This window comes from Dendrobates tinctorius, unplaced genomic scaffold (genome assembly GCF_039654945.1).
Source record: "Dendrobates tinctorius isolate UK_male_01 unplaced genomic scaffold, ASM3965494v1 ptg000079l, whole genome shotgun sequence".
Taxonomy (NCBI): Eukaryota; Metazoa; Chordata; class Amphibia; order Anura; family Dendrobatidae; genus Dendrobates; species Dendrobates tinctorius.
The window spans coordinates 4,207,084-4,351,262 of record NW_027361747.1 but is presented as its reverse complement, the minus strand read 5'-3'; positions in this window follow the sequence as shown (position 1 = coordinate 4,351,262).

The window sequence follows — 144,179 nt, the reverse complement described above, 5'->3', positions numbered from 1 at the left end:
GCAATATCCAGAGAACAGACCGAGCCATACACAGAGAATCATGCAACCAGAACACAGCACTAACACACTCAGGGGTCACCACACAATGCCAAGGGTGAAAGTATAACTGACCGGGGATGGGAGCTTCCTGAGGCTATAAGAAGCCTCCCCAGAACCAATGAGAGGCCACCATAATAGGTCCCAGGTGTGCAGGTGAGAGTCTGCACTGAGGTCAGAACATTAACCCCAGCAGTGCCCGTCACCCAGCACTGGTATCATGACAGTACCCCCCTCTCAACAGGGGGCCTCTGGACCCCCAGGCTTGCCCAGGTATCTAGCATGGAAAGCCCAAACCAGACGATCCGCATGCATTAACCGGGCCGGCACCCAGGACCTGTCCTCCGGCCCATACCCCTTCCAATGAACTAGGTACTGTACTGACCGCCATACCAACCTAAAATTTACGATGTGACCAATCTCATATTCCACATGTCCCTCAACCAAAACCGGAGGAGCAGCGGACTCGGATTCTCCCCGGACTGCTTCAAACGGTTTCAGTAGAGATCTGTGGAAGACGTTAGGGATCTTGAAAGAGGGTGGAAGGCACAGCCTGTACGCTAATGGGTTGATTTTTTCCTCAATCTTGTACGGGCCAATGAATTTGGGGCCCAATTTGGCTGACGGAATCTTTAACTTAATGCTTCGCGTGGAGAGCCAAACTTTCTCTCCAACCTGAAACATGGGACCAGGTGTTCGTTTCCTGTCCGCGAAAAACTTATACCTGCCTTGAGACCTAGATATACACCGCTGGACTTCTGCCCATGTATCTTTTAACCGCTGAACAGAGTCCTCAGCCCCGGGGCACCCCATATCCAGATGAGAAAACTCACCAAAATGAGGACTGAATCCATAGTTGATCAAGAAAGGGGACATACCAGTGGATTGACTCACCCGACTATTGAAGGCAAATTCAGCCAACGGCAGTATATCACACCAGTCATTCTGTCTAGCAGAAGTCAGACATCTGAGGATCTGTTCCAGAGACTGATTAGTGCGTTCCGTTTGACCATTACTCTCAGGATGGTATGCAGACGAAAAGGACAGAGATATCCCTAATTTTTTGCAGAAAGCACGCCAAAACGTAGCCACTAACTGAACACCACGATCAGACACCACACTCAGGGGTACCCCATGCAAGCGGACCACATGCTGCACAAACAATCTGGATAAGGTCTCAGCAGAAGGTAATGCGGACAGGTGTACAAAATGAGCCTGCTTTGAAAATCTGTCCACCACTACCCATACCACCGTATTACCCCTGGAAGAGGGAAGATTGGTAATAAAATCCATGGACAGATGGGTCCACGGTCTTTCGGGAACTTCTAAGGGCATCAGCTCCCCCGCCGGCCGGCTATGGGAGCTTTTAGAACGAGCGCAGACCCCACAACCAGAAATGAATTTCTTTATATCAGAACCAAGGGTAGGCCACCAGAAGATCCTAGCCACCGCCAGTCGCATGGCTGATATACCAGGGTGAACACACAACTTGGATTTGTGGAACTCTTGCAAGAGTTTAAGGCGAAGTTGCTCTGGGACAAACAAATTGCCCCCTGGCTTGGCCGCAGGAGCCAGTGACTGGGCCCCCTCAATTTCCCATTCCAATTCAGACGAGATCCCTCCTAACACCACCCAAGGGTGAAGGATGGAGGACGGTGGCTCAGGGGCAGACACAGGGTGAAAACTACGAGATAAGGCATCAGCCTTGACATTCTTTGTCCCTGGATGGAATGTAATAGTAAACTGGAAACAAGAAAAAAAAAGTGACCAATGGGCCTGTCTGGGCGTTAATCTTTTAGCAGACTCAATGTATGACAAATTTTTGTGATCAGTGATCACAGTAACCGGGTGACTGGCCCCCTCCAAAAAGTGCCTCCATTCCTCAAACGCCAACTTGACCACAAGAAGCTCTCTATTGCCTACATCATAATTTCTTTCAGCAGCAGAGAACTTCCTGGAAAAGAAAGCACATGGCCTGAGGTTGGTTAGAGTGGCAGACCCTTGGGATAACACTGCCCCCACCCCCACCTCGGAGGCTTCCACCTCCACCTCAAATGATTTGGAAGGATCTGGCTGTAACAAGACAGGAGCAGACATAAAACATTTTTTCAGCGTCGCAAAGGCCTCTTTTGCGAGTGAGGACCAATTTCTCACATCCACATCTTTGCATGTTAGATCCGTGAGAGGTTTGACCACTTGCGAAAACCCCTGGATAAATTTGTGGTAATAATTGGCGAACCCCAAGAAGCGCTGAAGACCCTTAAGATCTCGGGGTTGCACCCAATCCGCAATGGCCTGCACCTTCTTGGGGTCCATGCAAAAACCCTCACCGGATACAATTAATCCCAAAAAAGACAATTCTTGCACACAGAATACACATTTCTCCAATTTGGCAAACAGATGATTTTCTCTCAGTCTTTGGAGAACAGTTCGTACATGTTCCAAATGAGAATGCTTGTCGGAGGAATATATCAAAATATCATCTAAGTAGATAACGACAAAACGACCAATGAGATCCGAGAATACCACGTTGATGAAATTCTGAAATATGGCGGGGCGTTGGTAAGACCAAATGGCATGACTAAATTTTCAAACAGTCCCTCGGTCGTGAGGAACGCGGTTTTCCATTCATCCCCCTCTCGGACCCTTATCAAATTATATGCCCCCCCGAAGATCCAGTTTAGAAAACCACTTTGCCCCTGATAGTTGGTTACACAAATCGGGAATCAACGGAAGGGGGTATGCATTCCGTACCGTAATCTGATTAAGCTCCCGAAAATCGAGACAGGGACGTAACCCGCCATATTTTTTCTTTACAGAAAAGAAACCTGCCGCCACAGGTGAGACTGAAGGATGTATGTGTCCTTTGAGCAGACTTTCAGCAATATACTCCTTCATAGCCAAGCGCTCAGGACCGGACAAATTAAACAGACGGGCTTTAGGTAATTTAGCCCCCGATACAAGCTCAATAGCGCAGTCAAAGGGTCTATGTGGCGGTAACGTCTCGGCCTTGCTTTCGGAGAATACATCTTCGAAGTCCTTCAGGCATTCCGGAATGCCTTCCAGCTTGACAGATGATGCAGACACAGATTTAACAGGTTCAACCAGCAGTGCGGATTTATCACATAACTTAAAATCATTAAACCCCCATTGAACAATCTCCCCCGTTTTCCAGTTAATAACTAGGTTATGACGCTGTAACCAGGGCATGCCCAACACCAACCCTGCAGGTAGATTGTCCAGAACAAAACAACTTAGGTTTTCCACCTGAGTAGTGCCCACTCTGAGCAAAAACAAGTTAGACATAAAGAGAATTCCCTCCTTAGTGAGGGGAGAGGAGTCAATGGCCATCACCTTGATCGGAACCTTGAGCCTAACTGTCCCTATCTTACAGTGTGTGACCAATTAGGAGTCAATGTGGTTAATCAATGATCCTCAATCCACAAAGGCTGTAGAGGAAAAAGAACTACCATCCACAAACAGTTCCACATGCAGTAACACTTTAGAAAACGAGGAAAAGGGTACCTGAGGGTCTGAGTAGTCTCTCCGTTGACTACCCAGACCTAGTCGTTTCCTGCCGATCGGGTTGAAGATGGGCAATCAGGACACTCCCTTTTCCAATGTCCCGTTTTACCGCAGTAAAAGCATAACTGCTTGTCCTTCCGGCGTTTCCTCTCCTTATCCTTCAGGGAGAGGGTGCCTACATCCATGAGCTCAGGGGCAGTCTCTTTTCCACTGGGGAACAATGGAGTTTCCACCTGCATCACCCCTCTGGCCCGCAGCCTGCGGACCATCCGGACGGCTTGGGTCATGGCGTCCTTGAGAGAGTTAGGTGGGGGATGTAACGCCAAGGCATCCTGAAGCCGCTCGGACAAACCTCTGCGAAAGAGTCCTCGGAGTGCGGCGTCGTTCCAAGAGACCTCTGCGGCCCAGCGGCAGAATTCAGTTCAAAACCATTCAGCTGAGTGTTTCCCCTGACTGACGCTCATCACCATGTCCTCTGCCAATCGCACTCGGTCAGGCTCATCATAAATGTGCCCGAGGGCCTCAAAGAATGCATTCACAGACACACTCTCAGGGGCAATGGGAGGAAGGGAGAAAGCCCAAGCTTGTGGGGACCCTCTTAACAGAGACATAATGACCCCAACATTCTGACTTTCGTCCCCAGAGGAACATGGTCTCAAACTAAAAAAAAGTTTGCACCCCTCCATGAAGACCCTGAACTCATTTTTGTTTCCAGAAAAAAAGTCAGGCAGTTTAACAGGTGGTTCTGGGGACACCAAAACAATATCACTCGCTCCAGCCCCCAGAGACCCAGCAGCTAGAGCTCCCCGCGCTGTCTCAGAAACCTGCTGCTGAGAACGAGCCAGAGCTTGCTGCTCCAGAGATAAACCCTGAAACATCTGACTCAGATTTTTCATCTGGTCAGCCAGAGACTGTATGGGATCCATAACTCTCTGCATAAAAAAAACCCCAAAAACTTAATGGTCAGTTATAATGTCAGGGTCCTGACAGCGCCGGCATACAGCCTCCGCTAAGCAGGGACTCACCCGCACCGTAGGGACCCCTGGGGACAAGAACAGCCGGAAAATAAAGATGCACAGGACCTGAATCTAGAGGTTTAGCAAGCCGGCACAGGACCTACGATCATGTGACTGCAAGGGGGCGGGGCTTAGCGTCCTGCTTTCAAAGAAGGTAGAAAACTCAAAGTCTGGGAAAGTGGGGGTCATGCACAATACAGGCAAGCAAGGTACAGGAGGGATAAACAGACGGGAGGTCAGACAAAGCCAAAGGTCATACACAAGATATCAGTAAAGTACCAGGGATGAGACAGAACGGATAGTCAGGGCCAAGCAGAGATCAAAACCAAACAGACGTAGAAGGTACCAAGCAGAATCCAAAGCAAAATCCAGAGAACAGACCAAGTCATACACAGAGAATCATGCAACCAGAACACAGCACTAACACACTCAGGGGTCACCACACTATGCCAAGGGCGAAAGTATAACTGACGGGGGATGGGAGCTTCCTGAGGCTATAAGAAGCCTCCCCAGAACCAATGAGAGGCCACCATAATAGGTCCCAGGTGTGCAGGTGAGAGTTTGCACTGAGGTCAGAAAATTAACCCCAGCATTGCCGGTCACCCAGCACTGGTATCATGACAGAAGGCTTTTAGTGAGTGAGCTGATCTTGTTCTTGCTCATACATCTGTTTTTGTACACCAAGGAGTAAATCGGCATGCTCAACGCAGGTAAAATTACTATCGCAAGACATTGGAAAGATGCAGAGACCTCTACAAGCAAAGAATGGATAAAATAATCCAACCAATTCAGTATATTGAGAAAATTAGACTTTCAGAATCTAAAAACCTAAATACTCTAAATGCATAGATAGCCTGGTTGAACACCTCAGAGGATCACCAAATAGGCAAAACCGGTAATCCTTAATTTCTGTCTCCCTACAAATTTCTTTTGTCATTCCCTTTTTATTACATATAGCCTGTTCTGTTATGTTCATGCCTTGATTTGAGATTGATCTCCCAAATCGCTTAGGTAACCTCTATACTGTATTTTAAGCAGGCCTTTCAGACTCCCTACCCTCCCCTTTCCTTCCTGTGTCCCTCCCCACCACTGCCCCTTTGCTTTTTAAATTCTTATTACAACTAGAGTTGAGCGACTTTTGGTTTTTTAGGGTCGCGTTTCGTTTCGTGAAACCCGACTTTTCCAAAAGTCGGGTCGAGCAAGATCGTCCGATTATAGGGAAAAGTCGGGGTCGTCTCGAAACACGAAACCCAATGTAAGTCAATGGGGAATAAAAGTCGGCAGTGAGAGGAGGACAGGAAACATACCTACAGTGCTCATTTGAATGCCAAAAGCATCAATTCTTCTTACTTAAGCTTGTCAACCTTAATTAACTTCATAATACAAGTTACGCACTGAAAAATGGGGGTTATTTGGCTAAAGTTGTGGGGGGTAGGGCTGGCTCCAGGTTTTCATGTGCCCTGGGCGAAAGAGCGCCCCTTTAACACATACCACAACTCATCATGCTCCGATACGGCAGAGAAATAGCGGTATAGTACAATGAAAAATACTTCACTTTTTACATCTCATGACGAGGCCCATCTATTTCTCCATACAGAATCATTGGTCCCATATAATGTTTGAAACAGTATATGATGAGCTCCACATAATGCTACAGTATATGTTGGTCCCCATGGATGAAGCTCCACTGTCTTATGGGCCCAAATAATGCTCCAAACATAATGGGCCCCATTTTTACTGCTCTAGTGTATAATGGGCCCTGTAAATGCTGCTCCAGTGTCTGATGTCCACCTTTGGAATGTTCCAGTGTATGGTGGGCACCATCTATCATTCTCCAGAGTATAGTGCTCCCCAAAAATTGCTGTCCCAACATTGAAAACAATCAAATAAGTCTCCTCGCTAGGGAATCCCTGTACTTGTCTGGACTCCTCGTCGTCCCCATCTTCCATCTCACTGCACAGTATTTCAACTTTGCAAGTGCTGTGATCCTGAGCAAGCAGGGGGGGGCCCACTCGTTGGCGACGGCACTGGCACAGGGCCCCTGATAGTAAGGTGGTGTGTCTGATGGCGGGTGGGCCGAACCTGCACTTTCATCTGCAGCTTCCTCTTTGTCACCGTGTAAGATGGAACTGTATATGGGAAGGGTAACCTGAGTTTCATCAGGGTCAGATTCAGGCCGAGTAGCGTGCGAGGGGAATGTAGTGGTCTGGGTCAATGTACCAGCAGATTCATCGAGCAGCGGCTGGGCATCAGTGCACTTGTGTCGCCCCCAGGAGTACGGTCGCCACAGTGGCATTACCTTTTTCCTAGGGAGTGTGATGTCATGCTTGGGAGCAACGAAGGATCTCTCTAGCAGGTTAACTGAGTGGGCGGCGTTATTCCCACGAGTCATGACCCTCCAAACAGCGTTCATGAAGGCAAAGTGTTTGTTTTACGTGGGCAGTATGGTTGCAAAGCTGAACCTTAAAGGAATGTCCAGAAGGGCACCACCAGGAGTGGAGCCTACGGTTAAATTCGACTCCACCTGGGAAACCTCAACCATGCCAGCTACAGAACAGATGCACACATTGCAAGCTTAATTCCGTTAACGAACGAGACTCCGTCATGCCCCGCGGTCCGAATCCGGCTTACTAGAGGGACACGTGAGGCTCTGGCACATGAGATTGGCCAATAACTGGTGTGTCATGCCATTACATGTCCGTGGCTGCATGTGCGCTACACTGAAAAGGCCAGCGTTTGTCGCTTACAGGTGCAGATAACCCGCTGAACAACGTTAGTGATGGGGATCATTGATGACAATTATTACCCGCGAACAATGATTTCCCAGTAAGTGCAGGTCAACCGCAGTTCCGGAATTAGGCCTAACCGTCATTCCTGAAAAAATGAAAAACTTACGTGTGCAAACCACAGGTGCTGTAGCTTGCTTAACAGCTCGCCAGCCGTTCTCACGCCCAGTATGGATTGCACGTGATTGCACAAAGGTTAGAAAGGGTACCGTATCCCCGGATAACATGTATGGATAGCGTACACATTCAAAATATATGTCTATACATCAGGAGGCAGGCTCAGACGGTGTTAGGCCCAGTATGGATTGCACGTGATTGCACAAAGGTTAGAAAGGGTACCGTATCCCCGGATAACATGTATGGATAGCGTACACATTCAAAATATATGTCTATACATCAGGAGGCAGGCTCAGACGGTGTTAGGCCCAGTATGGATTGCACGTGATTGCACAAAGGTTAGAAAGGGTACCGTATCCCTGGATAACATGTATGGATAGCGTACACATTCAAAATATATGTCTGTACATCAGGAGGCAGGCTCAGACGGTGTTAGGCCCAGTATGGATTGCACGTGATTGCACAAAGGTTAGAAAGGGAACCGTATCCCCGGATAACATGTATGGATAGCGTACACATTCAAAATATATGTCTGTACATCAGGAGGCAGGCTCAGACGGTGTTAGGCCCAGTATGGATTGCACGTGATTGCACAAAGGTTAGAAAGGGTACCGTATCCCCGGATAACATGTATGGATAGCGTACACATTCAAAATATATGTCTGTACATCAGGAGGCAGGCTCAGACGGTGTTAGGCCCAGTATGGATTGCACGTGATTGCACAAAGGTTAGAAAGGGTACCGTATCCCCGGATAACGTGTATGGATAGCGTACACATTCAAAATATATGTCTATACATCAGGAGGCAGGCTCAGACGGTGTTAGGCCCAGTATGGATTGCACGTGATTGCACAAAGGTTAGAAAGGGTACCGTATCCCCGGATAACATGTATGGATAGCGTACACATTCAAAATATATGTCTGTACATCAGGAGGCAGGCTCAGACGGTGTTAGGCCCAGTATGGATTGCACGTGATTGCACAAAGGTTAGAAAGGGTACCGTATCCCTGGATAACATGTATGGATAGCGTGCACATTCAAAATATATGTCTGTACATCAGGAGGCAGGCTCAGACGGTGTTAGGCCCAGTATGGATTGCACGTGATTGCACAAAGGTTAGAAAGTGTACCGTATCCCCAGATAACATGTATGGATAGCGTACACATTCAAAATATATGTCTGTACATCAGGAGGCAGGCTCAGACGGTGTCAGGCACAGCATGGATTTGACGGCCCAGATTACACAGCGGAGGAGCAGGGAGAGGTAAAGATTGCAAATGCTGGGGCCCTGCCCAAGCAAGGGGGGCCCACTCGTGGGCGTCGGTACTGGCACTGGGCCCCTCATAGTACGGCGGTGTGTCTGACGGCGGGTGTGCACCACCACCGTCAGAGACACTTGATTGCACTATGAGGGACCCTGTGCCAGTGCCCGCACCCAAGAGTCGGCCTACCCACCTGTCCAGGGCAACGGCACTCGCACGGTGTCGTGCGCTAGGTGGTGACCCCGGCCATGGGGGGGGAGGCAGCACAGTTAGGGAGTTTTAGAAAGTGGCATATGTTGATGTTGGACATTCAGCTGATGCAAAAGGCGAAATAGGTCAAGTCCCAGGAAGAGGTGGACCAAAGCAAGCCATTTTTCTGTCACCCTATGTGTCATCAGGGGAAGGTGGGACAAAATCCTTGGAAACCCATGCATGGTTCATTTTAATGAAGGTTAGATCATCCACATTTTGGGTTGATAGACGGGTCCTTTTTTCTGTCAGGATTGATCCAGCTGCACTGAAGACTCTTTCCGATAGCACACTTGCAGCTGGGCAAGCGAGCTCCTGTAAGGCATATTGGGCCAATTCAGGCCAGGTGTCCAGTTTAGCGGCCCAATAGTCAAAGGGGAATGACCTGTGTGGGAGAACATCGATATGGGAGGAAAAGTAGTTTGTAACCATAGTTGACAACTGCTGTCTCCTGTCACTTTCCATCGATGCAGTATTACAAGTTGTGTGAGCGGTATTTGAAAAATCAGTCCACAACATTGTCATGAAACCCCTGTCTCCAACGCCACTTCTGCTGTGTGCACCACGATCACCTCTGCCAAGCTGCCCCCGGCCCGTACGGCTCGTGTGAGAACCATCACCGCTGCTGTGTGCTGGGAATGCCTCAAGCAACCGATTTACCAGAGTTGCTTGTTTATTAGCCAATATTAGGTCAAGGTTCTCCTGTGGCATGATGTTTTGTAATTTGCCTTTATAGCGTGGATCCAGGATGCTGGCCAACCAGTAGTCGTCATCGTTCATCATTTTGGCAATGCGTGGGTCCCTTTTTAGGATCTGCAAGGCATAATCTGACATGTGGGCCAATGTTCCCGGTGTCAATGATGCACTGCGAGTGCTGGGTGGAGGAGCACTTTCTGGCAAATCCACATCAATCCAGTCACGCACAAACCCTGTACCAGACCTTGCCACGCCAACATTTTCACTTGCCCCACGAGATGCATCCTCCTCCCCTAAGTAATCATCCCCATCATCCTCCTCCTCTTCTTCCTCCACCTCGTCCAGGAGAGGTCCCTGAGCAGACAATGGCTGAATGTCATCAAGGATTCCCTCCTCCTCTTCCTCCTCATCAACATTGGCTGCAGACGCCTGCTCCTTAAGGTGCGTCAAAGTTTGCATGAGCAGACGCATAAGTGGGATGCTCATGCTTAGGATGGCGTCGTCTGCGCTTACCAGCCGTGTGCATTCCTCAAAACACTGAAGGACTTTACAGAGGTCTTTCAGCTTCGACCACTGCACACCTGTCAACTCCATGTCTGCTCTCAAAGTGCCTGGCCGTGTATCCTCCCACAAATGCATTATGGCCTGCCTCTGCTCGCACAGCCGCTCCACCATGTGCAGGGTGGAGTTCAACCTTGTTGCAATGTCGATAATGAGGCGGTGGTTGGGAAGGTGGAGCAATCGCTGCAGCTTCTGCATACGAACGGAGTGTACAGGCGACCGGCGGATGTGCGCGCACAGTCTTCGCACCTTCTGGAGCAGGGCTGTTAACTCCGGATAATTTTTGAGGAAGCACTGCACCACCAGGTTCAAGGTGTGAGCCAAGCAAGGTATATGGCTGAGTTTTGAAAGGGCTATGGCTGCCACAAAATTACGGCCGTTATCACTAACTACCTTGCCTGCCTCAAGATGTACACTGCCCAGCCATGACTCAGTTTGTCGCTTCAAGTACTCGGCCAGCACCTCGGCGGTGTGTCTGTTGCCCAAACACATCATCTGCAACACAGCCTGCTGACGCTTTCCACTAGCTGCTCGATAGGGGGACACATCGTGTGCAACAGTGGCAGCTGCAGATGGAGTGCTCGTACGACTGCGCTCTGTGGACGAGCTTTCGCTTCTGGAGGAGGAGGAGGAGGAGGGTCGAACGCCTAAAGCCAACTGTTTCCTATACCGTGGGCTAGGCAGCACTGTCCCACCACCGCTGTCCCCTGTGGACCCTGCATCCACCACATTAACCCAGTGCGCAGTGATGGACACGTAACGGCCCTGGCCATACCGACTGGACCATGCATCAGTTGTGAGGTGCACCTTTCCGCTCACTGACTGCTTGAGTGCATGGACAATGCGGTCTTTCACATGATGGTGGAGGGCTGGGATGGCTTTGCAAGAGAAGAAGTGGTGACTGGGTAGGTCATAGCATGGTACTGCATAGGCCATGAGTTCGCGGAAAGCTGTGCTTTCCACCAACCGAAAGGGCATCATCTCAAACGAGATTAGTTTGGCAAAGTGGGCGTTCAAACCCAGTGTACGCGAATGAGAGACTGAGTACTTTCTTGACCTACTCATAGTGTCTGGGAGGGTGAGCTGGACTTGAGAGCTGCATATGGTGGAAGTAGTGGTGGACAGGGCAGACTGAGAGAGGGTTGATGATGGTGATGGAGTTGGTGTTCTTTCTGATGGCCTAGAATCAGTCTTTCGTTGATATAACAGTGGGATTCCCTGACTGCTGTGGCCTTGCAACGACACCTCAACATTTGCTGCTGTGCTAACCGGTGGGCTTACAGTGGGGGAAAGAATGTAGCGTTGCTGACTACCTTCGTTGTGATCAGTTGCACATGTGGCACTTGAGGTTTGGTGTTGTGTCCACGCTTGCAAGTGCATGCTGGTTAAATGTCTAAGCATGCAACTGGTATTCAAATTTTTCAGATTTTTCCCTCGGCTAAAGGTCTTTGCGCACTTCTTACAGATAACCTTGGCCTGATCATGAGGATTTTGGTCAAAAAAGTGCCACACTGCACTCTTCCTACTTTGGCAGACATTTTGCGGCCTAGCACGCTGTGATCTTTTGACCCTCTGGACAAGCTGTCCAGCAACTCTTTTGATGTTTGGAACCTGTCTTTGGAGTGCTCCGGGCCTGCCAGATAACAGCTGTTGCGATGTCGATGTCTGCTGTGGATGCTCCTCATCTGAGCTATTGGAAGCAGCACCCTCTTCCCCCAATGGATGCCAATCTGGGTCAACAACTGGGTCATCCATCACCTCCTCTTCTATGTCATGTGCACCTTCCTCTGTGTCACCATGTATGGTGGTATAGTGTGCAGGAAGGGGCACCTGAGTCTCATCAGGGTCAGAATCTGGCTCTGTACACTGCGAGGACAATGTAGTGCTCTGAGTGAATGTACCAGCAGAATCATCCATCAGCGGCTGTGCATCAGTGCACTCCATGTCAGATTCATCTTGGCCTGGGTAATTCACCATTTGACTTGATAATCCAGGCATGGTATGTGAAAACAGCTCCATGGAGTAATCAGTAGTATGGCCTGCGTCATCCTTCAATCTTGGTTGGGGTGAAGGACACAAGGAAAGGTGTGGTTCATGAACATGAGCCTCCAATGACGACTCGGTGCTTTTACTTTTTACAACTGAAGAAGAGGAGGCGATAGAGCTGGAGGCTGAGTCAGCAATGTAAGACAAAACTTTTTCCTGATGCTCTGGCTTTAAAAGCGGTTTGCCAACTCCTAGAAAACTAAGCGTTCGAGGCCTTATGTAGCCAGACGATGACGCAGGCTCAACACCTCCTGCATTCGGTCCTATTTTGCTCTTGCCACTACCATCAGATCCACCATCAACACCATCATTACCAGCTGCCAACCCCCGCCCAATTCCACGGCCTCTTCCACCAGCTTTCCTCATTTTTGGTAGAAATGTAGACAAAATCCAACAAACTATATAGTAATGTAAAACAAGGTACAAGGTGTCTATAGGACAGGGGAGATTTTGAATTTCTGCAGACACTTGTGGACACTGGACACTTTTGGATTGTGTGAGGCCCAATGAATATCTGAGCGCTATGTGACAGGCTCGATGGCACAGCTGTGACCAAAGTGACTAGAGGATAAAGGAGATTTTGAATTTCTGCACACACTTGTGGACACTGGACACTTTTGGATTGTGTGAGGCCCACTGATATCTGAGCGCTATGTCACAGGCTCGATGGCACAGCTGTGACAAAAGTGACTAGAGGATAAGGGAGATTTTGAATTTCTGCACACACTTGTGGACACTGGACACTTTTGGATTGTGTGAGGCCCACTGATATCTGAGCGCTATGTGACAGGCTCGATGGCACAGCTGTGACAAAAGTGACGAGAGGATAAGGGAGATTTTGAATTTCTGCACGCACTTGTGGACACTGGACACTTTTGGATTGTGTGAGGCCCAATGAATATCTGAGCGCTATGTGACAGGCTCGATGGCACAGCTGTGACCAAAGTGACTAGAGGATAAGGGAGATTTTGAATTTCTGCACACACTTGTGGACACTGGACACTTTTGGATTGTGTGAGGCCCACTGATATCTGAGCACTATGTCACAGGCTCGATGGCACAGCTGTGACAAAAGTGACTAGAGGATAAGGGAGATTGGATTGCTTTTAAAAAAGCAGTTTGCAGAGCAGTGGGTAAACAGCAATGCCAGCCTGTCAGGAAGCCTTAAAAGGCAGCCCAACAACCAACACCACTGATACACCACAATATAGCCTCCCCTTGCACTGCACACACAGTGACTGGTGTGTTGTGCAGGCCAAATCGCTAGCAGCAGAAGCAGTTTTTTTTTCTTCTCAGCAGGACAAAAAAAAAAATTGGGATTGCTTTTAAAAAAGCAGTTTGCGGAGCAGTGGGTAAACAGCAATGCAGGAATGTCAGGAAGCCTTAGAAGGCAGCCCAACAACCAACACCACTGATACACCACTATATAGCCTCGCCTTGCACTGCACACACAGTGACTGGTGTGTTGTACAGGCCAAATCGCTAGCAGCAGAAGCAGTTTTTTTTTCTTCTCAGCAGGACAAAAAAAAAAAATTGGGATTGCTTTTAAAAAAGCAGTTTGCGGAGCAGTGGGTAAACAGCAATGCAGGAATGTCAGGAAGCCTTAGAAGGCAGCCCAACAACCAACACCACTGATACACCACTATATAGCCTCCCCTTGCACTGCACACACAGTGTCTTGTGTGTTGTGCAGGCCAAATCGCTAGCAGCAGAAGCAGTTTTTTTGTCTTCTTCCCTGCCTAACGCTCTCCCTACAGAATCAGCAGCAACCTCTCGCTATACTGATATCGGCAGAAGTAAGATGGCGGTCGGCGTGCACGCCCTTTTATAACCCCTGTGACGCCCACCAAAGCAAGCCAATCACTTGCATGCCCTTCTGAAAGATGGTGGTGACCCCTGCCTATGTCATCACGTTGCCCACAGTGTCCGTGGATCCTGATTGGCTGAAAAAGAGCGCAAAACAAACTTTTGAAACGCGACTTTGGCGCGTAAGTCGCCGACCTCATGGCCAACCTCATCCTAGGGTCGGGTTTCGTTTCATGAAACCCGGCTTTGCCAAAAGTCGGCGACTTTTGAAATTTTTCGACCCGTTTCGCTCAACTCTAATTACAACCCTTTCGGTTCGCAAATCCGCAGCCTTGTAGTGTTATCGTTGTGGTTTATTGTGATTGTTTTTTTTTTTCTTTTACTATTTCTGGAAAATATTTACCCTTTTTTCCTTTCCTGTTATATTATTCAAATTTTCTAAATAAAGAATATATACAAAAAAAACCTCACTGGAAACAAAAGCAATCAGAATTTAACAAGTATGCTGATCTAAGGCTAATTTCACACTTGCTTTTTTTTGCAGCGCGTTTTTCCCGCAAAAAAACGCATTGAAAAAACGCATACAAACGCATACAAATGCTGCATTTTTTTCAAGCATTTTTATGAGCATGCATGAAAAAAACGCAGCGTTTTTATGGGTTTGTATGCGTTTTTAGTGCGTTTTTACCGCGTTTGCGTTTTTTTCCAACATTAGGTGGCCCCTCACACTAACCCAAACCATGACTTTACTAACCCTAACCCTAACCCTAACCCTAACCCTGACCCTAACCCTAACCCTAACCCTGACCCTAACCCTAACCCTGACCCTAACCCTAACCCTGACCCTAACCCTGACCCTAACCCTGACCCTAACCCTAACCCTGAGCCTAACCCTAACCCTTAACCAAACCATACTAACCCTAACCCTGACCCTAACCCTAACCCTTAACCAAACCATACTAACCCTAACCCTAACCCTAAACCCTAGCTAACTCTTACCCTAGCCCTAAACCCCCTTAACTAACCCTAACTCTAACCCAAACCCCTAATTTCCATTGTCCAACTAATGGTAAAAAAAAAAACGCATGCGCAAAAAAACGCATACATAAGCATGCCAATGCGCACATATGCGCACCCATAGACTTATTATAATGGGTGTCTTGCTGTAAAAAAAACGCATTGCGTGCGCATGCGTTTTTTTGAGGCAAGTCGGACGCCCAAAAAATGCAACAGGATGCATTTTGTGCGCCCGAGCGCATACCGCAAAAAAACACATGCGCGGAAAAACGCATACAAACGCATGTGTATGCGCACATAAGCGCATCCCATGCAAAGTATAGGGAAAAAAACGCATGCGATTTTTAGCGCTAAAATACCGCGAAAAAAAACGCAAGTGTGAAACCAGCCTAAGGGAGAAATTTAATTTATCCAAGGTATAAGTATATTTTTATAGATTTGGAAATTAATCTGGGCGAATGCTGGCTAACTTAACTAAGGGGATGAGAAACCCACAGGGGATTTTCCGCTTAAAAAGTAATAAGGGAGAAATTCATAACAATCCTAATACAATTCATGATATTCTGAAAACCCATATAAAAATCCACAGCAAACCCCTTCCTTTTTAGATACGCTATTAGAAAAGGTAAAGTTACCCTCTTTCTCAGACGGACAAAAAATTCTCTTAAATAAGCCCATCTCCTTAGAAGAGATATCTAATAGAATCAAGAAATTGAATCCAAATAAAGCACCTGACCCAGATGAATACACAAATGAATTCTACAAGTCTTTAACCCCTTTCTGCCATATGACGTACTATCCCGTCCATGTGACCTGGGACTTAATTCCCAAGGACGGGATAGTACGTCATGGCATTTAATGCGAAATCGCGACTTAAGTCGCGGTGATCGCAGTAAAATTCTGACGCCATCCTACCTTATGGAAGATGGCCTCGACATCCCGGGGTCTGTCGCCGCCCTCCCTTCCTCCCGAGCACTGTGATTGGCTGTTGAAATAGAAACAGCCAATCACAGCGCTTCTCATTGTTTCAGCCAATCGGAGCAGCTGAAACAATGATGTCCTAGGCTAGGAATGAGTACCGATGTACTCGATCCTAGGCTCGGTGCACCCGCGAAACCCCCCCAGATTGACGCGATCGCCGATTGCATCGATCGCACCAATCGCAGGGCACAGCGGCGGTATAGCGCTGCTATGCCCTGCCAGTACCGGTTTGGATCGGTGCTGTATTAGCACCGATCCTAGGCCGGGACCGGGTACAGACCCAGTAGGGCCTGCAGGAGCTGGTTGGCGCGTTCGATTAGATTGGCGATCGTGCCAACCACAGGGCACAGCTGCTGTCACTCTGTGACCAATCTGTGCCCTGCTGATGACCTGGCCAAGACCTGCCTTGGAATCGTAGCTGTGAGCTCCGATCCTAGGTGGTTGCCATGGTCACCAGGCAGAGCAGGGATTAGTGGATCAATGTTATCATTCGATCCCACCAATGACAGGTCACAGCAGCGATGTGATCGCTCTGTGACCTGTCCCTGACCTGCCTGTGACCTGTATGACAGCTCTGCAGGGGGTCCTCACACTAGATGAGGATTCCCTAGAGAGCAGTCATACGTCTGGATCTCCTGGTGTGCTGGGTATTGTGGTGCCACAGCAGCTTGTAGCATTACAGTACCTGCTAAAGAAAGAAGAAAGAAAAACCCTACAACTGTAAGTATTGCCTGATCCCCGATCCCTGCCTTATCTAGCTTCACCCCCCAATGAAGCTTCATCCCCCAATCTAGCTTCACCCCCCCAATCCCCCCTTCCCCCTACCCTCTCTTTTTACCCCCCTCCACCCCACCTTTGCGCCACCTCCGTGTGCACATTTAGCAGCCGCCGAGCGTTGATTGGTGACGCAGTTCACCAATCAACACTCGTGCATGCTTTTTTTCCTCAGCCCCCTTTGCGCCAGCTCCGTATTCGCATCCCACAGCTGCCAAACTTTGATAAGTGACATAGTTCACTTATTCAGAGCTTGTGCCTGCTGATTTCCTTTTTTTTTCACTCCCCCTTTGCGCCACCTGACTACAAGCGTAAGTGTTAATCCCTGTCTCATCTCTCTTCATCCCTCTCTTCCCCTTTCCACCTCTTTTTACCCCCCTCAATCCCCCTTTGCGCCATCTCCATGCGCACATTTAGCAGCCCCCTTTGCACCATCTCCGTATTCGCATCCCACAGCCGCCAAACTTTGATAAGTGACATAGTTCACTTATCAGAGCTTGTGCCTGCTGATTTCCTTTTTTTTCACCCCCTTTGCGCCACCTAACTACAAGCATAAGTGCTAATCCCTGATCCCTGTCCGATCTCTATTCATCCCCCCTTCCCCCTCTTTTTACCCCCTCCATCCCCCTTTGCACCGCCTCTGTGCGCACATTTTGCAGCCCCCTTTGCGCCAACTCCGTATTCATGTCCCACAGCCGCCAAATTGTGATAAGTGACATAGTTCACTTATCAGAGCTTGTGCCTGCTGATTTCGTTTTTTTCACCCCCCTTGCACCACACCTGTATGCACACCCAGCAGCCGCAACTGAACTTTGATAAGTGACGCCATTCACTTATCAGAGCTAGGGCATGTTGTTTTAGACTTTTCTTTTCACAGGTATTTTTCTCCCCATTTCCTTTTTTCTTTTAGTTTTTTCTTTACAGAATAGTGTGCACCAATTACTAGCCCCCCACACATACACATAGTTATAAATAAACTACACCCAAGCACCACTTTCACAAAAAATGTCCCGCCCATCGCCTTCGTCCCAACAGCGCTATTCAATGGAGGAGGCATATTCTTACCTTGCTTCCGACCTGATAGCGAGGAAGAGGATCCCATTTTTCTTTATTTTTCAGATTCTTCATCCTCTTCCCCCTCCTCATCTTCCTCCTCGGGTCCTGCAGAACCGCCACGCAGACGCTCCAGGACAGAAGATGAGGCAGCGCCCACCATGCCCGAAGCTGATTCAGTAGGCCCTGTATGGACCTCGGCCCCCCGAAAATTACGAGCCACTGATTCCTGATTTTGTGGCAGAATCAGGAATCAAGTTTGACACCACGGGCCTCACAGAAATTGACTTTTTCAAAGTCTTTTTCTCTGAGGATTTCGTTAACCTCATGGTGGAGCAACCTAATTTGTACGCTCGTCAATTTTTGGTGCAAAACCCGCGTTCATCATATTCCAACTGGTCTCCTGTGGATGCAGTTGAAATGATGCAGTTTTGGGGCCTGGTCCTCCACATGGGGATACTGAAGAAGTCGGAAATTCGGCAATATTGGAGTGTTGATATTTTATACAACACTCCAGTGTTCCAAATGGTCATGGTCCGGACGTGTTTTGAGGCCATCCACAACTTTCTGCATTATACCGATAATGCACAGTGTCCTGCACGAGATGACCATAACTTTGACCTTCTGTTCAAAGTTCAGCCGGTCATCGAACACTTCAACAAACGTTTGCTGAAGTGTACGTGCCCCAAAAGGAGATCAGCGTGGATGAGTCCTTGGTCCATTGCAAGGGAAGGCTCGGATTCCGTCAATACCTGCCCAGTAAGAGGGCCAGGTACGGAATCAAACTCTACAAACTTTGTGAGAGTACCTCAGGGTACACTCACAGGTTTAGAGTGTACGAAGGAAAGGACACCAGGACTGAACCCCCTGAGTGACCTCCTGTCCTGGGAGTGAGTGGGAAAATTGTGTGGGATTTTGTTCACCCACTGCTGGATAAAGGTTATCACCTCTACACTGATAACTTTTATACCAGCATCCCACTCTACAAATCCCTCTCTGCGCGAGGTACCGCAGCCTGCGGTACTGTCCGCAAAAATCAGAGAGGCCTTCCGAAGACGCTACTTGGGCAGATGCTCAGAAAAGGTGAGAGCAGAGCCCAATGTAGCGACCTTCTGCTGGTGGTCAAGTACAAGGACAAGAGGGATGTCCATCTCTTGACCACCATACACGGTGATGGCAGCACCCTCTGCACTGTACAGGGTACCTCCACACAGGTCAGCAAACCGACCTGTGTAGTGGGGTACAACAAAAACATGGGGGGCGTTGATCTCTCCGATAAATACCTCCAACTGTACAATGCTCTCAGAAAGGCCAGGGCGTGGTACAAAAAGCTAGCCGTGCACATCATACAAATGGCAATGCTCAACGCATTCCTGCTGTCACAATGTGCACGCCACACTGATACGTCGTACCTTCATTTCCAGGAGGTAGTGATTAAGGCCCTGATGTTTGGCACTCCAGAAGAGCGGGTCCCAGTACTTCCAGAACTGAAGGTGCTCATATCGTACCAGGTCAGCACTTTCCGGGGGTGGTCCCGCCAACTGGTAAAAAAGGTAAGCCACAAAAAAGGTGCCGAGTGTGTTACATAAGGGGAATATGCAAGGACACCATTTACCAGTGCGACACCTGCCCCAAAAAACCTGGCCTGTGTATGAAGGATTGCTCCAATTTGTACCACACCTCCATGCACTACTAATTTACATTATTTTAGTTGGGGGCCCATCTAGATTTGTTCTTTGGGGGTCTAGTATCTAAAATGATGTCACATGTGGGTTTTTTTCCTGTTTATGCATATCAGGGGCTCTGCAAACAGAACATGACGCCAGCAGACCATCAAAGTCTGCATTCCAAAACGTCACTACTTCCCTTTCAAGCCCTGACGTGTGCCTAAACAGTTTTTTCCCACATGTGGGGTACCAGCGTACTCAGGACAAACTGGACAACGACTTTTGGAGTCCAATTTCTCCTGTTACCCTTGGGAAAATTAAAAATTGGGGACTAAAAGATCATTTATGTGGGAACAAAATAGGATTTTATATTTTCATGCCCGGGCATTATAAGCTTTAGCAAAACACTTGGGGGTTCAAATTGCTCACCATACATCTAGGTAAGTTCCGTAGGGGGTCTAGTTTCCAAAATGGGGTCACTTGTGGGGGGTTTCCACTGTTTAGGTACATCAGGGGCTCTGCAAACGGAACATGACGTCTGCAGACCATTCCATCAAAGTCTGCATTCCAAAACGTCATTACTTCCCTTTCGAGCCCTGACGTGTGCCCAAGCAGTAGTTTTTTCCCACATGTGGGGTATCAGTGTACTCAGGACAAATTTGACAACAATTTCTGGGGTCCAATTTCTCCTCTTACTCTTGGGAAAATTAAAAATTGGGGACTAAGAAATCATTTTTGTGGAAAAAAAAAATATTATTTTTTTTCATGCCCGGGGATTATAAGCTTTAGCGAAACACTTGGGGGTTCAAAGTGCTCACCACTAGAGTTGAGCGACTTTTGGTTTTTTAGGGTCGCGTTTCGTTTCGTGAAACCCGACTTTTCCAAAAGTCGGGTCGAGCAAGATCGTCCGATTATAGGGAAAAGTCGGGGTCGTCCCGAAACACGAAACCCAATGTAAGTCAATGGGGAATAAAAGTCGGCAGTGAGAGGAGAACAGGAAACACACCTACAGTGCCCATTTGAATGCCAAAAGCATCAATTCTTCTTACTTAAGCTTGTCAACCTTAATTAACTTCATAATACAAGTTACGCACTGAAAAATGGGGGTTATTTGGCTACAGTTGTGGGGGGGGGGGGATTGGCTCCAGGTTTTCATGTGCCCTGGGCGAAAGAGCGCCCCTTTAACACATACCACAACTCATCATGCTCCGATACGGCAGAGAAATAGCGGTATAGTACAATGAAAAATACTTCACTTTTTACATCTCATGACGAGGCCCATCTATTTCTCCATACAGAATCATTGGTCCCATATAATGTTTGAAACAGTATATGATGAGCTCCACATAATGCTACAGTATATGTTGGTCCCCATGGATGAAGCTCCACTGTCTTATGGGCCCAAATAATGCTCCAAACATAATGGGCCCCATTTCTAATGCTCTAGTGTATAATGGGCCCTGTAAATGCTGCTCCAGTATCTGATGTCCACCTTTGGAATGTTCCAGTGTATGGTGGGCCCCATCTATCATTCTCCAGAGCATAGTGCTCCCCAAAAATTGCTGTCCCAACATTGAAAACAATCAAATAAGTCTCCTCGCTAGGGAATCCCTGTACTTGTCTGGACTCCTCGTCGTCCCCATCTTCCATCTCACTACACAGTATTTCAACTTTGCAAGTGCTGTGATCCTGAGCAAGCAGGGGGGGCCCACTCGTTGGCGACGGCACTGGCACAGGGCCCCTGATAGTACGGTGGTGTGTCTGATGGTGGGTGGGCCGAACCTGCACTTTCATCTGCAGCTTCCTCTTTGTCACCGTGTAGGATGGAACTGTATATGGGAAGGGTAACCTGAGTTTCATCAGGGTCAGATTCAGGCCGTGTAGCGTGCGAGGGGAATGTAGTGGTCTGGGTCAATGTACCAGCAGATTCATCGAGCAGTGGCTGGGCATCAGTGCACTTGTGTTGCCCCCAGGAGTACGGTCGCCACAGTGGCATTACCTTCTTCCTAGGGAGTGTGATGTCATGCTTGGGAGCAACGAACGATCTCTCTAGCAGGTTAACTGATTGGGCGGCGTTATTCCCACGAGTCATTACCCTCCAAACAGCGTTCATGAAGGCAAAGTGTTTGTTTACGTGGGCAGTATGGTTGCAAAGCTGAACCTTAAAGGAATGTCCAGAAGGGCACCACCAGGAGTAGAGCCTACGGTTAAATTCGACTCCACCTGGGAAACCTCAACCATGCCAGCTACAGAACAGATGCACACATTGCAAGCTTAATTCCGTTAACGAACGAGACTCCGTCATGCCCCGCGGTCCGAGTCCGGCTTACTAGAGGGACACGTGAGGCTCTGGCACATGAGATTGGCCAATAACTGGTGTGTCATGCCCTTACATGTCCGTGGCTTCATGTGCGCTACACTGAAAAGGCCAGCGTTTGTCGCTTACAGGTGCAGATAACCCGCTGAACAACGTTAGTGATGGGGATCACTGATTACAATTATTACCCGCGAACAATGATTTCCCAGTAAGTGCAGGTCAACCGCAGTTCCGGAATTAGGCCTAACCGTCATTCCTGAAAAAATGAAAAACTTACGTGTGCAAACCACAGGTGCTGTAGCTTGCTTAACAGCTCGCCAGCCGTTCTCACGCCCAGTATGGATTACACGTGATTGCACAAAGGTGAGAAAGGGTACCGTATCCCCAGATAACATGTATGGATAGCGTACACATTCAAAATATATGTCTATACATCAGGAGGCAGGCTCAGACGGTGTTAGGCCCAGTATGGATTGCACGTGATTGCACAAAGGTTAGAAAGGGTACCGTATCCCCAGATAACATGTATGGATAGCGTACACATTCAAAATATATGTCTATACATCAGGAGGCAGGCTCAGACGGTGTTAGGCCCAGTATGGATTGCACGTGATTGCACAAAGGTTAGAAAGGGTACCGTATCCCAAGATAACATGTATGGATAGCGTACACATTCAAAATATATGTCTATACATCAGGAGGCAGGCTCAGACGGTGTTAGGCCCAGTATGGATTGCACGTGATTGCACAAAGGTTAGAAAGGATACCGTATCCCCAGATAACATGTATGGATAGCGTACACATTCAAAATATATGTCTATACATCAGGAGGCAGGCTCAAATGGTGTCAGGCACAGTATGAATTTGACGACCCAGACTACACAGCGGAGGAGCAGGGAGAGGTAAAGATTGCAAATGCTGGGGCCCTGCCCAAGCAAGGGGGGCTCACTCGTGGGCGTCGGTACTGGCACTGGGCCCCTCATAGTACGGCGGTGTGTCTGACGGCGGGTGTGCACCACCACCGTCAGAGACACTTGATTGCACTATGAGGGACCCTGTGCCAGTGCCCGCGCCCAAGAGTCGGCCTACCCACCTGTCCAGGGCAACGGCACTCGCACGGTGTCGTGCGCTAGGTGGTGACCCCGGCCATGGGGGGGGGAGGCAGCACAGTTAGAGAGTTTTTGAAAGTGGCATATGTTGATGTTGGACATTCAGCTGATGCAAAAGGCGAAATAGGTCAAGTCCCAGGAAGAGGTGGACCAAAGCAAGCCATTTTTCTGTCACCCTATGTGTCATCAGGGGAAGGTGGGACAAAATCCTTGGAAACCCATGCATGGTTCATTTTAATGAAGGTTAGGTCATCCACATTTTGGGTTGACAGACGGGTCCTTTTTTCTGTCAGGATTGATCCAGCTGCACTGAAGACTCTTTCCGATAGCACACTTGCAGCTGGGCAAGCGAGCTCCTGTAAGGCATATTGGGCCAATTCAGGCCAGGTGTCCAGTTTAGCGGCCCAATAGTCAAAGGGGAATGACCTGTGTGGGAGAACATCGATATGGGAGGAAAAGTAGTTTGTAACCATAGTTGACAACTGCTGTCTCCTGTCACTTTCCATCGATGCAGTATTACCAGTTGTGTGAGCGGTACTTGAAAAATCAGTCCACAACATTGTCATGAAACCCCTGTCTCCAACGCCACTTCTGCTGTGTGCACCACGAACACCTCTGCCAAGCTGCCCCCGGCCCGTACGGCTCGTGTGAGAACCATCACCGCTGCTGTGTGCTGGGAATGCCTCAAGCAACCGATTTACCAGAGTTGCTTCTTTATTAGCCAATATTAGGTCAAGGTTCTCCTGTGGCATGATGTTTTGTAATTTGCCTTTATAGCGTGGATCCAGGATGCTGGCCAACCAGTAGTCGTCATCGTTCATCATTTTGGCAATGCGGGGGTCCCTTTTTAGGATCTGCAAGGCATAATCTGACATGTGGGCCAATGTTCCCGGTGTCAATGATGCACTGCGAGTGCTGGTTGGAGGAGCACTTTCTGGCAAATCCACATCCCTCCAGTCACGCACAAACTCTGTACCAGACCTTGCCACGCCAACATTTTCACTTGCCCCACGAGATGCATCCTCCTCCCCTAAGTAATCATCCCCATCATCCTCCTCCTCCTCCTCTTCTTACTCCACCTCGTCCAGGAGAGGTCCCTGAGCAGACAATGGCTGAATGTCATCAAGGATTCCCTCCTCCTCTTCTTCCTCATCAACATTGGCTGCAGAAGCCTGCTCCTTAACATAGTAACATAGTTATTAAGGTTGAAGGGAGACTTTAAGTCCATCTAGTTCAACCCATATCCTATCCTACCTTGCCCTAACATTTTGATCCAGAGGAAGGCAAAAAAACCCCATGTGGCAACAGTAAGCTTCACATTGGGGAAAAAAATTCCTTCCCGACTCCACATACGGCAATCAGACTAGCTCCCTGGATCAACGCAATATTAGGAGACTAGTGTATATACCCTGTAATATTATACTTTTCAAGAAAGGCATCCAGTCCCTTCTTAAATTTTAGTAGTGAATCACTCATTACAACATCATATGGCAGAGAGATCCATAGTCTCACTGCTCTTACAGTAAAGAATCCGCGTCTGTGAGTATGCTTAAACCTTCTTTCCTCCAGACGTAGAGGATGCCCCCTTGTCCCTGTCACAGGTCTAAGAGTAAAAAGATCATTAGAAAGGTCTTTGTATTGTCCCCACATATATTTATACATTGTAATAAGATCACCCCTAAGCCTTCGATTCTCCAAACTAAATAACCCCAAGTGTAATAACCTGTCTTGGTATTGCAGACCCCCTAGTTCCCTAATAACCTTGGTCGCTCTTCTCTGCACCCGCTCCAGTTCAGCTATGTCTTTCTTATACACCGGAGACCAGAAATGTACACAGTATTCTAAGTGTGGTCGCACTAGTGACTTATATAGAGGTAAAATTATGTTCTCCTCATGAGCATCTATGCCTCTTTTAATGCATCCCATTATTTTATTTGCCTTTGCAGCAGCTGCTTGACTCTGGCCACTAAATGTGAGTTTGTCGTCCACCCATACACCCAGGTCTTTTTCAGTGACTGTTTTGCCCAGTGTTTTACAATTAAGCACAAAATTATACAACTTGTTCGTTCTACCCAAGTGCATGACCTTACATTTTTCCCAATTAAAGCTCATTTGCCATTTATCAGCCCAAGCTTCTAGTTTACATAAATCCTCCTGTAATATAAAATTGTCCTCCTCTGTATTAATTACCCTGCAGAGTTTAGTGTCATCTGCAAATATTGAAATTCTACTCTCTATGCCCCCTACAAGGTCATTAATAAATATGTTAAAAAGAAGCGGGCCCAAAACTGACCCCTGTGGTACCCCACTGCTAACCGTGACCCAGTCAGAGTGTGCTCCATTAATAACCACCCTTTGTTTCCTATCCCTGAGCCAGCTCTTAACCCACCTACACATATTTTCCCCTATCCCCATTGTTCTCATTTTATGTATCAACCTTTTGTGTGGCACCGTATCAAAAGCTTTTGAAAAGTCCATGTACACCACGTCCACTGCATTCCCTTGGTCCAGTCCGGAACTTACCTCTTCATAAAAGCTTATCAGATTAGTCTGACAGGAACGGTCTCTTGTAAACCCATGTTGATATTGGGTCATAAGGTTTTCTAAGAGATACTCCAGTATAGTATCTCTTAGAAAACCCTCCAGGATTTTACCCACAGTTGAGGTTAAACTTACTGGCCTATAATTTCCAAGTTCAGTTTTTGTCCCCTTTTTGAATATTGGCACCACATTTGCTATACGCCAGTCCTGTGGTACAGACCCTGTTATTATGGAATCTTTAAAGATTAAAAATAGTGGTCTATCTATGACTGTGCTTAATTCCTGCAGTACTCGGGGGTGTATCCCATCCGGGCCCGGGGATTTGTCAATTTTAGTGATTTGTAGACGCCGCCGTACTTCCTGCTGGGTTAAGCAGGTGACATTTAATGGAGAATTTTTATCCCTGATCATGTTATCCATCATGGGATTTTCTTGTGTAAATACTGTTGAAAAAGAGTCATTTAGCATATTGGCTTTTTCCTCATCCTCATCCACCATTTCACCCAGACTATTTTTAAGGGGACCAACACTATCATTTTTTAGCTTCTTACTATTTATGTAGTTAAAGAATATTTTGGGATTATTTTTACTTTCTCTGGCAATGAGTCTCTCTGTCTCAATCTTTGCTGTCTTGATTTGCTTTTTACAGAATTTATTTAATCTTCTGTATTTATTTAATGCCTCATCACTACCTACTTGCTTTAATTCTCTAAATGCTTTATTTTTATCTCTTATTGCGCCCCTTACAGCTCTATTTAGCCATAGTGGTTTCCTCCTATTTCTCGCATGTTTATTCCCATACGGTATATATTGTGCACAGGTCCTATTCAGGATGCTAATAAACGTCTCCCATTTTCTTTGTGTATTTTTATGTCTCAGGATATCGTCCCAGTTAATTGCACCAAGATCATCTCTCATCCGTTGGAAATTTGCCTTCCTGAAGTTTAGTGTCCTTGTAACCCCTCTACTACACATCTTATTAAAGGATACATGAAAGGTGCGTCAAAGTTTGCATGAGCAGACGCATAAGTGGGATGCTCATGCTTAGGATGGCGTCGTCTGTGCTCACCAGCCGTGTGCATTCCTCAAAACACTGAAGGCCTTTACAGAGGTCTTTCAGCTTCGACCACTGCACACCTGTCAACTCCATGTCTGCTCTCAAAGTGCCTGGCCGTGTATCCTCCCACAAATGCATTATGGCCTGCCTCTGCTCGCACAGCCGCTCCACCATGTGCAGGGTGGAGTTCCACCTTGTTGCAATGTCGATAATGAGGCGGTGGTTGGGAAGGTGGAGCAATCGCTGCAGCTTCTGCATACGAACGGAGTGTACAGGCGACCGGCGGATGTGCGCGCACAGTCTTCGCACCTTCTGGAGCAGGGCTGTTAACTCCGGATAATTTTTGAGGAAGCACTGCACCACCAGGTTCAAGGTGTGAGCCAAGCAAGGTATGTGGCTGAGTTCTGAAAGGGCTATGGCTGCCACAAAATTACGGCCGTTATCACTAACTACCTTGCCTGCCTCAAGATGTACACTGCCCAGCCATGACTCAGTTTGTCGCTTCAAGTACTCGGCCAGCACCTCGGCGGTGTGTCTGTCGCCCAAACACATCATCTGCAACACAGCCTGCTGACGCTTTCCACTAGCTGCTCGATAGGGGGACACCTCGTGTGCAACAGTGGCAGCTGCAGATGGAGTGCTCGTACGACTGCGCTCTGTGGACGAGCTTTCGCTTCTGGAGGAGGAGGAGGGTCGAACGCCTACAGCCAACTGTTTCCTATACCGTGGGCTAGGCAGCACTGTCCCACCACCGCTGTCCCCTGTGGACCCTGCATCCACCACATTAACCCAGTGCGCAGTGATGGACACGTAACGGCCCTGGCCATGCCGACTGGACCATGCATCAGTTGTGAGGTGCACCTTTCCGCTCACTGACTGCTTGAGTGCATGGAAATGCGGTCTTTCACATGATGGTGGAGGGCTGGGATGGCTTTGCGAGAGAAGAAGTAGCGACTGGGTAGGTCATAGCGTGGTACTGCATAGGCCATGAGTTCGCGGAAAGCTGCGCTTTCCACCAACCGAAAGGGCATCATCTCAAACGAGATTAGTTTGGCAATGTGGGCGTTCAAACCCAGTGTACGCGGATGAGAGACTGAGTACTTTCTTGACCTACTCATAGTGTCTGGGAGGGTGAGCTGGACTTGAGAGCTGCATATGGTGGAAGTAGCGGTGGACAGGGCGGACTGAGAGAAGGTTGATGATGGTGATGGAGTTGGTGTTCTTTCTGATGGCCTAGAATCAGTCTTTCGTTGATATAACAGTGGGATTCCCTGACTGCTGTGGCCTTGCAACGACACCTCAACATTTGCTGCTGTGCTAACCAGTGGGCTTACAGTGGGGGAAACAATGTAGCGTTGCTGACTACCTTCGTTGTGATCAGTTGCACATGTGGCACTTGAGGTTTGGTGTTGTCTCCACGCTTGCAAGTGCATGCTGGTTAAATGTCTAAGCATGCAACTGGTATTCAAATTTTTCAGATTTTTCCCTCGGCTAAAGGTCTTTGCGCACTTCTTACAGATAACCTTGGCCTGATCATGAGGATTTTGTTCAAAAAAGTGCCACACTGCACTCTTCCTACTTTGGCAGACATTTTGTGGCCTAGCACGCTGTGATGTTTTGACCCTCTGGACAAGCTGTCCAGCAACTCTTTTGATTTTTGGAACCTGTCTTTGGAGTGCTCCGGGCCTGCCAGATAACAGCTGTTGCGATGTCGATGTCTGCTGTGGATGCTCCTCATCTGAGCTATTGGAAGCAGCACCCTCTTCCCCCAATGGATGCCAATCTGGGTCAACAACTGGGTCATCCATCACCTCCTCTTCAATGTCATGTGCACCTTCCTCTGTGTCACCATGTATGGTGGTATAGTGTGCGGGAAGGGGCACCTGAGTGTCATCAGGGTCAGAATCTGGCTCTGTACACTGCGAGGACAATGTAGTGCTCTGAGTGAATGTACCAGCAGAATCATCCATCAGCAGCTGTGCATCAGTGCACTCCATGTCAGATTCATCTTGGCCTGGGTAATTCACCATTTTACTTGATAATCCAGGCATGGTATGTGAAAACAGCTCCATGGAGTAATCAGTAGTATGGCATGTGTCATCCTTCAATCTTGGTTGGGGTGAAGGACACAAGGAAAGGTGTGGTTCATGAACATGAGCCTCCAATGACGACTCAGTGCTTTTACTTTTTACAACTGAAGAAGAGGAGGCGATTGAGCTGGAGGCTGAGTCAGCAATGTAAGACAAAGCTTTTTCCTGATGCTCTGGCTTTAAAAGCGGTTTGCCAACTCCTAGAAAACTAAGCCTTCGAAGCCTTATGGAGCCAGACAATGACGCAGGCTCAACACCTCCTGCATTCGGTCCTATTTTGCTCTTGCCACTACCATCAGATCCACCACCAACACCATCATTACCAGCTACCAACCCCCGCCCAATTCCACGGCCTCTTCCACCAGCCTTCCTCATTTTTGGTAGAAATGTAGACAAAATCCAACAAACTATATAGTAATGTAAAACAAGGTACAAGGTGTCTATAGGACAGGGGAGATTTTGAATTTCTGCTCACACTACTGGACTCTGGACACTTTTGGATTGTGTGAGGCCCACTGAATATCTGAGCGCTATGTCACAGGCTCAATGGCACAGCTGTGACCAAAGTGACTAGAGGATAAGTGAGATTTTGAATTTCTGCAGACACTGGACACTTTTGGATTGTGTGAGGCCCACTGAATATCTGAGCGCTATGTCACAGGCTCGATGGCACAGCTGTGACCAAAGTGACTAGAGGATAAGTGAGATTTTGAATTTCTGCTCACACTAGTGGACACTGGACACTTTTGGATTGTGTGAGGCCCACTGAATATCTGAGCGCTATGTCACAGGCTCGATGGCACAGCTGTGACCAAAGTGACTAGAGGATAAAGGAGATTTTGAATTTCTGCACACACTTGTGGACACTGGACACTTTTGGATTGTGTGAGGCCCAATGAATATCTGAGCGCTATGTGAGAGGCTCGATGGCACAGCTGTGACCAAAGTGACTAGAGGATAAAGGAGATTTTGAATTTCTGCACACACTTGTGGACACTGGACACTTTTGGATTGTGTGAGGCCCAATGAATATCTGAGCGCTATGTGACAGGCTCGATGGCACAGCTGTGACCAAAGTGACTAGAGGATAAGTGAGATTTTGAATTTCTGCTCACACTAGTGGACACTGGACACTTTTGGATTGTGTGAGGCCCACTGAATATCTGAGCGCTATGTCACAGGCTCGATGGCACAGCTGTGACCAAAGTGACTAGAGCAGTGGTCCCCAACCTTTTTTGCACCAGGGACCGGCTTGAACCAAGACCATTCTTCCATGGCCCGGCAGGGCGGGGATGGAGGTGTGACAGGGGCGGGGCTTTGGTCATAAGGGGGCGGGGCTATGGACGCGGTTGTAGTTTAGCAGTGCATATTTATCATTTAATTATAACATTTTTAATGTGACTCAACTCACCATAGGTTTTGAATGAGTGGGAGCACCTGGCTTGTTTCTGTTTCAGTGGGAGCACTGGGCTACTTCTACTGATGACCGTCACTGCTAATGATGATTGGAACCTACAAGGAAATGGAGCATTGAACACTTAAGAACAATTGTACTGGAGTACTGTACATGCTGATTATTTTCTAATCATCAGAAAATGTATGTGTGGTCCCCCCCGTCCAGCTCTGTGTGGCTCCCCCTGTTGTATGCATGGCTCCCCTGTCCCATCCTGTATACATGGCTCTGCTCCCACTCTCCCATCCTGTATACATGGCTCCGCTCCCATCCTCCCATCCTGTATGCATGGCTCTGCTCCCACTCTTCTATCCTGTATACATTGCTCCCCTGTCCCATCCTGTATGCATGGCTCCGCTCCCACTCTCCCTCCCTTGTATACATGGCTCCGCTCCCACTCTCCCGGCCTCCCTTGTATATATGGCTCCGCTCCCACTCTCCCTCCCTTGTATATATGGCTCTGCTTCCACTCTCCCTCCCTTGTATATATGGCTCCGCTCCCACTCTCCCTCCCTTGTATATATGGCTCTGCTTCCACTCTCCCGGCCTCCCTTGTATATATGGCTCTGCTCCCAGTCTCCCTCCCCTGTATATATGGCTCTGCTCCCACTCTCCCTCCCTTGTATATATGGCTCTGCTCCCACTCTCCCTCCCTTGTATATATGGCTCTGCTCCCACTCTCCCTCCCTTGTATATATGGCTCCGCTCCCATTCTCCCTCCCTTGTATATATGGCTCCGCTCCCATTCTCCCTCCTGTGTATATGACTCTGCTCCCATTCTCCCTCCTGTGTATATGGCTCCGCTCCCATTCTCCCTCCCTTGTATATATGGCTCTGCTCCCACTCTCCCTCCCTTGTATATATGGCTCCGCTCCCATTCTCCCTCCCTTGTATATATGGCTCCGCTCCCATTCTCCCTCCTGTATGCATGGCTCCGCTCCCATTCTCCCTCCTGTGTATATGGCTCCGCTCCCATTCTCCCTCCCTTGTATATATGGCTCCGCTCCCATTCTCCCTCCTGTGTATATGGCTCCACTCCCACGCTCCCTCCTGTATATATGGCTCCGCTCCCATTCTCCCTCCCTTGTATATATGGCTCCGCTCCCATTCTCCCTCCCTTGTATATATGGCTCCGCTCCCAGTCTCCCGGCCTCCCTTGTATATATGGCTCCGCTCCCATTCTCCCTCCCCTGTGTATATGACTCCGCTCCCATTCTCCCTCCTGTGTATATGGCTCCGCTCCCATTCTCCCTCCCTTGTATATATGGCTCCGCTCCCATTCTCCCTCCCTTGTATATATGGCTCCGCTCCCATTCTCCCTCCTGTGTATATGGCTCCGCTCCCACTCTCCCTCCTGTATATATGGCTCCGCTCCCATTCTCCCTCCCTTGTATATATGGCTCCGCTCCCATTCTCCCTCCCCTGTGTATATGACTCCGCTCCCATTCTCCCTCCTGTGTATATGACTCCGCTCCCATTCTCCCTCCCTTGTATATATGGCTCCGCTCCCATTCTCCCTCCCCTGTATATATGGCTCCGCTCCCATTCTCCCTCCCCTGTATATATGGCTCCGCTCCCATTCTCCCTCCCCTGTATATATGGCTCCGCTCCCATTCTCCCTCCCCTGTGTATATGGCTCCGCTCCCACTCTCTCTCCCTTATATTTATGGCTCCGCTTGGCTCCCCCATCCTCCCCATCATACTTACCCTCACGTCGCTGAACTTCCTTCCCGTCGCTGCACGTCCCTGCATCTCGCGGCGCTTCAGCTCCTGTGCGGAGCGGTCACGTGCTACCGCTCATTAAGGTCTATGAATATGGACGCCACGCCTATGGGAGATGAGTGGCGTCCATATTCATGACCTTAAATGAGCGGTAGCACGTGACCGCTCAGCGCTGGATGAAGCCGCCGCGGGATGCAGGGTGAGTATCAGCTGCTGCACCGCCCCCTGGCTCCCCTCGTGTCCGCGGACCGGCAAGGGCACTGCAACGGCCCGTTGCTGGGCCGCGGACCGGCGGTTGGGGACCCCTGGACTAGAGGATAAGTGAGATTTTGAATTTCTGCAGACACTTGTGGACACTGGACACTTTTGGATTGTGTGAGGCCCAATGAATATCTGAGCGCTATGTGACAGGCTCGATGGCACAGCTGTGACCAAAGTGACTAGAGGATAAGTGAGATTTTGAATTTCTGCAGACACTGGACACTTTTGGATTGTGTGAGGCCCACTGAATATCTGAGCGCTATGTCACAGGCTCGATGGCACAGCTGTGACCAAAGTGACTAGAGGATAAGTGAGATTTTGAATTTCTGCAGACACTTGTGGACACTGGACACTTTTGGATTGTGTGAGGCCCACTGAATATCTGAGCGCTATGTCACAGGCTCGATGGCACAGCTGTGACCAAAGTGACTAGAGGATAAGTGAGATTTTGAATTTCTGCAGACACTTGTGGACACTGGACACTTTTGGATTGTGTGAGGCCCACTGAATATCTGAGCGCTATGTCACAGGCTCGATGGCACAGCTGTGACCAAAGTGACTAGAGGATAAGTGAGATTTTGAATTTCTGCAGACACTTGTGGACACTGGACACTTTTGGATTGTGTGAGGCCCACTGAATATCTGAGCGCTATGTCACAGGCTCGATGGCACAGCTGTGACCAAAGTGACTAGAGGATAAGGCTGGTTTCACATTAGCGCTTTTTAAGCGCACGCACAGCCGTGGGTAGCTCCGCCCCTGAGCCGGCTCTCTGCCCAGCGTGCCCGCCCCTTGCTTGTAGCGCCTCCTCCTAGCGCACAACGGCGCCTGCGATCGGCGCACCCTATCTGTAGCATAGGGTGCGCAGATCGTGCGCAGGCCATGCGCTAGTTGCGCTTTGACCTGCGCTGCGCACTTTTGACGATGCGCCGTGCGCGCCAAAATAAAACTTTTCGGATTTCGGCGTGCTCGGCGCACCGTCAAAAGTGCGCAGCGCAGGTCAAAGCGCAACTAGCGCACGGCCTGCGCACGATCTGCGCACCCTATGCTAAAGATAGGGTGCGCCGATCGCAGGCGCCGCTGTGCGCTACGAGGCGGCGCTTCAAGCAAGGGGCGGGCACGCCGGGCAGAGAGCCGGCTCGGGGGCGGAGCTGCCCCCGGCCGTGCATGCGCTTAAAAAGCGCTAATGTGAAACCAGCCTAAGTGAGATTTTGAATTTCTGCAGACACTTGTGGACACTGGACACTTTTGGATTGTGTGAGGCCCACTGAATATCTGAGCGCTATGTCATGGGCTCGATGGCACAGCTGTGACCAAAGTGACTAGAGGATAAGTGATATTTTGAATTTCTGCAGACACTGGACACTTTTGGATTGTGTGAGGCCCACTGAATATCTGAGCGCTATGTCACAGGCTCGATGGCACAGCTGTGACCAAAGTGACTAGAGGATAAGTGAGATTTTGAATTTCTGCAGACACTTGTGGACACTGGACACTTTTGGATTGTGTGAGGCCCACTGAATATCTGAGCGCTATGTCACAGGCTCGATGGCACAGCTGTGACCAAAGTGACTAGAGGATAAGTGAGATTTTGAATTTCTGCAGACACTGGACACTTTTGGATTGTGTGAGGCCCACTGAATATCTGAGCGCTATGTCACAGGCTCGATGGCACAGCTGTGACCAAAGTGACTAGAGGATAAGTGAGATTTTGAATTTCTGCAGACACTTGTGGACACTGGACACTTTTGGATTGTGTGAGGCCCACTGAATATCTGAGCGCTATGTCACAGGATCGATGGCACAGCTGTGACCAAAGTGACTAGAGGATAAGTGAGATTTTGAATTTCTGCAGACACTGGACACTTTTGGATTGTGTGAGGCCCACTGATATCTGAGCGCTATGTCACAGGCTCGATGGCACAGCTGTGACCAAAGTGACTAGAGGATAAGTGAGATTTTGAATTTCTGCAGACACTTGTGGACACTGGACACTTTTGGATTGTGTGAGGCCCACTGAATATCTGAGCGCTATGCACAGGCTCGATGGCACAGCTGTGACCAAAGTGACTAGAGGATAAGTGAGATTTTGAATTTCTGCAGACACTGGACACTTTTGGATTGTGTGAGACCCACTGAATATCTGAGCGCTATGTCACAGGCTCGATGGCACAGCTGTGACCAAAGTGACTAGAGGATAAGTGAGATTTTGAATTTCTGCAGACACTTGTGGACACTGGACACTTTTGGATTGTGTGAGGCCCACTGAATACCTGAGCGCTATGTCACAGGCTCGATGGCACAGCTGTGACCAAAGTGACTAGAGGATAAGGGAGATTTTGAATTTCTGCAGACACTTGTGGACACTGGACACTTTTGGATTGTGTGAGGCCCACTGAATATCTGAGCGCTATGTCACAGGCAGAAATTGGCTAGTGTATCACAAACTACAAGGTGTATGTAGAATTGGGCAGAATAGGAATCTCCCTAGAGTGCAGGTCTGTAAGAACGGAACATGTCCTCAACTTATTCTCACAGAGTGACACAGATAGCTTCACTGTGGCTGTGATAACAGCCATTACACGGTACTGTGTGAGGAGCGTACACCGCTGTATGGTGTGAAAAAATGCACGCTCAGTACCTCAGCAGGACAAAAAAAAAAATTGGGATTGCTTTTAAAAAAGCAGTTTGCAGAGCAGTGGGTAAACAGCAATGCAGCTGTAAGGAAGCCTTAGAAGGCAGCCCAACAACCAACACCACTGATACACCACAATATAGCCTCCCCTTGCACTGCACACACAGTGACTGGTGTGTTGTACAGGCACAATCGCTAGCAGCAGAAGCAGTTTTTTTTTCTTCTTCCCTGCCTAACGCTCTCCCTACAGAATCAGCAGCAACCTCTCCCTATGCTAAGATCGGCAGAAGTAAGATGGCGGTCGGCGTGCACGCCCTTTTATACCCCCTGTGACGCCCACCAAAGCAAGCCAATCACTTGCATGCCCTTCTGAAAGATGGTGGTGACCCGTGCCTATGTCATCACGTTGCCCACAGTGTCCGTGGATCCTGATTGGCTGAAAAAGAGCGCAAAACAAACTTTTGAAACGCGACTTTGGCGCGTAAGTCGCCGACCTCGTGGCCGACCTCATCCTAGGGTCGGGTTTCGTTTCATGAAACCCGACTTTGCCAAAAGTCGGGGACTTTTGAAATTTTTCGACCCGTTTCGCTCAACTCTACTCACCACACATCTAGATAAGTTCCTTAGTGGGTCTAGTTTCCAAAATGGGGTCACTTGTGGGGGGTTTCCACTGTTTAGGTACATCATGGGCTCTCCAAACAGAACATGGCGTCCGATCTCAATTTCAGCCAATTTTAGGTTGAAAAAGTCAAACGGCACTCCTTCCCTTGTGAGCCCTGCCATGTGCCCAAACAGTGGTTCCTCCCCACATATGGGGTATCAGCTTACTCAGGACAAATTGTAGAACAACTTTTGGGGTCCAATTTCTCCTGTTACCCTTGGGAAAAAAAAAATTGTTGCTAAAAGATCATTTTTGTGACTAAAAAGTTAAATGTTCATTTTTTCCTTCCACGTTGCTTCTGCTCCTGTGAAACACCTGAAGGGTTAATAATCTTCTTGAATGTAGTTTTGAGTAGCTTGAGGGGTTTCGTTTTTAGAATGGTGTCACTTTTGGGTATTTTCTGCCAGATAGACCCCCCAAAGTGACTTTGAATGTGAGGTGGTCCCTAAAAAATATTTTTGTAAATTTTGTTGTAAAAATGAGAAATCGCTGGTCAACATTTAACCCTTATAACTTTCTAGCAAAAAAAATGTTGTTTCCAAAATTGTGCTGATGTAAAGTAGACATGTGTGTACTGTTATTTAGCAACTATTTTGTGTCACATATTTCTCTATTTTAAGGGCATAAAAATTCAAAGTTTGAAAATTGCTAAATTATCTAAATTTTCACCATATTTCTGTTTTTTTCATAAATAAACACAAGTTACAGCAAACAAATTTTACCACTGCAGTGAAGTACAATATGTCACGAGAAAACATTCTCAGATTCGCCTAGATCCGTTGAAGAGTTCCAGAGTTATGACCTCATAAAGGGACAGTGGTCAGAATTGTAAAAATTGGTGTGACGAGCGTCAGCTTACGCTGAGTCGTTTCTTTCTTGAAAGAGTGGACCCTCTGGGCCGTGGCACCCACCCCCCACCCACCTAGGGCGAGTTGATCTAATGAGAACCACCCGCTATACAGGGAGTGTCAGGGGCAAGACCAAGGGGGTGAGCCACCACGGCAGCTGGACCAGACGGCCGGCTCAGGGAAACAAGACAAGGCAAGACGAGTCGTTAATTCAAAGAAACTTCATTAAGGAAGACTTCAGGTACAACAGGTGAAAAACGTGGACACACAGAACATAAGGCAAGGTGCGTGCAAGAGCACGCCGAGGTCCAAGACGTGAGGAACTCATCAGGGTGCAACAGGAGCAAACGTGAACACACAGAGTTCGTGGAACAGGGTGCGTGAAATGGCACCCCGAGGACCAAGCATGGAACGTGCAGATGGTACGTGGACATCGGACTGCGGACAACAGTCCACGATCAACCAGGGCATCAGGGTCTGTAGCTCAGAGGGTGATCGGCAGGATCCGGACATCCAAAAGTCAGCCAGGGTTTCATGCAAGGAAACAAGATAGAGTTAGTGACATGGTGCGTGTCAACGGACAAGCCAGGATCAGGTTCACAGGACAGAGACCTGCGCATGCCGAGGGGCATGCCAGGGAAGGGTCAGGTTCACAGGACGGTGGCCTGCGCATGCCAAGGGGAATGCCAGGGACGGGTCAGGTTCACAGGGTACGGTGGCATCGGAATCCAAATGCTGGCATCGACCAACAGGGTCCAGGTATCTGGCTACGGACATCAGCTCCGGACATCAGGTCGCAGTCATCTAGGTCCGGACCTCTGGCAGCGGTCAGCAGGTTATGGAACCCGGCAGGCAAACTAGGGGGTCAGAGAAGAGCAAAAGAGACAAAGGCTTTGTGAAAGAGTAGCACGAAATGGTACAGTGCGAGAACCAGCGTGAGTGCAAGGAAGCACAGAGACCACGGCTGGGAGCACCGGCAGGTGGTACCGACGATGGCAGTTGCAAGCGGGCACGACTAGAGGAGGCACCGCTGCGGGGCCACGCAGCCAGACCACTATAGCAATGGACGGGGCACGGCTGGGGCACACAGGCGAGCATGGCTAGAGGCGGCATGGCTGAGGCACACCAGGCAGGCACAGGCGACCAGGCACGTGCACAGAGGCACGGAGCCACAAGGCAGGGCTAGGCAAAGGGTACAGGACAGAGCCACATGCGAGACAGCATGGCAAAGCCTAGTACGAAATGTGCAAGAGCGCACGAAACAACAGGGACAAGACAAAGAACGAGGCAGAGACCTGCGCATGCGGAGAGCATGCCAGGGACAGGGACAGTCTAGCAGCGGAGCGTAGGCCGAATCCCAGAGCCGGACCAAGGAAGGACCTTGGGACTAGACAGGGTAGAGAGCGAGGCCTGCACGCGTAGAGACATGCCAGGGAGAGGCTCAGAGCGGAGGCCTGCACGTGTAGAGACACGCCAGGGACAGGGACAGAGACGAAGGCCTGCGCATGTAGGGAGACACGTCAGGGCAGGGTACAGAGATGGAGACCTGCACGTGTAAAGACACGTCAGGGCAGGGTACAGAGACAGAGACCTGCACATGTAAGGACACGCCAGGGACAGAGACAGAGGCAGGGTACCTGAAGCCACAAAGCAGAGCGAGACATGACACGTGGACAGAAACACGGAACAGAATCAGAGCAAACAAGGACTACAAGGCAAAGCAGAGCAGGGACAAAACATGGCACGAAGGACAAACACTAGACAAGACACAAGACCAGAGACGGAATACGAGCACGGAGCGTGTGCAGAGACGCAATACAGAGCTAGGTGCAAGGGCACAGAATAGAGGGAGCGCCCCACAGACCAAGCAGCCATGCAGGAACACAACACAGTACTCAGGCCCTGAGAAAAGGAAGGGATGGTCTGATATAGGGCACAGCACCTCCTCTTCTGGGTCAGGACCAGGGGAGAACTTCCTAGTTCAGATGCTCCAGGATCACAGAGCGCAGTCACATGATCAGAGTTTCAGACATGACGAGATGATCACCGAACCAGACAGTGCAGGATCCTAGGAAGGACACATGATCAGGGATTCTAGACATGATGAGATGATTGCAGAACCAGACAGTGCAGGATCCTAGGAAACGTCACATGATCAAGGTTTCAGACATGACGAGATGATTGCAGAACCAGACAGTGCAGGATCCTAGGACTTGTCACCCGATCAAGGTTTCAGACATGACAAGAAGATCACAGAAGGCAAAGCAGAAACGCAGGCATCTTGCAGCTCAGCAGACATGAGGTGAGTGTGCACACTGCTCTAGGGAACAAGCAGGATAGCAGACAAGATATGCGCGTGCACATCGCTCCATGAGTTCTTGAGAGAAAACCGACATGGCAGACATGGCAGACATGACAGACATGACAGACATGACAATTGGCCTGGTCATTAACGTGCAAACCACCCTTGGGGGTAAAGGGGTTGAATGCTGAGGTCTCCCCTTTGTTAGAATCCATTTGGTGACCATGGTGATCCTTTTTTTCCCTTCAGGAAATATGGCTTATATTAAATTATTATTGAGGCCGGATAAAGACCCTCTGTCCCCTAACTAATATAGACATATATCTCTCATTAACTCGGACATTAAAATCGTGTCAAAATAATGGCTGACAGACTAGCTTCAGTTTTACCTCACCTCATATCTCCTGCCAAGACGGGGTTTATAAGAGCTTGCTCGGCTATTTTGAATATCGGGAAGGTATTTCTGGTACTGGATAAAGTCCATTCCTCATTTAACTTAAGAGATTCCCCTGTGATTGTCTTGTTAGAAACAGAAAAGTCTTTTGACAATATTAATTGGGAGTCGGTATACAAAGTCTTAACAAGAATGTCTTCTTTGCTTCTTGATTACATTCGCAATTTATACTTTTCTCCGGGAGCTCAGGTTTACATCCTGGGTTTTTTGTCTACTCCCTTCCCTCTCGAAAAAGGAACAAGGCAGGGATGACCATTGTCTCCTCTCCTCTTTAATTTGGCCCTGGAACCCTTATTTTGCATTTTATCAGATTCAAATACATTTTCCGGGATCCAATTTACCAAGAAATCAGTTCAGGTGGCCTTTTTTGCAGATGACATCATTTAGTTTATGTCCGATCCCTCTCAGCATCTACCGATAGTGCTTGACCTGCTTATAAATTTTGGTTCTTACTCTGGTTTTAAAATTTACGTTGAAAAATGCAAAATACTTCCATTAAATGAAAAAGAAATAAATCTTTATTCAAATATGTCACTGGGTGGTTTGTCATTAATACCTTCGCATATCACTAATTTGGGAATTAAAATAGGCCGCTTACCAACATCTCTGTACACTCTAAATTATCCCCCTCTTATAAAAAAAAATTACTAATCAGCTGAAGGCATGGGAGGATTTACCATTATCCTTCGTGGGGAGGGCGTTCTTGGTAAAAATGATCAGTACTACCAGGCTCATGTACCAATTACAAACCCTACCACTGCTTCTAAAACACTCTGATGTCACCACACTCAACAGGGACTTTAGTCATTTTATCTGGAGGGGTAAACATCCTAGGATTAGGTTGAACAAACTCATGGCACCTAAAGACGATGGAGGCATTAACTTCCCTAGCATTAGAAACTATAATCTTGCCTGCCTTTCCCGCTATATAATTGACTGGCTTCACAAAAGACATACATATTCTGATCACTTGCTGGAATCTGATTATGTATACCCCTTTGACTTAACTGCTGTCCTCCATTCCTGTATCACCTCATTACCTTCTGTAGTCAGGAGATCTGTTATACTTAGGGACACTATATTCACTTGGGAGACAGTAAGGAAAACGTTTGGTCTTTTTTTTAGGATCTCAAAACATCTTCCATTGTGGCAAAAACCCGAATTCCCTCAGGGTAGGGAAAATAATTTTTTTTTTCACAAAAGGCGGAATAAATACTGTCTCTCATCTTATCTACCCTACTGAATTGAGATGGCTAACTTGCGCAGAATGTCTAGAGAAATATAACCTGTCTCCCAAACACTATTTTCAATACGAGCAAATCAAACTCTATTATGGCCAATCTAAAGGACGTTACGTTTGAGGCTGCCCAGAACGACTTTGTCACGGAGTGACTGACCAGTGCGACATGACCCAATGATTGGTTGGTCACCAAACAGCAAATAAAAAAGGGAACACCGGGGACACAATTACAATGGTGGGCCCTGCGATAGGCAACGGGTAATAGACACCTCCTGCAATCACCTAAGGCTGTGCCCTGGTCTATCCTGATGTCCCTTTTCAGCTTCTTTCAAACCGTTGCCAAGCAGGATACCTTAGCCCTCACTTGCCCTGCACCTATCCCTAAGTAGGGAATTGGCAAGTGAGGACACTGGTCCCATTGCTGCACTAATACGACAACGAGGGATGATATGACAAGCAAGGTAAAGACAATCAACACTTAGCTTTCTGCTGTAAAGCACCGCACAGCAGGATCATGGCATCAGATACACCATTAGCAGCTGAGGTACCACCGCTCCCAGCAAGCTCTTTCTCTCCCAGTGGTCGCTGCAGAATTACCTCTAACACCGACAGTTAGCTGATGCATCAGGTGACCTTTAAAAGGATGGTGGGAGTGCTCACAATCTGCATCAACAAACTAAGCAGTGATGTAATTACACCAGCAGCCACCGGGGGGGAAAAAAACAGACATTAACCTCCGATGGCCTGAAAGGAAAAAAGTTCATATATGAAAAGTCAAATCTGCCACAGATCCAAAACTGGATCGTGACAGACTTGGATGTCATTTTACTATCTCCCATGGGTACCCCTTCAATATCGATTCTTTAGTCTGTAATAAAGTCTAATTTGTTGGGGGTGCACCTGGATATCGTCTTTAAATATTGGAAGCAGCAATTAGATGATGTAGATATTCCCTGCAAGATCAGAGCCACGTGGAGTTTATTTAGGTAAGGCTTCGCTCATCTTTTTAAGTGGGAGAACTTGCACAATTGGTGGCTGACTAAATACTTTTTTCCCCACTGTATTTTCACCTAATGCCCATTCCTCTGAATCCCTAGTCTCCTGTAATAAAACAAAAATAAAAAAACAACAATGTCCATCATTTGTCTGTCATTCTGTTCCATGCCGGAGGGCAACGTCTTACTTCCTACTGCAGATCTCACTGAACTACTGGTACTGAGGTGGTAGTTTATCAGATTTCTGATGAGAAACCTCAGATACTTGAATTTGTTTTATAAACAGATAAATTAGCAATGCAATTGTTCTTACAGTACTCAGAGGGAAAGGTAATGGTCCTCAATGCCCAGTTGATAGACGGGTTGTGGATTGAAAATCAGGGAATTCCTAGAATAACTGGAAATCATAGAGATGAATTAAAATGAAAACTAACCGCTCATGATGATTTGGTTCAATACAGATTTTAAGTTCAATTGTCTTGTGAGTAACTGGTCCAGATGATAAAGGTGATCCATCCACAGTTTCCATATCAATTGGCACAGATATAGTCCTACTTGCAATGTTATTTTCAAGTGTGAATTGTAAGTTCATGAAATACCCTCCTGCTTCATAATCTAAGATTGCAGAGCATTGTATTTTTTTGGCTCCCAATTATAACTTGTATGGGAACTATAAAATGAGAAGATGGGGATTGCTCTTTGCATTTATCTTGCATTACAAATGAGATGGTCTGCATAACCGGATCTAGCTATTCAGAAAGGTTTAAATTTCTTGCAGTTGTGGCATTTGTGAAAGCTATGGTGATTTTATTAGGACAATTAATGGCAAAATGTCCAAAGCCCTCTCAACAGAAGCATAAATTCTCTGTACGTCGCCACTCCTTCTCTACTGCAGAGAGAGGTTTTCAAATTACATAAATCTGCATAGGTTCAGGCACACTGTCCATTTCCTGTTGATTTTTTAATGTGGATTGAGTAAAGGAGTAGTTAGCGTTATTTACAAATACTCACAGTCTTTCCTTTCTTTGTTCAGTGAGTCTCTGATCAATTTGGATGCACAATTGAATAAAGTCCTCTAAATTATCAGGGGTCTCGACTCTTGCAAGTGCATCCTTTATTAGCTCTGATAATCCTTGGCAAAATTCACTCCTCTGGGCAGCTAAATTCCATGTGGTGTCTGCCACCCAGCAGTGGAATTTGGAGTATATTCAGCTATAGAGCGCCGCCATTTACGTAGGTTATGCAATTTGGTTTCAGCTGTGACACAATAAATAAAACGCTTGATCCATAGCTGTGATGAAGGAAACTAAGATGTTAAGGAGGTCAAAATTCTTTTCGACATCATGTGAGGCCCATGGCAGAGCCTCATCAGTCAGGAGATTAATGATGATTAGAACCCTTTTCCTGTCACTGGTAAACGGAGAAGCTTGCATCTGAAAATAGACACAACATTGATTTCGGAATCCATGGTAATAATGATGGTGCCCACTGACCTTTTTGTAGGCAGTGGCATATGTACATTTAATGCCGGTCCAGATTTACCAAATCCAGAAGTTGCCTCTGTAACTCAATAATTTCATTTTGCTGACCCAACACCTGAGTTTGCAACTTAGAAAATTTTCTTAGTATGTGGCCTGAAAATTCTTGAGTTCAGCAACTTGTTGCCTCAGTTGGGTTGTAACAGACTCCATTTTGTGATTGAGATTATTCTGTTATGGACTGACCTGGCATAGAGTAGTGATATTGCTACTGGCAGATATCATAGTCAGGGATAGCCAAATACTCAGTACACAGGAGCAGCAATGTAGTTTAATGGAGTAGCATGTCAGGGATAGGCTGTTAGGGTTGTGGATCACACTAAATATAAAATATGAGAAAGTGCGATCACAACCCGGGGTCCAACGTGCAGAGGCAGTATGCTGCTGCTAAGTAATGACGGACAATAACTGGTGTATAACTAGTACAAACGGGACCCTGTTGCTTCACAGGACCGCGATACTGCTGAGCACTAGTGTTGTGGTCACAGGACCCTGCCCTAAGGACACGGGGTTAGAGTCCCTCTACACCCACTAGCGTTCGGTGCCGCAACTGCGGTGCCTGGACATACAAAACTTAAAGATAAAGCACACTAGGTGCAGACAGCGCCACACTGGCGGACGCCAATAACCAGCCTAACCTTATGGCTTGAAAGCGCAATGTTTGCACATGGCGCCGCACTGGCGGTTGCTGCTTGACGCAGGATAGTAGTTCCTTCTGCTGGATGGCACGGTTAGGCGCTAAGTGTGGTGCGGAGGACTGGATGCACCGTGGCACATAGGCAATGCCTCCTGTAGGCTCTGACTTATCTCCAATACCTTATACACATGCACAACCAGAGGGAGGGAGTCTTAATGAGTCAGTCACCAGAACACATACATCCATCTTCACACACACAACTACAAAATACTGTCTATACTAGCGCATGGCCGAGCGGCCATGTGAGCCTTTTATAGCAGCGTCCTTCTGGGACTTTTCTGATGGTCCAATCCGAGCTGGAGAAGGACTTGAGCATGTGACCTCTGATCTCCAATGAGAGTTCATCCCACGGGCATGCTCAGTGGACCGAATGTGGACCAGCATGCATTGCTATAGCTGGACCAGAGGTGGCAGCAGCAACCAATCCCACAGAGCTAGTCTAGGAAGAACGCAGGGACCGATGAGTCTGCTGAGCAGCCTCCTCTGCGGCTGAAGAGGAATGAGAGACCGCCGGAAGCAAGGCTTGGGATTCCCGCTGTGCAGCGACAGGAACCCGATGCCTAACATTACCCCCCCTCCTAGGGCCCTCTTGTCTCTGAGACTCGCTATGCTCAAATGCCACAATGAGAAATGGAGCGTGGATGTTCTCCACTGGCTCCCAGGTCCAAGCCTCTGGACCGTGACCCTTCCAGTCCACCAAATAAAACTTTTACCACGCACTACCCTGTATCCCACGATGGCATTAACCTCAAACTCGTTCGAGGACAGGTCTGATGTCCCGACAGATGACTCGGAGAACCGGGACATGAGGACAGATTTAAGGAGGGACACGTGGAAGGTGTCAGAGATAGCCAAACGAGAGGAAAGGGCCAGACGGTAGACCACAGGGTTGATCTGCTCAAGGACCTTGAAGGGGCCAATTTAGCGAGGTGCGAATTTTGTGGACTCGACCCGCAGCCTGATGTTACGGGCGGAGAGCCACACCAAGTCGCCAGGAGCAAAGGTTGGAACGGGGTGCCGGTGCGTGTCGGTGGATGCTCTCATTCTCTCCTTGGATGCCCGTATAGCATCCTGTGTGCGATCCCAAATGTCACGTGCCTCCAGCGCCCAGTCTGCCACCCTGGAATCGGTGGACGACACGGGCATGGGCACAGGGACGCGCGGATGCTGGCCATAATTTAGGAGGAATGGGGTCTGGCCGGTGGAGTCGGCCACAGCGTTATTCAAATTGAACTCCGCCCATGGCAGCAAGGATGCCCAGTCATCTTGCCTGGCCAAGACAAAATGTTGTAGATATGTGACCAGGATCTGGTTGTCTCTCTCTACTATCCCGTTCATCTCGGGATGATAGGCTGAGGAGAGATTTAGCTCAATGCTGAGCAGGCTACAGAGCTTGCTTCAGAACCGAGACGCAAACTGGGGACCCCGGTCACTGACAATCTTGTCCGGCATGCTATGCAGGCAGAAAACGTGCTTAATAAACAACACTGCCAGGCCCCGTGCAGAAGGTAACCAGGAGAGAGGTACCAGGTGCACCATCTTGGAGAAATGGTCGGTGACAACCCAAATGCCCGTGCTGCTACTGGACTTGGGCAGCCCCACCACAAAGTCCATACCGACCATCTCCCAGGGCCTGTCCGCTACCGGCAGGGGGTAAAGTAACCACGCCTGAATATAATCCCTGACGGCCATCAGTATGTCCTCGCCAGAAGCTCAGAGGTCCATTTTGACCCGAAATGTCCACCCACCGTGGATTAATGAGCGCAGAGAGGACCTCCAGTCACAGACGGGCAGGGACAAATGTCTTGCCCTGAGGTACTGACTCAAGGGCAACCGGAGCCACAGCCCTCAGGCTCTCGGATGGGGCGATCAGCCAAGGCTGTTCCTCCTCTTCCTCCGATGACACCACTGAGCGGGAGAGAGCATCAGTCTGGACCTTCTTCTCCCAGGAGAGAAAATGGAGGGTGAAGTGGAACCAGGAGAAGAACAAGGACCATCTGGCCTGGCGAGAATTTAGCCGCTGGGCTGTTTGCAAATACACCAAGTTCTTGTGGTCGGTGAACACCTGGAAAAGGTGGCGAGCCCCCTCCAGGAGGTGTATCCACTCCGAGAAGGCCAACTTCATCGCTAGCAACTCCCTGTCACCGATGGAATAATTCCTCTCTGCCGGTGTGAAGGTCTTGGAGAAAAAGAAGCATGAGTGCTTCCGACCTTGCATGTCCTTCTGAAACAGGACCGCTCCAGCACCGACGGAAGAGGCATCCACCTCCAGAATGAAGAGTTTATCTACATCAGGGCGCTGTAGAATGGGAGTGCTAGCGAAATAGGACTTAATGGAGGAGAAGGCTTTGGAGACAAGTTCCGACCACAACTTGGGATTTGCACCCTTCTTGGTGAGGGCCACCAATGGGGCTACCAACGTCAAGAAGTGGGGGATGAATTAGCAGTAATAATTTATGAACCCCGTAAAGCGCTGCACCGCTTTGAGAGAATGGGGCTCCTGCCAATCCATCACCGCCTGTAGCTTGGCAGGATCCATGGCCAATCCCTGGGCTCAAACACATACTTCTCCAACTTGGCGTAGAGGGAGTTTGCCCGTAGGAGGTCAAAAACTTTGCAAACATCTCTCTGGTGAGAGTCGATATCTGGAGAGTAGATGAGGATATTATCCAGATAGACTACAACTGAGGTGGTGAGCATACCCTGAAAGATGTCATTTACAAAGTCTTGGAAGACAGCTGGAGCATTACAGAGCCCGAAGGGCATCACCAGGTATTCATAGTGCCAATCTCTGGTGTTAAAAGCTGTCTTCCATTCGTCCCCCTCACGGATGCGAGTCAGGTTGTAAGTCCCCCGCAGATCAAGCTTAGTAAACACTCTCGCTCCCCGTAGCCTATCGCACAGTTCCGATATCAGGGGCAGAGGATACTTATTCTTAACGGTGATGGCGTTAAGACCCCTGTAATCGATGCAGGGAAGTAATTCTCCATTGTTCTTCTGGAAGAAGAAAAATCCCGCCCCCGCTGGTGACACCTACTTCCTAAATAATCCTCTTGCCAGATTCTTCCTGATATAATAATAATAATCAAAAATTTTATTTCTACAGCGCCAACATATTCCGCAGCACTTTACATTTCAGTGGGGACTTGTACAGACAATAGACATTACAGCATAACAATAATCACATAGATCATAACAGATACCAAGAGGAATGAGGGCCCTGCTCGCAAGCTTACAATCTATGAGGAAAAAAGGGAGACACGAAAGGTGGGTGGTAGCAGTTGCCCTGATTGTATGGGCCAGCCATAATGTTAAGTGTGTAACAGTACAGATGCAGAGGGCTAATGGATGCATAAAGCATGTAGGAACATGATGCGGGGAACCTGGCTATGGTAAAAACTTTTGGCTGTGCCACATAGGGATAGATTAGGCAAATGTGCTGAGGTGGTAGGCCAGTCTGAATAAATGAGTTTTCAGGGCACACTAAAAATTGTGGGGATTGGGGACCAATCGTATTGACCTGGGAAGTGCATTCCAAAGAATTGGCGCAGCACGTGTATAGTCTTGGAGACGGGAGTGGAAGGTTCTGATTATTGAGGATGCTAACCTCAGGTCATCAGCAGAACGGAGGGCGCGGGTAGGATGGTATACTGAAACAAGGGAGGAGATGTAGGGTGGTGCTGAGCCATGAAGAGCTTTGTGGGTGAGGGTAATAAGTTTGTACTGGATTCTGGAGTGGATGTGTAGCCAGTGTGATGACTGGCACAAGGTAGAGGCATCGGTGTAACGATTGGCGAGGGATATGATCCTGACAGCAGCATTCAAGACAAATTGGAGGGGGGAGAGTTTGGTAAGAGGGAGACCGATTAGAAGAGATTTACAATAGTCGAGACGAGAATGAATAAGAGAAACAGTAAGAGTTTTTGCAGAGTCAAAAGTAAGAAAAGATCAAATTCTAGAAATGTTTTTGAGGTGCAGATGACTAGAGCGAGCCAGTGATCGTATGTGGGGGACACAGGAAAGCTCGGAGTCAAGTATGACCCCAAGACAGCGGGCATGTTGCTGGGGAGTATTAGTGGAACCACACACGGAAATGGAAATGTCGGGTATAGGTACATTAGTAGCGGGAGGAAACACAAGGAGTTCAGTCTTTGACAGGTTCAGTTTCAGATATAGTGAGGACATGATGTTAGACACAGTGTTTAGACAATCGCCGGTGTTTTCTAGAAAGGCTGGCGTGAAGTCAGGAGAAGAAGCATATAATTGGGTGTCGTCAGCATAGAGATGGTACTGGAAACCAAATCTACTCATTGTTTGACCAATAGGGGTAGTATACAAAGAGAAGAGCAGAGGGGGGCTAGGTATGATCCTTGAGGAACCCCAATAGTAAGGGGAAGATGACAGGAGGAGGAGGAGCCAGCAAAAGATACAGTAAAGGAGTAGTCAGAGAGATAGGAGGAGAACCAGGAGAGAACGGTGTCCTTGAGGCCAATGGAATGTAGCATAGTGAGGAGGAGCTGATGATTCACAGTGTCGAATGCTGCAGAGAGATCCAAGAGAATTAGCATGGAGTAATGACCATTTGATTTAGCTGTTAGTAGATCATTAGAGACTTTAGTGAGAGCAGTTTCAGTAGAGTGTAAAGAGCGGAAACCGGATTGGAGAGAGTCGAGAAGAGAGTTATCAAAGAGATAGCGGATAAGACGGGAGTGGACCAGGCATTCCAGGAGTTTAGAGATGAAGGGAAGATTAGAGACAGGTCTATAGTTAGCGGCACATTTTTGGTCGAATGATGGTTTTTTAAGTAGTGGATGTATGACGGCATGCTTAAATGAGGAGGGAAAGATACCAGAAGAGAGAGAGAGGTTAAATATTTAAGTTAGGTGAGGGATGACAGCAGGGGAAAGGGGCTGGAGTAGATGTGACGGAAATGGGTCACTGGTGCAAGTGGTTGGGCGAGAAGATGCAAGGAGCCTGCCTACTTCTTCTTCTGTGACTGGTTCAAAATCAGAGAGTGAGCTAGATGCAGTGGGGGATGGAGGACAATGCATGGTATGAGGTGATTGGGAGATAATTTCCTGTCGGATCTGGTCAATTTTTTCTTTGAAGTAATTGGCCAGATCGTCAGTTCGAAGCTCCGTGGTTGGGGCCTGTACTCTTGAGTTGAGTAGAGAAGGAAAATTGTCAAAGAGACGTTTAGGGTTATTGGACAGTGAGGTGATGAGGGTGTTGAAATAGGTTTGCTTTGAGAGGTGAAGGGCAGTGTTGTATGTTCAAAGCATAAACTTATAATGGATGAAATCTTCGGGTAGGTTGGATTTTCTCCACTGATTTTCTGATTATACTGAGACATGGCCTCTGTCTCCAGGAGAGATAGGGGATAGACTCGACCCCGGGGAGGCTCAGCACCAGGCAAGAGGTCAATGGGACAGTCGTAGGAGCGGTGACGTGGAAGAGTCTCCCCCTCCTTTGATATAGAAGAGTTAATGGTTTGCTTCATATCCCTTTAATTGCCTTTAAGACTTTGTATTGCCTTTTGCCTATTATTGCTAGAATTATTCTTATGTAGACTATTAGTCTCTGTTTTCAAGGAAACTATACTTGCTATCATATTTGTTCTCAATAGTCAGTAACAACATGTTCTGGGTACATTGTAAACATGGTATAACTCTGAAGGTGATGGTGAGGGCTACATGAGCTCCATAGAATTACATATTGTTGTAAATGGTATAAAAGATTGCCTTGTATTTCATTACATCAGATAAAGTGATTTGACCACAGCTCGTGTGTGTTGAGTCTCTTGTCTCCAAGCGCTTGTGAACAGAAGGGCGAAAAACTCCTAATCCGGACTCACTGGTGATCTGGCATATCTGACGCTTGGTCAGAACAAAAAGCAGCTACAACAGTTTTGACGCCCAAAGGGGACCGTGGAAACCAGCCTATTCGGAATCCGTATGTGGGAACTTCCTGGGAGGTTGAATATGCAGAATCCAGGCTACAGCAGGTGAGAACATTTATTCTTACATTGATTCTGCATCTGCATCCTCTCTAAGGATGTCTACATGTCTCTGGGTAAGTCTGTACAACACGGTTCAAAAGAACCCACATCACAAGTGAGTAGTGAGTATGTCCGTATGAGAGTTGAATAATAGAGTAATAAGATAATTGTCATCTGTATTATCTGTCAATCTGTTCTGGCAATGTACTAATGTACTAAATGGTGTACTGTATAGCACAAAGCCTGGGATAGACTCTGTGCAGTGTGATTTTGGATTGGCAGTAAATCATATGAGGCTGTATTTTGTATAAGGCTGGGGTTTTTGTTTGTTTTGGTCTTTGTTGATTCTTGTTGTTTAAGAAGTTGGCTTTGGTGTTCTCAGAGTGTGAGTGGACACTGCTGTAGGTTAAGGTGTCAAATCCAAAGCGCAAGATAGGCAGGCTGTGTGAATCCTTGTATGTATGTCTATGAGAACCTCTGAATGAGATGAGAGAGGAGTAATTGAGTATAAGGGATTTTTGTTATCTTCTCTTTGTAAAATCAAATGACCGCTGAAAAGTGAAAGAAAAAAAATCCCTGAATGAGCACGTATGAATGAATCATCACACATCAATTTTGTGTCAAGAGATTGCTACCTTTCATTATACAGTTATCTGCTCTTAACAGTGAAATCCTGTGATTTTGAGGGTTTTTGTAGAAATTGATTTTGATTAAGTCTAAAGAGCTACGGCATTCTGTTACTTTATGAGGGACACTACATTCTGATGGGAGGGGGAATGATGCCACTGTGCAGTTTCCTCTCGTCTTATCTCTGCTGCGCTCAAGATTCTCTGTGGTTCTGAAATGCTCGCTATTAGATTTGTGCATTTTAAAGCAACAGTACTTAATTGAAGTGGAATGAAATTTTGTAAGTTGAAGTTGAAAGTAAAATACAGTGCCTAATTTAGAAGGAAATTGTAAGTGATTGTTTAGAAATTGTAAGTGATTGTTTGGTTTTTAATGTATTTGAACCTGCTTCTAGTTGTGTGATTGATTTGTAAAGCAAATTGTGGATCAAAAAAGGAGGTAGCCGACTGCATGGCTGATAAAGTAGGTTAGAGGCCTATCACACCTGGGCCTTCTTACTTTAGTCAGCGGGGTTTTTTGTTGTGGGTGAGTGCCTGGGGCAAGAAGCCTTCTGGATATACCTTGGCAGGCTCACTCTGACTTGCTATGTGTGGGCTGTAAGACAGAGGTCCAGACACACAGGAGGGCATTTCAGAAGAAAGATGAGCTGTCTAAGTTGAAGCAGCCTTCCCACAATCCATGGAGCTGGGCTGGAAGGAAAAAGGCCTATTCCTATTCTAGCCAGCTGATCTAACGGGTGAGAGGCAGAGAGCCTTCTCGTTACATCCTGTAGGTCTACCGGGTGAGAGGCAAGGAGCCTTCCCGCTACACCTTGGCAGGCTTACTCTGACTTGCTATGTGTGCGCTGTAAGACAGAGGTCCAGACACACAGAAGGGCATTTCAGAAGAAAGACAAGCTGTTGGCAGAGGAAGGTTGAAGCCATGGGCAACTTTTTTCTGTATACAGTCGGTGCCCCCAATGGGATCTGGGACAGCTATGCAAATTGAAAAAGACAGAGAAGAAAGGAAGCAGTAAAATAAGTGGGACCAATATTGAAAAAGGCAAAAATACCAGAGTGTGAATGTTTGGATGTACCAAAAGGCACAGACAAGGGAAAAAAATAGCAAGTGAATAAATGTTGTCTGAGAATGTGCAGCAGTATGGAAGGTGTATTATGAATGTTTTGATTGACAAAATTTAACCAGCAACCCAGACAAAACAGATGGACTGGTAAACACTGTGATCAGACTCAGACAAACCCAGACTGAATAGCTACTTGTGTGACCTGTGCTACTGACCTAAGCGAGTTGCACTAAATCCTGTCCATACAAGATCATATGTAGTGACATAATAGTGTGGTTAGTGGGTAGTGGGGACATTGACCTTTGAGGAGTAAGCTGACAGTAGACATCAGACGACCAACCACATCAGGACCTAGAAGGGCGACTAGAATAAGAAAGATGTAGGTTTATTATCCCTGGAGCCCCTCTGACCAGCTAGCTTTTTTGAAGCAGTTGCCTGACCCTGAAGACCAACCATTCCCGTTTTGCAGACACATAAAGGAAGTACAGCAGACATATAAGTGTACCTGGGCAGACCTAGAGAGGTTGGTGAGTTTAAAGGCAGGTGACATACTAGGACATATAATTAAGACACATACAGATGTGGCAAAAAATCAGGCTTGGGGCATGGATGATAAATATGCACGGTCTGGGGAGACGTACTGTGAGTCACTAAAACAGTGGGCTACAATGGAACAATCAGAGCAGTCTGTACTCCTGACTAATGTGACACAGCAAAGAGGAGAGAGTGTAGAGATGTACTTTGGACGGTTTCAGCTGAAATGGGCAGACATGGGGTACATTTGCATACATCCACTTGATGTTAGAGTACTGGTGAATGCATTCATTGACGGTATGAACAAAGACTTACGAGACGCAGTACAGACAGCCAGACCTGAATGGAGATATGTAGATCCGAAACACCTCCTTAAGGTAGCTAAAGTAGTTGAGCAAACAAGGACAATAAGACAACCTGTCATGTATGCTGGAGCACAAGGAAAAAAGTGGAGACGTAATTGGGGACCAAGGGACCTAGAAACAGTGAGGTGCTGGAACTGTGGTACTTACAAAACTTATTGTTAGTGACAATACCCCTATGAATTTACTGTCATGATTAAATTGTAAAAAATAAAAAAAAAGATGAAACACTCCTCTTTGTTTAAAGCAATACCCCTTGAGCCTAGCCAAATCAATGGCCCCGAGCAGAGATATTAGAGTATGTTAAGGCAGGGGTTCTAGTGCAAAGATCTTCCCCCTGCAACACCCCTCTGTATCCCATTAGGGAAAAAGGACTCAAGGGTTTGCTGACACTTACAGAAAGGTTCATGACTTAAGGGCTATTAATGATGTTACAGAGAGTGTGACCTCAATCGTCCCTGATCCACACACAATACTGTCACAGATACCAGTGATGTCAAAATGTTTTACAGTCATTGATTTAGCAGGTGCATTTTTCTCTGTACCCGTGCACCCTGACTGTCAGTATCTTTTTCCTTTACTCATAAAGGTAAACAATATTGTTGGACAGTCCTCCCACAAAGGGGGAAAGAAATCCCCTGCTATCAATTCAGCAGTGATGGCAGGGATCCTTGAGTAGTGTCAATTACCTCATCCGCTGATAGCACTATTACAGTACATGGAAGAACATTTGCTGTTCTGCCTGGACCAGAGGTCCTGCAGGGAAGCCACAGTTTCCTTGCTATTTTTTTTTAGCAGAAAAGGGTTGTGTAGGGAAGGTGGACTGATGTACGGACCTGTCTGTAGAAGGAGGGCGGAGGTGTAGTGTATAGAAGGTAGACTGTTGTAGTAAAAGAGGGGAAACAGCTGGAGATAGGAAGGAGGGCTGTAGTATTGGATTTTGACCGTTAGAGGGCAATGGAGAGCTGTGAGGTTAGGACTGAACAACAGCCATTGGCTAAGAAAACTATTGAGTCATGGTTGGTGGGGTTACCAGAACAGAAGTGCATAAAAGAGGGAGAGAAGGTTCTGGAAAAGTCAGTCAGCGAAGAGCGCACAGGAAACAAGAAGCACGGCTGAGGAGAAAGGAAGTTCCTGAGAGGACTGACAGTTGTGCCAGTTTTAGGGGGTGGCCCTGACAGGATTAGCCGCAGACAGAGACAGCGGAGGCCACAGACGGAGAGCAAAGAGAGGCCGCAGACAGAGACAGCCTAGGGTATCACTAAACCGAACAGACTCGGACTGGTGAAACGCTGTGGTGGTAGGCCTAGGGCAGCCACAGTGACAGAGCCGTGAGGGACGTCCATTTGCCAACGAAAGAAAGTGAAGGTACCCGGGCCTGTGTACGAAGTCAAGCAGCTACTGTGTGTACCTGAGGGAATTGCCGAGCAGCTGCTGTGTGCGGCTGTGTAGAGTGATGAGCAGCTGCTGTGTGCAGCTGTTGAGATTGTCAAGTAGCTACTGTGCGTGGCTGACTGGATTGTCAAGCAGCTGCTGTGCCCGGCTGTGAAGATCGACAAGCAGCTGTTGTGTGCGGCTATAGGGATTGTCGAGTAGCTGCTGTTTGAGGCTGCAAAGATTAACGTGCCGTTGCTGTGAGGTGCAGTGGGTCGTGGAAGGACGATCAATAAAGAAGACCTGTTGAACATGATCCTGTCTCTGTCTCAAGTCTGTCTGCGGCAAGTAACGGACCACCCCTCGGTCGGTGGCCCTCACTCCTACCTTACCTACAGTTGCAAGGTCTCACGTGACAAATTACAGTATTGCAAACAAAAGGTGACATTTTTGGGACATTGTATTGCCGAAGGTACCAGACACCTGACTGAAGACATTAAACAGGCAATTCAAAATCTCCCTCTACACAGGTCACATCAGCATCTACGCACTTTCCTAGGCTTAGTGACCTACTGTAGGCCCCTGCTTCACAAATGTTGCAACCACTTTATGACTGTTTGTCATCAGACCCCTATGATCTCACTCCTTTGACAATTTATTCCCCACATGACATCCATTCCATACTCGTACAAGTTCAACTAAAACATCTGTCTATGGCCAGACAGCTCCGACTTGCATGTGCTCTACTAATTCCTGAGTATGGCACCCTCAAAAGATGTAACATTTTGAATCCAGCCACCCTCCTGAGTGAATTCAGAAAAGGGGGAATTGGTGACCGTATTAGCAAGTGAGGAAGAATACTTTGACATGACGCATGAACACGACTGCATAGAACTGTTCCTAATACAGATTTTGAGGGGTTTCTTTTGTAGATGGCTCCAGATACCACCAGGATGGACAATTCTACACTGGATATGCAGTAGTATCCTCACATGAGGTAATCTGAGCTGAACCACTCCCTCCTCAAATGTCAGCACAGGAGGTAGAGTTGAAGGCACTCACTGAGGCGTGTAGAGCTGCTATAGGTAAAGTCGCTAATATTTACACAGATTCGAAGCCAATAAAAAATGCAGAGCTGGTGAAACAATTAATGGAGGCATTGATGTTACCAGTCCAGATTGACATTGTCAAGGTAAAAACACACACAAAAGGTGACTCCGTGGAGGTAGAGGGCAACAGAAGGGTGGACGAAGCTGCTAAAGTAGCAGGAAGGCGGCCTAGAGAGCAGTGGATGGTGGCGGGGAGTCAGCGTATTGCAGCCACACTGTGCCTAGATGTCCTGAAATCTCTCCAGCAACAGGCTGCCCAAACAGAGAAGGTACACCGGGGGAGACTGGGAGCTGAGCTGAACTCAAACGGAGTATGGGAGAATAAGGATAAGTTGTGCCTACCGAAGTCCCTGTTCCCAATCATGGCGCAAGCAACACGTGGCCCCACTCACACCTCAAAAAGTCACATGTGTGCAATGGTGGATGCCTTCTGGATCTCTCCTGGTTTCAGTTACGCAGCCGCGAAACTTGTACAATCATGCCTCATCTGTGCACAGCACAACCTAGGTAAAACAGTAAAAGTCCCTAAGAAAGTGACACCTAGGTTTCTCTACCCGTTTCAGAGACTGCAGATTGACGACATACAGCTACCAAGGTTCGAGTGTATGCAAATATCCTAGTACGTGTAGATCTCTTCTCTGGTTGGCCAGAAGCCTATCCGGTAAAATGTGCAAATGATAAAACAACTGCAGACAACCTGATGAAAGAACTGATCTGCAGGTATGGTGTCCCTAGAAACCATAAAAAGCGATAGGGGTACACACTTCACGGAAGAAATAATGAAGGAAGTCATGCAGGCCCTGGGTGTACAGCAAGCATTTCATACACCATATAGGCCACAAAGTACTGGGAAAGTGTAAAGACTAAATGGGACACTTAAACTGAAAATTCAAAAGGCCATGGCAGACACAGGAAAGAGCTGGGTAGAGTGCTTGCCTCTTGCACTCTTTTCAGTCAGACACAATCCAAATAGAAAGACAGGCTTGTCTCCCTTTGAAGTCCTGTTTGGTAGTGCACCAAAGACTGGTCTGTACTTCCCACATGTGCTACAAATGCAACACGGTTCTATGACCGCCTACGTCCAGGCCTTGCAGGAAAGACTTAATGTGGTGCATAAACATGTGTTCTCATCTATTCCAGATCCTAATGCCAGTGCAGATGTGCATCAGCTGAATCCAGGTGATTGGGTGGTTATACGCAGACACGTGAGAAGGAGCCTGGACCCACGATTTGACGGCCCCTTCCAAGTCCAGCTGACCACATCCACCTCAGTAAAACTTGAGGGAAAACCCACCTGATTCCACGCCAGTCATTGCAAGAAGGTCCTGTCAACAGTAGAATGACTGTACTCCTCATCACTTTGCTGGCAGTGACAGGGTTACTGCACTCTACAGAGACACAGGACAAAATCTTAAATGCTGACTGGGACAACAAACTTATTCGGCATCATGCTCTTCTTATAAAGGACATGGAAGGACAGAAACTGAAAGACTGTTGGATCTGTACACACAGCCCAGTATCTGCGAGGACTATGCCGTACTTAGCCTTACCTTTGGAGCCATGGGAGGTATTAACCCCACACTGCATACATCATGAGACTTGGACTCAATCTAGGTTTTGGGGAAAAGATGTGCCCCGTGAAATATCTGCCTCATTGGCTATAATCGGATGGGCCACTAATCCCTGGTTTCTGTATAATATAACGCGGCCTAAGGTACAAATGTGGTGGCGGGAATATGATTCAGATGTCGGAAATATGGTCACCAGGAGGAGGACTGAAATCCCTCACTCAGACCCCACTCCCAATGATGAACTGTGGTTCAGTCTTCAACACACTGGAGCAAATACCTGTGGTGAGGACAATAATTGCTTCCGCATATACACTCATTATCAAACACAGGTTAATGAGACGGTGTACCAGGATGGTGTTGAAAGCTGTAAAGCATCTATGGGTAAAATAATAAGGAAAGGAAGGGGTAAATGTACATCTGGTATAAGGGGAAAACAAATGAATAATACTTGGTGTGCCCATAAGCCTATGTCAGGACTTTTGAGTTTATACCAATGTATACAGACCCCTAGTCACATTTGTGTTCTACCTGAAGGAGTATTCTTGGTTTGCGGACATCGTGCCTACAGGTGGGTGAGCCCAGACATAAAAGGAGTTTGCACTCTTGCCAAACTAACACCAGCCACTTTCATAGTTCCTCATAGTAAAATAGACACAGCAGCAGTTCCAATTCATACTTTGTATAGAAGGGCTGCAGACAATAACCCCCGGCCAAATGGTAGGCCGCATCTAGTAGAAATGGGGATAACGAAATATTCAGTAGTATGCTAATATACCCCTTCATAACACAAATGTGGGACAAATTTGTGGAAGCTACCGACTACCTGGACGATCAGATTTTCCAGATTCTTGAAGTTCTTAATGAAACTAATACAATACAGAGACATTTAATCATGGTTACTAACCAGCATACTATAGTACTAGATTACCTGACAGCAAAAGAAGGAGGAATGCGTCAAATAATTGGTCCCAGCTGTTGTAATTATATCGACCCTGCTGGCAATCTCCAGATCAGGGCCAGTATAGACAAAATAGGTGAACTTAGAGACCAATGGTTAAAACAACACAGTGCAAACAGAGACTCTGGTGAGGTAACACATTTTCTTTCCTTAATCCAGCAAATTGGTTTAATGGCCTAGCAGGAAGGATTTTTTGGCATTGTACTGGCTTGTATGCAAATTTTGTTGTTTTGCTTATTGTTTTATGTAGCCATAAAAGCGCTAACATATGTATTACTTAAGCTACTGAATAATGTATGTGCAAAAAAAGAATCTAAGGCTGAACCTTCTGTAGTGTATCATAGACCCCAGGTAGCCATTGCTGATGGGGAAAGTGAGTGTCCACAATGAGGGTGGATGGGCGAAGCAGGTAGGAAGCAGGTAGTACTAGACCCAGGAGACAGTAGCTCCTTTGTGGACATGAGCTGACCCTGTGACAAAGGTTATACCATTTACAAAAGGGGGAAATTGATATAGAAGAGTTAATGGTTTGCTTCATATCCCTTTAATTGCCTTTAAGACTTTGTATTGCCTTTTGCCTATTATTGCTAGAATTATTCTTATGTAGACTATTAGTCTCTGTTTTCAAGGAAACTATACTTGTTATCATATTTGTTCTCAATAGTCAGTAGCAACATGCTCTGGTTACATTGTAAACATGGTATAACCCTGAAGGTGATGGTGAGGGCTACATGAGCTCCATAGAATTACATATTGTTGTAAATGGTATAAAAGATTGCCTTGTATTTCATTACATCAGATAAAGTGATTTGACCACAGGTCGTGTGTGTTGAGTCTCTTGTCTCCAAGCGCTTGTGAACAGAAGGGCGAAAAACTCCTAATCCGGACTCACTGGTGATCTGGCATATCTGACGCTTGGTCAGAACAAAAAGCAGCTGCAACACCTTCTTGGAGAATACGTCTGCATACTGTTGATAGTATTTGGGGAGAGAGGAAAAATCTGCGGGGACTTCAGTGGAGGCAACCTGAACGCACTCCCTCTGACATCTACCCTCAGAGGATTTACTCCACCCGAGAATTCTCCCTGAGCACCAATCTATATGGGGAGAGTGATGACGCAACCAGGGGACCCCTAAGAGGACCTGGTCAATATCCTCAGGAATGACAAGGAGAGATAGCGTCTCCAGATGGGAAGAAGACAGCGAGAGTATCAGCGGGGTGGTCTGGTGGGTGATCTGAGAGGGTAGTGTTGCTCCATTCACCACTCTGATGGTGACTGGCTGAGGTAGCAAAACCAGAGGAATTGCGTGCCTTTGGGCGAAGGCAGATGACATGAAATTGCCCTCCGCCCTGAAATCCACGCAAACCTCCACCGTCAGAGTGGAAAAGCCAAACTCAAGCATCCCCTCAAAGGACAGCTTGGAGGAAAATGTTGCTGTATCTAGTAGGCCTCCTCCAACAGTCACTAGATGCAAGTGTTTTCCTGGCTGCTGTGGGCACCTGTTGGCAGGGTGACCAGACTGCCGGCAAATGTGACAGACCACAGGTGCTCGCGTGGACCAGGACCTGGGTCTTGCGCAAGAATTCCCCATGACCTCTTGGAGCTCGGACGCCCGATCGAGAGGTTCCGGAGGTTTAGTAATACTGGGTGCCAACCTAAACCTCTGCCTACACTGGGACCGCTCCAACCTTCGCTCCGAAAAATGAAGGTCTATGCGGGTGGAGATGGTCATGAGCTCCTCCAGTGTGGCGGGAATCTCCCTGGTGGCCAGGGCATCCTTTACATGGCCAGCCAGATCTTTCCAGAACACCGGAATGAGGGTCTTATCTGACCACTCCAGTTCTGAAGCCAGCATCCAGAACTGGATGACATAATGGCTGACCAGAGACAAGCCCTGCGATAACGCCAGCAGCTGGAGCGCGGTATCATGGGTGACTCGCGGTCCCAAAAAGACCACACTCCCACAGCGGTGTGGCCCGACAATAGGGAAATAACAAATCCCATTTTAGCCCACTCGGAGGGGGATCGTGCAGCCAGCAGCTCTAGCTGTATGGTACACTGGCTTACGAAACCCCTACAAGAAGCACTATCACCCGAGAACTTCTCGGGCAATGGGAGGTGAGACAAAGTCAGGGCAGGGATGGCAGGAGACACACGGGAGACAGCCTCTATGGCTACCTGAACAGCGACTGCGGTAACATCCACAGCTGAGGCTGAGTGCTCAAGAGCCGCCAGCCTGCCCTTCAGTTGCTGGATGTACCGCTGCAGTAACTGTGCGTCCGCCATTACTAGCCAGACCCTGGCGCTAGTATAATGTTAGGGTTGCGGATCGCACTAAATATAAAATATGAGAAAGTGCAGTCGCAACCCAGGGTCCACCGTGCAGAGGTGGTATGCTGCTGCTAGGTAATGGTGGAAAATAACTGGCGGTATAACTAGTACACACGGGTTAACTTCACCCGGTTAATAGAAAGCGGACCCTGTTGCTTCACAGGAGCGCGATACCGCTGAGTGAGCGCTAGTGTTGTGATCACAGGACCCTGCCCCAAAGACACGGGGTTAGAGTCCCTCTAGACCCACTAGCGTTCGGCGCCGCAACTGCGGTGCCTGGACATAGGTGGAGAAGGTGACTTGACGGACAGACGTGACTGGTAGAAGGAGGGGATGGTTTGTGCACTAGTGACAGAGATTGACAGGTTAGAAAAGTAACAGCAGGGAAAGACAGAAAAGGGAGTGCAGTACCGTGAAATGACCACAAGATGACAGGGGAGAGTAGTACAGGACTTAACATCAGCTTAGGGCTTAGGAATCCGCTTAGTCATGGGGGGCGGGGAGATAGGAGCCCGGGTGGGAAATTCCCTGTGAGAGAGGGGATAAATAGAAGAAGGCGGGGCTCCAGGAGAGTCTAGTCCCGGGAGGAGCTCAGAAGAAGACAGAGAAAGTGAGAAGAGCTCGGACAGGGGGACGGACAAAGGAGAGACAGTCAGGGGGGTGGCCATGACCCGACGGACTGCAGGACAGGCAAGGAGAAGAGGCAGCCAGGGGGGAGGCCCTGACTTAACGGACCGCAGAACAGACGAGGCCCCGGGGGTACCGATTGGAAGATGACCTCGGGCAGGTGAAGCGCTGGGGGTAGATTGGTCTAGGACAGCCCCCAGTGAAAGATCCGCGAGGTGCGTTACTGCGACTGGAGCTGAAGAATAGGTACCCGGGCCTGGCGATACAGTGGTGTAAAGAAGCTGCGGAGCGTGTTTGGTGGTCATCAGGAGGACGACAAATAAATCTGGAAGCTGTCTCCGTCTCGTCTTTGCCTCGTCTGGTAAGCAGTGGTCCACCCCCCTAGCCCGGCCCCCTACCACATTTGGCGTAGTCGGCAGGATCGCCGCCGCTAATACGACACCTTCCGCGGAAGGCCTGCGTCTGAAGAACCTAGAAGGACTTGGACTGTTCCTCTGTGGATTACAAGTGCCTGTGGATTACAAACACCTGTGGATTACAAATCGCTGACCTGTGGATTATAATTTGGAGACTGTTCCGGATCCTTGCTTGTCATCGGAGGATCTGGGGTGGTACGAACGCCAGACAACGGGCGGAGAGGAGGAGCGACTGCGGGCCCACGGGAGCGGCCGCTGAAGACAATCGCCAGGGAGCCTCCCCGCGGGATCTCCCAGCCTGGAGGCTAGCCCTGCCGGATGGCGGGGTGAAGAATGGAGGCTGCGGGCGGAGCTGTAGGATGACATGTCGGAGGCCGCAGCGCTGGGGAAGGTGAGAGTTCCCCTGGCTCTGCCGGCGGCTCCGCAAGCGGCCCCCACCACCCGGCCGCACCGCGCGGCCTCCTGTACTCCTGGAGGCTCTGCCGCAGAGGACTCGGCGGCCTCCGCCGGGCTGATCGATGCCCCTGCTCCCGTCCCCGAACCACCCTGCCCGGCGGCGCCATGTCCGGTGTCGCCGGTGCGGAACTGCCACGTCCCCGAACCACCCCGCCCAGCGGCGCCACGTCCGGTGTCGCCAGTGCGGAGCCAGCCCGTGGCCGACGCTCCTGCGTTTCCCCGTCCATGAAGCTGGCCGCTACTCCGGCCCCGTCTGCAACTCCGGTGCGGCCTGCTCCGCGGCCGCCCCTGGTTCGATTGCGGCACTGGCTGCGGCCTACCCGGCGGCACCCGCAGCCGCCTCTGCCTCACTCATGGTTCCAGCTGCGGCCTGCTCACCGATGCCTGGGGCCGCCTCTGCCGTACTTCATACCGCGGCTGCCGCCTGCCCATCAAGGTCCACGGCTACTCCGGCCCCGCTCCAGATTGCGGCTTTGGCCGGGTCATCGGGCTCTGCCGCCTCTGTGGAGCTGTCTGCCAACCACACTAGCAGGCCCCAGCTTCGCCGCTCCGCTTCTCAGCAGTCAACGACCCCGGTCCCTCACCTGCGGTTGGAGCTGGGGGCCGGACGAAGCGAAGCCACCACGTCGACAGAAATGAGAGCATCCACGCCACCACCGGTGGTGGGCTGCTGGTTCCCAAGCGCAGAACTGGCGCGGAACGCGCACCACGGAACCACTTTCGGCCCCTTCTACCCCTTTTGACTTATCTCTCAGGAGGGAGATGGCCCCTGAGCCCTGGGCAAAAAGAACACTAGGGGCCCAGGAACAGTTGAGACATCCCGGGAACCTCACGGCTGTGGGGTTCCCCTGCTGGACTGGCGCAACATCCGCCGTCAGGAGATGGCCCGGACTGTTGGGATTTCGTTGCACCGTTGTGCAGGCCTAAAGAGGACAGTTATGCGTCCAAAGTTGAGGAAAAGGTTTATTGTTTTCTCCTGATACAGCGGGGATGTGGGAAAAAGTGCTAATGTTAAAGGGAGGGGGAGTAGTTCCATTTTATGTTTGAAAATAATGTGTTTAATGAAGGAATTAAAGAAAAAAAGAGAGAAAAAAAGAGAAAGTGAGAAGGGGGTTGCTCCAGTTGAGTAACTCCTGTTGTTATTAGAATAGTGGTAATCATATATACGGTATGTTAAAGTTGATTTAATAAGTAGTGTGTTTAACAAAAAAATGTATGTAACAGGTTCCGGGTGCGAGGTAGTTGTGACGAAGACGCCGACCATGACTCTTTTAATGAAGGACGAGGAGATGAGAGATATCGAACCAGACAGTGGTCCCAAGTCAGATCCCCGACACCACGGACACCCCAAAGAGGAAGAAATGGTTGAAGGTAGTGGAAGGGGAGAGCAGTGGGAGGTACATGCCGTAGAGTAGTCCGGGTGGATCTCGCCAACCCGAAAGAAGTTGTCACGTGACGTGCGCGCTGGCGGGTAGCAGTAGGCTGCTCTGAGCATGGGGCTCCTGGTTTAGTTCGGTCCCCGTGGCGGGTGTAGCCCAACGACCGGTCCAACAACAGACTGTGGACAAGCTTCAGAACGACGTATGTAGGGAGTGCGATTGTCGGGACGACAATGGACAAAGGGTGGAGGAGTGTGAGGAAGGTGACTTGATGGACAGACGTGACTGGTAGAAGGAGCGGATGGTTTGTGCACTAGTGACAGAGATTGACAGGTTAGAAAGGTAACAGCAGGGAAAGACAGAAAAGGGAGTGCAGTACCGTGAAATGACCACAAGATGGCAGGGGAGAGTAGTACAGGACTTAACATCAGCTTAGGGCTTAGGAATCCGCTTAGTCATGGGGGGCGGGGAGATAGGAGCCCGGGTGGGAAATTCCCCTGTGAGAGAGGGGATAAATAGAAGAAGGCGGGGCTCCAGGAGAGTCTAGTCCTGGGAGGAGCTCAGAAGAAGACGGAGAAAGTGAGAAGAGCTCGGCCAGGGGGACAGACAAAGGAGAGACAGTCAGGGGGGTGGCCCTGACCCGACGGACTGCAGGACAGGCAAGGAGTAGAGGCAGCCAGGGGGGAGGCCCTGACTTAACGAACCGCAGAACAGACGAGGCCCCGGGGGTACCGATTGGAAGACGACCTCGGGCAGGTGAAGTGCTGGGGGTAAATTGGTCTAGGAGAGCCCCCAGTGAAAGATCCGTGAAGTGTGTTACTGCGACTGGAGCTGAAGAATAGGTACCCTGGCATGGCGATACAGTGGTGTAAAGAAGCTGCGGTGCGTGTTTGGTGGTTGTCAGGAGGACGACAAATAAATTTGGAACTGTTACAAGTTGAAGCTGTCTCCATCTCATCTTTGCCTCGTCTGGTAAGCAGTGGTCCACCCCCCTAGCCCGGCCCCCTACCACACATACAAAACTTAAAGATAAAGCACACTAGGTGCAGACAGTGCCGCACTGGCGGACGCCACTAACCAGCCTAACCTTACGGCTGGAAAGCGCAATGTTTGCGCATGGCGCCGCACTGGTGGTTGCTGCTTGATGCAGTATAGTAGTGCCTTGTGCTGGATGGCACGGTTAGGTGCTAAGTGTGGTGCAGAGGACTGGATTCACCGTGGCACATAGGCAATGCCACCTGTGGCACTGACTTATCTCCAATACCCTATACACATGCTCAACCAGAAGGAGGGAGTCTTAATGAGTCAGTCAACTGAACAAATACATCCATCTTCACACACACAACTACAAAATACTGTCTATACTAGCGCAAGGTCAAGCGGCCATGCAAGCTTTTTATAGCAGCATCCTTCCGGGACCTTCCTGATGGTCCAATTCAAGCTGGAGAAGGACCTGAGCACGTGACCTCCAATCTCCAATGGGAGATTGTCCCACGAGCATGCTCAGTGGACCGAATGGAGGACTTAGTCCTTGGAGTAGCTCGCTGCTGTCCAGCATGCATTGCTATAGCTGGACCAGAGGTGGCAGCAGCAACCAAACCCACAGAGCTAGTCTGGGCATAACGCCGAGACCGACAAGTCTGTTGAGCAGCCTCCTCTGCAGCTGAACAGGAATGGGAGACCGCCGGAAGCAAGGCTCGGGATTCCCGCTGTGCAGCGACAGGAACCCGACGCCTAATTTAGGCAAGGAGTTGATAAATGGAAGCAGCAAAATAATCATAGCAAGAAGAGCAGGTGAAAGGTAGCTTGACTAGAGGATGGTAGCTCAATTATCTAGCAAGTTAGGGTGTTCAATCAGGGTGGAGGCAATCAGAAACAACAGAGCTACAAGTATCTGGGTTAACACGGAACTGAATAGCTCAGGTCCTGACATTGGGTCTGCCTTAATTAAATACGACTTTTCGTCTAAAACACTTACCATTTATCCTTAGCAAATGCTATAACTGTCTGATACATAGCATTTTCACCTCCTAGAGAATTCCATCATTTTAAGAATGCTTACATAAGAGGTGGAAAGACTGCCTGAATCACAGTGAATGTTAAACACCCCAGCATGTCTAGGTATGTCTGTGTATTTGCATGATATTTATGTAATCAGTATCTATTGTCCAGTATATCTGTGGAGTGCAAATGTGTACATGGCCAGAGTTAAACCTATAAACTGCACTGTCCAGCTGCAAATTATCGCTTGACTGTAATAGATCACTGTATGGGTTTTGGATGTATAGTCCATGTTATTTTTCTGGAGTGATATCATATTTATATATATATAAAAAGAGAGATAAATACAGTATGTATGTAATTAGTAATGTTTGTCTATGTATGCACATTATATGCTTTTGGTGTGTGTGTATATATATATATATATATATATATATATATCATATATACTCGCGTATAAGCCGAGATTTTCAGCCAATTTTTTTTAGGCTGAAAGTGCCCCTCTCGGCTTATACTTGACTCATTGTCCCTGGGGGTTCGGCGGCTGTCACATCATACTCACCTCACCCCTCCTGGAGCGGTCTCTACACTTCCCTGCTTCTCCTATGGTCATAGGCATGGAGCGCATATTCATTACTTTAATGAGCCGTACCACGTGACTGCTGAACACAGGAAGAAGCTGCTGGCGCTGGAGACCATCGGAGAAGCAGGGAAGTGCAGAGACCACGCCAGGAGAGGGTGAGTATGACAGGGAGGACAGGGGGAGGACAGAGGAGCGACGCATACACGGGAGAAGACAGAGAGGACGCCGAGCTATACAAACAGCAGGGGGAGGATGGGGGAGCCATGCATACGCGGGGGAGGACCGGGATGACTCCGAGTCATGCATACAACAGGGGAGGACAGGGGAGCTATGCAAACATGGGGGAGGACACAAAGCCATGGATAGAGCAGGGGGAGGACAGAGGAGCCATGCATACAGCAGGAGGAGGATGGAGGGGCTAGGCATACAGCTGGGAGAGGACGGAGGAACCATGCATACAACAGGGGGAGTCACACATATCAGGACAGGGATGAGAGGACAATGCATACCCGGCTTATACTCGAGTCAATAAGCTTACCCAGTTTTCCGTGGCAAAATTATATTCAGGTCAGCTTATACTCGAGTACATACATACATATATATATATATATATATATATAGACCTCAATGTGTGTGTGTGTATGTATGTATGTATGTCCGGGATTGGCATCCGCACCGTCGCAGCTACAGCCACAAAATTTGGTGCAGTCACACGTCTGGACCCCGAGAGCATCATAGACTATCTTTTGAGGTGAAATTTTAACCCCTCGCATTCCAATTCACCAAACAATTTTGCCCCTATCTACATAATGGGGAAAAAGTATATGTATGTATTGGCATCTGCACCGTGGTAGCTACAGCCACAAAATTTTGCACAGTCACACGTCTGGACCCCGAGAGCATCATAGGCTATGTTGAGAGGCGAAATTTTAACCCCGCGTGTTCCAATTCACCAAACAATTTTGCCCCTATCTACATAATGGGGAAAAAGTGTATGTATGTATCGGCATCTGCACCGTCATAGCTACAGCCATAAAATTTTGCACAGTCACATGTCTGGACCCCGAGAGCATCATAGGCTATATTGTGAGGTGAAATTTTAACCCCATGCATTGCAATTTACCAAACAATTTTGCCCCTATCTACATAATGGGGAAAAGTGAAAGGAAAAGTGTTGGAGGCAAATTGACAGCTGCCAGATGTGAACAAGGGGGACTTAAAGAATGAGAGCAATGGCGCCAAAGAGCATATACACCATACAGCTGCTAAGGTGGGGCCCTGACATGGACTACTCACCACACACGGGGATATGAGCACACACACAAAATGCGCCACACACTACCACGTGCTTCAACACATATACCACCCTCAGCACACATTTCACAACACATACACCAACCTCGCCACATAAAAGTCGAAACACAAAGGTCGCCACTCAAAACTCGCCATGCTGTCCCAGAGCTGTTTAAAAGATGAAAAATGAGCTGTGATTGGTTGCTATCAGCAACAGTTTTATTTGTAGACAGTTGTGGTAACTGAGGCCTATTATTCTTATCATTTCTATGGTGTTATCGTCCTTCTGTAAAGCTGTAAATAATAATTTATTACCGTGCCAACACAGACCACCCTCTGACACAGACTGCAGGGGGAGCCCAGTATCACACAGGATAGGATTAGATACACGGGTCAGCAGTCAGTATCACACAGGATAAGATTAGATACACAGCTCAGCAGTCAGTATCACACAGGAGAGGATTAGACACATGGCTCAGCAGGCAGTATCACACAGGATAGGATTAGATACACAGCTCAGCAGAGTATCACACATTATAAGAATAGATACACGGCTCAGCAGTCAGTATCACACAGGATAGGATTAGATACATAGCTCAGCAGTCAGTATCACACAGGATTAGATACATAGCTCAGTGCACAGTATCACACAGAATAGTACTAGATACATGGCTCAGCAGTCAGTATCACACAGGATAGGGTTAGATACATGACTCAGCAGTCAGTATCACACAGGATAGGATTAGATACACGGCTCAGCAGACAGTATCACACAGGATAGGATTAGATACACGGCTCAGCAGATGGTATCACACAGAATTGGATTAGATGCATGGCTCAGCAGTCAGTATCACACAGGATAGGATTAGATGCACGGTTTTAACTAACCACAGATTGTTAATATGTCCAGGCAACGCCGGGCTCTTCAGCTAGTATATATACAGTATATATATATATATATATATATATCATACTTGTCTGGCGTTTAGTCTCACGCCGTAAACCATATCTGATGTCAATGATGCTGCGCAGCCTCAAAGCCTGACCTGCGATGAAGTCTGCAGCATGGTCCGTGTGGTGTGCGATTTTTTTCTCCTACCCATAGACTTGCATTGGTGAGTCTCGGCCGATATATGCAGTAATTCGCAGCATGCTGTGATTTCACTAGCACGTACAATACGGCTGAGAAATAAAACAATGATGCGACCTGCCCCATAGATTACCAGCGGTCCGAGTGCTATGCGATGATTTCTCACATAGCACTCGTCTGTATTCCTCTCTAGTGTGACTCCGGCCTTACATGATCTTCTGTACTGGATTTTTTTTTTCTTTGGCTAGAGAGCCAAAAGAAAAGAACACAATGTAGAGGCAAAGTAAACTTAGCTATTTATTTCACCTTGCGTTAAGATGTCTTGAGCTTATTAGCCCCTTTGGAGTATGACATGGCGAACAGAGCTTTATCCTTTTCAGTTTAGGGAGCAACTAGACAGTATATAGTAATCAGCAAGGTATGATAATACTAATGCTACGATGAAAACTATTGACGATGCAGAGTTTTTTTATGAGTTTCATTAGAACATACAATGTAAGTGTAGAATAAATCTGAAGCATTTGCATCTTAGTATGCAATCACCATGAAACATACATTATATTTCCTATTAACCGCTTCCCGACCGCCCACTGTAGATAAACGTTGGCGCTTGCTGGGCTTTGTGCAGCGCCGACGTTTATCTACTGTCGGCGGTTTTGTGCCCTCGGGACCCCCACATACCTTATAACGTGGGGATCCCAGTGCACAATGCATGCTGCGATCCCCAACGTCATCGAGACCTGATTGGTTCAGGTCCTGATGACGTCAGCGTCACAGCAGCCAATGAGAACGCTCGCTGGGAAAGCTGCTTGTTTCCCGGCGATCTCACTCATTGTAACGCGACTTCTCCTCTGATCTCACACTGACAGATGATCAGAAGTGAAGCAGCGTTACTGTGTGACTAGATCGCTGCCTGGCACAGCTGATCGCTGCCTGGCACAGCCGTGCCAGGCAGCGATCTTGTCACACAGTAACGCTGCTTCACCTCTGATCATCTGTCATTGTGAGATCAGAGGAGAAGTCGCGTTACTATGTGCCAGGCAGCGATCTTGTCACATAGTAACGCTGCTTCTCCTCTGATCATCTGTCAGTGTGAGATCAGAGGAGAAGTGGCGTTACTATGAGTCAGATCGCAGGGCAGCGATCTTGTCACAAAAAGAAAAAAAACTAAAGGAAAAAAAGCAGGTACACAGGCTAGGGCTAGGGTTAGGGTTAGGGTTAGGGTTAGGGCTAGGGTTAGGGTTAGGGCTAGGGTTAGGGTTAGGGCTAGGGCTGGGATTAAGTTTATGGGTGTGTTGGTGTTAGGTTTGTGGTTAGGGTTATGGTTAGGGCTGAGATTAGGGTTAGGGGTGTGTTGGGGTTAGGGTTGGAATTAGAATTGGGGGTTTCCACTGTTTAGGTACATCAGGGGCTCTGTAAATGCAATATGACGCCCGCAGACCATTCCATCAAAGTCTGCATTTCAGAACGTCACTACTTCCCTTCCGAGCCCCACCGTGTGCCCAAACAGTAGTTTTCTCCCACATATGGGGTACCAGCGTACTCAGGACAAATTGGACAACAACTCTTAGGGTCCAATTTCTCCTGTTACCCTTGTGAAAATAAGAAATTGGGGGCTAAAAGATCATTTTATGGAAAAAAAATGATTTTTTATTTTCATGGCTGTACGTTATAAACTTCTGTGAAGCACTTGGGGGTTCAAAGTGTTCATGACACATCTAGATAAGTTCTTTAAGGGGTCTAGTTTCCAAAATGGGGTCACTTGTGGGGGGTTTCCACTGTTTAGGTACATCAGGGGCTCTCCAAATGCGACATGGCATCCGATCTCAATTCCAGCCAATTCTGCATTGAAAAAGTCAAACGGCACTCCTTCCGTTCTGAGCTCTGCCGTGTGCTCAAACAGTGGTTTAGCCCCACATATGGGGTATTGGCGTATTCGGGAGAAATTGCACAAAAAATTTTGTGTTCATTTTTTTTTTTTACACTTGTGAAAATAAAAAAAATGGTTTTGAAGTAAAATGTTTGTGAAAAAAAGTTAAATGTTTATTTTTTCCTTCCATATTCCATTCATTCATGTGAAGCACCTGAAGGGTTAATAAACTTCTTGAATGTGGTTTTGAGTACATTGAGAGGTGCAGTTTTTAGAATGGTGTCACTTTTGGGTATTTTCTGTCATATTGACCCCCCTAAAAAAATGGTGTTGCAAATTTTGTTGTAAAAATGAGAAATCGCTGGTCAACTTTTAACCCTTATAACTTCCTAAAAAAAAAATTATGTTTCCAAAATTGAGCAGATGTAAAGTAGACATGTGGGAAATGTTATTTATTAACTATTTTGTGCGATATCACTCTCTGATTTAAGGGCATAAAAATTAAAAGTTTGAAAATTGCAAAATGTTCTAAATTTTTGCCAAATTTTGATATTTTTAACAAATAAGCGCAGATCATATCTAAAAAATTTTACCACCATCATGAAGTACAATATGTCATGAGAAAACAATGTCAGAATCAGTAGGATCCGTTGAAGCGTTCTAGAGTTATGACCTCATAAAGTGACACTGGTCAGAATTGAAAAAATTGGCCCTGTCACGACGGCAAAAACAGGCTCGGGTGCGAAGGGGTTAAATACTGAACTGTAATATTATGCACCTATTTCCTATATAAAACTGTTGGACCACATTGTTAGCCATCCAGGTGCAATGTGATTCTTCATTTTGAGAAAGTCTAAAATTCATAGGCTTCCAAAAATTACTGATGGAGGTTTGATAACTATGGTATTCAGTATGAACACCATTTTTCAAAGCAATAATCTTACAAAACATGCAATTGCACTTACAAATACGGCAAACTTTAATGACAAAAACTTCAAAGCTAAATTCAGAAAAACAAAGAATTCCTAGAATAAAAGGTTTAAAGATGTATCATCCAATCTAGAAAAGCAAAACATTACTAGCTGAATGAATGCTATACACTCTAGATTGGATAAAAGCATGCTCAATAATGCAGAGAAACAGCTCCGATAGTCTCCTCAGCCAAAAGATGTTTTACATTGAAAGGCCAATGAGAATACTCACGTGCAATTTAAATGTACCCAACTTACATCACGTTTACAAATTTGGAAGCAAATTCCGAGGATGACATAAAAGCAGTTTGCATTGCAGTTGTAGAAAACGAGCAAAATTTTACTAAATGCACTACTTGATGATATTTTTGAGCTTTGTATTATGGTATATTATTATTCCGGATATTTTTTAAACACTGTTTAGTGCTATTATTTGAGCACTGTATGGTATTTTCTTATTAATATTTTATAGTGCTATTCTACGAATAGTAGCATTATTTTACCGCTATATGCTACTATTTGAACAATGAATGATGGTATTATTTGAGCACTATGTAGTGCTATTATTTGAGCACTGTATGTTGCTTAATGTGAGCACTCTGTGGTTGTGTTGTTTGCATACTCCATGGTGGTATTTTTCTGCACTGTACTGTACAATGGAATATTTTGAGCACAGTATTGTGATATTTTTGAGCAGTCCATGGTTCTATTGTTTGTGAACTCTATGTTATTATTTCAACACTGTATAAAGGTATCTTTTGATCAACTTTATAAGATAATGCTTTAATCGTCCCACCATGGGGAAATTCAGAATTATAGCGGCATTATTTTAATGCTTTACAGTGGTATTAGTTGAGGTTGTATTATTTCCATATATCGTGGTACCATTTGCATGCTGCATAATATTATATCATAATTTTTGAAACACTACCTTTGTTTTACTGTGTTCTTATAGCACTTAGTGCCTCTTCCCTTCACCTGGCCAAGAGCACAAGGCTAAAATTTCATTATACCATGGGAAGGTCCAATATATTTTAGTGATAAAAAAGTATTTTTGCGTGTGTGTATAAATTACACTTTCGTTCCCACAAGCTGTTTCTTATCTTTCAGCTACTTTTCCTTTCATAGTTATATAGCTCCAGATTTTTTTTATATCATTCATCCATATGGAAATACAGTGCTAAGCAAAAGAAATATATCTCCATCCTTAGATTGGAAAGCAAGAAAAAGAGAGCTTTTAGCTGAAATTGCTACCTTGTGTAGCTGAAAACTCCGATAGATGGATATGAAATTGAGCTGCAATAAAATGACAATTTATGATGATTTGCTGCTTCATAAAATTAGCCATTAATATCTAAAATACCATGAAATGCAATTTTCTACATTATCAGCAATATACAGACAAGTTAATTCACTCTAAATATTTTAAATGCATCCAGAGTGTTACATAGAATTCATGGGCACTATAGTAGAATGGTATATTAAAATAATGGCACTATCATTACTTGTTCTCCATGTTTGAGTGGTACAGTACATTATTCCACAGATGATTTACTTTCTTATATTAAGAACTTGGCTCTTCAGTACTGTTGCAATTGCTTAGAACTATACTGCAATGACTAATTACTCCATGCTATGCCAGCTGCAATCTAATGTTCCTTTTATGCCACAAATATCATCGGACAACAGTTAAACCATAAATGGCTTCATTTAGTTTTTATTCTGAGATTATTGTGAAGTAGTAATGGAAAGAGATAGATAACATTGGTTTGCAAATAATACCGGACTCAATATATTTTTCTATTATAAACCTCACGCAGAAGTTTATGTTAGACCTGGGTCACACCGGAGTCCTGCATCTCAATACCCGGAACTGCCGCCGGCACTCGGGACGGGAGCGTTCTGCTGCATAGAAATACATGCAGCCGCACACTCCAGTCCCGAGTGCCGGTGGCAGTGCCGAGTATTGAGATGCGAGACTTGTGCGGGTTTCTCGCAAGTGTGACCCCGGCCTTAGGCTATATCCCCACAATGAGGGTTTGATGAGTTGTTGATGTTGCAGATTTTCTGTACCATTTTAGCACACATTAAGTAAAGTAGGTTACTTGCAAATTTTTGAAAATTTGGGGTATAAAAAACTCACTAAAAATTAATCATAGGAATGTAGCCCTATAGGTTTGTGTTATATAGATTACAGATATACTGCCTACTGAAGTATATCTTCTTTGCATAATATACTGTATTGTAGTGGCTTTAACTCAAGGATGTAAATCTTAAGATCCCAACTCTGGCAGAGTTTATGCTACAAATTGAAAAATTATTTTCATATATGTTCCCTATGCATCCAGATAATGACTAGATTGAGGTTTCGGCTGGGGTCACACGGCCATCAATTCTCATGAGAGAAAATCTGGCTGATTATGCTAATGACACTCGGCTCAAACTCTGTCAAAGTTTGAGCCAAGTTTAAAGGGGATCTGTCACCCTATTTTTCACCTATCAGCTGCAGGCACGCCATCAGGGGCTTATCTACAGCATTCTGTAATGCTGTAGATAAGTCCCCATGTAACCTGAAAGAGAAGAAAAATGAGTTAGATTATACTCACCCTGGCGTTTGGTCCGGTCCGATGGGTGTCGCTGTCCGGTCCGGCACCTCCCATCTTCTAGCGATGACGTTCTTCTTATTTCTGCCGTGGCTCCTGCGCAGGCATACTTTATCTGCCCTGTTGAAAGCAGAGCAGAGTACTGCAGTGCGCAGGTGCCGGACTTCTCTGACCTTTCCCAGCACCTGCGCACAGCAGTAATTTACTCTGCCCTCAACAGGGCAGAGAAAGTACACCTGCGCAGGATCCGAGGGAGAAGCAAGGAGGAGGACATCATTGTATGAAGATGTGAAGCGCCGGACCGGACCGCGACACCCACCGCACCCGACTCCCACCCCCGGTGAGTATAATATAACATGTTTTTCTTATCTTTCAGGTTTCATCGGGGGCTTATCTGCAGCATTAAAGAATGCTGTAGATAAGCCCCTGATGGCGGTGCCAGCAGCTGGTGAAAAATGGGGTGACAGATTTCCTTTAAGTGCACTGTGCTTTGATTCTCTTGCATGAAAGAATCACAGCACAGGTGTAGAGGAGATAGTGAAAGTAATTTCTCCATCTTCTCCATTGCCGGCTACTGCGGTAACCTTACTGCACTCGGATGACATCCGATGTTTAACACTTATCTATAAGTGGTCAAACACTATGTTTGACGAGTGTGACCAACCTGTCAATCAGTTCTCCAAGCGATGCTACAGATCGCTTGGAAAACGCTAGCATTTTGCAAGCTAATTACGCTTGCAAAATGCTAGTTTTTCCGCGGGAAAATCGCGGGAATTTAAAATGCGTGATGTGTGAACCCAGCCTTAGTCTACTTATTGACACAATTTTACTGCCCCCCCCCAAAAAAAAAATACAGGCCAATTATTTGAATGTGTGGTATCTCCGTCACAGAACACATCTATCTGTGGGCTACAAAGTTTGGCATTTGAGGCCCCCATTCAACTGTTTTTCTGTGTGTTACCCTAGTTCTTGACTCTATTTTGCCGTAAAAAAATAAAAATACAGGCCACATATTTTACAGTCAGGTATTTCCATCACACGCCTCATCTCTCTGTGGGCTAGAATTTGTGGCATTTTAGGCCTACATTGAACTGTTTTTACTGTGTGTTACCCTACTTAGTAGTATGCAAAAGAAATACGGTGGGCATCACATTAACTATGCACAATAATAATGGCCGGGTGCTACTATGCGCCTAAGGCCTCATACTCACTGGCGATAAAATTGGACGATTGCAATCCGATTTTAAAGCGGATTGCACTCTGACCAATGTTAGTCAATGGGTGACATCTCACTTGCGATTTTTTTTCTCATCAAAATCGGACTGAGAAAAAAATCGCAGCATGCTGCAATTTTCGCCAATGCAAGTCAATGGGTGCGATTAAAAAATGGACAAAAAACGGACCATCCATTTTCCATCCATTTTAAACGGATACATTACCATTCTGTGGTACAGAACACTGTAAATGGTCCTGTAAATGACTGTAGAAAAAGAGTGGCTGGGAAAAAAAAACGGATGGAAAGATTAAAAATCGCATGGAAATCGCATGACACTGGCATAACACTCCACCATTTTTTACAGTCCAGAAATCGGACAGTTTTTTTAATCGCCAATGTGTATGAGGCCTAAGGACTAAAGTATAGCGAAGGAAAAACAGAAGCGCAGAAAACCAGTGCACACTCAGCCCGAATGTTAATACAAAAAGGCTTTAGTAAACACTTACAGTATGCCCGACAGACAGGAAATATATAAGTTAAAAAACACAATTAAAATCACAACATGCAAAGACGAATCAGACCTGACATAGTGGGTGAATATTGTAATATCATTGGTGGGTACAAAGTATAATTGATGAAATACCACTGAGTGGACACCATAAATGGCAATATTGGCTATGATAAAAAAGATATCAAAAATTTATAATTGTATATTAAACATAATAATACAACAGGCAATCCTAATATGTGAGAGGGCTAGTGTTGTCTAAATCTTCAATCCAATCCAATGCCCAATATAATTATCATATTGATTAGCCTGGCTATATAAACAATCACCACTATATAAGATGCATTAATAGAGCCGATAATACCTCTATAACGTGCCTACTAGTTGTATGCAGGTGTCCACTCTATAGTAAACCACGTACAAAACATGCAATGCCCACCACACAAGCCCATTAAATCAATAATGCATCAGTACATGAAAAATATGCACAATCCAATCTATCATGATGGCCCAAACTTTATATCATACCCTCAGGTCCGTCCGGTCCGACGTGTGTCACTATCCCTCAGACAGCTTCGTCAGGGAAGGGAAGGGAAAGTGGACGTGATAGTGCATGCAGAAGTCGAGGCCGTGGTCAAGCAGTTTTAGCATTTGGTGAACATGTTAAAAACAAATCCCCCAAAAATTTTGGAATGACACTTTTTATTGCAATTTCACTGCACTTGGATTTTTTTTTCTCCCATTTTTGAGTATATGATATGGTAAATTCAATGGTGTCGTTCAAAAGAACAACTTGTCCTGCAAAAACAAGCCCTCACATGGTCATATTTCAAAAAAATAAAAAAGTTCTGGCTCTGGGAAGAAGAGGAGCGAAAAACAGAAACGCAGAAACGAAAAAGGGCTCCATCTCAAAGGGGTTAAAAAATGTCCAATCTATCTAAATATAAAATAAATTAATTACATAGATACATCTTGCTGGAGAAGAAAACAATATTTCCTCTTCCAAGATGGTGCCACCAGCACCTGCGCAGTATCAGCTCTTGGAGATCACCGAGAACTACTGCTATGCTTGCGCGGGCGGCACCATCTTGGAGGAGGACATTTTTTTTCTTCGCCAGCAAGATGGCACTGCTGGTGCCTGTGCAATAGCAGCTATCGGATTTCCATGCACACTGATAGCCACTACTGCTACTTGATCAATAACATGAAGAACAGTGATTACTAGGACACTAAACATGTGATTATGCTGCAGGTTGTACCTGCCTTCAGAAAGGTTTTTTTTCTTCAGTATGTACAGGTATTCATTATGCAAACTAAGGGGCAATTCACTGAGGTATCAATGACCTGTCAGCAGTCTCCACTATGAATACCTAATCCGAGCACCACATAAAGAACCCCCCTCCGGGCCCGCTCTGGGGTACGAACATGTCATTAACTAAAAGCTGAAAATAAATATTACACAACAACCACAAGACAGATTTCATCAAAAAAGATATCATTGTAATCCGTATAACGGCGCCAACCTGACACTGTGTGTAGGTTACTGTGCACAATGCTGCTGACAGGTTCCCTTTAATAGTTATAATACATGTAAAATCTGTAGTCTTGGATTCACTTAGATATTAAAATATTTTTGGAGGGGGTTTATTATAAAAAAATCAATAGGATCTTCCATGATTCCACATATTGACACAATAAAATAATAAAGTCTGAGAAGGGAAAAACTTTTCAGAATCTGTGAAATGAAGGCAGTGAAGTGAAACAGCTCTCTTTATTCATGAGCCTCTGACAAAATGAAAACAGAAAAAAATCAGACTGCCCATGTGTAGATGCTATCTTCCAGAAACAAATTAAAATAACCAGCTATAAATGTTCTTTTGTATTTTTCATATAGGTCACAAAGACTATTCCCTTTCTTGCAACTGTCCAATTCATTGCATTGGTTTTGTGGAACATATAATAATAAGTTATTTCGCGTTTGTCCTGAACTAAATGTGACATTTCCTGTTGCAATGTCTTTATAGCCCGTGCACTTATCTTGCGGAAAATACTGGGCGCTGTCAGTATCGATTTTAAGCTTAACAGCAATCCATTACACTTTGTATCTCTCTGTGTGCCTATGTTTCCAGCTGTGGTAAAGCCAAGATTTGTGTGAGAAAAATTACATGACACATAGCTGAAGTCTTTTGACTGTTATCTAATCGCTGCCCATCATGTGCTTTAATATAAAGATATAAACTGATTTGTGTATGACAGCTAGCAACATATTTAATTATTTGTATTTTTTATCATCTTAAAGACCACTCATTTTTTATTTATTGCTCTTTGTTTATTTCCTTCCCTTTTTCCAAGACCAAAAACCTTCTTTTATCCTTCCATTAACATTGCCATATGTAGACCTTATTTTTTCTGGTAAAGTTAAAGCTTTGAATCTCACCATTTATTTTGCCTTACAGTTGTGTGAAAAGGTGTTTGCCCCTTTCTATTTTCCTATTCTTTTGCATGTTTGTCACACTTAAATGTTTCAGATCACCAAAAATCTTAAATATTAGACAAAGGTAACACAAGTAAACACAAAATGAAGCTTTTAAATGAAAGTCAGTGTTACGTCCCCTGCTGCCCCCCAGTCCGGCGCCTCTCACTCTGCCTTATCTGCTCTGGCATCCCGGTGTGCTGCTCTTTCATCCTCTGTGGTCCCCCAGTCTGGCGCCTGTCACTCTGCCTTCCTGCTCCGGCGTCCCGGCGTGCTGCTGTTGCGTCCTCTGCTGCCTCCTGGGCCGGCGCCTCTCACTCTGCTTTACCTATGCCGCAGCGAGTTGCTGATTGGGGGCTTTGCTGCATCTCTTGGGCTCTTCCTGTTCTGCCATCAGCTCCTGGATCCAAGTGCTCACATGTGCCCCCTTGCCGTGTTAGGACGCGGCCGCACTCAGCTCCACTGTTTTATGCAGTTGACGTGTCCTATCTTGGTAGCCCCGCTCAGCCAATAGCTGTGACGTGCTTGGTATATCAGACAGTTTCCTCTTTGGGAGGTGCCTGATTATTGTGTTAGTTTCTCATTGACACTCAGGTCTTTCATGTGTCTTGTTGTGCACCAGTCTTGTGCTTGCCTTATCCTGCCTTGCCTTTGTTCTCTCCCCAGTGCTGTATGCTGCTTGTGTTTTCCAGTGGTCACCGGATCCTGCTTCTCCCGTCCAGCTTCTCCCACTAGCCTTAGGATTCTTCCCACACTGTTCGGGTTCCCTGGCTCTGCCACGCCTAGTCCCTGTTTCCGTTCTGCTTATTGCTTCCTTGGTAATTCCTTACCTGACCCCTATGAGCCGCCCTCTTGGTACCGGCTGTCATGGTATTTGAGTCCCCTGGGCTTGCCCATGACGGTCCCTGTATAGGGGTCGGTCCCACTAGGTCTAGCTCAACAAGGGGAGGTTCAGTACCATGGTCAGAGGGTCCACTCTAGGGCGCTCTTCTCACAAAATCGTTACAGTTGGCCACCTTTAGCAGCAACAACTACAATCAAGTATTTGTAATAACTGGCAATGAGTCTTTTACAATGCTTTGGAGGAATTGTGGCCCACACATATTTTCAGAGTTTTTGTAGCTCAGCCACATTGGAGGGTATCTGATTATGAACCGCCTTTTTAAGGAAATGTCACAGCATTTCAATTGGATTAAGGTAAGGACTTTGACTAGGCCACTCCAAAGTCTTAATTTTGCTTGATTGCAGTTGTTGCTGCTAAGCGTGGCCAACCTTCATTTAAAAGCTGCATTTTGTGTTTATTTGTGTTAATTTGTCTAATATTTAAATTTGCTTGGTGATCTGAAACATTTAAGTGTGACAAACATGCAAAAGTATAGGAAATTGGGAAAAAGGCAAACACAAGCACTGAAAAAGGGGAAAAACAATCCAAGAGTGTTGGAATGGCTAAAAAGATATTATGGCATTCATCTATATATATATAAAGCTGAGTGTATGTGTGTATGTGCGTGTGTCGACGATGATGTCATAATCATATTATGATATCACAATCAATCAATGATGTCATAATCAACTGATGATGCCACAATTATTCAATGATGTCATAATCATTTGATACGGTCATAATCACTTGATGATGTCATAATCATATGATGATGCTATAATCATTTGATGTCTTAATTATTCAGTGAGGTCATGAACATTTGATATCACAATCGATGATGTCATAATCAACTGATGATTTCACAATTATTTGCAGCAAATGTATTTGCAGCCAATGAACATGCTGGGCTGGCTTGCCAATCACAGTAATGCTGGTGCCATCTTTGGTGTGGAATTAATGTAATTGGCAGGCCTTCCAGTATCATAGGGGATATTTAAAGACTGGTGGTGCCATCTTGCACACATTGCAGCGGGAAACAGCGTAGGGAGAGCATAGTTTGAGCATAGGGACAGTGATAGGAGCTTATAATAAGCGCTATTCATTCCAAAAAGCAGGAAACGCAGAAACCTGGGTGTTCTCATCATCATTGCAATTATATTCTGCAGATCTCAATTTTCCTCTGTGTTGTATAGTAGTTATTATTAGGAACAGACTGGGATTAGGTTGAAATAGGGAGGGTTTCATCCACTACCAAAATATAAAAATCAGCTATTTGTAGAGGGAAATAATATTAGGTAGAAATAGCATAAACAAATCCATTTTTGGGAGCAACATAATATCCTGTGTAGCAGCCTACAAATTATTTTTTTTTACCACAAAATAATATTCATCACTGGCAGCATATAGTAACATCCATTTTAAAATCTAATTGCTAAATAATATTCCTCTTCTATTGCTTAAATCCCTAATATATGACTAGCAGTTGTGCGACTGGTGCAAAACGTCTTGAGCTACAGAAACATCACTATTTACTATAAATTTCCCAGAGTCTGCTGTTGGCGTGTCTCACAAAGAGGATGTTAAAAAAAATTCCCTCCAAAATATATTTGTTTAAAAAATAGCGTACCTTTATCTAGTAGTTGTGCGAATGGCGCTATCCGGGTAGAGATAATGTTACATGGCAATATAGCAGTGGCAATAATCTTCTTTACTCCGCATTTGGAGAGTGTCAGCAAAGCAATTTAAAAAAAAAAAATCTTCCATATAGGGGAACAATGCCCACTTAGCCTGTTATCTAGCCGAGTGCAGGGGGCTCTGTGGAACATTTGACTTAGTCGTCTCTCAATGTCAAAACACTACTTCTTCTTGCCTGTTTTTGTGCTATGGATCCATCCCTGTCTACACTGCTGTGCTCACTAGGCATACTCCCGTGCCAGGTTGGGTCAGTGGCCTCATCATCGGCCACGTCATCCTCCAATTCCTCAATCTGATCCTCCTTCTGAGTTGAAATTTTAGGCTGATCATATGGCAACTGTACATCATGATTATCCTCCACCTCTTCAGACACAAATTGACCTTCTCCAACGTGGCTTTCTCCTGGTTGTGAGTGCTTAAATGTTTGGGCATCACTGCACTCCACCTCCTTATGACCCCCTTTGTGGCCTGACAAATTACAAGGGAACATAAACAGTTCCTCACAGTGGCCAGCGTTGGAGTCATATGTCACCTGGGACTGTTGATGGTGGGAGGAAGGAGGACCAGGTTGAGGATTCAGAGGCCCAACCGCTTGGATACTGAGACTGGACCATGTGGAAGACTTCATAGTGCTGCTTGTCAACACACTGGAGCCTTTGTCTGCCATCAAACCCACAACATCATGGGAATTGTCAGGGTTCGCCAGTGGTGTACCGTGCCAACCACATTTTGACAGGAAGCTAGAATGAAATCCAGTCACCTTCTGATCAGTAACACGGCCTTGACAGGCACCACCATATCCGTTTCCCATAACATCACCCTTTCTCATATTGAGTGCTTTATACTTATGAAGAAAAATTCCTGTCTTTCTTTTTGACAAATACCTCACAGAGATGTTGTGGGGAGGTTGACCTGACAGAGGCACTCAGATCAAGAAAGAGGGTTCCATATTAAGAGTGACCATTAGAGGGCAGTGGGGAGCTTGTAAAGGGTAGTTATATAACTGACATGAGAGAGGTTATGTAACTGCCAGAGGTCAAGGTCACTCTCATTGGTCAGAGGTGACTGTCAGGTGACAGTGGGCGGGGCTACCTAGGCTGTGAGTATAAAGACTGAGTTAAGCTTCTAGAAGTTTCAGTCAGCCAGGGGAGCTCGCTAGTAAGGAGGGTCTGCTGCTCAGTGGGGAGCCCTCAGAGAGCACCAGACAGTAGAGACGGTCACGGGGGGGGTGACCCAGGCACACAGGAGTGTTATGAATGAGTCACCGGAGGAGGAGAAAACAAAAATACAAGCTAAGTCCAGAAAACCAGAGAGGTTGGTAGCTATCGGATTGCAGACCCCTGATCCTATACACCACAACTAACAGTAGCCATGGGGGGTTCCTACGGTGCCCTAGACCCCTCGTCACAGCCGGAGAACTACATAAGCCTAAAGAAGGAAAGGGGAAATCTAAACGGCCCCAGAGCAGACCCCAAAGCAATAGACAGCCCCCAACATGTATTGTCGGTGAAAAACAGATGAAAACACAAACACAGACAGAAAGACAGGCTGAGCAAACGATGGGGCCCAACTAACTAGGTAGGACAGGACAGAAAAGATGCTGGCTGCAATCCGCAAAAACCCTACAAAAAATGTCCCAACCGTCTGCTAGGGAAAAAGACCCTGAAGTCGCTAGACTTCAAAATCACTATATCAGCACTCAGGTATATTCTGAAAACAGAGCAAAGAGATCAACTGATCAGAGACAGAAATGGAATTCAGCCAGTCCCAACCAGGACTGGCTGAATACAAACACTAAGGAAAACAGACAAAATATCATGGAATAATAGCAGGGCAAAAAACTTAGCTTTTAGTAGACAGGAACTAAACTGGATGCAAGAGCTCAGAGCAGAAAGGATCACCAGCAGCCCTGCAGGGCGTCGGCTGCCTTATATCCACTCAGAAATTCAAGATGTCAAATCACACTCCGCCTGTTCAGATGACAGGTTCTTCCCATCCCAATCAATTTCACTACCTCTCTTCACCAGCAGAGGGAGTTCATCAAACATCAAAGGTGAAGGGGAGAATGAACTCACAACACAGGAGCATCAAACGGAGACAGTCTGAGCAGAATATGTACCAGTGTACTCTGATCGGGGAAACGCTGTGGTGGAAGTGCCTAGGGTAGCCACAGTGAGGAGAACCGCGGAGGACACCACGACAGTGACACAGAACAAGTACAGGTACCCGGGTCTGTGTGAGAAGAAAATTGTCAAAGTCCTGTCATGAACTGTGGAGGTCATCAGGAGGGTGTGAATAAAATACGGACCTGTTGAATACACTTTCCTGTTTCAGTCTCCAGTCTGTCTGCGTCAAGAAGTGGGTCACCCCCCCAGCCTGTTGGATCAGCACTACCTAAGTACAGCACACCTTCCCCGCCTATCAGCAGCACCACTACCTAATTACCCATCCTCGCCACCCTCTACATTTGGCGTAGTCGGCAGGATCAATTGGCGCCAATACACATCTTCAGCAGCAGACCTGCCACCAAGTAGCAAAGGCCCCAAGTTGTGTGGGGTGAAGAATTGTTTGGTTGCTGTTCCCTGTGGACTACAAAAAAAAAAACTGGACTGTGGATTGCTGGTTGCCAATAAAATGGCTGTGGTAATTTGGCATCCAAAGAGAGAGATACAGACATTGCTGATTGTACTGGATGACCCGGGGCTTTATCAAATCCGCCCCTGGGGGGAGTGGTGTTCATCTGAAGAGAACTGTTCCCTCATGTTGGGCCTGGAGACTGGCCCTGTCGGACGGCGGGGTGAAGATCAACGGCTGAAACAGGAGCGGTGGGAGAGTCTGCTGGGAGCCGCGGCGGCTGGGAAGGTGAGCGTGTCCCCGGCCCTGGCGGTGACACTCCAGACCAACCCCATCCCCACGCACCATGCAGCGGACAGACCACGGGGCCTTGACACCGATCCTCGGCCTCCCCGCCCATCTCTTTACGCTGTGGTGCCTCCCGCTCTGAGCGATGGCGTGGCCTCCATCAAGCTGACTTCCAACGCATCGGTCCCACTCCCGGCCACTACTGAAATCGGGCCATCAACTGTAGTGTCTGACTTACCGGAAAGTGCATCCGCTGCTTCATCTGTGGTCCTACCTGAGATTGCTTTGCCGGAGCCCGTCGAAGCCTTGGTACCAGCTGCGGCCTCCTCTGCGGCCGCGCCAACATCGCTGTCAAAGCCGGCTGCGGCCTATTCACCATCGGAGCCTGCGGCCGCTTCTGTTCCACCCTCAACCTCGACCGTGACCCGCCCACTGGACTCTGCGGCCTATATCGGACCCTCCGCCTGGGTTGCAGAGGTCATTGAAGGAAAAAAGGCCAGAGAGCGGGAGATCTGGGGGCTACTCCATGAAAAAGGAGAGGCTGGCATGGCGGCTCCACGTTCTATCGGGAGGCTGGTGCACGCAAACCGAGAGAGAGGGTATGGCTTTATCCGGGATCGCGCCACTGGAGAAAAAGTTTATTTAAATGTGGCATCCATCTGTCATGGTCGGGATTTACAGAAAGGAGACTGGGTCTCTTATTATAAGGAGTATTGCCCCCGCGGCTATTACTCGGTAGCCGTCACCGCCTACTTTGAGGGGTACAAGCCTCCATAAAAGGACAAGGACTCCTGGGTCTCGGGCATCAGGGACACTTGAGGCCCAGAGGAATTTTTGGCATCCCAGAGACTCCGTGGCTGTGGAGTCCCCCTGTTATGGCGAGACATCGGCCGCCAGGAGGTGGCCTGGAGCACCTACTACATTGAACTGCCGGGACTGTAGTGCACCGCTGCACAATGAGGGGACTGTTCTGCGTCCCCGTAGGAAGCATATCCTCCTGGTGCATCAGGGATCCCTAATGAGAGTGTTTTATTTAAAGGAAGGGGGCACCCTTGTCCTCATCTGGTTGATATGTTTTTAGTGTGTTGTTGTGTTTAAAAAAGAAAAAAGAAGAAAAAAAAAAGAGCTCTGTTTTGATAAAAACATATTGCAACAAATATGAAAAGTTTGCAGTGCATTTGAAATGTTAAAGTGTTATTTATTGTAAAAAGAAAATGTATGTTCAGCAGGTCCCGGGTACAAAGAGTATGACAACCATGACTTTTCCAGGTTGAAAGGACGACGGGACAAGAAGGGGACAGACAGACCGGGTACATGTGTAAGGGGTCTGTGTGACTAGGAGTCTGTGTGACAAAGGGGTCTGTGTGACCAAGGGACTGTGTGACCAGGAGTCTGTGACAAAGGGTTCTGTGTGACTGAGGGTCTGTGTGACCAGGAGCCTGTGTGACAAAGGGGTCTGTGTGACCAAGGGTCTGTGCGACAAAGGGGTCTGTGTGACAAAGGGGTCTGTGTGACCAAGGGTCTGTGTGACAGAGGGTCTGTGTGACCCAGACGCCGACCATGACAGTGCCAGGTCCCTGACACCACTTTCACCCCAGGATGAGATTGTCGAGGACGACAATGGTTAAAGGAAGGGAGAGTGTGGGGAGGTTGACCTGACAGAGGCACTCAGATCAAGAAAGAGGGTGCCATATTGAGAGTGACCATTAGAGGGCAGTGGGGAGCTTGTAATGGGTAGTTATATAACTGACATGAGAGAGGTTATGTAACTGCCAGAGGTCAAGGTCACTCTCTTTGGTCAGAGGTGACTGTCAGGTGACAGTGGGCAGGGCTACCTAGGCTGTGATTATAAAGACTGAGGTAAGCTTCTAGAAGTTTCAGTCAGCCAGGGGAGCTCTCTAGAAAGGAGGGTCTGCTGCTCGGTGGGGAGCCCTCAGAGAGCAACAGACAGTAGAGACAGTCACGGGGGGGTGATCCAGGCACACAGGAGCATCAGACGGAGACAGTCTGAGCAGAATAGGTACCAGTGTACTTTGATCGGGGAAATGCAGTGGTGGAAGTGCCTAGAGCAGCCACAGTGAGGAGAACCGCGGAGGACACCATGACGGTGACACAGAACAAATACAGGTACCCGGGTCTGTGTGAGAAGAAAATGGTCAAAGTCCTGTCATGAATTGTGGAGGTCGTCAGGAGGGTGTGAATAAAATACGGACCTGTTGAATACGCTTTCCTGTCTCAGTCTCCAGTCTGTCTGCGTCAAGAAGTGGGTCACCCCCCCAGCCTGTTGGACCAGCACTACCTAAGCACAGCACACCTTCCCCGCCTATCAGCAGCACCACTACCTAATTACCCATCCTCGCCACCCTCTACATTTGGTGTAGTCGGCAGGATCAATTGCCGCCAATACACATCTTCAGTGGCAGACCTGCCACCAAGTAGCAAAGGCCCCAAGTTGTGTGGGGTGAAGAATTGTTTGGTTGCTGTTCCCTGTGGACTACAAAAAAAAACTGCACTGTGGATTGCTGGTTGCCAATAAAATGGCTGTGGTAATTTGGCGTCCAAAGAGAGAGATACAGACATTGCTGATTGTACTGGATGACCCGGGGCTTTATCAAATCCGCCCCTGGGGGGAGTGGTGTTCATCTGAAGAGAACTGTTCCCCCATGTTGGGCCTGGAGACTGGCCCTGTCGGACGGCGGGGTGAAGATCAACGACTGAAACAGGAGAGGTGGGAGAGTCTGCTGGGAGCCGCGGCGGCTGGGAAGGTGAGCGTGTCCCCGGCCCTGGCGGTGACACTCCAGATCAACTCCGTCCCCACGCACCATGCAGCGGACAGACCACGGGGCCTTGACACCGATCCTCCGCCTCCCCGCCCATCTCTTTACACTGTGGTGCCTCCCGCTCTGAGCAACGGTGTGGCCTCCATCAAGCTGACTTCCAATGCATCGGTCCCACTCCCGGCCACCTCTGAAATCGGGCCATCAACTGTAGTGTCTGACTTACCGGAAAGTGCATCCGCTGCTTCATCTGTGGCCCTACCTGAGATTGCTTTGCCGGAGCCCGTCGAAGCCTTGGTACCAGCTGCGGCCGCGCCAACATCGCTGTCAAAGCCGGCTGCGGCCTATTCACCATTGGAGCCTGCGGCCGCTTCTGTTCCGCCCTCAACCTCGACCGTGACCCGCCCACTGGACTCTGCGGCCTATATCGGACCCTCCGCCTGGGTTGCAGAGGTCATTGAAGGAAAAAAGGCCAGAGAGCGGGAGATCTGGGGGCTACTCCATGAAAAAGGAGAGGCTGGCATGGCGGCTCCACGTTCTATCGGGAGGCTGGTGCACGCAAACCGAGAGAGAGGGTATGGCTTTATCCGGGATCGCGCCACTGGAGAAAAAGTTTATTTAAATGTGGCATCCATCTGTCATGGTCGGGCTTTACAGAAAGGAGACTGGGTCTCTTATTATAAGGAGTATTGCCCCCGCGGCTATTACGCGGTAGCCGTCACCGCCTACTTTGAGGGGTACAAGCCTCCATAAAAGGACAAGGACTCCTGGGTCTCGGGCTTCAGGGACACTTGAGGCCCAGAGGAATTTTTGGCATCCCAGAGACTCCGTGGCTGTGGAGTCCCCCTGTTATGGCGAGACATCGGCCACCAGGAGGTGGCCTGGAGCACCTACTACATTGAACTACCGGGACTGTAGTGCACCGTTGCACAATGAGGGGACTGTTCTGCGTCCCCATAGGAAACATATCCTCCTGGTGCATCAGGGATGCCTAATGAGAGTGTTTTATTTAAAGGAAGGGGGCACCCTTGTCCTCATCTGGTTGATATGTTTTTAGTGTGTTGTTGTGTTTAAAAAAAAAAAAAGAAGAAAAAAAAAAAGAGCTCTGTTTTGATAAAAACATATTGCAACAAATATGAAAAGTTTGCAGTGCATTTGAAATGTTAAAGTGTTATTTATTGTAAAAAGAAAATGTATGTTCAGCAGGTCCCGGGTACAAAGAGTATGACAACCACGACTTTTCCAGGTTGAAAGGACGACGGGACAAGAAGGGGACAGACAGACCGGGTACATGTGTAAGGTGTCTATGTGACCAGGAGTCTGTGTGACAAAGGGGTCTGTGTGACCAAGGGACTGTGTGACCAGGAGTCTGTGACAAAGGGGTCTGTGTGACCGAGGGTCTGTGTGACCAGGAGCCTGTGTGACAAAGGGGTCTGTGTGACCAAGGGTCTGTGCGACAAAGGGGTCTGTGTGACAAAGGGGTCTGTGTGACCGAGGGTCTGTGTGACAGAGAGTCTGTGTGACCCAGACGCCGACCATGACAGTGCCAGGTCCCTGACACCACTTTCACCCCAGGACGAGATTGTCGAGGACGACAATGGTTAACGGAAGGGAGAGTGTGGGGAGGTTGACCTGACAGAGGCACTCAGATCAAGAAAGAGGGTGCCATATTGAGAGTGACCATTAGAGGGCAGTGGGGAGCTTGTAATGGGTAGTTATATAACTGACATGAGAGAGGTTATGTAACTGCCAGAGGTCAAGGTCACTCTCATTGGTCAGAGGTGACTGTCAGGTGACAGTGGGCAGGGCTACCTAGGCTGTGATTATAAAGACTGAGGTAAGCTTCTAGAAGTTTCAGTCAGCCAGGGGAGCTCGCTAGAAAGGAGGGTCTGCTGCTCGGTGGGGAGCCCTCAGAGAGCACCAGACAGTAGAGACGGTCACGGGGGGGTGACCCAGGCACACAGGAGCATCAGACGGAGACAGTCTGAGCAGAATAGGTACCAGTGTACTTTGATCGGGGAAATGCAGTGGTGGAAGTGCCTAGGGCAGCCACAGTGAGGAGAACCGCGGAGGACACCACGACGGTGACACAGAACAAATACAGGTACCCGGGTCTGTGTGAGAAGAAAATTGTCAAAGTCCTGTCATGAACTGTGGAGGTCGTCAGGAGGGTGTGAATAAAATACGGACCTGTTGAATACGCTTTCCTGTCTCAGTCTCCAGTCTGTCTGCGTCAAGAAGTGGGTCACCCCCCCAGCCTGTTGGATCAGCACTACCTAAGCACAGCACACCTTCCCCGCCTATCAGCAGCACCGCTACCTAATTACCCATCCTCGCCACCCTCTACAATGTTATATACAAATTCAATATATCTAGCAATGTGTGGCAATTTTTTTTTAAAGATATCAGCTTTATTACACACAGCAACAGCAGACTCATGAAAATTAGAGATAAATAGTCAAGTTTGCGTTACTCTGCAGGCTTTGCACCAGTCGCACAACTGCTAGATAAAGAAACGCTATTTATTAAACCAGTGGAAAATGTGTAGGCTTGTGAAGATTGGTCAATGGCACTCCTGCCTCTTTCCCATGAGGAGGCTGCTTCCAGGTAAAATGAGGCTTGTACATGTTCCTGATATGGGTTTCAGGCTTGACAGACTGTCCACAATACAGACCCTAACTTGCATACACTGTATACAGAATTTTATTCTAATGCTTTTGGTGTCCGGTAGAATCCAATTTACTGACATAGATCATACAGCTCCCCCAACTCCTGAATTATATTTACCTTACAGCGGCTTGAACCGCTATGACAGTGGTTCCATTGGGATCTGGTGGCAAAAATGAACTGTGGATCTTACAAAACACAGGTTTCACAGCACCAGGTGGCCCTCTGAAAATTAAAAGCGAGGGCAGCATAATGACATGGCAGTGGAAATGGAGGTGGTAATTAGTCTAATTCACCGCACACTCAAACAGATTATATGCAAATGGGTGTTCATTTTATTACATGCGGGAGCCAAACAAGAATATATAGCACACAGTAGAAGCGATATAAATAAGACGTTTCGGCTCAGCCTGAGCCTTTATCACTTTATCGCTGAAATATAAAAAACATATATCAGATATATGGACGAAAAACAGAAAAAATAAAACAGCAAAAATTATTAAACACAGCAAAAATTATTAAACACAAGGATTATCCCAGTGAATCAAACATGGTAGGAAGATATAATTCTGCCTTGTCTCCTGCTGCCATACCAATCCGGGTTTACTCTATTTCCTTTTGCACTGAACACATGGGGTTAATGTGATCATATCTCCGGCCATGAGACTCCACAGACTAGTAAGACACTGCCCCCTGTAACCCTGGTAACCGTTATACACATCCAGTTTACTAACTAAGTCCCTGAGTCTGCGCAGTATACACACAGGGACAGCGCGACGTCACTTCCGGTCCGGGAGTCTCACCTGGTTTGGCGCTACCATGAGGCTCATATAAAAAGCGCTCCAAGGTGTTAGTATGTTGCAGGACGCCACCACAGACAGGCGCGGGAGCGCTCCTTTCCTAGGCACACATGAGGTATGTAATGCAGTGATATCTCCTAAGCGGCAGCATTAATGGGCGGTGTCTTTGATATAACATTGGGGTACATATACAGTGCAAACAACCCTGTTCCACAACTTGGATATAACATATATAGCTCTATTAGATGGTGCTAATTTGTAACATACTATATTTTGGCATCCCATAATTTATTGCCCGCTACAATAATAGCTATAACATGTATATATATATATATATATATATATATATATATATATATATATATATATATCTTCCTTTCTCCTTATTAAAATCAACATCACAACATTGACATAATATGTGGCCATTATATATATAAAGTGGCTAACTTTGACTTTGATAATTCCTTTCAGCCACTTATCTTGGGCTGTCTTCTTGAGAGATTTTCTTCTCCTTCCGCACCTTATGCAAATTTCCAACACTGGGCTAAGGTAATACTTCCCTTCATAATTTGGCTCTATTTGGTGCTAGTTTACTAGGCTATTGGATTGACAAATCTTTATTTAACTATGGATTATCATATTGTATATATTGTATATATGTGTATATATGTATTTATTTCCACCACTTTGATTCACTGGGATAATCCTTGTGTTTAATAATTTTTGCTGTGTTTAATAATTTTTGCTGTTTTATTTTTTCTGTTTTTCATCCATATATCTGACATATGTTTTTTATATTTCAGCGATAAAGTGATAAAGGCTCAGGCTGAGCCGAAACGTCTTATTTATATCGCTTCTACTGTGTTCTATATATTCTTGTTTGGTTCCCACATGTAATAAAATGAACACCCATTTGCATAAAATCTGGTTGAGTGTGCGGTGAATTAGACTAATTTGAGATTGGGACCTACTGGTCCGTTGCACCTGCACCTCGTTAATTTTGACTAGAGTGCACGCTAACTTCCTAGTTTACATGAAATGGAGGTGGTGGCGGTCAAAGCACAAAAATAAAATGGCCATCTTTTAGCTGCTAATATAGAGAAACTCAAAAAACATCATGAAAAATAGCCACACCAAAACCTTGTCAAATGACAAATGCACTAGCAGGATGCAGCATAGATAAAGGCTGGAGCAACACTGATGCACTCTACTGATGAGAACAACCATCCACTCACCTAAATCATGGAAGGGTTGGCTGCCTAATAGAAAAAATGCACACAGATAGAGCTTGCATAGGACGCTAGACACACAGGTAAGTGTGATGCAAAGTGTCTGGATAGCAACCTATTGATCACGCCCATATGCTCTATATATGCACCACACAGAAAACCAAGCCAACATAAAGAGGCCTAGCTGCAGCCTGCAAGAAAAATGATAAAAAATGCAATAAAAAGATGAAAAAATGATACATATGATAAATACATTAAATGAGGTATTGGTTACTATTTTGGCCAAAACAGATAAGCTCACAACCCAATGGCAAGGATCCCCATTAACTTATGAGTCCTAGCACTAATTTCAAAACAGCTAACATAGAGAAACTCCAAAAACACATCATGAAAAATAACTTCACCAAAACCTTGTCAAATGACAAATGCACTAGCAGGATGCAGCAGGCCCAATTGATAAAGGCTGGAGCAGCACTGAAATTACAGCTTGAGCCCGCAGCTGTGATCGCAGGTAAAAAGTTTACCTCCAGTCACTAGCATCAGCTGATTGGCCTACTACTTCCATCAGCCGTTGCCTGCTGCCATTAATAACTGCAAGAGCAGGTACGGCTGATGGAAGTATTCATCAACCAGTGCCTGCGCTCTAAATAAATAATAAAAAGAAAAAACGGCCTGGGTTCCCCTGTATTTTTGATAAACAGTGGGCTGCAACCCTCAGCTGTCAGCTTTAACAAGGTTGGTTATCAAGCATAGAGGAGGCCCCACTATATGTAAGTGAATATTTCAATATTCGGTTATGATCAGGAATTTGCAATATTCACTGATTTAATAGCCGATTTAATGGCTGAATATAGCCGAACGCCATTGGAGTCAATGGGAGGCAAAAACAAACGAATACACAGCACAAACCCTGGTGTTTCCCACGCTGTGTGACAGCGTGGGAAGCTCTGGCTCAGCAGTTCTGAGTGGTGGTGACGTTACTGCCTGTAAATTATCACCGTCAGAGTGCTGCAGGTTCACGCTGCCAAATGCCAGCCTGACCCCGCCGAGATAAGGTGACTTGCGGTAAAACATTTACCGCAGATCAGCAGGCACCAGCTGATGAGAAACTACTCCTCCCATCAGGCTACGTTTGCTGTTACTGATAACAGTGATGGCAGGATCTGCTGATGGGAGAAGTAGTCTCCCGGCAGCCAGCGCCTGTGCTCAAACTTAAAGAAAAAAACTAAATAATTAAATAAATATTCAAATAAAAATAAGAAACACATTATACTCACCTAGCACTAAGTCCTCGATGCCCTTGTTTCCTATAAAAAAGTCAAATAATAAAAACAACATATACTAACCTTAACGCCCAATCCCCGATGGCCATGTCTGCTATAAAAAAATCAAAAATAATAAACCAACATATACTTTCCTGTCTGCTGTAGTCGACGTATTCCCAAATGTCCCACAGCGATCTCACGAGTAGAACAATCAGATCGGGAGATGTGACTGCTCTAACTGGCCCCCGATGATACTCTGAAAGAAGCATCATCACTCCCACAGTGCATAGCCCTGAGCTGCTGTGAGAGAGGTCACACAAGTTCATCAGTTGAACAGTAAGCTGCACACACACTGTACTAATTGTTTATGTCACTTACATCTATATATCTATCTGTATATAATCCTTCTATTCTATCGGGTCCTACTGTGATTTTACTGTACTCAGTCTCTGAATTTCCTGCTTTTCTTCTATTTTTCTATCTATATATGTAATTTATACATATATTTGTGTGTGTGTGTGTGTGTGTGTCACCGACATTTATATACCTATTGTTAGGCGTCAGATTTCTTTCGCTGCACAGCAAGAATCCCGAGCCTTACTTCCAGCAGTCTCCCATTCCTCTCCAGCCACAGAGGAGGTTGCCAAGCAAACTCGTCAGTCCAGGCACTCTGCCCAGACCAGCTCCGTGGGTTTGCTTGCTGCTGCCACCTGTGGCACATCTATGGCAATACATGCTGATCAGCAGCAAGATTCTCCAGGGACTAAGTCCCCATGTCAGGCCACTGAGCATGCCCATGGAGTGATCTCCCATTAGAGATCGAAAGTCACGTGCTCAGGTCCTGCTCGTGTTCGGATTGGCCCATCCGAGAAGCCAGAAAAGTCCTGGACAATCACGACTATAAAAGGTTCGAATGGCCGCTCGGCCATGCGCTAGGATTGACTGTATTTACAGACTATGTGGAGTGAGTAATGTATTCACGTGTGAATGTCTCTGGTGAATGACTCAGTAAGAAACCCCTACCCTTGGTACGCATGTGTTGTGCAGCCTAGCCTGCTAGCGCCCAGGCTTAGGTGTAGGTAGGACAGAGGTTGAGTCAGGCATCAGTCCTCACCTGGGACTCGGCACGCCTCAGTGCACGTGCTCCACTTCATAGCCAGCGTCTATAGCGGCGCTCGCGGAAGCGACGCCGCGCGCTCAGTGGGCCTAGAAGGACTCTAACCCCATGTCCTTGGGGTAGAGTTCTGTGGCCGTACACTGTGCGCTCTTCTGGCCGGGCTCTGTGAGCTAAACAGGCTCCGGCATCTACGTTCAGCGGTTGTGCGACTCTGTGCATTAACAGAGTTCGCACCTGTTCACATTGGGTGATGCAACCCATGTGTGACTGTTTTTACGCCGCTCTATTCTTCCGCCATTACCTAGCAGCAGTGTACCACCTCTGCACGGTGGACCCCGGGCTGCGAACGCACCTACTATTGTTTTATAAATTGGTGCGTTCCGCCAGCCCTAACACCTATCTATTCTATGTATATATACTGTATATAATCTATTCTATCCTGTCGGGTCCTGCTGTGATTTTACTGTACACAGCAGCTGAATTGCTGGCTTTTTATCTATCTATCTATCTATCTATCTATCTATCTATCATATACATACATGTATGTGTGTCACTGACATTTATATATCTATCCATTCTATCATGTAACTGTATGGGAGCGCTGTGCACGCCGTTACAGTTACAGTAGTGTAGCTCTGGGTGGGCCCCCTCAGAGCACAGGGCCTGGGGCCACCGCCCCCTCGGTAGCTACACTACTGTTTCTATGTGTATATACTGTATGTAATCCATCTATTCTATCCTGTCATGTCCTGCTGTGATTTTACTGTACACGGCTGCTGAATAGCTGGCTTTTTATCTATTTAGCTATCCATCTATCATCTACTTTAAAATATTTTAGTGGCAACACAATTATTTTCCCGCACTTTTACCGACTATTTCAGATTTTAAGAAAAATGCTTGTGTTTTCTGAACATATTTGCTCATCTCAAGTCCCCACACCTTTTTTAAGTGGTTTAAATAAATAATAAAATAAACGGCATGGGGTCACCCCCATTTTTTACAACCAGCCTTGTTAAAGCAGACAGCTGGAGGCTGGTATTCTCAGGATGGTAAGAGGCCATGGATGTTGGCCGCCCCCCAGCCTAAAAATAGTAGCCTACAGTCACCCAGAAATGGTGCATCTATTAGAAATTTCTCACGGGGAACTGTGGTGTACTCAATACTGCACAGTGAGACTTTTTCTCACTGTGCTACCTTTGATCTTTACGAGGTCACCGTAGTTCAGGGGCCCAGCTGGGAACACAGCCTCAGTGCCATTTTTAGGCTTGAACATATGAAAAATCGGTCCGAGTCTCACTGCCGAGAGTCGCACGAGTGTAATATAAGTATAATGAGAGTGTCATGAGACTACAATCTGATTTTTAATACATAGAATTAAATCTAAAACAAGCAGGGAGGAAGGATCAAGCAATGTTGGTAACAGTTAAATATTAGCTTTTATTCCATTTCAAATAAACCATGGAAAATGGCACATATTGTCAGGAATATTGCACATATTGATAGATCAACATGTGCCATTTTCCATGTTTTATTCCACCCTGCTTGTTTTTGATGTTTGCTCATTTGGAACCATGCAGGGTATTGGCTGGCAGAATCTACACAGTGGTGAGCAGACTAAACTTCCTTTTTTGAGAATCCGGTTTACATCCGAATGCAGTGCAATTGCTAGCCGATTGCAATGCAATTTTAACATGAGCTTTTACATAAGGCAAATCTCTGTCATTTGCACATCATTTTCAATGGGAATATTCTCCAAATATTAGATAGATACAGGGATTTTTGTGTGTACTCACCGTAAATTCCTTTTCTCCGAGTCAATCATTGGGGGACACAGGACCGTGGGTGTTATGCTGCTGACTCTAGGAGGACACTAAGCAAATACACAAAAAAGGTAACTCCTCCTCCGCAGTATACACCCTCTGCTGGCTCTGTCCTGAACCAGTTCGGTGCCAAAATGTCATGGTCACGTGTGTCGGGACGCAGATGATACCGCAAGGCGGACCCATAACACACGTGACCCTGGATACACCGCCTCCAGTGGGGCGTATTTAAATAATAAAACGTGCAGGTGGATACGCCGCCTCCACCTGGCGAATTTAGGTATTACACGTTATACATACAATAATCAAATAATAAAGGGGGAACCTGGGATACTTTAACAATGGTGGGCCCTGCAATAGGGAATGGGGACATGGAGACCTCCTAAGCTCCCCTGAGCCAGTGTCCCTGCACTCCTTACATTCCCTAAACAGGCTCCGCACCTGTCGCCGCACGCGTACCTTAACGCCCTTGCTCACCCTGACCCTAAACCCTCACTAGGGAATGGGTCGGTGCGGAGACTAATCCCAACACTGCACTAATAACACACATGAGGAAAGAGACAATACAGGGGAAACACCACTTAGCTTTGCTCTGCTGCGTGCGCTCCCAGCAACAGAGCCCACCACCTGCGTGCATCTTCTCCTCCACCCGGATCCATCACCATAACAGGATCCTTCACCTTAGTGCAGCCTTGGAGCAGAGTCCACCACCAGTTGCAGCTGCTTAGCACCAGAGTCCCAAGGATGAGTTCAGCCTCTGACACGAAGTCGAGCATGCTTGAGTCCAGTTCAGCGGCCAAGTCCCACATGGTGAGTGCCACTCTCCATAGTCGCCACTCCACCAGCCCATGCAGACACTTCCCGCTGACACCATCACTGCGACTCCACCACGCCATGCCAGCCCTTCGTCCAGACACCGTAGCTGAAACACGTCCCCCCTGGCTAAGCTGCGCAGGACTCCTCACCAGCTCCATCCTTCCTCCAGGCTCTCCAACTCAAAGTGAACACAATCTCACAATATCACAGGCAGTGAGTGAACACCCTGAGCACACCTTTATAGGGTGTCACACCTGATCCATAATTAAGTGAACATTAACCTAAACCTAAGGTGCAATACCATTCCCCACCACCGGGCAACTTAGAATGAACGACACCACGTGATAATTCTAATGGCCACCGGGGGCAATCATCGAAAAACTTTGGAACCAAAGGGAAAAAAGTTCACTTAATGCATTTAATACCGCCAGATCCAACACTGGATCATGACAGTACCCCCTCCTTAATGAGGGGCCTCTGGACCCTCAAGACCACCCCTCATTAGGGAAACACCTACAGCGGGGACGCCCAGACCCTGAGTTCACCCCACCATTACCTGACACTTCAGGTTTATGACAAACGCACCGCTGGTATAGGCAATAAAGGTCATTTAGGAGGCACCACTCATCTCCAGAACGCCAACCTGGGGAACGAGTTAATGTATGTGTATGTTTGTTTGTTATGAGCTGATCAGGCTCCACAACACACTTCCTCAAGATGTTTTTTGGTGGCACACATACACGCTCATTCACACACAGGTCCGGACCTGAACGTTTATTACACACATTCGTTTGTCAAAAAATTGGTGAACTCATTCAGGACCTGATCACAGAGGCATCCCCCTGTGTCACCACACTCACACCCCCGCTATTCACCAAGGGATCACCACCCTCCAACCCTCTTCACCATGAGGTCTGCGCCTCCCAGGGTTGGTTTAATGGCGAGGGTTGAGATTTGTCCCTACTCCCCCGCAGCACACCTGCTGCTCACACCAGGAGGAGAGGGAACGCATATGGAGGAAATATACACTCACTGGCCGCCTCCACACAGCCAGGAGGGGCGGCTTCTTCGGTGGTATTTGAAGATTTGGCGTAAGCCCCGCGGACTCTACACCAGTCTGCTCATCACTGGAACGCACCCCTTCACCTCGGGGAACACCAAGCAGCTCCGTGGGGCACCATTCCTCCCACCTGCCTGGGTACGCCCACGTGCATGAGCAAGTCCCGCTCCCCAGCAGCGACTCTAGGGGCTTTTGCCAGACCCGCAATTAGCCAAAGCCGCCATTTCAATTTCCTGGTTACCTGAGCAGAGGCCCCAGACCGTGATAACTGCTGCTGCAGCGGCTCTAAACACCTTGCCGCTCCCCACTCTCCTCAGTGAGGCCCGGCAGCAATTACTCAGCGGTCTCCACATGGCCAAAGCTCACCAGAAAAAAAACTGAATGGCCTGTGATAATGTCATGGTCACGTGTGTCTGGACGCAGATGATACTGCAAGGCGGACCCATAACACACGTGACCCTGGATACACCGCCTCCAGTGGGGCGTATTTAAATAATAAAACGTGCAGGTGGATACGCCGCCTCCACCTGGCGAATTTAGGTATTACACGTTATACATACAATAATCAAATAATAAAGGGGGAACCTGGGAAACTTTAACAATGGTGGGCCCTGCGATAGGGAATGGGGACATGGAGACCTCCTAAGCTCCCCTGAGCCAGTGTCCCTGCACTCCTTACATTCCCTAAACAGGCTCCGCACCTGTCGCCGCACGCGTACCTTAACGCCCTTGCTCACCCTGACCCTAAACCCTCACTAGGGAATGGGTCGGTGCGGAGACTAATCCCAACACTGCACTAATAACACACATGAGGAAAGAGACAATACAGGGGAAACACCACTTAGCTTTGCTCTGCTGCGTGCGCTCCCAGCAACAGAGCCCACCACCTGCGTGCATCTTCTCCTCCACCCGGATCCATCACCATAACAGGATCCTTCACCTTAGTGCAGCCTTGGAGCAGAGTCCACCACCAGTTGCAGCTGCTTAGCACCAGAGTCCCAAGGATGAGTTCAGCCTCTGACACGAAGTCGAGCATGCTTGAGTCCAGTTCAGCGGCCAAGTCCCACATGGTGAGTGCCACTCTCCATAGTCGCCACTCCACCAGCCCATGCAGACACTTCCCGCTGACACCATCACTGCGACTCCACCACGCCATGCCAGCCCTTCGTCCAGACACCGTAGCTGAAACACGTCCCCCCTGGCTAAGCTGCGCAGGACTCCTCACCAGCTCCATCCTTCCTCCAGGCTCTCCAACTCAAAGTGAACACAATCTCACAATATCACAGGCAGTGAGTGAACACCCTGAGCACACCTTTATAGGGTGTCACACCTGATCCATAATTAAGTGAACATTAACCTAAACCTAAGGTGCAATACCATTCCCCACCACCGGGCAACTTAGAATGAACGACACCACGTGATAATTCTAATGGCCACCGGGGGCAATCACGACACACTTTGGAACCAAAGGGAAAAAAGTTCACTTAATGCATTTAATACCGCCAGATCCAACACTGGATCATGACACAAAGCAGTAGGAGCTCACAAACAGAATTGCAATATGTCAAAACCAACAATGACTACAAGCCAACGGGGTGGGTGCTGTGTCCCCCAATGATTGGCTTGGAGAAAAAGATTTTATGGTGAGTACACACAAAAATCCCTGTTTCTCCTTCACCTCATTGGGGGACACAATGTAGGTAACAGCAGGTTAACACAATAACATCTATTGTCCTCGCAGGGACTCTGCACAAACAAACACTTTCAGAGAGAACACGACTAACCTGGCAAAGGCCGGTTGCTATAGGGCCGTGATATGGCCGACTACGGGTCCTTATTTCCTATAGTGTCACTTATCCATCATGATGTCCCTCGGCGTCTCTGATGAGGCTGCTTTGATGTCGCAGCCGCTGGGCCCAGCTGCTGAAGATCTGTCGTAGTCTTTCGGCGCCCAGGAGGAGTTGGGGCACAACAAGCCCTGTGGAAGTCCTTTGATGAGGTAACTCCCTGTAAAAACAGCGGGGTTCTGCTCGTAAGCAAGTTCAATGAGACTCCAGTCTCCAAGAAGGGTTGTGTCGCAGTTCCCAGTAGTGGCGGTTGCATGCCACGTGCATGACCTGGGACAAGGCAAAGAGTTTCTCTGTAGGCGAAGAGTAGGCCCAAACTGCAAACTGCAGCGGGGTGACGTCAACTCCAGGCGATGATGAACAGGCCGCAGCTGTGGGCTGAAGCAGGGAGGTAGCGGGCAGGCCGCAGCCGTGGGCTGGAGTGAAGCGGCAGCGGCTATGAGTGGCAGCAGACAGGCCGCAACAGGCTGGAGTACAGCGGTAACAGCTGCCGACGACCGTGGGCAGGTAGTGACCCTAGATTGGAGTGAAGCGGCAGTCTCTTGTTGGTAAGTTCGATGCTTACTCTCCGCAGGCCACTGTAAGTCTCCCCTCTGCTGCTGGTCTCCTCTCTGGTCACCATCTGTCACTCTGGCTCTCTCAAACTCCCACAGTCTCTTGCTTCGTGTCTGCCGTTCCGCCAACTGACTCCCATGCGCGCTCCCTGTCCCTTTTATATTCGCCCCTCCCCTTGCTGTCTTGTCACTTACAGCAGTCCACTCTCTTCCTCCCTTCCCCGGGTACAGTTCTCTTAGGAACCTAGATGGCAGTCCCCTTGGTTCCGGCCTGGACACTCTGTGGGGCCTTAATGCTTAAAAGGTTAAATGATTAAACGAAGCCTACAGATGCGAAACTGCCGATCGCAGAATCTCTCTGCCGAGGGCCGCATCGGAAGAGGCTTGAGAATGAATGTTGTAATGCTTAGCAAACGTGTTTAGACTGGACCAAGTCGCAGCCTTGCACACTTGCTGTGCCGATGCCTGGTGCCAAATGGCCCAAGAAACCCCAACTGACCGAGTGGAGTGTGCCTTAATCCCCACTGGGATAGGCTGATGTTTGACACGGTTAGCTTCTTGGATCGCTGAACGGATCCATCTGGCTATCGTGGCCTTAGAGGCAGGCAGACCTTTTCTGTGACCTTTTGGAAGCACAAAAAGGGCATCTGATTTGTGGAAAGATGCTGTTCTGGAAATGTACATTCTGAGAGCCCTCACCAGGTCCACAGCGTGAAGAGCCTTCTCAGTATGGTGGACTGGAGCCAGACAGAACTAGAGCAGAACTATGTCTTCATTCAGATGAAAAGCCGAGACGACGTTAGGCAAGAAGGACGGGGACGTCCTGAGCACCACCTTGTCCTGGTGGAAAATCAGAAATAGAGGTTTGCACGACAAAGCCGCCAGTTCCGAGACGCGTCTGATGGATGTTATTGCCACAAGAAAGGCAACCACAAGTTGAAAAAGAATTGGGTGAGTGCTGTTTTTCTTTTCATCTTGATTAATTAAAAAAATGTTTGTGTCCTAAAGGGTTTAAGGCTAAAGATCAGCAAATAAATTTGCAGAACTGTGACCAAACAGCCAAGTCAGTGTTCAGTGGCCACTGGATGAGAATCCTATGAACCTGCTCCTCTTTTGATAAGCTGGCCTAGAATAACATCGAGTATGCTCATATTACACCTTCAAACCGGATAATTAAAAGAGGAAACAAAAATGCTGGCGGGTGAGAGGTAGATTGCAAGTCTCCCATCAGTCATGAAATACTAACCTGGTCACTGGATAAGTATCCTGTAAATCACATATTCACTCTCTAGTTAAAGGGAACTTGTCACCAGATTTGTGCCGATTTGTGCTGCATGAATTGCAGCTAAGTATCTCTTTTTCTGAAACGCTACGATGTTTCAGAGAGCATAAACTTTAACGAATCGATGATCATAGCTGGAGACTGGTACATTACTACCGCTGGCCGCCTCTTCCCAACACCATAGGGGTGATTGACAAGTGTCTTCCTCGTGTGCACATATGGAGAGTGCACCTGTCAATCATCTCAAACAGCGCTGTGAAAAGCATCTCTAAAAGCTCCTTAAAGTTCATTTTCTCTTAAATATTGGAGCATTTAGTAGAAAAATATACTTGGCTGTCATTGTGTAGTCAGAATATTATTCACGCTGCCTGCAATTTGGAAAGCATAAATCCGATGGCAAGTTCCCTTTAAAGTCCAAAATATTTGTGTGTTAAAAAGGTTAATTCTCTATATATGTTGGAATACATGCTAATATTGAAAATTGCATATTAAGAGTGATGCTCCTAGATTAGACTAACCAGAGGTTATACTGTAAATAGATGTTAAAAAAATGAGGTTACATTTGGTGAGTGACTGTGGCATTTTGAAAACAACATAGTGTAAAGAGTTAATTTGAGTCACGCTGACTGTAATAAAACAATACTAGAGGAAGTGTCTGTGCCATTGGCAATGCTGCATGTGTATTTTAACTTTCACGGTCAGTGCTTATGGCCTGACTACTGGGATTGAAAATTCTTGTAAAAAGATAACAGGAGCATATAAAAACAGACGCCATCTGGTGCAGGTGCATGTTTAAAGAAGAGCGTCTTATTGAAATACGTTTATCTGCATTCAGGACACACGCCCTAATTCCCTTCTGGATTCCGTGGTTATTAGCAAGCTGTAAATTGTTAATTTCAAACAGTGGGCGGCTGCATAAACAAATTAGAAAGGTTTTCTTTTGTCCTACATTTCAGCAACATTTGCTTTAGTATCAAATAACCGAAGGAAATAAAATAGAACTTATAAAATTATGCCACTATTAACATCCATCCCATAGGTGCGCAGTGGTTAATCTCATCAAGGCTGAAGCTCAAATATGATTTTAAACATAGAGCAACAGTATATTTTTCAGATTGAGAAATCTCAGCAAACATGTTAGTGACTGCAGTTTAATCTGCCATCTGCAGTTCAAGTCCCTTGAGGAAGCCCACGCGAAACGCGCATTGGGGCTTTAGGACTCACGCCAGGGCACACTCTTCTCATTGATAATGCATATAGTATTCACTATTCATGTATATGGTTGTCTACTTTTAGCTCTGTCTGATTCTCACTTGGTGACATCACACAGTGCAGCTCATTGTTCACTGTCATACCATGACTGATTGTCATACTGCTATCATAAGTTGTTGCTTTGCACATGTGAGGGCCATGCAGTGGGTTTAATTATGTTACTTACTATTTTTGACAGTTGTCTTGTTTTTAAACTTTGCTGCCACGGCACTTGTACTGTAATGATTTATAGCTTATTGTACTTGCTGTGGTACAATTTTTTGTATCCTCACCATCTAACTATCACTAGAGTTGAGCGAAACAGGTCGGCCAGATTCATAAGTCGCCGACTTATGGCAAAGTCGGGTTTCGCCGACCAAAACCCGACCACAGTGTGAAGTTGGCCATGCAATCGGCAAAACGAGCGCCAAAGTCGATTTCCCAGAATGCTTGCACGTGACTTTTTTCAGCCACTGAGCAAGGACGTACACTGTGGGCAATGAGATGACATGTGCAGCATAGAGAGAGAGAGAGTGTTTGCGCCCTTTAAAAAAGCGGTCCGACATGTAGGTGTGTTTACTGTCCTCCACTCCGTGCTGACTTTGCTTCCCCATTGACTTTCATTGGGTTTCGTGTTTCAGTCGGACCTTCGACTTTTCCCAATAGTCGGCCGATTTCGTTCCACTCGACTTTTGAGAAAGTCGGGTTGCATGAAACCTGACTCGATCCTAAAAAAGGCAAAGTCGCTCATTTCTAACTATCACTACTGTATCTACAATTTTATATTGACTTTAATAATCTGTATTTTTCAGTATTTGGTTTCCTTAAACTTTTTTTCTGCTATTGTCCTTTTGACTCATTGTAAAATGTGTTTCAAGTGGAGAACCACAAGGCTCTGTCCTGACCCCAGTGTTGTACAACATTTTTATAACTGATCTAGGTAGGTGAGCTGAAGGTAAACAAATCAAATTTGCAGACAATAGAAAGCCAGGAGGGATAGGATAGCTAACATTAGAGAAGACAAAGGGTTCAGAAGGATCTAGGTAAGCTTGAACAATGGGCAGCAACTAATAGAATTATATTTAACAGGAAGAAATGCAAGATCCTACAGTGCGTTGCGAAAGTATTCGGCTCCCTGGAACTTTTCAACCTTTTCCCACATATTATGCTTCAAACATAAAGATACCAAATGTAAATTTTTGGTGAAGAATCATCAACAAGTGGGACACAATTGTGAAGTTGAATGAAATTTATTGGTTATTTTACATTTTTGTGGAAATTCAAAATCTGAAAAGTGGGGCATGCAATATTATTCGGCCCCTTTACTTTTAGTGCAGCAAACGCACTCCAAAAGTTCGTTGTGGATCTCTGAATGATCCAATGTTGTCCTAAATGACTAATAATGATAAATATAATCCACCTGTGTGTAATCAAGTCTCCATATAAATGCACCTGCTTTGTGATAGTCTCAGGGTTCTGTTTGAAGCACAGAGCGCATCATGAAGACCAAGGAACACAACAGGCAGGTCTGTGATACTGTTGTGGATAAGTTTAAAGCCAGATTTGGATACATAATGATTTCCAAAACTTTAAACATCCCAGGGAGCACAGTGCAAGCGATCATATTGAAATGGAAGGAGTATCATACCACTGCAAATCTACCAAGACCCGGCTGTCCCTCTAAACTTTCATCTCAAACAAGGATAAGACTGATCAGAGATGCAGCCAAGAAGCCCATGATCACTCTGGATGAACTGCAGAGATCTACAGCTGAGGTGGGACAGTCTGTCCATAGGACAACAATCAGTCGTACACTGCACAAATCTGGCCTTTATGGAAGAGTGGCAATAAGAAAGCCATTTCTCAAAGATATTCATAAAAAGTGTCATTTAAAGTTTGCAACAAGCCACCTGGGAGACACACCAAACATGTGGAAGAAGGTGCTTTGGTCAGATGAAACCAAAATCAAACTTTTTGACAACAATGCCAAGCGATATGTTTGGCGTAAAGGCAACACAGCTCATCACCATGAACACACCATCCCCACTGTCAAACATGGTGGTGGCAGCATCATGGTTTGGGCCTGCTTTTCTTCAGCAGGGACAGGGAAGATGGTTAAAATTGATGGGAAGATGGATGGAGCCAAATACAGATCCATTCTTGAAAAAAACCTGTTGGAGTCTGCAAAAGACCTGAGACTGGGGCGGAGATTTGTCTTCCAACAAGACAATGATCCAAAACATAAAGCAAAATTTACAATGGAATGGTTCACAAATAAACATATCCAGGTGTTAGAATGGCCAAGTCAAAGTCCAGACCTGAATCCAATTGAGAATCTGTGGAAAGAGCTGAAAACTGCTGTTTACAAACGATATCCATCATATCTCACTGAACTCGAGCTGTTTGCCACGGAAGAATGGGCAAGAATTTCAGTCTCTCGATGTACAAAACTGATAGAGACATAGCCCAAGTGACTTGCAGCTGTAATCGCAGCAAAAGGTGGCACAACAAAGTATTAAGTTAAAGGGGCTGAATAATATTGCACACCCCACTTTTCAGTTTTGAATTTCCACAAAAATTTAAAATAACCAATAAACTTCACAATTGTGTCCCACTTGTTGTTGATTCTTCACCAAAAATTTACATTTGGTATCTTTATGTTTGAAGCATGATATGTGGGAAAAGGTTGAAAAGTTCCTGGGAGCCGAATACTTTCGCAACGCACTGTACATCTGGGCAAGAACATAAAAAATTGCATCTACAGAATTGGAGGAATAGAACTAAGGAACAGCACATGCGAAAAGTCTTGAGCATACTAATAGATCACAGACGGCACATGAGAAATCAGTGTGATGCAGCCGCAGAAAAGGCAAACACAGTTATAGGATGCATTAAGAGATGCATAGAGTCTAGATCACATAAAGTAATTATCCCTTTCTACTCCTCGTTGGGCAGGTCTCATCTGGAATACTGTTTCCAGTTCTGGGCACCACATTGTACAAAATGCATTAAACAACTGGAGTAAGTTTAGAGAATAGCTACTATGATGGTGAGTGGACTGCAAACTATGAGGAACGAGTAACCCCTTAACTCCCGGAGCTTTTTTCGATTTTACATTTTCGTTTTTCGCTCCCATTCTTTCCAGAGCCATGACTTTTTTATTTTTCTGTCAATATGGCCATGTGAGGTCTTTTTTTTGTGGGCGAGTTGTACTTTTGAATGACACCATTGGTGTTACACCATTTGGTGTACTCAAAAACAGGAAAAAATTCCAAGTGCGGTGAAATTACAAAAAAAGCGCAATCCCACACTTGTTTTTTGTTTGGATTTTTTTGCTAGGTTCACTAAATGCTAAAACTGACCTGTCATTATGATTCTCCACGTCATTATCAGTCCATAGACACCAAACATGTCTAGGTTCTCTTTTATCTAAGTGATGAAAAAAAATTCTGAATTTCCCAAAAAAAAATTGCACCATTTTCTGAGACCCGTAGCGTCTCCATTTTTCGTGAACTCAGGTTGAGTGAGGTCTTATTTTTTGTGGGCCAAGCTGTCGCTTTAAATGCTACCACATTTTTGCAGATACGTTCTTTTGATCGCCCGTTATTGCATTTTAATGCAATGTCGTGGCGACTAAAAAAACGTGATTCTGGCGTTTTGATTTTTTTCCTCACTATGTCGTTTAGCAATCAGGTTAATCCTTTTTTTATTGATAGATCGGGCGATTCTGACCGCGGCAATAGCAAATGTGTAGGTTTGATTTTTTTATTGTTTTATTTTGAAGGGGGCAAAGGGGGGTGATTTAAACTTTTATGTTTTTTTTAATTTTTAAACACTTTTTTTACTTTTGGCATGCTTCAATAGCCTCCATAGGAGGCTAGAAGCATGCCATACTTGATCGGCTCTGCTACATATAGGCGATGCTCAGATCTCCAATATGTAGCAGATTTACTGCATTGCTATGAGCGCCGACCACAGGGTGGCGCTCATAGCAATGTGCTGGAAACAACCTCTGGTTGTCAAGGCAACTCGTCGCTGACCCCCGATCATGTGACGGGGTCAGCGATGTGCTCATTTCTGGCCAGGCACCGGAAGTACTAGTTAAATGCCCGCTGTCAGAGTTTGACAGCGGGATTTAACTAGTTAATAGGCGTGGGCGGATCACAATTCCACTCACGCCTATTGCGGGCACATGTAAGCTGTTTATAACAGCTGACATGTCGTGGCTTTGAGATGGGCTCACCGCCGGAGCCCACCTTAAAGCAGGGGATACTTACCAATGACTTAGTTTTACGTCAGCAGTAAGTAAGGGGTTAAAAGATCTGGGAATGTTTAGCTTGCAAAAAAGAAGGCTAAGAGGAGACTTAATAATGTCACAGTGTAGAGGGATCATCCTTATTCTCATTTGCACATGGAAACATGAGACGCAATGGAATTAAACTGAAAGGGAGAAGATACAAGTTAGATTTTAGAAAAAACTTTTTGACAGTGACGGTGATCAATGAGTGGAACAGGCTGCCAGAAGAAATGGTGAGTTCTCCATCAATGGAAGTCTTCAGGTTGGAAAGACATTTGTCTGAGATGGTTTAGTGAATCCTGCGTTGAGAAGGGAGGTGGACATGATGACCCTGGAGGTCTCTTCCAACTCTAACATTCTATAATTCTATGAATTATTCTATTAAATTAATGTTATTGAATTTAACAAATACTGTGGGAGTATCTTCCCAATCTACATCCATCGTTTTGGGTTCATGATATTTAGTCAACGTTAAATTGTTCAGCTGTAGAAATCTGAGAAAACATGTTATTGACTGCAGTTCAATCTGCCACCTGCAGTTCAAGTACCCTATTTTTATGGGTTAGTGGCAGTGGATAATGATATACATAGTGGAGATGAGAGAATTGATTCAATGCAAATCAAATTTCTATTAAAATGTTAGAAATTCATTGAACCAAGTGAATTTGAACAGTGTATGATTCAATTTAACCAAAAAGCCTAAAATAGTTGCTGACATTTCACTCTTTGCAGAGATAGTATCAGGAACAAAAGATTCCCATGACCTCGGGCACGGCCGGTTGGGCTTCCGCATAAGGTTATTTAGATAGCACATCAATTGGTATGGCATAGCCAATTAGGATGAACTATCCTAGCCTGTATAAAATCTAAATCAGGAAGTGCAGCAGACATATTGGGGTAAATTTGGCTTGTGAGAGCATGGAAGAACTCAGCTCAGAGCTTAGCAATAGAGATTTGGAGAGAAATCCAATGAACACAGCATAAAACATATACATTATAGACACTGTGGGACAGTACAGCAATGAAAAACAGTTATCATCTACCCATAGCAATACATGTTGAGGTCAATTTGATATTTTGAGGCTGTGTGTTATGACTCTGTTGTCGGGTGTCCTGGGACCATGGGCTCCTTCCCTGTCCCCAACGCTAGAGGTGCCCCAGCTCACCTGTTCCTTGGATTACTTCTGATGGTGAAGACGCCAGGGCCAACATACCTTGCTGTTATGAATGAGTCACCGTAGGAGGCAAAAACAGAAATGCTAGCTAAGTCCAGAAAACCAGAGAAGTTGGCAGCTATCGGATTTCAGACCCCTGAACCTATCAACAACAACTAGCAGTAGCCGTGGGGGGTTCCTACGATGCCCTAGACCCCTCGATCACAGCCGGAGAACTGCCTAGCCTAAAGACAGAAAGGGAAATCTAAACTGCCCCAGAGCAGACCCCAAAGCAATAGGCAGCCCCCAACATATAATGACGGTGAAGCAAGAAGAAAAAACACTAACACAGATAGAAAGATAGACTGAGCTAATGATGGGGCCCAAGCTAACTAGATAGGATAGGAAGGCTGCTGTCTGCAATCCGCGAAAAACCCCATCAAAATAAGAGCCAACAGACTGACAGGGAAAAAGGCCCTGAAGACGCTAGGCTTCAAAAAGACTATGTCAGTACTCAGGTATTTTCTGAAGACAGAACAAACCGACAAAAAGGAATTCAGCTCACCCCAGCAGGGAATGGCAGAATCCAGAAAAGCAAGGAAAACTAAAACCAAAACACAAATGCAAAAAGGCAAAGCAGAAAACTTAGCTTTTGAGGAGCAGGAATCAGACTGGTCTCCTAGAATTCCACAGAGAAATCACCAGCGAGGCAGAAGGGCGTCGGCTGCCTTATATCCAGTCAGAGATCCCCCGTCGCCCAGTCATCCTCTCCCAGCTCAGGTGCTTGGTAATCAGCCTCACTACCTTCCTTCACCAGAAGAGGGAGTTCATCAGACCTCAATGGTGAAGGGGAAAATGAACTCATAACACCTTGCCTTAGCTCCTGAATCCACCCTCAGTCTATACCTTACCCCCCACCCAGAGAAGAGGTGAGTAGTAGTGTACCCTAAAACACTAACAAGACTAACAAGGTAATACAAACAGGGGTAACGAAAAATATCAAACATAGAAATATACACCCACATATAACAGTGGGGTGCATCGGGGAACGGGAGATGGGGTTAAACCAAAGCAGGAGAAGAAAAGGAATAATCACACTCAAAACCTAGCAACCTTCAGCCATGCAGCAAAAGCTAACAATGAGTGCTAGCCAGGACCCAGTTTATATAGGAGATGGGAGTGGCTAACAGTGCACAGCAGAGAACCTAAACTCTCCAGGAGCTCTCAACTGAGCAGGTTAACCCCTGCACTGCCAGAATAAATTTACACTGTTTAATACAAAGGTGAAGTACTTCTAATGAGGGCACAAGTAGAAGAAATCAGATGCTGCGGTTTTCTGGCTCCTCTCTGTCACAATAAACCTGTGACATAACCCCCTTCTACAAAGGGACCTCTGGTACTTCAGTTCTGGGTTTATCAAGGTGTGCCATGTGAAAAGACCAGATCATCCTGGCCACATGGAAGTCAGATGCTGGTATCCACATCATCTATTCAGGACTCTACTGTTATGAATGGGTCACCGAGGAGAAAAGCGCAAAAGGCTATGCCACCAGAACACCAGAGAGGTTGGTCACTCAGCAGATTGCAGACCCCTAATCTTAACAACACAACTAACAGTACCGTGGAGCATTCCTACGATGCCCTAGATGTTTTGTCACAGTCGGAGGACTAACTAGGCCTAAAGACAGAAAGGTAAAATCTAAACTGTCCCGGAGCAGATCCCCAAAGGAATAGACAGCCCCCAAACATATATTGTCGGTGAGACAAGATGAAACACGTACACAGACAGAAAATAGACTGAGCAAGGCACTGTCTGCAATCACGCAAAAACCCTAAAAATTCCATCACAACTGAAGCACAAAAATACTGAGGTTAGTACAACCTCGCCCCCACTATATCAGCACTCAGGTGTGAACTGGCGGCTAGCAACAGGCTAATACAGCAGGGGACTGAGCAAACAAACACAAGATACTAAAATACAGGGCAGGAGCCAGCAGCCCCAGGGGGAGCCAGCAGACTCCTGACAGCAAGGCAAAATCAGATGCAAAGGATTTAGTAAGTGACATTTAGCTGGAAAATGCAGGATCAGGCAGGAGACAGATATCCTCACTATGCACAGACAGGAGTCTCACCGGCAGCCACTGATAGAAGCTTGCTCGCTTATGTACTAACAGTCACTACCTCCACTTCTCCAATCATCCTCTGCAGTTGTTGGATTAACATCCTGTTGACCAGCTCCACTACCAGCGGTTTCTACCAGAGGGAGCCCTGCCACAAAAGTCAGATTAAGAGAGTTCACAACAGTACCCCCCCTTGAGGAGGGGTCGCTGAACCCTCATCCACACCACCAGGCCAATCAGGATGGGACAGGTGAAAAGCACGAACCAATCTTTCGGCATGAAAATCGGAAGCAGAGACCCAAGAATTATCCTCCTGGCCATAACCTTTCCACTTGACCAAGTACTGGACTCTCTGTCTAGCCAGACGAGAGTCCAATATTTTCTCTACCTCATTCTCCAAATTACCCTCAACTAATACAGGGTCAGGGGACACCGCCACAGGAACTACTGGCTCCACAAACCTTTTCAACAATGATTTGTGAAAAACATTATGAATCTTGAACGTAACTGGAATAGCCAAATGGAAAGAAACGGGGTTAAGGATTTCCAAAATCTTATAAGGTCCAATGAACCTTGGCTTTAATTTTGGAGACGCAACCTTCATTGGAATATTTTTTGAGGACAACCAAACCATATCACCCACTTTGAACTAGGGACCAAAGGTCCTGAAGCCGGTTGGAAAACTGTTGGGCCTTTTCCTGAGAGTGGGACAACTTATCCACTACTTGGTCACAAATCTGCTGCATTGTGTCCACCACAGAATCCACACTTGGGCAAGCAGAAGCCTTCACCTGCCCCGAAGAAAATCGAGGATGAAAACCAAAATTACAGAAAAACGGAGACATCAAAGTGGCAGCACCAGCTCTATTGTTTAGAGCGAATTCGGCCAAGGGCAAAAATGAGACCCAGTCATCCTGATCAGCAGATATGAAACATCTCAAATAGGATACCAAAGTCTGGTTTGTTCTCTCAGTTTGTCCATTGGTCTGAGGATGGAATGCAGAGGAGAAAGATAACTGAATTCCCAGTTTGGAACAAAAGGCCCTCCAAAATCTGGAAACAAACTGGACTCCTCTGTCTGACACAATGTTCTCAGGAATCCTGTGCAAACGAACCACCTGTTGTAAAAACAGGGGCACCAACTCAGAAGAAGATGGCAACTTCGGGAGTGGTACAAGATGGACCATCTTGGAAAATCTATCGCAAATCACCCAGATAACAGTCATTCTCTGAGAGACAGGGAGATCAGAAATAAAATCCATTGAAATGTGGGTCCATGGCCTGCTGGGCACCGGCAGGGGCATCAACAAACCACTAAAACGAGAACAGGACTTGAACCTGGAACAAGTCCCAAAGGACTGCACAAAATTCCTGACATCACAAGACAAGGCAGGCCACCAAAAAGACCAACTCACCAAATCTTCAGTACCAAAGATACCCGGATGACCAGCCAGCGCGGAGCAATGAATTTCAGCCATTACCCTTTTCCTCCACTGGTCAGGGACATACAATTTCCCCACAGGGCATCGTTCAGGTTTGTCCTTCTGAAATTCCTCCAGGGCAAGTCTCAAATCGGGTGAAATGGCGGAAAGAACCACACCCTCACCTAGAACGGTAGTAGGCATGGTCACATCAAGAGAATTCGCTAAGAAACTCCTAGAAAGGGCATCCACCTTAACATTCTTAGTGCCCAGCAGAAAGGTGACCACAAAATTAAAACGCGTGAAAAACAAAGCCCACCTAGCCTGTCTAGGATTCAAGCGCTTGGCTGATTCAAGATAAATCAAATTCTTGTGGTCGGTAAGGACCACAACTTGCTGTCTAGCTCCCTCCAACCAATGTCTCCACTCTTCAAATGCCCACTTCATGGCCAACAACTCCCGATTCCCCACGTCATAGTTACGTTCATATGGGGAAAATTTTTGAAAAAAGAAGGAACAGGGATTCATCTTAGAGGTTACCGGATCCCTTTGAGACAAAATGGCTCCCGCACCAATCTCAGAAGCATCTACCTCCACCTGAAATGGGAGTGAAACATCAGGTTGCCGCAGAACCAGAGCAGAAGTAAATCTCCGCTTAAGCTCCTGAAACGCCGAGACCGCCTCTGGAGGCCAATTCACCACATCAGCGCCTTTTTTGGTCAAATCCATCAGTGGTTTAACAATACCAGAAAAATTACTTATAAATTTACGATAGAAATTAGAAAAACCCAAAAACTTCTGGAGAGCCTTCAGAGAAGTGGGTTGAACACAGTCATAGATGGCCTGTACCTTGGCCAGGTCCATTTCAATAGCAGACGGGGACAAAATGAATCCCAAAAACGAAACCCTCTGTACACCAAAGAGACATTTCGATCCCTTAACATACAGAGCATTTTCTCTCAAGATCCGGAACACAGTCCGAACATGTTCCACATGAGAATCCCAATCACTGGAAAAAATCAAAATATCATCCAGATAAATGATCGAAAACTTATCCACAAAGTCCCGGAAAATATCGTTCATAGAAGACGGAAGGGGCATTAGTGAGCCCAAAAGGCATCACCAGGTACTCAAAATGTCCCTACGGAGTATTAAAAGCCATCTTCCATTCATCCCCGTGCTTGATGAGAATAAGATTATACGCCCCCTAAGGTCAAGTTTGGTAAACCAACAAGCACTTTTGACCATGGAAAATAAATCAGAAATCAGGGGCAACGGGTACTGATATTTAACAGTGATCTTACTATGGGAGTGATAGTCAATACATGGCCTTAATGAGCCATCTTTCTTGGCAACAAAAAAAACCCAGCACCTAAAGATGAATAGGATGGTCTTATATGACCCTTCTCTAATGACTCCTTGATATAAGATCGCATAGCATCATGTTCAGGTACCGATAAGTTGAAAAGCCGACCTTTGGGAAATTTACAACCGGGCATCAACTCAATAGCACAATCATAACTCCTATGAGGAGGCAAAGACGCGGACTTACTCTCACTAAATAATCAGAAAAATCAGCCAAATAGTCAAGGATAGTCATAGGATTATGGGTCTGCAACCACGGAAAACCCAGTACAATAATATCATGGAAATTGTGCAACACCAAAAATTTACAATTCTTTTGGTGGTCCGGGGCGACCCGCATAATCACCTGGGTCCAAAACTGGGGTTTATTCCCCGCCAAAGGGGTAGCATCAATACCCCTCAAGGGAATCGGGGTCCGCAGGGGTACCATAAGAAAACCACAATTCTTGGCGAAGTCAAAATCCATCAGATTCAAAGCTGCTCCTGAATCCACAAATGCCTTAGCGGAAAATGTAGACAAGGAGCCGATCAAGGTAACAGCCAAAAGAAACTTAGACTGCACACTGCCCATCGCAAATGAGTGAGAAAAACGTTTCTCTCTTTTAGGGCAGACTGAAATAGCTTGAGAAGCATCTCCACAAAAGAAGCATAACTTATTACGCCTTCTAAACGCTTGACGTTGTGCCCTAGACAAAACCCTATCACATTGCATGGGCTCAGAGGTTTTTTCAAAAGGGGGCACTGCCTCTCGCGTAGTTTTACATTCTCGTAAACGTCAATCAACTTGAATGGCCAGCGACAGAGTCGTCAAGACCAGAAGGGACAGGAAATCCCACCATAACATCCTTTACGGATTCTGCCAGACCTTTTCAAAAGAGCTGCTAGGGCATCATCGTTGCATTTAGTAAAGACCGCCCACTTTTGGAATTTTTGACAATATAACTCAGCAGCATCTTGACCCTGTTTTAATGCCAATAAGGTTTTCTCAGCTTGATCAATAGCATTAGGCTCATCATACAATAACCCCAGGGCTTGAAAAAACGCATCCACATCAGCCAGAATATAATCTCCAGGTGTCAGAGAAAAGGCCCAGTCCTGGGGATCGCCGCGCAGCAGGGAAATGACAATTTTAACCTGCTGCACCAAGCTCACTGAGGAGTTAGGCTTCAAAGCAAGAAATAGTTTAAAATTATTCTTAAAGTTCAGAAATTTAGACCGATCCCCAGAAAACACATCAGGAGTAGGGATCTTAGGTTCTACAACAGATGATTGAGCGAGATTAACAGAGGTTCTCTGCACTTCAGCAGCGAGCTGCTCAACACGATTGGACAATTGCTTAGTCTCCATTAAGGAAAAAAAAATCCTCCTATGCCCCAGAGAAAAAAGAGGAAAAAATATATAAAAAATTCTGACACTTTTTTTTAATTCTTTCCTTCTTTTGAGTACCCTAGAGTCTGCAGTTTTATGATTATGTTATGAATTGGTCACCGAGGAGGAAAGCGCAAAAGGCTATGCCACCAGAACACCAGAGAGGTTGGTCACTCAGCGGATTGCAGACCCCTGATCTTAGCAACACGACTAGCAGTAGCCGTGGAGCATTCCTTCGATGTCCTAGACGCTTCGTCACAGCCCGAGGATTAACTAAGCCTAAATGCAGAAAGGTGAAATCTAAACTGCCCCGGAGCAGATCCCCAAAGGAATAGACAACCCCCAAACATATTGTCGGTGAGACAAGATGAAACATGGACACAGACAGAAAATAGACTGAGCAAATGATGGGGCCCACACTGACTAGATAGGACAGGACAGAAAAGGCACTGTCTACAATCACGCAAAAACCCTAAAAATTCCAACACGACTGAAGCACAAAAATACTGAGGTTAGCACAACCTCGCCCCCACTATATCAGCACTCAGGTGTGAAATGGCGGCTAGCAACAGGCTAATACAGCAGGGGACTGAGCAAACAAACACAAGATACAAAAATACAGGGCAGGAGCCAGCAGCCCCAGAGGGAGCCAACTGACTCCTGACAGCAAGGCAAAATCAGATGCAAAGGATTTAGCAAATGACACAGCTGGAAAATGCAGGATCAGGCAGGAGACAGATATCCTCACTATGCACAGACAGGAGTCTCACCGGCAGCCACTGATAGAAGCTTGCTCGCTTATGTACTCCCAGTCACTACCTCCACTTCTCCAATCATCCTCTGCAGCTGTTGGATTAACATCCTGTTGACCAGCTCCACTACCAGCAGTATCCACCAGAGGGAGCCCTGCCACAAAAGTCAGATTAAGAGAGTTCACAACACTCTACCCCCTCCTATGTACCAGATACTGAAGCGACCAATGAACTTAACAAGAATCAACGATCTTTGCTATCTGAAATGCTAAATTTCCATCAACAATGAAAGGAGACGATGGTAGAGATTTTGAGTAGAGATCAATGAAGCACATTATGGATCCTAAAGGTGGGCGTAAACGTAAGGTGGAATGCTACTGGATTAACAATGGCACCAATCTTATGAGGACCGATGAGCCTGGGACCCAGTTTCCAAGACGGAACCTTCAACTTAATGTTCCAGGAGGACAACCACACCAAGTCACCAACACACAGATCTGGACCCACCAAATGTCTCCAGTCAGCCACACTCTTACATTTGAACCGCATCTTACTTAAATTATCCATAACCCCTTGCTACACAGACATAATTGATGATGGAAACCATTCCTCTTCACGTATTCCATAAGAACGATTCCTATTAAATGAGATGAACTAAGATTGAAACCCATATGTCCTGAAAAATGGAGACTTACCAGTAGACTCATGGCAATGCTTATTTACCTCAAATTCAGCTAAAGGTAAGTAGGTAACCCTATCCTCCTAATTATCAGACACACAACACCTAAGATAAGTCTCAAGATTCTGATTAACCCATTCAGTTTTCCCATTAGACTGCGGGTGAAATGCTGAAGAGAACAAATCAATCACCAAACGAATGCAAAAAACCCTCCAAAATTTGGAAATAAACTACACACCCAAGTAAGAAACAATATTGGTAGAGATCCCATGTAATTTTACAATCTGAGGAAAATTTGGGCCAAGATCTTGAAGTTAGGTAAAGTGGATAGTGCATTAAAATGTGACATTTTATTGAATCTTTCCACTACCACCAAAATTACAGTATTACCTACCGACACAGGTGGATCAGTGATAAAATCAACCGATAAATAAGTCCAAGGTCTACTGGGAATCACCAATGGTTGGAGAGACCAAGATGGATGAGTATGAGAGGTTTTAGAACATGCACAGACACTGCAGGCGGCTACATACTCCTGGATATCCTAATGTACCCCTGACCACAAAAAACATTGAGTAAGAAGATCTGTGGTGGCTTTATTACTGAGTTGTCCGGCCAAGATGAAGTCTTGATGTTCACTAAGAACTCTCAGATGGAGAATCACAGGCATTAGCAATTTACCTAATGGACAGGCAGCAGGCGCATCCCCCTGAGCGTCAACAACCTCTTTCTCAAGATCGGAGCATATAGATACAATAAACACCCTTTTTGTAGTATAGAACTGGCTCACAATTATCTTCACCCCTAGGAAAGCAATGAGATAAGGCATCCACCTTGTTCCCCGGCCTATGTGTAACAAAAAAGTTAAACTTGGTGAAGAACAATGCCCATCTTACCTGTCGAGGCGTTATATGTTTTATAAACTCTAGGCATACAAGTTTCTTGTGATCCGTGATTGCCATATCCGGATGAACTGCTCCCTCCAGAAAATGACACCACTCTTCAAAAGCCCACTTGATTACCAAGAGTTCCCTGTTACCAATGTTCTAATTTCTCTCTGTGAATGACAGTTTTTTAGAAAAGTATGCAGATGGATGCCATTTACCAGAAGATGCACCGTGCGACAACAGAGCCCCCACCCCCACTTCAGATGCGTCAACTTCAACAATAAAAGTATGTATGACATAAGGCTGTATGAGAACTGGCGCAGATGAAAAACACTCCTTCAACATTTCAAATGCCTCCCTGGCCGGACTGGAACACTTTGAAAAATCTGTGCCCTTCCTGGTCATATTCATCAGAGATTTGGTCACAACAAAAAAGTTTTTGATGAACGTACAGTAGTAGTTGACAAAACCTAAAAACTTTTGTAACATCTTTAAATCCTCAGGGCGATGCTAATACAGTACCAAGCGGACTTTTACCAAAGCCATGCTAAAACTAGTGGATGATAACACATATCGTAAAAAAAGGGATCTCCTCAACTGAGAACATACATTTCTCTGGTTTGACAAATAATTTATTGTCTCTGAGTATCTGTAAATCCTGCCTGACATGTACCTGATGTGACTCAAGGTCAGATGAATAAATTAGTAAGTCATCAAGATAGATTACAACAAATCTACCTACCAGGTGACTAAAGATGTCATTGACAAAGTGGTTAAAGACGGCGGGAGCATTAGTCGATCCAAATTGCATCACAAGATTTTCATAGTCTTCCTCAGGTGTATTGAAGGTTGTTTTCCACTCATCCCCCTCTTTAATACGAATGAGAATATATTTTACCTGAGATCCAGTTTAGAAAACCATTTTGCTCCTACAATCTGATTAAAGAAGTCCGGAATGAGATGGAACTGATCCTGAACGATGATCTGATTGAGTTTGCGGAAATGTAGGCAGGGGCATACCCTCTGTAATTATTCTTTACAAAGAAAAACTGCAGCAGTGGGGGTGAGGATGGTCTGATATGACTCTTTGGCAAACTTTCTGAGATATAGTCCTTCATGGCCTGCCTCTTTGGACCAGAGATATTATATAGTCTGCTAATAGGCATCTTGGCCCCAGGGACAAGATTAATGATGAAGTCATAAGGATGATGGGGAGGAAGTTCTTGGCACCCACAAAGTTAGACAGGTATTTAGGTACAGATTGGGTGTTCACCTTTGCAAGCCGGGTGCCCAAACAGTGTCATTGACAATACTCACTCCACTTTACCACTTACTGAGTCTACCAATCTACCACAGGGTTGTGCAGAGTGAGCCAAGGAAGTCCGAGAACCACAGGAGAGAGCAGACTCTCTAGCACATAACAATCATTACCTTTTGAGTGTATGGCCCCTACCTGTAGATGTAACCCTTGGACAGCTTAAGTAAAATTCCTGTCAAATATAGAATACAGTTTGTATAGGGTCTTGTGATTGGATGCGAGGAAACACAGAAGACACAGGCTTATTTAAGCAGTTCTTGTATTACTTCATACAAGTAGAGATTAACACAGTTGCAGGTACAAGGCAGGAGAAAAGACAGGCAGGAATAAACCTTAAAGGGAATCTGTCACCTCAATTTGGAGCGTTATGTAAATAAGTTGTGTCCGGTCTGATGGGCGGTGTTTTGGCTCCTTTCCTCCACCCCTCCTTGGCTGCTGTACATAATCTTTCTGGGAATTTCTGTAGTGGTCATCCAGATTACGAACATTTGCATTGCCATATCCAATCGCGGGTGCGCAGTATGCTTTGCCCAACTGCGGGTAAAGCAGAAAAGCATTAGTGCGCATGATGAACTATGTCCCGGAAGTATTTCGCTGCCATTTCTGTGTATGTAGAGAACCTTTCCCGATATGTCATGTGATCTTAAGATGTATCACCATTGGTGAACTCCCTCTATATAGAGGATTGTATACAGATATTGGCATGACTTTGACAAAGATCATTTAGATTGAAACGTGTTGCCTCTGCCCGTGTTTTGGCAATTTTTCTAGGAAAGCATTTTACCATATGTTCATTTTAATATGATCTAATAAAGAAGATTGTTTTTAAGGAGCTGGAACTAAACATTTTTTCTTATGGTCTTCACGTTTGTCTGCACGGAGTTCCGAGCACCTGCTGTGGTTACTGGTGAGCTGGCTTATACCCCTCTTTATAGAATAAATGATCAAACAATTGCAGTTTCAAGTCCCCTAAGGGGTCTAAAAATATTTATTTTTAATGCACAGAAAAAAAATAAATAAAACTTCTAATCATTCATCCTTTCCCCATTAAAAATAAAGCAATATAAAAAAATGAAAAAGTAAACATACAATTAAGTAGCATCACTACATTAGTAAAAGTTCAGTCTATCAAAATATAAAATTAATTTACCAATTAATAAATGCCATATTGAGAGAAAAAATAAAAAGCTAAAATTGCAGTTTTCAGTCACCAAAATACTGAAAAAATATGCAATAAAAAGAATTCAAAACACCACATGTGTTATCTTGCTCTCCTGTTCTCCCTTTTTTCCTTTTTTGTACTTGCATGTTATTAAGAGTACAGTGTGTCTTATGAGCATGTCCTTCTATGTTCATTTAGCAGCTTGATTGGTTCACTCACAATATGTTTTTCTTGTGTTTGTGTATTTGTTTTGCTTTTTTTTAATGAATTTTGTTCCTTAGGCCTCACAGAAAATCACTCCAATGTTTTAGTCCAGTCAAAATACGAAAAAAAAATCCTTTACTCTGAACAAATTCCAAGAAAGCGTTTCCTTGTTTTTTTTTGGTAGTATTACATGTAGGGAAAAACATACTAAAAGTTTACCAAGATAGGGTTACCACAAAGGGTCCAAATGTGACGTCAAAGAATATGGCCGCCAAAGCTGTAAAATGTTAAATGCGACTCGCCTTTCAATGTCTATCATATTTCTTTCACAATTACTACTATTATTATATTTATTATTTAATGATTTATTTATCTTCTTTTACAGAGCTGAGAATGATGGAAAGTCAAGAAACTTGCCCCTTATGCAGCCATGAAGTAGAAGATGACAGAGAAAGAGTGGTGATTGGTGCGAAAGGAGCTGAAGGGATCAATAAAGCCAGCATTGAGAGGGGCGTTAGCACTGTGGTAGCTGCTGGAGCAGTGGTGCACAAGAGATGTTGTATGAACTACATAAACAAGAAGCAAATAGACTTGCATAAGAAAGCTACTTCCGTTCATCGTTCACCTGCCAAGAGAGGTACACGGGTGTCTACTGGATCCTATGATAGCACGACGCAGTGTTTGTTCTGTGGACATGAAGTGGTGAAGACAAGATCTAGTAGTGATTTCGATGACTATAGCTTTGTTAAAACGGATGGATTTGTAAGGTCCATCTTGTCACATTGCAAGCAGCGTAATGATGATCGTACAGGATCCTGGCTGATGCACCTTCATGCTGTAGCCGAATATTTGCCCATTCTTGCAGCTGCTGGGCATGGGAACTATGTGAAGGCCGCCTACCTTTACCTCCAGTCTATGACCACTCTGGAAGATGATATGCCATCAGTCTTCCATAGATTTATGAATTGCTTGCATGTTGTAAAGCGGACTGATCAGTACTGGGCAGGCCTGGGTTGCGACCTAGTCATCGAGCAAGCTCTGATGCGCTCCCTAAAAACTGCAGGAGGACTCACCAGAGGAAGTGGAATGTCTGAACATCAGAGGGCCTTGTGGACTCTGTCTGTGCCAGTGTCCTCTTCCTACAGTGATGCAATGCAGGGTTTCACTCGCCAGAGCTTTGTCACCAGTGAACAACACAAGGAGAAAAGAACGTCAAGGACGAGAAGAGATCGTGAAGACCTGGAGAAAATTGCAGATAAACTCGAGACCTTTTCACCTTTCTCTGAAGTGTCTCTTGCAACGTTATCACCGGTGTCAATGCAAATAAGGATGTGAATGTCCCTAACCTGTTCACCATTGGCAGAGAAATAGCAGCAACAATGGAGGGTCAATCACTGTTTTCAGTTAAGTACAAGCGGTCAATGAAAGCCAAGACCCTGGCATCCAGTGAGGCTATTGACATTGCTAAGGACAAAACAATAGATCCCGCTCTCTTGTTTCAAAGGTTTCTTGTGGTGTCTCAAACTGCTGATCTTTCCCCTGATGAGGTGATGGCCTATGAACTTTCACCATACTCACCATCCCTCTTTGAGGCAAAACATCTCTTACGCAAACCAAACAAAGCACAACTGATGGCTGCTATAAAAGAACAGAGTTCAGATGACGCAGTACTCAAGGATGTACCAGAAGTGGAACATTATGTTCTTGACAGAGGTTCTCTTCTCCATCGACTGAAGTGGTCATAAGGAAAGACATATTGTTCAATCGCTGAAGACTATGCATCTTTCTCACTAAAGCACTATGGTAAGGCTATGATAGTATTTGATGGTTACATTGGAGGACCAAACTCTATGGACATTACCCCTCAGCGACGGCGCAAAAAACAAACAAGTAACAAAGTGAACATTGCTGAAGGAACGAAATTTGTCGGGAAAAAGGAGGACTTCCTTTCGAACAGTCTCTTATAAATCTCATAACACAGCGCATGAATGTCAGAGGTTGCCACGTAATACAATCAGAGGGGGATGCAGATGTGGAGATTGTTAAGGCAGCAGTGTCAATGTCATCCAACAAAAGTACTAGTCTCATTGGCGAAGATACAGATCTTTTGGTGTTGTTACTTCATCACGCGTCAACCAGCGATGGCAACAAGCTTTATTTCTACTCGGATAAATGGAGTCCTGCAACAGTATACGACATTAAGGTTATGAAGAAGTTCCTGGGAAACCATGTCTGCAGCAGTCTTCTGTTCCTTCATGCATTCACGGGTTGTGATACCACTTCTGCGGTTTTTGGAATCGGGAAAAAAAAAACTCAGTCTACACAAAGTTTTGAAGGAGACTCGGTCTTAAATAGCTGTGCTATAATCTTTTCCACACCTAACAAAAACAGAGCTGAGATTGAAGACGCTGGGTGTAAAGCGATGGTGGCATTGTTCGGGGGCAAACCTGGAGACAATCTGTCTGCAATGAGGTATTCTACTCTCTGCAAAAAAGTTGGTTCAGCCAAAATCTTTGTTGCACCTGAACGACTGCCACCGACCTCCTCTGCAACGAAGTATCATGCCCTTCGGAGTTACCTCCAAGTGATGCTTTGGATGGACAATGGTGAGGCCATGGACACTACTGAATGGGGATAGGAATTACAGAACCACAGTCTAGTTCCAGTGATGATGGATACTTCAGCCACGCCAGAAACAGTTCTGAAAATAATTCACTGCAATTGTTTTCGTGGTTGTAGTACACTTCAGTGCACTTGCAAAAGACACGGACTTACCTGTTCACGGGTATGCGGACCATGTCAAGAAGGGCATTGTGACAATATGAGTGAGAAAGCAGTGTCTGATGATGAAAATAGTGACTATTGACCTGACACGCTTATTCAGTGATGAAGTAGGTCTTAAAATGCACTGTGTATTAATTGTATAATTTCTAGAAATGTACATATATGTCATGATGTCATTGATGACGTCATGACCTCGCCTGTCCATGTAGTTAGTATAAAACTTTGTATAAAAATTGTTATATGAAAATATATAGTATACAAAATGCAAACTCTTCTGTATCATAAAGCTACAGCTTTGAAATAGGGAAATATTGGTTATTTTTAGTGCGATGGCTGTCATCGTCTCATGACGTCATAGTTTGGACCTTTGTGGTGATCAATTTTTGAAAAACTTTTAATATGTTATTCCCCACATATAATAGTAATATAAAAAATCATAAAATGCTTTCTTGGAATTTGTTCCGGGTCAAACCGTATTTTGACTGGACTATTTATACTGAAAAGCTGGATGAGTGCAATGCGAGTGTGCATTTTTTTCTCAGCTAGCATCCATATAACATCGTATGATATGCGCACGCAATCCATATGCAATGTGTTTTTAACATCATCTTTCCATACTGTAATACTTTATGCAACTTACAGCAAGTCTACAAAACTAATAAAGCAATCTTAAATACAGATATAGATACATAACTGATAGATAATAAATTGGGCGGCACGGTGGCTCAGTGGTTAGCCGTGGGGTCCTGGGTTCGAATCCCACCAAGGACAACATCTGCAAGGAGTTTGTATGTTCTCCCCGTGTTTGCGTGGGTTTCCTCCGGGTACTCCGGTTTCCTCCCACATTCCAAAGACATACTGATAGGGAATTTAGATTGTGAGCCCCATCGGGGACAGTGATGATGATGTGTGCAAACTGTAAAGCGCTGCGGAATATGTTAGCGCTATATAAAAATAAAGATTTATTTTAATAGCTGATAGAAAAATATTAGATATATAATAGATAGATAGATTAAATAGATAGCATAAGGCAGAAAGGGGAATCATATATGAGGGCTGTTATGTGTCCCCCAGCGCATAGAAATATACTAAACCAGATGTAATTACAACCAAAAGCTGTGGTTACAATGCAAAATAAAAGGGAGTGTGGATTTGGTCAAATTGTCTTACCAAGTCAGATTTAAGAATACCTGACATGGGCTTTTATTTTTGGAGGGATCTGTAGAAAGGTAGCGGGATGGATCTCTACTTCCACTCTGGGTCTTGGGACTGGCCCATGTCCACGATTCCCATTTAAACTTTCAGTTAAGGTTTAGGTGTGTGTCAGTATTGGGTTTTGGAAACAACAGAGCAGGAGTTCTGTGCAGGCCTGTCTGTGTGAAACTAAACACAGACCAAAGACTTGAGCAAGCTATCACCACACTCATGGATTATATGGTGGTGGAGTTATCCATGGCAATGGACTGAAAGGGACTGACACGGACGTTCTGGCTGCAAACCTGAGAATTACATTTTGGATTTGTTTGTAAGTTTGACAATAAAGACTTTTAAATTGAACTTTTTTGGTACACTGCAACATTGCTGCACAAACACAAAAGCTGCTGCCTTTGGGGTCAGACTGGCCCACCGGAGAACCGTAGGATTGTCCAGTTTGCTCAGACACTGACATCTGCTGGCATATAGGGCCAACAGCTGCATAGGGCTCCCACTACCCCAGGGGCCCCTAGACAGTGGCATTTTGCGGTACACCATACTGCTGATATGGGACACAAGAATACCATGGGGCCCATGAGTCAGGGGGTTCCACCTGACACCAGCAGAGCAGCAGTGGTGGAGAAGCGGGTGACAGGAGGCAATAGCTGACTGCTGCAGCAAACGCCTGTGCCTGCTGCTAAAGAGAAATTAATATTCACTGCTACCCATGCCCCCATGGCTGGGCTGCATTATACTTTGAGGAGGCTACATTATATTCTATGGGAGGCTGCATTATATCCTATGAGGGTGCTGCATTAGACCCTATGACGTGGCTACATTATATTCTATGGAGGGGGCTGTATTATACTCTATGAGGGGGCTGCATTATACTCTATGAGAGGGGCTACATTATAGTCATTGAACAATATTGGTGCGAGTGCAATGACATTTTTTTTTTTATCTCATTGCACTTGCCGATTTCATTCGCGAGGCCTTTGTAAAAGCATCATACATTTTTGTACCGGGTTTGATGTGCTACATTTAGCAGATAGGTTGTGTCTTAAGTACAGTCATGGCCAAAAGTTTTGAGAATGACACAAATATTAATTTTTACAAAGTCTACTGCTTCATTTTTTCTAATGGCAATTTGCATATACTCCAGAATGTTATAAAGAGTGATCAGCTTAACAGCAATTACTTGCAAAGTCAATATTTGCCTAAAAAATGAACTATCCCCCAAAACACATTTCAACATCATTGCAGCCCTGCCTTAAAAGGACCAGCTAACATCGTTTCAGTGATTGCTCCATTAACACAGGTGTGGGTGTTGATGAGGACAGGGCTGGAGATCAATCTGTCATGATTAAGTAAGAATGACACCACTGGACACTTTAAAAAGGAGGCTGGTGCTTGGCATCATTGTTTCTCTTCTGTTAACCATGGTTATCTCTAAAGAAACACGTGCAGTCACCATTGCACTGCACAAAAATGGCCTAACAGGGAAGAGTATCGCAGCTAGAAAGATTGCACCTCAGTCAACAATCTATCGCATCATCAAGAACTTCAAGGAGAGAGGTTCCCTTGTTGCCAAAAAGGCTCCAGGGCGCCCAAGAAAGACAAGCAAGCGCCAGGACTGTCTCTTAAAAGTGTTTTAGCTGTGGGATCGGGCTACCAGCAGTGCAGAGCTTGCTCAGGAATGGCAGCAGGCAGGTGTGAGTGCATCTGCATGCACTGTGAGGCGGAGACTCTTGGAGCAAGGCCTAGTCTCATGGAGGGCAGCAAAGAAGCCACTTCTCTCCAGGAAAAACATCATGGACAGACTAATATTCTGCAAGAGGTACAGGGAGTGGACTGCTGAGGACTGGGGTAAAGTCATTTTCTCTGAGGAATCCCCTTTTCAATTGTTTGGGACATCTGGAAAACGGCTTATTCAGAGAAGACCAGGTGAGCGCTACCACCAGTCTTGTCTCATGCCAACTGTCAAGCATCCTGAAACCATTCATGTGTGGGGTTGCTTCTCAGCCAAGGGAATGGGCTCTCTCTCAGTCTTGCCTAAAAACACAGCCATGAATAAAGAATGGTACCAGAATGTCCTCCAAGAGCAACTTCTCCCAACCGTCCAAGAGCAGTTTGGCGATCAACAATGCCTTTTTCAACATGATGGAGCACCTTGCCATAAAGCAAAGGTGATAACTAAATGGCTCAGGGAACAAAACATAGAGATTTTGGGACCATGGCCTGGAAACTCCCCAGATCTTAATCCCATTGAGAACTTGTGGTCAATCATCAAGAGACGGGTGGACAAACAAAAACCTTCAAATTCAGACAAAATAAAAGCATTGATTTTGCAAGAATGGACTGCTATCAGTCAGGATTTGATCCAGAAGTTGATTGAGAGCATGCCAGGGAGAATTGCTGAGGTCCTGAAGAAGAAGGGTCAACACTGCAAATATTGACTTGCTGCATTAACTCATTGTAACTGTCAATATAACCTTTTGCTACTCATAATATGATTGCAATTATATTTCTGTATGTGATAAAAACATCTGACAAACACACATAAAAACCAGAGGCCAGCAGATCATGTGAAAATATAATATTTGTGTCATTCTCAAAACTTTTGGCCATGACTGTATAGCTTTAGTGAAGGTTGACCTTCAAATTAAAAATCTGCCAAAAATTCCCTCTGCTGACAAGCAACATGTTCTGCTTTATCATAAAGCTTTCACTCATTTCTCATTTCTTCTTTTAATGGTCTGTTTCTGTCCTTTGTTTATTATCATGGAACTTTTTACAGTAATACATCCTACAAGTATGGAATACTGATTCCAAGCAGAACAGCGGCTATAATTAATACAATGTGAAATATGCAATTAATCTCGCAAAATATTTCTCATTTATCGAAAATTACACATCTTGTTCTCTGTGTCCTATTTGACTACAAAAATGTTCATTATGTACCATTAACTAAGCAATTATATTTTGCTTGTCAAATACAGCCATTAAGCCACTTAGAATGTCATCTAGTAAAAAAAAAAAAAAGAAATTACACTTTATGAAAAACAACAGGATGACATGTTTTACAATGTGCTCAATGGACACAACTGCTGTATCTATATTAATAAGATAATTAGAGCTTTTAGGTGTTGTGAATGTTTTAATGTAAATTTAAAGCTTGAACAAAATGCTAAGGCATCTATAATAATAAATGCCCTAATCAGCTTCCGGTTGTAACAACTTCCGTCCAGTTGTAACCGGTGACGTCACCACACACGCACATGTTAACCCTCAACACACCACACCGCCTCAACACACACTCCTCTCACCTTTCACCTCCACGCATGTCCACTCACTCTTTCACTCCACATACGTTCCTTTCTCTCACTCCGTTTCTCATACTCACACCGTCATCGTCGCTGCCCCGACATCTTCCTCCGCCACCGCGATCCAGGATCCAGACGTTCTCCAGGCCGCCGACATGTTCTTGCGGGACGCCATCTTGGATTTCGTGAAATCCCGCAATATTTAAGATAGCGTCGCTGCAACATGTCGCTGGCGTGGACGACATCGGGATCCAAAAAGATGGCGTCGGCGAAATCTTGCGAGATTACGCCGACGCCATTTTGGATCCCGATGTCGCCCATGCCAGTGACATGTTGTTGCGGCGACGCCATCTTGAATATCGCGGGACTTCACGAAATCCTGCCGGGGGGCTGTGCCGGCCTGCCGGGGGGCTGTGTGGACTGCCCGGGGTCTGTACCGGCCTGCCGGGGGGATGTGCCGGCCTGCCGGTGGTCTGTGCACCCTGTGGGGGTCTGTACCGGCCTGCCGGGGGGCTGTGCCGGCCTGCCGGGGGGCTGTGCTGATGTCCGGGGGTCTGTGCAAGCATCGTCCGATGGGACTACAAGTCCCATCGGGCGATGCCTGCTACCATGACAGTGATTGACACATTAGCCAATGATGGGACAGTAGTAGTCCCATCATCCGGCTAATGTGTTAAATGTTAAAAAAAAAAAAAAAAAAAAAAAAAATACTACATACATACTACATGCATGCTACATGCATGCTACATACATACTACATATATACTACATACATGCTACATACATACTGCATGCTACATACATACTACATACATACTACATGCATGCTACATACATACTACATATATACTACATACATACTACATACATACTACATGCATGCTACATGCATGCTACATACATACTACATACATACTACATACATACTACATACATACTACATACATACTGCATGCTACATACATACTACATACATACTACATGCATGCTACATACATACTACATGCATACTACATACATACTACATGCATACTACATACATGCTACATACATGCTACATACATACTGCATGCTACATACATACTACATACATACTACATGCATGCTACATACATACTACATGCATGCTACATGCATGCTACATGCATGCTACATGCTACATACATACCACATATATACTACATACATACAATACATTCATACAATACATACATAGACATACAGTACATATAACATAGAGTAACATACTTACCAATACTTGTCACATTGTTCCCCGAAGCCATTGTCTTTTCCGGGATAAATATTAACATAACAAACCACAAAAATACTCACCCACGATCCGAAGCAGTCCACGAGTGTGTCCCACGACGATCTTGGGTAGAGAACTGCAGCATCAGATGATGCTGCCGTTCTCTACGGGCTGCAGGAATCCAATGACGGAAGGTAGGTATCCTTCCGCACTGTATTCCTCCGCCACTTAAAAAAAAAAAGTCCCTAGTCTCACTTTATGCCATTGCTGTGTGGGAATTTCCCACACAGCAATGGCATAAAGTGAGACTAGGGACTTTTTTTTTTTTAAGTGGCGGAGGAATACAGTGCGGAAGGATACCTACCTTCCGTCATTGGATTCCTGCAGCCCGTAGAGAACGGCAGCATCATCTGATGCTGCAGTTCTCTACCCAAGATCGTCGTGGGACACACTCGTGGACTGCTTCGGATCGTGGGTGAGTATTTTTGTGGTTTGTTATGTTAATATTTATCCCGGAAAAGACAATGGCTTCGGGGAACAATGTGACAAGTATTGGTAAGTATGTTACTCTATGTTATATGTACTGTATGTCTATGTATGTATTGTATGAATGTATTGTATGTATGTAGTATATATGTGGTATGTATGTAGCATGTAGTATGTATGTAGCATGCATGTAGTATGTATGTAGCATGCATGTAGTATATATGTAGTATGTATGTAGCATGTAGTATGTAGCATGCATGTAGTATATATGTAGTATGTATGTAGCATGTAGTATGTATGTAGCATGCATGTAGTATATATGTAGTATGTATGTAGCATGTAGTATGTATGTAGCATGCATGTAGTATATATGTAGTATGTATGTAGCATGTAGTATGTATGTAGCATGCATGTAGTATGTATGTAGCATGCATGTAGTATATATGTGGTATGTATGTAGCATGCATGTAGCATGCATGTAGTATGTATGTAGTATGTATGTAGTATATATGTAGTATGTATGTAGCATGTATGTAGTATGTATGTAGCATGCATGTAGCATGCAGTATGTATGTAGCATGCATGTAGTATATATGTAGTATGTATGTAGCATGTAGTATGTATGTAGCATGCATGTAGTATATATGTAGTATGTATGTAGCATGTAGTATGTATGTAGCATGCATGTAGTATGTATGTAGCATGCATGTAGTATATATGTGGTATGTATGTAGCATGCATGTAGCATGCATGTAGTATGTATGTAGTATGTATGTAGTATATATGTAGTATGTATGTAGCATGTATGTAGTATGTATGTAGCATGCATGTAGCATGCAGTATGTATGTAGCATGCATGTAGTATATATGTAGTATGTATGTAGCATGTAGTATGTAGCATGCATGTAGTATATATGTAGTATGTAGCATGTAGTATGTATGTAGCATGCATGTAGTATATATGTGTTATGTATGTAGCATGTAGCATGCATGTAGCATGCATGTAGTATGTATGTAGTATATATGTGGTATGTATGTAGCATGCAGTATGTATGTAGCATGCATGTAGTATATATGTAGTATGTATGTTGCATGTAGTATTTATGTAGTATGAATGTAGCATGTATGTAGTATGTAGTATGAATGTAGCATGTATGTAGTATGCATGTTGTATGTATGTAGCATGTAATTTTTTTTTTTTTTTTTTTACATTTAACACATTAGCCGGATGATGGGACTACTACTGTCCCATCATTGGCTAATGTGTCAATCACTGTCATGGTAGCAGGCATCGCCCGATGGGACTTGTAGTCCCATCGGACGATGCCTGCACAGACCCCCGGAGCCTGCACAGACCACCGGCAGGCCGGCACAGCCCCCCGGCAGGCCGGCACAGCCCCCCGGAGCCTGCACAGCCCCCCGGCAGGCCGGCACAGCCCCCCGGCAGGCCGGCACAGCCCCCCGGCAGGCCGGCACAGCCCCCCGGAGCCTGCACAGACCACCGGCAGGCCGGCACAGACCACCGGAGCCTGCACAGACCCCCTGGCAGGCCGGCACAGCCCCCCGAAAGGCCCGTACAGACCCCAGAGAGGCTGTACAAGGGCAGGAAAGGGTTTTTCTTATTCCGATACCGGAAGTCCCATAGACTTGAATGGGACTTCCGGTATCGGAATCGGCGATACCGATACTTTTTTTAAAGATCGGCCGATACCATCCGATACGATACTTTGAAGTATCGGACGGTATCGCTCAACTCTACTCGCGAGATTTCGCCGGCGCCATCTTTTTGGATCCCTATGTCGTCCACGCCAGCGACATGTTGTTGCGGCGACGCCATCTTGAATATCGCGGGATTTCACGAAATCCAAGATGGCGTCCCGCAAGAACATGTCGGCGGCCTGGAGAACGTCTGGATCCTGGATCGCGGCGGCGGAGGAAGATGTCGGGGCAGCGACGATGACGGTGTGAGTATGAGAAACGGAGTGAGAGAAAGGAACGTATGTGGAGTGAAAGAGTGAATGGACATGAGTGGAGGTGAAAGGTGAGAGGAGTGTGTGTTGAGGCGGTGTGGTGTGTTGAGGGTTAACATGGCAAGAGGTGTTAACGACGTCGGCGAAATCTCGCGAGATTTCGCCGACGCCATCTTGCATTCGTGAAATTGCGTCATTTACCTCACGCCGACTTGCTGTGCGGACGCTTGGCATTGCCTGTACCACCATAACTACTGCTGCCTTGGTCCTATGCCTGTTTACTGCCGGTGTTTAATTACTGGACCAATTTGCCTGTACTGCCATAACTATTGCTACCTTGCTACTCTGCCGGTGTCTAATTACAGGGCTAATTTGCCTCTACCGCCATAACTACTGCTGCATTGCTCCTCTGCCGGTGTCTAATTACAGGGCCAATTTGCCTATACAGCCATAACTACTGCTGCCTTGCTCCTCTGCCGGTGTCTAATTACAGGGCTAATTTGCCTCTACCGCCATAACTACTGCTGCCTTGCTCCTCTGCCGGTGTCTAATTACAGGGCCAATTTGCCTCTACCGCCATAACTACTGATGCCTTGCTCCTCTGCCGGTGTCTAATTTACAGGGCCAATTTGCCTCTACCGCCATAACTACTGCTGCCTTGCTCCTCTGCCGGTGTCTAATTACAGGATGAATTTGCCTCTACCGCCATAACTACTGCTGCATTGCTCCTCTGCTGGTGTCTAATTACAGGGCCAATTTGCAAATACCGCCATAACTACTGCTGCCTTGCTCCTCTGCCGGTGTCTAATTACAGGGCCAATTTGCCTCTACCGCCATAAGTACTGCTGCCTTGCTCCTCTGACTGTTCACTGCCTGTGTCTAATTACAGGGCCAATTTGCCTCTACCACCATAACTACTGCTGCCTTGCTCCTCTGCCGGTGTCTAATTACAGGGCCAATTTGCCTCTACCGCCATAACTACTGCTGCCTTGCTCCTCTGCCGGTGTCTAATTACAGGGCCAATTTGCCTCTACCGCCATAACTACTGCTGCCTTGCTCCTCTGCCGGTGTCTAACTACAGGGCCAATTTGCCACTACCACTTCATAACTACTGCTGGGCAATTACAGGGTCAATTAGTATCTGTTTACTCTACAATACTCCAGGACGCCTTCTTCACTGCCAGATAACTGCCAAATAGACTCCTTTACCTGTGCCAACATGAGTCATAACAAAAAGTATGCCAATGCCAGTGAAAGGAAAGCAGCTTTAGCACTACGACAAAAACAACGCCGTGCTAATTAGACTCCTGAGGAAAAACACCATCGCCTTGAGAAGATTAAGGCTTATAAACGCCGTCGCCTCACACACGATTCCCCTAACTCTAAATCCATAAGATTGGCTGAAGAAGCCTCTGCACGCCGTCACCGCCGACAACAGACGGCCTCTTCCTCATCATTATTTTTAGACTCACAACAGGATGCTTCCACATCAGCATGTGGAACAATTTACTGCTACACTTCATCCCATATGCCGTTCACTGACATAACTAATCAGCAATCTGTTTCTGCCCTATCAATACCACCATTCAATACCGATGCACAGTATGCCAATGCCAGTGAAAGGAAAGCAGCTTTAGCACTACGACAAAAACAACGCCGTGCTAATGAGACTCCTGAGGAAAAACAGCATCGACTTGACAAGATTAAGGCTTATAAACGCCGTCGTCTCACACACGAATCCCCTAACTCTAAATCTATTACATTGGCTGAAGAAGCCTCTACACGCCATCACCGCCAACAACAGACGGCTTCTTCCTCATCATTATTAGTAGACTCACAACAGGATGCTTCCACATCAGCATGTGGAACAAGTTACTACCACACTTCATCCTATATGCCGTTCACTGACATAACTAATCAGCAATCTGTTTCTGCCCTATCAATACCACCATTAGTCAATACCAACGCACAGTTTCTTCACATACAAGCTGCAGTTAGCCCGCAGAAAGTGCAACCATGACAAATATACGTTGGTCTCAAAACTAGGCGCAACCCATCGGTTGGACATGCACTTCTACTACAACCTCACATTTTCACTAATGATGAAAATAGTATTACCGAACACAGCTGTGGTGACATGATCCATGTATGTGAGCATTGCGAAGCTTTGCATTTTGTAGCAGAGATACCTTCTGATAACAACTTTACGCTCTGCTGTCAGAAGGGTAAAGTCCATGTACCCATACTACAATATCCTGATGTCTTTACACGTTTGCTGAAAGGGCAAAGTGAATTTAGCAAAAATTTCAAGGATAATATTCGAAGTATTAACAGTTCCTTTGCTTTTGCCTCCATGGGTGCAAATATTTCACCACCTCCTGGATATGGCCCATACTGTTTCCGCATACATGGCCAGATCTATCATAGAACTGGAACACTACATCCCTCAGATGACCAGCAACGCTCATTTGCCCAACTTTACATTTTCGATACCACTACCGCAAACGAACAACGCTTACGATGTAAAGAAAATCAAAAATGTCATCCTACATTGATGAACATTATTGCCCTTCAAATCCAAACTATTAATCCTTTTGTGGAAGCTTATCAAATGTTACGTGATGTGGAAGAACAAGAAAAAATTAAATCTCTACAAAACGGAACTGTCATGCCAAACATCACTATGGCTATTAAACATGATCGTACTCAAGACCCTCGACGCTACAATAATCCCACTGTCAGTGAAGTAGCAGTCGTGTTTCAAAATGACAATGGTGAGCCACCTTTCAATAGAGACATATTAATTCATTTAAAACCTGATCCCCATAACCCTTTAGCTCCAAAAACACAACAAATTAGTATTCTCCATAGCAATTTGGATGCCCTCCTCTATCCAATATTTTTCCCTTATGGAGACCAAGGATGGCATGATGGACTCAAACAACAAGGTAAAAGTTCGAGGAGGATCACTCAACTCCAATACTATTGCTATATGTTATTTGTCAGAAATTACTTTAATCCACTCCTCAATGGTGGTAAGCTAACACAGCAATATTTAGTAGATGCTTATGTCAAAATCGAAGCTAATCGCCTACATTACATCCGCAACCACCAAAAAGATTTAAAAGTGGAGGATTACTGCCTCCTTCAAGAACATCTACTCAAAAAATCGGTTCAAAAAGGCATCCCTATTGGGAAAACCGTCATTTTACCATCTTCTTTTGAAGGCAGTCCAAGAAACATGCAGCAGCGCTACCAGGATGCTATGGCTATTGTTACAAAGTATGGTCGACCAGATCAATTTATCACCATGACATGTAATCCTAAGTGGAATGAGATTACTACACATTTAGAACCGTGGCAGCGTGTTGAACACAGACCAGACTTGGTTGCACGTGTCTTTAACATTAAACTGGAATCCCTCTTAAAAGACATTAGCAGTGGATTATTTGGAAACGTCACTGCAATGGTCCATGTCATTGAATTTCAGAAGCGTGGTCTCCCACACACTCATATTTTAATTATTCTTGACAGCCTGTCTAAATTACGGACTGAGGCGGACATAGACAATATAGTCTGGGCTGAAATACCTGATGAAACAATCTACCCTCAGCTCCATAACATTGTTCTTCAACACATGATTCATGGTCCCTGTGGAGAACACAATCCTAATTCTCCCTGTATGGATCTTGGAAAGTGTAGCAAAGGTTTCCCAAAACAAAACCAACCATATACCATCAAAGAAAAGGATGGCTATCCCACTTACCGCAGACCCATTGGCAAAACATATGAACACCATTCTAAGACGATTGACAATTCATGGGTAGTTCCATATAACCCATTTTTACTCACCAAATACAAGTGCCATATTAATGTAGAAATATGTGCTTCCATTCAAAGTGTAAAATATTTATTTAAATACGTTTACAAAGGACATGACAAAGCCAACCTTGAAATTTCCCAAAATAACATCCAACATGATGAAACACACCAATTTACGGATACCAGATATGTTAGTGCACCTGAGGCTGCATGGCGGATATTTGCTTTTCCTATGCATAAACAATCTCATGCCATCATTCGCCTAGCCGTACATCTGCCTAATTCTCAGCCACTCTATTTTCATGAGAATGACTCTGCAGACAACATCCATCAAAAGCTCAATTCCAATTCTACACTTATGGCGTATTTCAACCTTAATAAGATCGACCACAATGCACATAACTATTTCTACCGCGAAATTCCAGAACACTACGTTTGGAAACAAGGCACATGGGAACAAAGAAAACGAGGGGGTCTCACAGTTATTGGAAGAATGTACACTGTTAGTGTGAAAGACCAAGAACGCTATTATTTACGTTTGTTGTTACTGCATGTAAAAGCTGCTACCAGTTTTGACAGCATTAAAACCGTCAATGGAGTTATGCATGAAACCTTTAAGGATGCTGCGTTAGCACTTGGATTATTATTCGATGATAGCATCTGGAGACATACTTTAACAGATGCTTGCATTCTTAACATGCCTTCCCAACTTAGAGACATGTTTGCTTATATCTGTATTTTTGGCCCCCCCAGTAATCCACTTGAATTGTGGAATGAATTTAAGGACCATTTTTTACAAGACTATTGTCATACACACCACAGCAACACTGAAGAGTGTATCGATTGTGAAGGATATGCTATGAAAGATGTCCAAGATGTCCTCATAGTCCATGGAAAAACTTTTGCTGATTTCAATTTACCACGCCCAGCAAAAAATATTAAACAACTCCTTAAACAATATGATAAGGATTATGAGTTAAAAAAAGCTGCAGAGATGAAAGAAACTCTTAATCAGGAGCAACTTTTTGCCTATGATGTCATTACTGAAGCTTTACAAAATAGCAGTTTAATACCAAAGTGCTTTTTTCTCGATGGACCTGGTGGCAGTGGAAAGACCTACCTATACCATCTACTTACACATCATTTAAGAGGACAAGGAGAAATTGTGTCACCTGCAGCAACTACAGGAATAGCATCTAACTTGATACAAGGAGGCCGAACAATCCACTCTCTATATGGCATACCTATTCCGATCAACGAAACATCTGTTTCCAGGATTAAAAACGATACAAATGCAGGAAAACATTTACAGAGTACAAAACTTTTTATTATTGATGAGTGCACTATGGTCCAAAAACATGCATTGAATGTGATAGATAGACTTCTACGTGACATCATGACAACAAATGTTGCTGAAAAAAATAAAACACCATTTGGAGGTAAAGTTATTGTTCTTGGAGGAGACTTCAGACAATGTCTTCCCGTCATCGTTCATGGAACAAGAATAGACATTGTAGATTCCTGCATTAAATATTCAGAACATTGGCAACATTTTACCAGACTACCGCTAATCAACAACATGCGCTCCACTGATCCTGAATACAGCACTTGGTTGCTTAAACTTGGAAATGGTGAGCTGTCTAATGAACATAACCTTGGAGAGGATGTCATTGAAATTCCTCCAGACATGCTTTGCACTGGCTCTATAGTAACCGAGATCTTTGGAGACCATATTTGCATTGATGTTAATGACCAACAAAGCCTCAACACTGCTGCATCCCATGCTATACTATGTCCGAAAAATGATGACGTCGATTTTCTGAACTGTAAAGTAATGGATCGCATTAGTGGTGATTATACTGTATATACAAGTGATGATTCTGTCGATGCTGATGAGGCAGAGGAATGTGAAAACTACCCAGTTGAATTTTTAAACTCTCTGACACCATCAGGAATGCCATCACATCTCTTAAAACTTAAAATTGGCACCATTGTGATGCTATTAAGAAACCTAAACACCAAGAAAGGTCTCTGCAATGGCACTCGCCTCATTGTCATTGCCTTACTCCACAACATCATACAGGCTAAAGTGATTACTGGCTCAGCTGAAGGAGACATTGTGTTTATTCCACGCATCGATTTGTGTCCTTCAGAAACTGGGTTACCTTTTAAATTAAAACGTCGACAGTTTCCTCTAAAACCTGCTTTTCCTATGACCATTAACAAATCCCAAGGACAGACCCTCAATCGAGTTGGAATTTTTTTGCCCGAACCTGTATTTGCCCATGGACAATTGTATGTTGCATTCTCCCGAGTAAAGCAACGCAGCAACGTTAGGGTCAAAGTGGTGGATACACCACTTCAAGGACAATTGCTACCTAATAGCCCAAAAATCTTCACTAGAAATGTCGTTTACAAAAATGTCTTACTTTAAACTATTTAAGTTGGTCCTAGAATTGATAGATATATAGATATATAAATAATAGTTACATTCTAAATAGATATGGATAATAGACTTCTAAGACTTCTATACATAGCTTGATATATGTTATATATAAATATTTTAAGCAGATAGATATATCTTACACTAATTATCTCTTTCACATATATGTCATAGACATATTTAAATCCATAAAAATATACATAGGTATAGGTATATATAGATTAAAAAAAAAAAGGCAAAAACAAAAAAAATTTAGGCAAACATACGTAGATTTCAACTACATAGCTAACACATACCTACATAACTTAGGTAATAATAATTAATTTTTTATTTATTAATAGAGTACTATTATTTCAATAGCACTTTACATACATCAGTAATACTGTCCTTCTTGAGGCTCACTATGTAAATATCTTATCCACATAAAAACATAGGTGTGATACATCTATCTGCTATAATAAATGCGCTAAGCAGCTTCCGGGTTGTAACAACTTCCGTCCAGTTGTAACTGGTGATGTCACAGCACACCTCTTGCCATGTTAACCCTCAACACACCACTCCTCCTCAACACACACTCCTGTCACCTTTCACTATCTCCACTAACGTCCAGTCGCAGGATTTTAGAATACTCAAGATGGCGTGGCCGCAAGAACATGTCGCCGGCATGGACAACATAGGGATTTAGGATGGCGCCGGTGGAAGAAGATGTCTGGGATCGTGGAGCAGCGACGATGACGGTGTGAGTATGAGAGACGGAGTGAGAGAAAGGGTCGTATTTGGAGTGAAAGAGTGAGTGGACGTGAGTGGAGATGGTGAAAGGTGAGAGGAGTGTGTGTTGAGACGGTGTGGTGTGTTCAGGATGAGTGTGTGTTGAGGGTTCACATGGCAAGAGATGTGTCACTATCCTCCCGATGCGATAGCATCGGGCCTTAATCTACTATAATAAATGCGCTAAGCAGCTTCCAGGTTGTAACAACTTCCGTCCAGTTGTAACTGGTGACGTCACAGCACACCTCTTGCCATGTTAACCCTCAACACACCACTCCTCAACACACACTCCTCTCACCTTTCACTATCTCCACTAATGTCCACTCGCAGGATTTCAGAATACTCAAGATGGCGTGGCCGCAAGAACATGTCGCCGGCGTGGACAACGTCGGGATCAAGGATGGCGCCGGTGGAAGAAGATGTCGGGGAACGTGGAGCAGCGACGATGACGGTGTGAGTATGAGAGACGGAGTGAGAGAAAGGGTCGTATGTGGAGTGAAAGAGTGAGTGGACGTGAGTGGAGATGGTGAAAGGTGAGAGGAGTTTGTGTTGAGGCGGTGTGGTGTGTTCAGGAGGAGTGTGTGTTCAGGGTTCACATGGCAAGAGGTGTGTCACTATCCTCCTGATGCGATAGCATCGGGCCTTAATCTATTATAATAAATGCGCTAAGCAGCTTCCAGGTTGTAACAACTTCCGTCCAGTTGTAACTGGTGACGTCACAGCACACCTCTTGCCATGTTAACCCTCAACACACCACTCCTCAACACACACTCCTCTCACCTTTCACTATCTCCACTAAAGTCCACTCACAGGATTTCAGAATACTCAAGATGGCATGGCCGCAAGAACATGTCGCCGGCGTGGACAATGTCGGGATCCAGGATGGCGCCGGCGGAAGAAGATGTCGGGGATCGTGGAGCAGCGACGATGACGGTGTGAGTATGAGAGACGGAGTGAGAGAAAGGGTCGTATGTGGAGTGAAAGAGTGAGTGGACGTGAGTGGAGATGGTGAAAGGTGAGAGGAGTGTGTGTTGAGGCGGTGTGGTGTGTTGAGGAGTACTGTGTGTTGAGGGTTCACATGACAAGAAGTGTGTCACTATCCTCCTGATGCGATAGCATCGGGCCTTAATCTACTATAATAAATGCGCTAAGCAGCTTCCGGGTTGTAACAACTTCCGTCCAGTTGTAACTGGTGACATCACAGCACACCTCTTGCCATGTTAACCCTCAACACACCACTCCTCAACACACACTCCTCTCACCTTTCACTATCTCCACTAATGTCCACTCGCAGGATTTCAGAATACACAAGATGGCATGGCCGCAAGAACATGTCGCCGGCGTGGACAATGTCGGGATCCAGGATGGCGCCGGCGGAAGAAGATGTCGGGGATCGTGGAGCAGCAACGATGACAGTGTGAGTATGAGAGACGGAGTGAGAGAAAGGGTCGTATGTGGAGTGAAAGAGTGAGTGGACGTGAGTGGAGATGGTGAAAGGTGAGAGGAGTGTGTGTTGAGGCGGTGTGGTGTGTTGAGGAGGTGTGTGTGAATTGAGGGTTAACATGGCAAGAGGTGTGTCACTATTCTCTCAATGCGATAGCATCGGGCCTTAATCTACTATAATAAATGCGCTAAGCAGCTTCCGGGTTGTAACAACTCCCGTCCAGTTGTAACTGGTGACGTCACAGCACACCTCTTGCCATGTTAACCCTCAACACACCACTCCTCAACACAAACTCCTCTCACCTTTCACTATCTCCACTAATGTCCACTCGCAGGATTTCAGAATACTCAAGATGGCATGGCCGCAAGAACATGTCGCCGGCGTGGACAACGTCGGGATCCAGGATGGCGCCGGCGGAAGAAGATGTCGGGGATCGTGGAGCAGCGACGATGACGGTGTGAGTATGAGAGACGGAGTGAGAGAAATGGTCGTATGTGGAGTGAAAGAGTGAGTGGACGTGAGTGGAGATGGTGAAAGGTGAGAGGAGTGTGTGTTGAGGCGGTGTGGTGTGTTGAGGAGGACTGTGTGTTGAGGCTTCACATGGCAAGAGGTGTGTCACTATCCTCCTGATGCGATAGCATCGGGCCTTAATCTACTATAATAAATGCGCTAAGCAGCTTCCGGGTTGTAACAACTTCCGTCCAGTTGTAACCGGTGACGTCACAGCACACCTCTTGCCATGTTAACCCTCAACACACCACTCCTCAACACACACTCCTCTCACCTTTCACTATCTCCACTAATGTCCACTCACAGGATTTCAGAATACTCAAGATGGCATGGCCGCAAGAACATGTCGCTGGCGTGGACAACGACGGGATCCAGGATGGCGCCGGCGGAAGAAGATGTCGGGGATCATGGAGCAGCGACGATGACAGTGTGAGTATGAGAGACGGAGTGAGAGAAAGGGTCGTATGTGGAGTGAAAGAGTGAGTGGATGTGAGTGGAGATGGTGAAAGGTGAGAGGAGTGTGTGTTGAGGAGGTGTGTGTGTATTGAGGGTTAACATGGCAAGAGGTGTGTCACTATCCTCTCGATGCGATAGCATCGGGCCTTAATCTAGTCTATAATAATAAATGCGCTAAGCAGCTTCCGGGTTGTAACAACTTCCGTCCAGTTGTAACTGGTGACGTCACCGCACACCTCTTGCCATGTTAACCCTCAACACACCACTCCTCCTCAACACACACCTCCTCACACACTCCTCTCACCTTTCACCATCTCCACTCACGTCCACTCACTCTTTCACTCCACATACGACCCTTTCTCTCACTTCGTCTCTCATACTCACGCCGTCATCGCTGCTGCTCCACGATCCCCGACATCTTCTTCCGCCGGCGCCATCCTGGATCCAGATGTCGTCCACGCCGGCGACATGTTCTTGCGACGACGCCATCTGGAGTATCGTGAAATCCCGCGATACTCAAGATGGCGTCGCCGCAAGAACATGTCGCCGGCGTGGATGACGTCTGGATCCAGGATGGCGCCGGTGGAAGAAGATGTCGGGGATCGTGGAGCAGTGGCGATGACAGCGTGAGTATGAGAGACGGAGTGAGAGAAAGGGTCGTATGTGGAGTGAAAGAGGGGAGGGCGTGAGTGGAGAGGATGAAAGGTGAGAAGAGTGTGTGTTGAGGAGGTGTGTGTGTTGAGGGTTAACATGGCAAGAGGTGTGTCACTATCCTCCCGATGCGATAGCATCGGGCCTTAATCTAGTATATATATATATATAATATATATAAAGCTCAAAGTGTGTATGTATGTATGTATGTATTTATGTGTGTGTGTATGTCCGGGATAGGCATCCGCACCATCGCAGCTACAGCCACAAAATTTGGCACAGTCACACGTCTGGACCCCGAGAGCGTCCTAAGCTATGTTGTGAGGCGAAATTTTAACCCCGTGCATTCCAATTCACCAAACAATTTTGCCCCTATCTACATACTGGGGAAAAGTGTGTGCGCGTCAAGCCCTGCTTCTCATTATGATGTCATAATGCCCCTATCTACATAATGGGGAAATAGTGTGTGCGTATCAAGCCCCACCCCTCATTATGATGTCACAATGGTTGCCATGGTGGCGCTGATGTCATCATAGGTTGCAAGCCCCGCCGCTCATTATGATGTCATAATGGTTGACTATGAGATGGAGGATGTGTGATGGGTATATGGGCACTGAACTATGGGATGGAGGATATGTATGACGGGTTTATGGGCATGGAACTATGGGATGGAGGCTGTGTGATGGGTGTATGGGCACTGGACTAAGGGATGGAGGATATGTATGACAGGTATATGGGCACGGGACTATGGGATGGCGGATATGTAATATGGGTATATGGGCACGGGACTATGGGATGGAGGATATGCATGATGGGTATATGGGCATGGGACTATGAGATGAAGGATGTGTGATGGGTATATGAGCACTCGACTATGGGATGGCGAATGTGTGATGGGTATATGGGCATGGGACTATGGGATGGAGGATGTGTGATGGGTTTATGGGCATGGGACTATGGGATGGAGGATGTGTGATGGGTATATGGGCACTCGACTATGGGATGGAGGGCATGTATGATGGGTATATGGGCACGGCCTATGGGATCGTGGATATGTATGATGGGTATATGGGCAAGGGACTATGGGATGGAGGATAATTATAATTTGCTATAACTAACCACAGTTAGTTACTATGCCCAGGCAGCGCCGGGCTCTTCAGCTAGTGTATATATATATATATATATATATATATATATATATATATACACACGCACACATACAGTTAGGTCCATATATATTTGGACAGACACAGCATTTTCCTAATTTTGGTTCTAGACATTACCACAATGAATTTTAAACAAAACAATTCAGATGCAGTTGAAGTTCAGACTTTCAGCTTTCATTTGAGGGTATCCACATTAAAATTGGGTGAATGGTTTAGGAGTTTCAGCTCCTTAACATGTGCCACCCTGTTTTTAAAGGGACCAAAAGTAATTGGACAATTGACTCCAAGGCTATTTCATGGACAGGTGTGGGCAATCCCTTCATTATTCATTCATTGTCATCTGCACCTCAAAAACATTTCTAGAATTCGACCTTTTCTTACTTTTGACTCTGCAAAAACTCTTACTGTTTCTCTTATTCATTCTCGTCTCGACTATTGTAACTCTCTTCTAATCGGTCTCCCTCTTACCAAACTCTCCCCTCTCCAATCTGTCTTGAATGCTGCAGCCAGGATCATATTCCTCACCAATCGTTACACCGATGCCTCTACCTTGTGCCAGTCATTACACTGGCTACCCATCCACTCCAGAATTCAGTATAAACTTATTACCCTCACCCACAAAGCCCTCCATGGCTCAGCACCACCCTACATCTCCTCCCTTGTTTCAGTATACCACCCTACCCGCGCCCTCCATTCTGCTGATGACCTGAGGTTAGTATCCTCAATAGTCAGAACCTCCCACTCCCGTCTCCAAGACTTTACACGTGCCGCGCCAATTCTTTGGAATGCACTTCCCAGGTCAATACGATTAGTCCCCAATCCCCACAATTTTAAGCGTGTCCTGAAAACGCATTTATTCAGACTGGCCTATCGCCTCAACACATTAACCTAACCTATCCCTGTGTGGCAGAGCCAAAAGTTTTACCATAACCAGGTTCCCAGCATCATGTTCCCACATGCTTTATGCATCCATTAGCCCTCTGTGTCTGTACTGTTACACACTTAACATTATGGCTGGTCCATACAATCAGAGCAACTGTTACCACCCACCTTTTGTGTCTCCCTCTTTCCTCATAGACTGTAAGCTTGCGAGCAGGGCCCTCACTCCTCTTGGTATTTGTTATAATCTACTGTATGTGATTATTGTTATGCTGTAATGTCTATTGTCTGTACAAATCCCCTCTGAAATGTAAAGTGCTGCGGAATATGTCGGCGCTATAAAAATAAAATTTATTATTATTATTATTATTATTCTCAATTAAGCAGATAAAAGCAAGTGTCTGCTCGCTGTTGACTAATGCAGGATGCTGTAGCTGAACCTGGGGTGGCAGCAGCAACCATTAGCATTAGCCTGAGCGAGATGCTGGGACCGACGTCTCTGCTGAGCATGAACCTCTGCAGCTGCAGAAAAATGGGAGACTGCAGAAGATATGGCTTGAGATTCCCCCTGTGCAGTGGAGGGAACTCAACGCCTAACATTGTCCCCCCCTTGGGCCTCACTATGTTCAAAAGCTGCAATGAGCTGAGGAGCACGAATGTGCTCAATAGGCTCCCAGGTCCTGTCCTCTGGGCCATGACCCTTCCAGTCCACCAGATAGTACTTTTTGCACATAACACCTTGCACCCAACCATGGCGTTCACCTCATAATCGTCCGTAGACGAGCCCGATGTCCCGGAAGATGACTTGGAAAACAGGGACATGTGAATGGACTTTAGGAGGGACACATGAAAGGTTTCGGTGATACCTAGGCATGGAGGAAGGGCCAGACAATAGACCACAGGGTAACCTTGTTCCAGGACCTTGAAGGGACCAATATAGTGAGGCGCAAATTTAGTGGACTCAACTCGAAGCCTGATATTACAAGCAGAGAGCCACACTAAGTCGCCAGGAGCAAAGGTCGGAGCAGGGTGCCAGTGAGCATCGGCGGAAACCCTCATTCTCTCCTTTGAGGCCCGGATGACACCCTGTGTGCGGTCCCAAATCTCACATGCCTCCACCGCCCAGTCTGCCACCCTAGAGTAGGTGGAAGACACGGGCATCGGCACTGGAACTCGCGGATGCTGGCCATAGTTAAGGAGGAATGGGGTTTGTCCAGTGGAATCGGCTACGGCATTGTTCAGTGCAAACTCTGCCCATGGTAGCAAGGATGCCCAGTCATCCTGCCAGGCTGAAGCAAAATGTCACAGATACTCTACATGACCAGGGTCTGGTTGGCCCTCTCTACCAACCCATTTGTCTCAGGATGCTAATCTGAAGAGAGATTCAGCTCAATGCTGAATAGGCGACCAAGCTCTCTCCAGAACCGAGACGCAAACTGGGGTCACTGACAATTTTGTCAGACATATCGTGTAAGCGAAAAGCGTGTTTAATGAACAACGCCGCCAAGGCCTGTGCAGAAGGCACCCGAGGAAGAGGCACCAAGTGCACCATTTTGGAAAAATGGTCGGTGACTACCCAGATAACGGTGCAGCAATGAGACTTGGGTAAGCCCACCACAAAGTCCATCCCGACCATTTCCCAGGGCCTGTCTGCCATCGGCAGGGGGTAAAGTAGCCCAGCAGGCAATTGTCGAGAAGACCTATTCTTGGCGCAGGAGACACATGCCCGAATATAGTCTACGACGTCACGGGCCATATGCGGCCGCTAGTACATCCTCGCCTGGAGCTCAGTAGTCCTGTTGGTCCCAAAATGTCTACCCACCCTGGATGAATGAGCCCAAGAGAGAACCTCCGGTCAAAGATTAAGAGGCACAAAAGTCTTGCCCAGAGATACAGACTCAAGCAAAACCGGGGCCCCGGTCCTCAGTCTCTCAGAAGGGACAATTAGCCGAGGCTCCTAATCCTCTGATGATGATGACACTATGGAGAGGGAGAGAACGTAGGCAGAAATGTTCTTCTCCCCGGAAAGAAAGTGGAGGGTGAAGTGGAACCGGGAGAAGAACAAGGACCATCTAGCCTGGCGAGAGTTTAGCCGCTGGGTGGGTTGCAAGTAAACCAAATTTTTGTGGTCGGTGTACACTTGTAAGGGATAGTGAGCCCCCTCCGGGAGGTGTCTCCATTCCGAAAAGGCCAACTTCATGGCTAGCAACTCCCTATCCAGATGGAATAGTTCCTCTCTGTCAGTGAGAAGGTCTTAGAGAAGAAGAAGCAAGGATGCTTCCGACCATGAGCATCCTTTTGGAACAGGACTGCTCCAGCACCAATGGAAGAGGCGTCCACCTCCATAATAAATGGCTTACCTACATCAGGGCGATGTAAAATGGAAGCGCTAGCGAAGTGTGACTTGATAGAGAGGAATAATCAAAAAATTTTTGGCACTCAACTCGTTGCAAAGATGAAGAATTTTTATTTGCAGTCACAAATATAGACGTTTCGGCTGTATCAACTAGCCTTCATCAGTAAACTGCAAAGTCGACAAAAGTATATACAATATACAATCAGATACTACAGATAATCAATCCATGAAGATATCAATAACAGAAGAAACAAGTATTGGTATGTGCACAAGTGGTAGGGAGGACGGAACAAGGTATATAGGAAATGTGGCTCATGGAAGGAAAAGAAACAGAAATACACATAAAAGTAAAAGAAAAGACATCAAACCTACCAAGACTGCTCCTATCTCTATAATTTTCTGGACATCTATGGTGAGACAAGATTTAAAATCAATAAAATTATCCTGTTAAGAAGTAATCAATGGAGTCTACAACTGTAGAATATATATATATATACTCACTATATTGTATGACCAATAGTAAATTAGGTGCTATTGGAGGTGATACCATCCACCATGTAAGAACTAGTATATAAACCTGGTTCAAAAAAATATATATGTGTCTGTGAGCAAACATTACAGTAGTGTGGGAATATTACAATGTATGACGATACTGGAACTAACCTGTAGATTTCAATGAGAAGGGGTAGTAGAGAAATATTCCAAACGAGATCATATACAGGATCTAACATGAACACAGTATACCCTTAGAACTTATTTAACCTTAGGCGTTATAATGTATATCATGTTTAGATTTACTCACTATTAGATCTGTGACTTTGAAAAGCTCCAAAGGTTGCACCAACCAGAAGTTGGCATGAACATCCTATGACTATGCCTGAAGGGAATTGTCCCAAAGGGGATTACTTGTGGGATCTAACATAAAGGAAAATGCAATCAATCATAATAGGCTCTGGGGCTCCCTATCTTGGTTATCAGGTACAGTCATGGCCAAAAGTATTGACACCCCTGCAATTCTGTCAGATAATACTCAGTTTCTTCCTGAAAATGATTGCAAACACAAATTCTTTGGTATTATTATCTTCATTTAATTTGCCTT